Genomic DNA, 133,607 nt, shown 5'->3' with positions numbered 1-133,607 from the left:
TCTCTCCAACGCCACCCATACATTTTTGTAATGTCGATGTTCCTGGAAAACACTGCATAAGAGTAAAAGAAACCAGTTACTTGTCACTATCGATTCGGAAAGTCCATCAGACTTTCAGCATCTCCCCTTGGGGTAAAAAAGTGCAGCATGCTACATTATTCAACCATCAAAGAGTGACGTAGACTTGATGGAAGTGTAGACAGATCCTTGGTCCGAGTGTCATGTTTGGTTATAACAGTAGATATGAGCCACGTTATGGAGAAATATAAATAGGTCAATGAGATGCAGATGGCCTACTATCTCATGCTACAGTTACTGTAGGCTCATAGCTAGGCTTTGCTTCATCTGGGGAAAAACTGTTTGCTGCCCAAGCCTTGGATCTAAATACCCTGGACAAGGCAGAATAGTGGCTGCCAGCACCCACAAGTAACATACTAGAAATGATGGATGAAGAATCCACGCGAATGAGCCTCCTCAGCTGTCTCCTGTTAGAAATGTATGCAGGAGGATAGTCCCCAGATCCATGGGTAGCTCATTGGTTACTGATAAGGCTACAGTCTTTGGCCGTACACCTAAGATAAATTTTGGTTAAGCCAGACATCTTATTTGTATGATTTGTACGTAGGGCTTTACCACTCTCCTTACAGCGATTGTCAGGGTAAAGACTGAACCTTAAGTTCTAAGGTAGAATTAGTTGCCAGAAAAAGAGTCGACTCCCCTCTCTTTATTCAGAGTATATGCATAGGGGGTGGTCGAGAGAAAAAGGTGTCAGACAAATGAGTGTCCTTGGCCAATGACTATCCACTGTGTATGACCGGTCTTATAATGCTTTGAGGGCTACCAGACCTTATATGAACCAAGCAGCTAGGCAAAATGGAATGGACGACTGCAAAGAACCTACCATTTGTAGCCTTTTGGGCCATTCATTATAAATGTAAAGCACAGATACAGCATAGTCTTAGCAAGGCCAGTCAGTAAGTACAATAAATCACCATTTCTTTATAAAAAAGGTATCAGATGACTTACCTGCTAGCAACCTGTGATATAGTGTTTGACTGCTCTTAGAATTAACGGTAGCTACAAGAAATGTAAGCATAATTTGGAATCCAAGACCGAACCCAATCATGGCACTGGGGTATTATAGGTGTGTGTCCATGTTACAGGCCAAGCAAGTCTTGGCCTGACCGCAGTGATAATGACAGCATCATAGTTCACTTAAGTAGGTCTCAGCCTACAATCAGGCAGGGGCTTACATCTGCCATACGGGCATATATGCGCCCAAGTTACATGTTTTAATGTTTGAATTTTAATTCCAAGGTTTGAAATCTTCAGTCATCTGTTGTTGCCAATTTGGGGCTCGTCTTAGGCTAGGGACCCGGGGATTCTCTGCAAAACCTGCTTCTTCGATCACTTGCACCGTTGTCTCTACAATCGTTTGCATTCTGCAGTCTAGGTTGTCGCTTGCCTATATATCTAACTAGAACAGCAACCTAAAGTCATGCAGAGGTTTCCTGAACTAGTTGTAGCAAACTTGCCTTCGCCTGTGGCAGCGCCACCCTCGCCTGACATATCAGCGCTGCTTCCCCGGGCTGTGAGGGTAGCGGGTATAGGGGAATGCCGGTCCATTTATCCACATGCTGTGCAGAGTGTAAATGCTGTCAGGAGATTGAGGCCCCGGGTCAGTCAAATCCGGTCCCAGTCTTTCAGATCTCCTTGATCTGTTCTCCCTGAGAAGCTCTATATAAGGCTTCAGCTGCTTATGGGAGTTGCCTGTGAATTGGTTTTAAAGCCTCACTAGCATTTATCTACCTGCTGATATCTGTTGTTCTACTGACCTCTGCCTGTACCTTGGATTTCCCTGTGTCTCTGTGATTTGGTTTTTGCCGTGCTTCTCCTGGACTCTCTGACCTCGGCTTGATATCTGACTTTGTCTCTGTTTTGTGATTTTGTTCCTGGTGTGTTCTCCTGGTTTGACCTGGCTAGTCTGACTTTGTTAGTTCTGTCCTTTTCCCTATCCCTCACAATATCTTAGGAAGGGACTGCCGCCCAGTTGGGGGCCACTGTCAAGTAGGTAGGGACAGCAGGGGGGTTTAGTTCCAGGGCTGCACTCACCCTCTACCCCTCCTGACATTACACTAGTGTATCATTCATGGTGACGTCTATGTGCATCTGTTCCTGTCTTAATGAGGAAAAGAGGCCTTCACTGTGTCCTTGATGTTTGGAAAGCATTGACCTGGGCCTTTTCGGGAGCAGTGCGATCCAATAATGTTCAACTTGTTAAACTTCCTGGAGTTCCAATGTGGTGAGACTTTTAAAGTCAGGCTTCATCTTAACTTCATTTCGTGCCAGGGCACCACTACCAAGGGTCAGTTTAGTTCCGTACCTTAGTATCCAATATTTCTTTGAACAAAGAGGGGTTAATGGCTTCTTTCTGGAAGGAAAACAGAAAATTGGTCCGCACACCCAATAGAGCTATTAAAATTGCTCAGGTGCAATCTGCCGTGCCTGAAATACAGATATAAATCCAAAAAATTACACCAGCACATTACAAATGGTAAGAGATATGCATAATATAGATGTTTTTGAATTGCAATGAGGTTCTTAGCATGCCATGTGATCAGATAGTGTGTACCATCCCACCACAGTAAGTTGACAACAGGACTGACCCTATACTATCGCCTGTGCCAACAATAAACAATAAGCCTACATATTCTAAATATGTAGTATCCAGCTTTGCCCTACCTAAATCACTCATGAGGGGTGAGTAGAGTGCAAGATTCAACATGGAGGCAGCCACATCTTTCTGGGAGGGCATGTTAAGTGAATTGGCTGGTTGTGACCTGCCAACTACTTTGAGAAGCCTTATTACTTTGTCCAACCCAGTTGACATCAAGTTTAATGAAAGGCAACGAGAAACAGAATGTGTCTATGAGGTGTCTCAGCTAGTGTTTACTTTCCTAAGACGGCTGAGGCCATCTGCACCCGCCCCGTATGGTGGTAGAGAAAGCAAACATAGCAATAAGCTGTAGGTTATGCTTTAAGGATATGAGTTATTTCCTACAGGTTTCTCATGTGAAGCTGGGTAACTCACTTCTGCTTAGGGTCACTTCTGCCACAATCATGGGCACTTATATCCGTCACCTTTGCTGCCTCTACTGGGTTCACGCCTTCTTGGATATGGGTCCTCAAAGAATTGCCTGTTTTAGTCCTTTGTCTTCTTGTCTACCCTGTAGTCCAGTTGGAGCAACCACCATTTGGTTTTTTGGTCATCTACTTTGCTATAGTTCCAATGAGCCTAAGAAAAAAAAAAAATTCTGTTTTCTTTTGGGATTTATTTCACTCTTGCCATATAATTTCTGGCCACATTACTCAATGGGGCAAATACTATTGTTTGTCTGTCACTTGGTCACCCTTGCATAATTCTAAGGAACTTGGCTTATGTGACTTGACTTGGTGGCCCGATCAACGATGTAAACGAGCGCCGATCTGCTAGATTGGCGCTCGTTTACTGGGCCTATTCCACGGCCCTGATGATCGTTAAGCACGGGCTACAGGGACATCGTTACCGATGTCCTTGCAGCCCTTGCACATACATTACCTGTCTGGGCTGCAGGTCTTCTCCTTCTCCCGGGGTCCCACGCGCAGCAGCTTCGGAGCTGGCTGTCAGAACTGACAGACCACTCAGCCAATCACTGGCCGTGGCGGACCCGGCCAGTGATTGGCTGAGCGGTCTGTCAGTTCAGACAGCCCTGCTCTGAAGGTGCTGCGCGCGGGACCCTGGGAGAGAAGAAGACCTGCAGCCCAGACAGATTCTGTATGGTGCTGCTAAAATCGTCGGTCGCTGCCGCGCACCGCTATTCCACCGTAAAGATGCGCTGGTGGCGAACGAGCTCTAAACCTAAATGAATGATCGGCCGATTCAGCCGATTATCGCTCTGAATCGGCTGATTATCGCTCTGTGGAATAGGCCCCTAAGAGTATGCCATTGTCTTCACCAAGCAAGACTCTTCAACTTTATAGACCCTACAACCATCCTATAGATTTTTCCCTAGTACACCTCTCCTCTTCATGGTCTTTGACACTCCTGGAGACTGAAGCTATGTCAACTGACATCACAAAGAACATGGACTATGACTTTATCTCTGTTCTCTGTCCTCATCTCTGTTGGTGACAGTTTCTGCTTTGTCAACAAAAACTTCTTTGTGCCCTGAACTGACTAACGTTAGTGGTAAGATAAGTGGAAAGAACAAGTAGTTGCTTTCCTTAATCTCTGAAGCCTTCAACAGAATTTTAAAGGCAAACATTTTGACCAAACTGCACCTTTGATTAGACTCTGAAGGTGTCAAGTAGAAGCAGCTTTCAGTTCACTATGGCACCCATTACTGCCCAAAGAAAGGCACCAATGGAACTAAAAATGGACCTTCTCCACTTCCTTACTTTCTCATTGAGCCAACCTCTTGAAGTCTTTCTTGCTGTTGGCTGCCGTTCAGACATATTTAAGGCATAATGTCACTCTGTGCCCAAAATGTGTTGGCTTTGTTAGTAGTCAGGATTTTTTCCTGTATCTTGGTGCTGGATCTCAGTTTATGGTTTTCAGCAGCCTATCATCGGAAATACAGCAGTCAAGTGGAATGTGTCAGTCAATTTTTTACACCCCCTATTTTTTTGCATGAAGGTTTTATTCAAATCTGTGATCTGTGGATCACAAATGATCCACGTTTCTTCCCTGTCTCTCTCTCAACCCCCTCCATATTTCCATAAGCACTGCTACTATCTTTTGTTCTCTGATTCTGATGCAGAGTGATGGCTCAATCAGCCAATCACTGCCTGATGCAGTGCCCAGCTTTAATCCCTGATTGGCTGAGTAGGTTGTCATTGCCAAGACAACTCCATCCTTGGAGTGAGACACAAGAATAAGTGGGAGACCTGACAATGCTGTAATGTGAGCTGCAGGGCGCAGAGGTACCTGAGCATAGCATAGTGTTGGGTGAATGTTTCCGGGGTTTTAGATTAGAGAGATGACATTTTTCTAATATGTTCCTTTTTCTGTAATTTTTAAATTAAAATTTTAGTACACTTATTATTGGGGCAGCTATATTGCCCGAGCTGTTAGAGCATTTAGAGATATTTTTACAGCAAGCCGTATGGACATAAGCACAATAGTCTGGAGCAGACATTATTCAGTACTATAAATGAGGCTCCTAAGCATGCGCTGTGACCTGTGCAGAGGTCATGAGGAAGAGGCTGAGGTACGAGCATCTCCTATTGTCAATGATGTGTATACTGCTGTCACTTTAATGCTGCTTGTAATAATAAGAAGGGCGCTGCTAGAAAGTGATCTGTACAGATCACAGGAAGTCTCAACTTATAATAAGGCCTAATGGCCAAAATGAAAACTGCAGGAATATTTTAGATAGAAGATTAGAAAAATATCACCAAAAATTAAAAAAAAAAAAAAAACTTACATTTTCTGATTCCCTTTTGAGTGTCGCCTTTTCGTCAAATTTTGGAATCAGCATTAGGAAATGATTTTGGTGGATAAGGATGATTTTGGTAAATATAAGTTAAAATAGTGGAAAACTCATGGCTGCCTCATCAGCTAAAGCATCGAAGCATGAGACATACACAAGAACGTCTACATTACTCTCTAATAGTAGCCTATACTCTACTATATAAGTGTCAGGAGCCAGTCAGGCACGTTCGGCTCCCGGCACTGCCGGGGTATGCGGTCGGCCTCCTGAAAGCACCAACGGCGTCCCTGACAACCGGCCCAGCCAGTTACTGGGGGTCTGCCGACGGCGTCCATAGTTTCTTGCTGCACTCAGGGCCTCTCCGCCCCCCCACCCTCCCCAGGCCGAACCTAACAATAAGCAAAAATAATCAAAAAACTCCTTTGTTTCCTTAAGGGCCCTATTACTTGGGACGATTATCGCACAAAAAATCGTTAAATCATTCGAATTTAAATGATGATCGTTCTGTATAATTGCAGGCAATGATCGAAAAATTGTTCGTATGTCGTTGATCGTTCATTTAGATCTGAACCTAAATATATCGTTAATCGTTTGCTGTAATTCCACATTTATTCGCTCAAGTTCCGCATTTTTTCACTTAATCGTTCAGTGTAATTGCACATTGTCTATTGTTTTGCTGGGATCAGATGGAATAAACTGTCATAGTAACGATCGTAACTAACGATTGTAGTAACGATCATAACTAACGATTATCGTTCTGTGTAATATGGTGAACGATTTCAGGTTAATGATAAACAATCTCTTTTGCGATCGTTTATCGTTAGTCATTAATCGTTAAAAATCGCTCCGTGTAATAGGACCCTAAATCTTGGTGATGCGTTCGCTGGGGATGCGTACTGCCAGTCCCTGTCAAAATGTCATATTTAGAGATGAGCGAACCGGGTTTTGGTTTGAGTCCATCCGAACCCGATCGTTCGGCATTTGATTAGCTGGGGCTGCTGATTTTGGATAAAGCTCTAAGGTTGTCTGGAAAACATGGATACAGTCAATGACTATATCCATGTTTTTCACATAGCCTTAGGGCTTTATCCAACTTCAGCAGCCACCGCTAATCAAATGCCGAAAGTTCGGGTTCAGATGGAGTCACGCATGCTCGAGGTTCGCTCATCTCTAGTCATATTGTAAAGACCTTGCATGTCAGCTGGATAATCCTAGTGTTATGGCTGTTCTGTACGTCCTAAATCCACTGTCAGTCTGTGCGGCTTATACTTGGCTGACACCTTTTTGTCATTGAACAGTGCCGTCTTGCTCGTGTTTGCTGTGACATTGAACTTTCACACTTCAGATTACTTCGGAATCATCTGGTTGGCTCAGAGCTGAATTGCTGTAATATGTCGGCCTTTCTTCAGACCCCCTGAAAGTTTTACTAGGAAAAAAAAAAACATGTTTGTCTTGAAATCTTCAGAGACGTCTCGGGAGAGAAGCCATCAAAACAAGTAGGTTAAATATTGTCTCCATCCCGGAGGGGTCGGGATAATGGAGTCTTGATGTAGTAGTAGTTAGCTGTTACATGCCAAACATGTTATTATGTATCTATATGAAAGAACTCCGCTCTTCAGGGATACGTGAGCTGTAACGCATGTGATGCAATAGAAATTCTTATTGTAAATCTGTAATATCCGTCCTCCCCTGAGTCAGCATGATGTACAATGGAGTAACAGCAGAATATTGTCTGCATGTGATACACTGCCCTATAGATATACATAACATGACCGAATGTTGCAAGCTCCAAAATATGATATCACTATGTGGCCATATAAGTGTTAGAAGTCTCACCCGACCCTTGTCTGTGGGACATGATAGGCAGGAGGTCCAATTGGATAGAGTCTAAGGGCCCTATTCCACAGGACGATTATCGTTCAGATTATCGTTAAATCGTTCGAATCTAAACGATAATCGTTCGGTTGAAATGCAGTAACGATTAACGACCGAACGAGAAATCGTTGATCGCTTTATAAGACCTGGACCTATTTTTATCGTTGCTCGTTCGCAAAACGTTCGCAAATCGTTCGCATTGAATAAGACATCGTTGGTTGTTCGCAATAGATACGAACGCAATAGAGAAGAAATACGGAAGAAGAAACGATCGCAATTACGATCATAAGTAACGATTATTGTTCCATGGAAATGAGTGAACGTTTTCAGGTCTTTCGCAATAGCGGTCGTTTGAGATCGTTAATCGTTAACGATTATGCTAACGATAATCGTCCGGTGGAATAGGGCCCTTAGGGTCCTATAAGCTGAAATGATTTTTCATTGATAACCGATCTCAAACGACCTCTATTTTTCCATAAAGAAGAATTCACATTTATTGTTTAACAAAAGAAAATTCAAATGTATTATATACTGTACAGTCTGGAGATTGAAACGATCTCCCACTGCAGTTCTTAGACCACTTGTACAGCAGGGGCGAGTGTACAGTATGGCAGCTTCTGGCCACCAGGGGGAGATCACCACTGCACACTCACATAGCAGGGTCAGCGTATGGTATGCCGGCTTTCGGCCATCAGGGGGAGCTCATCACAACACATTTCTACAGCACAGCAGGGACAACGTATGGTATGGCGCCAGGATAACGGCAGACTGTGCAGCTCTAAATCTGGCAGTGGGGAGGGAACGGCGATGGTGGCAGGAGACAGGTATTTTGATGCCTTGCCTGCACATTTACAAATGACGGCCGCAGAAGGGAACATCAGGGTTGGCGGCAGGTCTTCATGTCCTGCATGCAGCTGCTCTGCTACGGACAGGGAAGGTAGAGGACAATGGCGCTCGGCTAAAAAGAATCCCAGCTGCAAGCCCTGGTGTTCTTTTTGGTGGGCATGCTTCCAAACAAGAATTTTGCTAGGTCTTACTTTCGGGGGAGGCCTTATATATAGCAATTGAGCAAAACCTCTACTAGGTTTTTTTTTCAGGGGGATGTCTTATTTTCCAGGAAACAGCATAGATGGTGAGGGCATATGGCCTATGGCTGTATCCATGTTTTCCAGGACTCCCTAGGGCTGCATCCAACTTCTTCAGCCACCAGGTGCGCTTCAGCATGCTCCAGGTGCGCTCATCTCTATTTGTTTCCTTTTACCAGGCTGCCAGTAGTTTGAGCTACCACAATACACTATGAGGCTATGTTCACACAGGGTCCGTACAATGTCTGATGTTTGGCACTTCAAAACAATTGCCGTTGTAGTGAGTGTCAAATAACGACCATTGTTGCATCGCATATTGCATTGAAATCAGTGTACAACTGCCGGAAATAATTGACATGTTAATTATTTCCATCGTCCTAGCAAACAATGGCCATTGTTCAATACAGTGTGTGAACAGCGGCCATTGTTTGCATTGACTTCATTTCTCTATGACAAGAATGGGCATTGTTTTAATTGAAAACAACATTCGTTCTTGTCATAAAAATACGTTGTGTGAAAGTGACCCATGGACAACATGCAGCTTCTCTTATAAAAGTTTGTTTACCGTATGCTGATGTGGCCCAAGGCTGTCCAGAATCCGCTAAGCATGGCTTGTGATGGCTTCTCCAGTCGCTTCACCAATATGTTGGAAGAAAAACATACAAACAGCCAAAAATATTTCTACTTTATATTCCACTATTTTGTAGGTCCCAGCAGGAAACAGAAATATATTTCACAGGATCCAATAGTAGAACATCTGGTACAACCCTTATCTCTCAATATTAAAAACAGCCCTTATCCTGTGAACAACATGAGAGACGGATGGGGAAGCACATGTCTAGCAGAAGTAAAATCGTACTGTCACAATGTCACAGGACGGATCTCATGGTTTAGATTGGAAGAAAATCATGTCTTGGGCTGTTTTTTGTTTTTCTTTGCTTGAATTGAGCTAATTGTCCAATATCCAAAATGTAGCTACAACACCAACTCTTCTTTCTTCCTTGACGTCAGCTATTCTTGTAGTTAAATCCATGTTTTACATGTCAAACAGTATGTTACACCAGATACCATATTTTTTCAGATTTCCACATTTGTTTCCGGATGTGTCCTTCCTTACCTTTCCTTTTCGCAGCAATCAGCAACCTTGTTCATTCACTGGCCACAGGATTCACTGTGGTTTTGCTTATTTTCAAGAAATTGCTATATTGTCCGATCCCCGGGGACAAGGCCTGGGAATGAGACTCCGGAGGAGCAAGTTTAGAGGTGAGTTTTTAGCTTCTAGGAAAACTTTTAGAATATTTTACAGAAAGGTAAGCATGGACACGAATCTACAAGGAAATTAGGTCTACATTAGGATTGAAATTGTTTGGATCCTTGGTGAGAATACGTCCTATACTACCGTAATGATGGTCCTGGGGATAGCTTTTTGTACCTAACAACCTGTTACCCATTATTATGCTACTTTCTATGCGGATACAACATCTGATATTCCCCTTAATAACTAATATAAGGAGAACATGTAAGTATTTCGGACCCTAACCAGTGTTCTGTTCTGCATTAAATTTTTGTCAACTTTAAGAGAAATTTTAAAATGGAAAATATTTATTTGGCTTTCTGTTATTTGGAGCGGCCCGAGAACAGTTTCCCATTAGATACAACTATAGTCCCTTGTGAAAAACCCGTCTTGTGGAACCAATCTGAGAATTTGCTTTAAGACTTGTGTAAAGTTTGACATAAAATGCACATTCCAGCTGCGTGTAAATAATCTCCGTACACGGTCGGCTGCATCCCCCGACTCTTACTTCTGATTAAAGCCAAGACTAAATGACATCATGACGTTCCTCCAACTCAATAATACACAAAGTGTCCTGCCGGCCATTCATCATAGAAAAACATCCATTACTGTACTTGGGTAAATGGTGTCACATGAAAAGAGGGCTTTCCTTTCCCTCCATTGGTAAACACTTCACTTTGTTGTGAACAGGAACAAACTCAAGAACTGAAGAGGTCGGGAACAAAGAATGTACAATCCCAGTCTATAAGGTGACCACCACCTTGTAGATGAGCGGTGTCTTCTAAGAAGATGCCAAGTATGCAGAGCATATGGTGGAACTGGAAATCAGTCTAGAGACAGGAGGGGTCTTCTAGAGAGGTTTCTGAGCATTTTAATGTTTAGTTATAGTCCTGTGTAATGGGGTGAGCCAACCTGTGAAAATTGGTAGGCTGTCAGCATTAGATCAGTGGAGATCCAACCTCTTTCACCGATCAGCTGTTTGAAGGAGCCATGGTGCTCATGTGATCAGTGGAGGTCCCCATAGAGAGTGATAGAGAAAACCCCAGCCCCACACACAGTGCACGCCATTCATTCCAGGATAAGGCGATAGCCTTTGGATAGGGAATAATAACAGCCTCCTATTGAAAGAAAATTCTGTCAGAGCTGCCTTGATGGATCTGGATCTGACCATCCGATAGCTTTCCTCTCCAGCTTCTAAGCTAGGACCAGATCAGAGGAGAACTTGTGATGTGACCATAAATCAGCTTAGATGTTTGTTCAGGAGAGGAGAGATCTAGGCTGGAGACTGAGCTGCAAAGTTGCTTCTCTGATGGACTTTGTTCTGAATGGAAAGCTGCAGGAGGCTGTAGAAAAGAAACATTTTTTTTTATTAAGACTCCTGAAAAAAACGTTCTTTTATATCATGAAACATATAAAACATTTTTTAAAACATAAACACAAAGCAAGTTTAAAACATACAAACAAATGAGACCTGTCAATTAGCTGGTAAAATTATGTTTTACCTTCACAAAATGTCAGATAAGACACAGTAACCGGCACAGCAATATATATTCAGGAGACTTATGGTACGTTTACAAGGAGCGATTATCGTTTGAAATTTTCACAATAACGATCGCATTTGACGAGCAAGAAATCGTTCAATGTGGTCTTTCCACATGTTCTCAAATAGTCGTTGGTCGTTAGCTAAAAATTCACAGATCGCTTCGTGCAAACAGCATTTCACATATTCATCCTAATGTGTGAGATCGGCTTAAATTGTCCCTGTCGTTATAACTTTTAAAATCTTAACAGTAGATGTGAAATGAAGCAAGTTTGCAATTTACATTCATTATTCTTTTTGTTGTTATCATGCTGTAAAACCAAGCCGAACTTACCAGAAATCCAGGTCCAGTATCCTGTAGGCTGCTATATAACAGCTATACTTACTGTATCCAGGTCCATCCTCCTCAAGGCAGCTATATAACAGCTATACTTACTGTATCCAGGTCCACTCTCCTAAAGGCAGCTATATAACAGCTATACTTACTGTATCCAGGTCCAGTCTCCTGAAGGCGGCTATATAACAGCTATACTTACTGTATCCAGGTCCAGTCTCCTGAAGGCGGCTATATAACAGCTATACTTACTGTATCCAGGTCCAGTCTCCTGAATGCAGATTTTCTGACTTGTGCTGGTTGAAAAAAACAGACTAAACACAAATTTTTCAAACACTTTAAGCTATCTTAAAACGATTGCGAAAACTAAATTTTCAAACAATTTATCTCTTCGTCTAAACGCTGATCGTTATAAAAATCAAATAGTCGCTTTAAAATCGATAAACAATCGATTGGGCAAATTATCACTCTGTATAAACGGACCATTGCTCTCATTGGTGTGTGAGGAACTCACATGTGCAAGGTGTTGAGGGTTGTTAACTTTTAGTGGTGTGCTCAGCTTTAGAAACTTTTAAGTCTAACCATATACCCGGCTGGTCATTGGTTGGTATAACTACCCATTAAGAAGACTTAGGCATGAATATAGGTAACAATACCTCTATTTTATTCATTGTTTTTAGCAAGATATCAATAAAAGTTTACGTTTTAACTCGTGATTCTCTGACATTGTTGACCTTCATAACCGCAGCCAGCAGGATGCATCGGGAAGCGTATCGCATGTTATTTGCTCTTAGCTCACTATGTGTTATGGCGTTTATCCAGGATGCCTATTGGTTTTTCATCAGTCCACTCTGTAATATTGCTTTTCTCAAAACCATGCCAAAGTAATGGCATGGTCTCTAATGTACATGATCGTATGTCATCCAGAAATGTCTCCTGGGCGCCTTACATTACTATAGCGTGAAATGTCAAGATGAAGCCAATGGAGCAAAAGTCAACAAAGTCTAATCTGCTTATGTATACGGTGGTGTACCAAATGACCAGATGTCTGTTGCTAGATCCAGTGGTGTAGGAGGCCCTGGAGCTAGAGGCACATACTGTATATTCCAGGTAAACAATTTGTCATTTTGGCATACAAGCATACGCCAATGACAGGACATGGTGACGGGAAGCGTAGGCAGCCGTCACATGTCTAAATATGTCTTCAATAAAAATACCTTAGTTCTGTAGTTAAGATCTTTGGATTTCTCAATTTTACTTTTTCAAGTATCAGCATAAGCCATGTAACAATTACAAAAGTCCGACAGAGAACATATACGCACAATAGTTCTTGTAAGCTAAAAACATTCCATAAAGTGGATTCTCTTGCACATTCCAGACTCAGGTCTGAAGTCTATGCGATTAACCAGAATCTCCCCTTTAATCTCCATACCGAAATGTGGACTGTAAAGAATCCCCAGGTCGTAGTCCCTGAATAGTCTTGGATTGGCAGTGGGAACATGGTAGAAGCAGAGATGTGGACAGGATCAGGTCAAGGTTGTCCTGGTCTTAACTCTTGTATATTTTGACGCACTCTCCACTGCCAGTCAAGAACTAAGAAGTAATTCAACAAGTACCAGAAGAAGCGTCAGAGGAGATTGACAGAAACGAGATCAGGAACAGCAAAAATGCACACATGGGACCAGAAATATAATATTGTAAGTCCACTTCCCGTAGGCCAATGTTACCTTCTAGCATTAGTCTTTCTCCTATCCCAATGTTGAAGTGAAACCCAAGAGAAGAAGAAAAAGTCTCTGTCTGACTGCCAACCTAATCCATTACTATGGCCAAAATCACGAAATACTTGCCCAAATGTGGCACTGGAACTGGGCAAGGTGAGGAACAATCTCATCACTAAAGAGTGGGATTTCGCCCACTCAGCCAGTCAGTGACTGGGGCGGGACACCCTTTAGTGACATTTCAGCCAGGTCGGGATGTATCCTGAAGCCAGGAGAAAGGGACATCCAGCGGGGTACGGGAACCTGGTGATGCGGCCAGTGTGGGCACGAGGTTCAGTAACTATACTTTCTTTACTATGTTATTCCTGCCCTGTTTCCGATAGTGTGGGAATACTCACCTCTTGAGAAGTAATACCTGCAGCACTTTATGATCCTTCTATTTATGATCCTTCTATAGTCACTAGAGGCGGTAAAGAAAAATGCTGCAACTGTATACAAATCGGAGCAGGGAACACATCATCTATTGGCTGTGCAACCAAGCATACAGCGCGTGTCTGGCCATTCAGTAAGTCCCTGCTGACAAATCCGAATTTTTTGTAAAATTTGGAACAAAGCAGATTAATTCAGAATTGACTTGCTTATCACTTGTCCAAGTACATTTCAATGACTCCTATTGGATTTGCGATAGCCGTGGCTCACTATTCTGTCGTCCTTGCATTTGACCCTGATCCCTGCATATTTTCTTCTCTAAGTTTCCGAATTTCAGTTGTTTTTACTGTTGTATATTTTTCTATCGTTATAATCACTCGTATGGAATTCCAGTTGTTCAGAAGTCGAAGGTTTGTAAACCAGACCCTGTTTCCCCGCACTCCTTCATGACACAATGATTATACGTTCTTTCAGTTCTCAATATGCATAAAAAATTATTACAACAAACCGCAGAATTCTAGAGCCACGTGATGGTAACATTGACTATAAAAACACAAACACCGAAGATCCAGTGATTCGATTTACAGCATGTCCAAGCAAATCAGGGCACTGACGGAGATTTGTTCTTCTGTTAAAGTGCAATTTCCTCCAAGACCTTAGCACATGACCTGGAGGTATTTACAGCAAGATCTAAGTCCTGACATTCTCCTAGTGGAATTCTCCTCATCCCTAGAGTAATGGCAGCCATGTGGGTGGCCGCCTCAGTCATCTGAGCAGCCTGTGAAGCTCATCAGGAATCCAAACAATAAACCCTGGAGAGAGAGGAAGCCCATTCATCCAGTGCACCCATAGGGTCCCCTCATCCTTCATGTCCATCTTTTCTCGCATAGAAGAGATGACAGGTATTTTAACTCTATAATAAAAGAGCATAAGTCACTTTTGTAACGTGAGGAGTCGTGGATCCACGAAACCGCCGCTAGCGAAGGCGTAAACCACATCAGGGAGAGGAGTCTAAGGGGCCACTGGGCTTTACCACAGCCCGTAGCAAGGTGGGTTGAATTTGCTGCGACAGACGACCCCCAGGTCGCTACCCCTGGCTAGGCTTGCTAGCGGCGGCAGGTGAGATGCAGCTGGAGACACATAGGCAGGACTCTTGGCTTGAACCAAGACAGCAGTCAAGGGCTGAAACCACGGGCAGGAATCATGGACAGCTGGAACCACACACTAAAGTAGCATGCAGAGGCTCCAATGGGGAGGGTCAGTACAGGGCAGAAATTTATAGGGCAGTGCAGTGTGCTATTGACCAATTGAGGGTGTACTGCCCCTTTAAATCTGTGAAAGCCAGAGGCAAGGACGCGTGCGCCAGCTGGGAGGACACAGGTCAGGAGCGTGGAGCAGTGATGTGCCCCAGGGGGCAGAAGAGAATGCGACGCTGGTTGGGGAGTGTGGGCTCTGACGTCTGCGGGGAGGGAGGAGCCGGGAAAGCAGGTTGTGGCGGGGGCCCAGAGCACGGGAAGCCGCTTCAGCCCTAACAACTTTGAAGGCGGTTTCACAAACACAGACATTTTTGATGCAATCCAAGAAGTGCATCCAGTAGGACATGGCGTAAGGTGGAGACACCTGTATGATATGTAAGGTCTCGGTATAGCAGCCAAGTACTTCTTTTTTTCTTTATGTGTCTTGTATAAGTTCATGTGAAAGTTTTATGTATATATATATATATATGTGTGTAAGGGACAGCTACTGAGGACTCTCTGTGCTACTCAACCGGTTTGGCTTTGGGCTTAGCATGCACAAATGCAATAACGCTCAGGCAGAAAGCTGGAGGTAAAGCTGGTTTAAATAGGTTCAGGTGGCTCTGGATTGGCAGACAGCAGTAGCAGGTGGAGACAGGCTGCCGCAATAAATCTAGAGCAGTTGGCTGCCTCCCCACCCTAGTGGCCAGAGGTGTTACTGCAGCACAAGGTGAAGGAACACGCCGGAAGACACGAGTAGCCCCAGGACAAGTATGGATCACAGCATCGAGTGAACAGGACGGCGGCTATGCTGGTGAGTGCCATCGAGCAGCTTTACAATGTCTCGTTACCATAGTTTACATGCTTTACTGCCAAGACATCATGGTGAGTCTCAGGGCATGGTTGACTTGCACCCAAGCCAAACACCTCTCTATGGCCCTGTGGATGTAGATGAGGTTAGACCATGTTATTAGTGAATCCAGTGACGGGAGTTGGTGCTTGCTTCACACCATTTTTAGGAGGTCGGAGTTCAGTTCATGGTCAGGTAGCCTGTGTAAATGATGGACAGCCACGTGTTTGAGAAGTAACATGGCCCAGTGCATGTGAGGGATACATTGGTGGCCAAGGACCGCTATGGGATGGGTTGTCACAGTATGAATGGTCTGTAGATGACATATTGGTGAGACCACTGAGGGACTGTCCAATGTGTAAGCACCTCCTGGTAAGAGAGGGAGTGGTAGCACTACAGGCAGCAGTCATCACATGAGTTCCTCAAGTTCTACATTTCTGGAACTGGTCATGTTAGAGTCCTTCTATCTGGGAGACAACAAGGCAAAAGCCTCAAGTTAACCGTACCATTGGTTTCTATTGCTTTGTTCCAAGGCACTTGCCAAAAACCAGGTATGGCTGCCCTCTCACCAGGCCAGGTATCCTACCTTGCCTCCACCCTGTGCTATGGCTGCCCCTGCTGCCACCTCATTCCTTTATTTTTATTTGCTGCCCCTCCTGCGGATAAGTGCAGCCTTCCTCTTAGGAACACTACAGATAGCCAATAAATTCAATAAATCATCCTTTATTCTATTGTAATTCTCCATTTTCCCCCACATTACAGTAACCAACAGATCCATACAGAACAACTAGTTGCATCTAGAGCCGCAGGCCAGAGCCCCCCTTTATATTATTGGAGCACTTATATCCAGTGTAAATAACATTCCTGCCCGTGATGTCACTATTTCTTTAGTCCGTCTTTGTTATACATGTTGTTCTTGGCGGGGCTGGTCCACATCTGTGTACACTACAAAACAACATCCTTCTCTGTACTGCAGCCTGTGTCGTCAGTGGACGGGACCATATGTGCACGGGGGCCCCGGAGGCAATGGGTCCCCACCACCATAGCCCTCTGCTGTCCATGCATTTGCTGTTATTGCTAATAGTAACCACTCTGTCATGGCTGATGTCCATCCCATCTTCAGTATAGGTTTTATGGGACCTGGAAAAATATAGTGCAAAATTCGTAATGTAAATTTAGTCCAGTGTATTTGAAAGGTTAGGGAGGGATGAGGAGACATGTGACACTGCTACTTCCCCCAAATAACAGGAGTGCGGCCCTGACAAGTGGTGGGAAGGCCGACCCCTATGATGATTCAAGTAGTGAAGTGGCAATGGAATCTGCTTAAAGTGTCCCAGTCCTTATAACTTTTAACTCTAAATCAACAATGATATAAAGCAAGTTTACAATTTGCATTCATTATTCATTTTTTTTTAGTTATCATGGAAAACACGGCACTTCCTATGTTCTGACTTCAGGAGACTGGACCTGGATATAGTAAGTATAGCTGTTATATAGCAGCCTTCAAGAGACTGGACCTGGATACAGTAAGTATAGCTGTTATATAGCAGCCTTCAGGAGACTGGACCTGGATACAGTAAGTATAGCTGGTATATAGCTGCCTTCAGGAGACTGGACCTGGATACAGTAAGTATAGCTGTTATATAGCAGCCTTCAAGAGACTGGACCTGGATACAGTAAGTATAGCTGTTATATAGCAGCCTTCAAGAGACTGGACCTGGATACAGTAAGTATAGCTGTCATATAGAAGCCTTCAGGAGACTGGACCTTGATACAGTAAGTATAGCTTCTTTCAGGAGACTGGACCTGGATACAGTAAGTATAGCTGTTATATAGAAGCCTTCAGGAGAATTGACCAGGATACAGTAAGAATAGCTATTATATAGTTGCCTTCAGGAGACTGGACCTGTAAACAGTAGGTATAGCTGCCTTCAGGAGACTGGACCTGGATACAGTAAGTATAGCTGCTTTCAGTAGACTGGACCTGGATACAGTAAGTATAGTTGCCTTCTGGAGACTGGACCTGGATGAAGTAAGTACAGCTGTTATATAGCTGCCTTCAGTACACTGGACCTGGATGCAGTAAGTATAGCTGTTATATAGCTGCCTTCAGGAGACTGGGCATGGATACAGTAAGTATAGCTGTTATATAGCTGCTGTCAGGAGACTGGACCTGTATACAGTAAGTATAAATGCCTTCAGGAGACTGGATCTGGATGAAGTAAGTATAGCTGTTATATAGCCTCTGTCAGGAGACTGGACCTGTATACAGTAAGTACAGTTGCTTTAAGGAGACTGGATCTGGATGAAGTAAGTATAGCTGTTATATAGCTGCTGTCAGGAGACTGGACCTGGATAAAGTAAGTAAAGCTGTTACATAGCTGCCTTTAGAAGACTGACAGTAAGTATAGCTGCTGTCAGGAGACTGGACCTGTATACAGTAAGTATAGTTGCCTTCCGGAGACTGGACCTGGATGAAGTAAGTACAGCTGTTATATAGCCGTCTTCAGGAGACTGGACCTGGATACAGTAAGTATAGCTATTATATAGCCACCTTCAGGAGACTGGACCTTGATACAGTAAGTATCTATTATATAGCTGCCTTCAAGAGACTGGACCTGGATACAGGAAGTATAGTTGCCTTCTGGAGTCTGGACCTGGATATCTGGTAAGTATAGCAGTTATATAGCATGTCTTCAGGAGACTGGGCATATATACAGTAAGTAAAGCTGTTATATAGCTACTTTCAGGAGACAACCTAGATTTCTGGTAAGTATAGCTGTTATATAGCTGCCTTCAGGAGATTGGACCTGGATACAGTAAGTATAGCTGTTATATAGCTGCCTTCAAGAGACTGGACCTGAATTTCTGGTAAGTATGGCATTGTTTTACAACATGTAGAATGTATATTGCAAACTTGCTTTATATCACATCCACTGTTGATTTAGACTTTAAAAGTTATAATGACAGGGACACTTTAGGAAAAGTACTATCCTATACTTGGCAAGTGGTGATGTTACTAGCACATAAAAGAACATGGTTGATGCCTTTACAAGCAGTGTGTCTTGAGCCGCATGAGTAGCCGGCATCCCCCTGCTGTTGTTGTAGAAATGAGGATAAGGAGAAGCATGTAAATAGCTAAAGAGTTATAGATAGTAGCCATTGTGGTTGGACTGCCCTTGCTTTGCCCTTGTTATTGTAATGCCTTTTAAACGTTTTTATTATAACAAGAGACTGTGTAAATGTCTATTATTCTGGGTGTACAGTAAACTTTTATTTGTTCCATTTTCCATTACACGTCCACCTGCCATGTGCCATCTCCAACCCATTCCCTTCCCAGTTCTTTTTCTATACTATACAGTATATTACCTTTTATATTGCTGTCTCTTCTGTTTTACATTTTGCTGTTTTCTCTCTTCTTACCTCGGGGATAGTAGTAAAGTACAAATGACTAATAGTACAGAAGAGCAGTCGGCTAATACAAAACAGAGCGATGAATACTTACAAAATACAAAAGAAAAATCCTGGTTCTAGATATAATAAAACCTGTCGTGTTGGGACCAGAAGTGACCGTAAACAATGGCCGCTCTTTACTCATCTGTGTCCGGATCACTTACAGCAGCCGCTATGTAGAAATGGCCCACTTGACCCCCATAGAAGATTTAATGGTGGTATGAAAAACAAGAGGCCCCGGCAGCTCATAATGGAGCAGGGTAGGATTCCTTTTTCTCATGTTTGTTCACGCATTGCGAAGGTAATTTACAGTACTGTGAGGTTTATTTTACAACGCCACAAACCTCTGTGTGTCTAATGCTGCAAACTGTGGGAAAGGAACATATGATACTGTCATATATAGAGTGGATGGATTAGGGAAATTATAGACTGTCATGGGAATCCTGAGGTTCATGCATGGCTACCTCAGCTTGCAGAATGGGGTTTAGGGGACGACGGTTCTCCTGACAGACGGAAATCCTAAAATCTGATTCCAATTATAGCGCGTCCTCCACTTCCTGGTCTTCCCTCAACACACAGGAAGTGCCCTCTCGACCAATCACTGTCTGCAGTGGTGACCAGTGATTGGCTGAGAGGCTTGTATTGGTCCTCTCCCCCTATGTAAACCCTTATGGGCAGGGTCCTCTCTCTATGTAAGCCATCACAGGCAGGGTTCTCTCTCTCTATGTAAGCCCTCGAGGGCAGGGTCCTCTATCTCTTTATAAGCCCTTGTGGGCAGGGTCCTATGTCCATATATAAGCCCTCATGTGCAGGGTACTCTCTCTATATATAAGCCCTCGTGGGCAGGGTCCTATCTCCCTATGTAAGCCATCACAGGCAGGGTCCTCTCTCCCTATGTAAGCCCTTGTGGGCAGGGTCCTCTCTCTCTTTGTAAGCCTTGTGAGCAGGCTCTTCTGTCCTTGTGGGCAGGGTCCTATGTCCATATATAAGCCCTTATGGGCAGGGTCCTATGTCCATACATAAGCCCTCATTGGCAGGGTCCTCTCTCCCTATGTAAGCCCCCAGGGCTAAGGTCCTCTCTCCCCCTATAAAGCCTTGTGGCCAGGGTCCTTTGTCTCTATGTAAGCCCTCGCAGGCAGGGCTCTCTCTCACTATGTAAGCCCTTGTGGGCAGGGTCCTCTTTCTATATGTAAGCCTCCATGGGCAGGGTCCTATGTTCCTATGTAAGCCCCCGTGGGCAGGGCTCTCTCTCCCTATGTAAGCCCTCGCAGGCAGGGCTCTCTCCCTATGTAAGCCCCCGTGGGCAGGGTCCCCTCTCCATGTGTACTAGTCTGACATATATTTTATTCATGTTGGTTTTATGTTATACTCTGTATGGTAACCCCTTATCATATATACAGCACTCTGTAATAAAGGACCCTTTAAAATTAATAATAATAACAATCTCCTAGTGCTGGTGAAGGTTACTAGATTATTATCTGCTGACTTATATAGTCTTAGACCTTTGTATGACTATTATTATTTTGCCATTGAAAACCTTTTAAATACAGTTAGTTGGTAATGGAGCATTTTATCAAAAAGGCTTGAAAAATAATCTACTTTTTGCTATATGTTTAGACACACTATTATAGTAAAGTGCAGGACTTTATTCATAGGCCGTATTATTATTCTTTATTCTTCCTACAGAAGTACCTTATTTCCTGCTCTTGCTGCTAGACCCGCCCACGCGGAACTTGCTCGTGCATTCTCCACTTGTGCCGTCCATTTAATAACGTATTAATAAAGATATTACAGTATATTGTACAGGTCACGCATATGACTAGATGTTCTGTATAGTAAGTAACGGAGACATTTCTAGGCAATGAGAATGACTTTCCCCGTAGAGCAGCAGTTAACCAGTCTGTGTAGTATCTTTAGACTCTGGCATGAATTTTGTGTCTACGGTAATAGATGCCATAACAAACTGTACATCCAGTGCCAACCAACCCCCTCCGAGACCTGCAGCTCAGTGTCATGTGCGAGGCAAAGTCACTATAGCAGAAAACTGGAGGGATCCAAGAAAGGACGACTGGAATTTAAGATGATGGACGAAAGTCAGATACACAACGTGCAGCAAGCGGGAAAAGTGGGGAAAACAAGGTCTGTTTTGCAGTTTTATAACTTCAGTCTGAATTTGCATTTGTTTTACTAGAATGTAAAAACATGTGAAGAAGGCGAATTGGACGTGTCCCACCCATTACAAAGCAGAGAAAAGGGGCTGCAAATTCTGGGATGGGTGTAACCTGAGTCATAGAGAGAACCTATGAAACTGGAGAGAATCTGGAAAGCTTCTCAAAACAGTAGTGTTTATCTCTGCACCTGCCAAGGACACCGAGGTTTCTCCTTTTCGGAGAGTTTTTGGTGCAGTTTTTTAGCCAAAGCCAAAAGTGGATCCAGAAGGGAAGAAAAGTATAAGTTCCTTTATATTTCTAATTTTTTGTATATATCCCTGGCCCCAAACTTTCTGACCTGAAATGGCTCTTTCTTTGCTCCTATTGTCTGACTGATTGGGGCCTCTAGCACATGGTCGTGATTTTTTTACGGTCTTAACTATGGTTCTATAGACCAACGCGCACACAATCTGGCATTATTCTCTATGATGAAGTAGGTTCTTGATGGAGTAGGTTCTTTATTGGTAAGTTAGCTACATTAGGTAGATGCCCCCAGTAGGTTATTCCCCCAATTAGATGGGTCCTCCAGCAGATAGGTAACCTCCCAAAATGCCCCCAGGATGTAGGTAATTTTGTCTTTATTAGGTAGGTGTCCCCAGTCGGCAAACAATCAAACCCCCCCCATTAGGTAGGTGCCCCCAGTGGGCAGGTAGTTGCCCCCTCCCCCATTAGGTAGGTATCCCCAGTAAGCAGGTGATTCACCCCCTCCATTAGGTAGGTGCCCCCAGTAGGCAAGTAGCTGCTCCTCCATTAGGTAGGTGTCCCCAGTAAGCAGGTAATTCACCCCTACATTAGGTAGGTGCCCAAAGGAGACAGATAATCCCCCCATTAGGTAGGTAATTCCCCCCCCCCCCGCCAATTAGGTAGGTTCCCCAAGTAGGCAGGTAATTCCCCCTCCATTAGGTAGGTGCTCCCCAGTAGGCAGATAGCTGCCCTTCCCAATTAGGTAGGTGCTCCCCAGTAAATAAGTAATCCTCCCTTGATAAAAACCCATACAGCATTGGGGTTTTCTAATAGTTACACAAAACTCTATGGTCCTTTATAGGTAAGTGCCCCCGTCCTCGGAAAGCCTGCTGCAGCCAGTGTGTGTGCTAAATTACCAAATGATAGAGGTGGTGACTGTTCTCCAGTATACTCAGTGACCCAGTGACTCCCAGCTTACTGGCTGCCCCTATAGAAACTGGGTTACAAAAGGTAATGGCGCCCAATGCATTGATGGAGGCCGTGGCTCCACCTCTACACTTTCTGCTATACTGTGGAGGCCGCGCAGGGGCATTTTGTGTCACATAGAAAGGACAAGTAGGAGGGAGGAAAATCCCAATGTGGTGCACAGGGACCTCTGACCCCACTGGTGCAGTGTTTAGGCTTTTACATATGGCATCTTCACTGATCACATAGAATAAGATGGCAGGTCTTGTGTTTGATATGTGTCCTGTAGCATAACCTGTGCACAGAACACAAAGCATGCCTAGAAACCTCCTCCATAGAAGTCAATGGGTCAATGCTTTAGTCTATTGTCATTACGTTTAGATGACAGCTGTAAAGCAAATCTGTAACTGCTGCCGAAAACTGCTCAAACAAGATGGCTAAAGAAAATTTCAATTAAAACAAAAATATAAACAAGAAAAAAAATTGTCAGTATCTGGCTCTATTCACATAAAATATAGGTGATAATTCCCTTTAAGAAACAGTTCTGGAAAAAACATCACAATTTGCAAAGTGTGAACAAGAGCGAATAGCCCCAGGACTAGAGGATGAAAGAGCTGCGCAGCGCTGACACCTGACGGACAGACTAATTGCTGCCTCCAGTTTTTCCATTGCGGCATTGATGTCGCTTCCAGTGCCAGTGTATGAATTGGAATCGGCGTGAGTTTCCGCTGCCAGAAGAAATGTGTCAGGGTAAAGACGTCAACTGAACTGAACGTTTATAACGTCCATAAAGAAGAGGTTGTGGCAGGTAGAATGTTATTACTAGTGGATAAACACGACTATTAAAGATTGCAATTATTGATGGCGATAAATGAACAGCGCCCCGGAATATGGGGCTATATAAATAAATTAAATAAAAATAGTTTCTATTGAAGAATATAGTAAAAAGTGTTTTTGTTTTTTTGCAGCCACTAGCGGATAAAGAAAATGGCCTTAAATACAGAGCGAAAACATGACCTAAGGCTGGTGTCACACATCAGCATCCTGTAAGGTGTGAGGACCCCATAACCCTGTAATGTCTCCTGTGGTATCAGCATCCTGTAAGGTGTGAGGACCCCATATCCCTGTGATGTCTCCTGCGGTATCAGCATCCTGTAAGGTGTGAGGTGCGGACCCCATATCCCTGTGATGTCTCCTGTGGTATCAGCACCCTGTAAGGTGTGAGGACCCCATATCCCTGTAATGTCTCCTGTGGTATCAGCATCCTGTAAGGTGTGAGGACCCCATATCCCTGTGATGTCTCCTGTGGTATCAGCATCCTGTAAGGTGTGAGGACCCCATATCCCTGTGATGTCTCCTGTGGTATCAGCATCCTGTAAGGTGTGAGGACCCCATATCCCTGTAATGTCTCCTGTGGTATCAGCATCCTATAAGGTGTGAGGACCCCATATCCCTGTGATGTCTCCTGTGGTATCAGCATCCTGTAAGGTGTGAGGACCCCATATCCCTGTGATGTCTCCTGTGGTATCAGCATCCTGTAAGGTGTGAGGACCCCATATCCCTGTGATGTCTCCTGTGGTATCAGCATCCTGTAAGGTGTGAGGACCCTATATCCCTGTGATGTCTCCTGTGGTATCAGCATCCTGTAAGGTGTGAGGTGCGGAGCCCATATCCCTGTGATGTCCCCTGTGGTATCAGCATCCTGTAAGGTGTGAGGACCCCATAACCCTGTGATGTCCCCTGTGGCATCAGCATCCTGTAAGGTGTGAGGACCCCATATCCCTGTGATGTCTCCTGTGGTATCAGCATCCTGTAAGGTGTGAGGTGCGGACCCCATATCCCTGTGATGTCTCCTGTGGTATCAGCATCCTGTAAGGTGTGAGGACCCCATATCCCTGTGGTGTCTCCTGTGGTGTCAGCATCCTGTAAGGTGTGAGGACCCCATATCCCTGTGGTGTCTCCTGTGGTATCAGCATCCTGTAAGGTGTGAGGACCCCATATCCCTGTGATGTCCCCTATGGTATCAGCATCCTGTAAGGTGTGAGGTGAGGACCCCATATCCCTGTGATGTCTCCTGTGGTATCAGCATCCTGTAAGGTGTGAGGACCCCATATCCCTGTGATGTCTCCTGTGGTATCAGCACCCTGTAAGGTGTGAGGACCTCATATCCCTGTGATGTCTCCTGTGGTATCAGCACCCTGTAAGGTGTGAGGACCCCATATCCCTGTGATGTCTCCTGTGGTATCAGCACCCTGTAAGGTGTGAGGACCTCATATCCCTGTGATGTCTCCTGTGGTATCAGCACCCTGTAAGGTGTGAGGACCCCATATCCCTGTGATGTCCCCTGTAGTATTAGCAGCAGATCCTGTAAGGTGTGAGGACCCCATATCCCTGTGGTGTCTCCTGTGGTATCAGCATCCTGTAAGGTGTGAGGACCCCATATCCCTGTGGTGTCTCCTGTGATGTCAGCATCCTGTAAGGTGTGAGATACGGATCCCATATCCCTGTGATGTCTCCTGTGGTATCAGCACCCTGTAAGGTGTGAGGACCTCATATCCCTGTGATGTCTCCTGTGGTATCAGCATCCTGTAAGGTGTGAGGACCCCATATCCCTGTGATGTCTCCTGTGATGTCAGCATCCTGTAAGGTGTGAGATACGGATCCCATATCCCTGTGATGTCTCCTGTGGTATCAGCACCCTGTAAGGTGTGAGGACCTCATATCCCTGTGATGTCTCCTGTGGTATCAGCATCCTGTAAGGTGTGAGGACCCCATATCCCTGTGATGTCTCCTGTGGTATCAGCATCCTGTAAGGTGTGAGGACCCCATATCCCTGTGATGTCTCCTGTGGTATCAACATCCTGTAAGGTGTGAGGTGAGGACCCCATATCCCTGTGATGTCTCCTGTGGTATCAGCATCCTGTAAGGTGTGAGGACCCCATATCCCTGTGATGTCTCCTGTGGTATCAGCATCCTGTAAGATGTGAGGTGAGGACCCCATATCCCTGTGATGTCTCCTGTGGTATCAGCATCCTGTAAGGTGCGGACCTCATATCCCTGTGATGTCTCATTCAAGGTTTAAGGCCCTATTACACGGGACGATTATTATGCGAAAAATCCTTATATCATTCGAATTTAAACAATAATCGTTCGGTGTAATTGTAGGCAACGATTGAAAAATCGTTCGTATGTCGTCGATCGTTGATTTAGATCTGAACCTAAAATTATCGTTAATCATTGGCTAATCGTTCACTGTAATTTCACGTTCGTTCGCTCAAGTTCCGCATTTTTTCACTGTATTAGCACATTGTTCATTGTTTTTCTGGGATCAGAAGGAATAAATGATCGTAGTAACAATCGCAATAACAATCATAGTAACAATCGTAACTAACGATTATCTTTCTGTGCAATATGGTGAACGATTTCAGGTTAATGATAAACAATCTCGTTTGCAATCGTTAGACGTTATTCGTTAAAAATCACTCAATGTAATAGGACCCTTACTGTTCTATTATGTGATTCAGTGCACCAATGAGAGATGCTCTTTTCTTCCTACCTATCTCTATTCTCTTCTGCACACTCTCTTCTCCACCACTCACAGGGACTGTTACACACCCCCTCTAGGTAGTAGTCCCAAGTGTAGCGTCACCTTTAGTTAGTTCTCTCATTCTCTGAGGAGTAGGACACACACAGATCAGGCATCCCTGCTGTACTTAGCCAGGAGCCTGGCTCTGCCAGGTTCCCTCTCCGGGACAGACCAGCTATGATGATGGACACGTATGGAGAATGCAGAGACACTTTTCCTGACGACTTCACTTACAGACAAGATGCAGTGCTACGCACTTAAGGAGGGCAAGTCAGTGAACACCCCAACCCATGTGTGAACCTCTCTATACAGAGCAGGGCGGTATCCTAGACAGAGGAACTGACCCGGATAGAGCAAAGCAGTCATATCCAAGGCCTACGTACTCTGTCTTGCAGCGCAGGTGACACCGGGACACGCTCGGACACTTAGCTTAACTCAGGTAACAAGGACTGGGGCTTGTGTCACCCTCGTAAGACGGGTAACATGACACTGCAGGGCAGAAGGGCTGTGGCTGCTGGAGAGGATGATGGCAGAGGGATGCTCAGTGTCCCTCCAGGGCCTTGTGTCCCTCAGTGTCCCCCTGCCATCATCTTCATCCGACAGCCACAGCCCACACAGCTCTGGGAGTTGGGTTGTGACATCACCATTTTATCCATGAAGTGACATCACCATGTTATCCAGGAAGTGACATCACCATGTTATCCAGGAAGTGACATCACTATGTCATCCAGGAAGTGACATCACTATGTCATCCAGGAAGTGAAATCACCATGTCATCCAGGAAGTGACATCACCATGTCATCCAGGAAGTGACATCACCATGTTAACCAGGAAGTGACATCACTATGTTATCCAGGAAGTGAAGTCTTGATGCAGTAGTAAGTGCAGCATAAAAGCACTTTATAAGCATTTCCCATAATAAGTGTATATTGGTGATTTGTATAACTTTTGGGGGGCAATACAATACTTTAATAAAAATTTTCGCCTTAAAAAAACTTCTCCTTTAAGTTTGTATCTGAGGAGCCAATTGTTACCTTATTATCTTGTATTGCAAGAGACTTTTTAGTAAAGATCAGTTATTTATTTTAATTGCACCAGCACCCATACACAGACTACACCATCCTTTCTGTGGGTGGCGGTACCGACAGTACGGGTGGGTCATCTCTCCTCTCCGGACCACCGCCACAAAAACTAAAAGCAGGTGTACCAACACACCTGTGTGCTGAGTTAGCACTGACGTCTCACGACTACATCCTAACTGGCTGAGCTATATTTCAACCACCGACATAACATCATCCACACGGTTAAGCACTGGATCACCTGTGACACACCACACTCACACTTGCCAATTTTTCCTGTTTCCAACATCACTGACCAGTCACTTGCTCTTAATATATTCTCTCTAACAGACGCCATCGTGTGAGCTGGAATAACAAGAAAGTCCAACAGCAACCAATCTTCTAAAGAGCCTTCAGACCTTTATTATGCTCACAAGCAATACGACGTTTCGACTCGCGATGAGTCTTTGTCAAGTATATACTTGACAAAGACTCATCGCGAGTCGAAACGTCGTATTGCTTGTGAGCATAATAAAGGTCTGAAGGCTCTTTAGAAGATTGGTTGCTGTTGGACTTTCTTGTTATTCCTGCTTATAAACCCACCTACTGAGATAGTGGGCTCCAGCGTGCATCCACATATCGTGCCTATTGAGAGGGACCGTCTAGTGCTGCTGGATCTCCATTGATTGCCATTGTGTGAGCTGTCATCTGACTAGGCCCTATTCAGACTCTTCACTTACCCAGTCAGATGACACAGAGTGCAGTACTGGGGCCACTTTTTTCTTGATGAGCACATACAGTTATATGCTAAACTGTGAATGACAAAGCGAAGAACGCATTGGCTCCCCGCTGTGACAGTCACTCTTGTAGCCACAGGTGTCTTTCTTCCACTCCTTCAAGGTGCACGAGTGATGTTAGTCGTACGCCGGGGGGATGTAATTACCAGGGGGGATACTATCCTCTAGGGGGAGGGGGGTAAAATCCAGGGTAAATACCTACAGGAGGAAACTACCTACTGGTGTGGTGGTGGTGGTGTGCTTGCTAGCCATCAGTGGAGAATACCTACAGAGTGATGCCATGGGGGAAACTACCTGCACAGAGGGGCATCTATCTACTATATGGATGCACAGAGTGGGTCTAACTACTATATGGGGACATAGAGATGTCTAATACTATATGGGTGCAAAGAGAGGCAACTAACTACTATATGAATGCCAAGAAGGAGGCTTATCTACTAAATGGGGGTATAGGGGTTCCTAACTACTATATGTGGGCACAGAGAAGCCTATACTAAATGAATGAGAAGGCAAATTTTTTTGTTGTGGCCAGGAGAGGTCTTCATGATGGCCGGGAAGATGGAGAAGAGAACGCAAAGTGGGCAACTCTGTTCAGATGCCCCAGTAAGTAACTGGATTTAACTGCACTTCAATCACTTATGTGTTATGCTATTGGTATTTACATATACATTTATCAGTGTATAGGGGCATAATGGTCTTAGTATAGTGGATTTTTTTTTAGTAATGATATGGGGGTATTAGTCACTTTGTGGTGGTAAATAATATTTGTTTCTTATATGGTACTTTTAGTTGCCGGGACAACTCCTATATCTTTAAAACTGATTATCACACATTTCAGCTAATATAGTTATACTTGTAGTTCTCCTCAAGTTAAATGTTTTTCCAAATACTATCATTAAGCAAACTTGTCTCCTCCTCCTGATAAGCTGCTCTTTCCCTCCCATTGTTGACATCTCGCTATCTAGGTTACCGACCACCACTCTGCTGTAAAAGCAGAAGGTCTGGCTGGTGTATATATAGCTATAATGTAGCTGTATATATACTGTAGAATATAAATATGTATTCTAATATATATACACACACACATACACACCGTCAGTCTACTGCTTTTAGAGCAGAGTGGTGGTCGGTAACCTACACAATGAGCTGTCAACAATGGGAGGAAAAGAGCAACATAGGAGGAGGAGACAAGTTTGCTAAATGATTGTATTTGCAAAATTATTTATCTTGATAAAACCTACAAGTATAACTATATTAGCTGAGATGGAGAATACCCCTTTAAGAGTTGAATCAATGGAGAACATTTTTAACAATTGATTCTAAATTCAACACTAACTGTAATTGTCAAAAATATCCAAAAACTTTGAATATGTTTATATATTTTATAATACCTTATTGTTTAGGTATAATAAGTATACGTTTAGAAACTTTGAAAATTTTCCTGTTTTTTTTACTTTACAGATTTGGAGAAAGTTTTTGTGTTTATTACTCTGCGTCTTTATAACCCACGGTAAAGGTTGACGGTGAAAGAATAACCTATATTAAGAAAATTAAACCTGGTAATGTAAAAATAATGAAGAAAAGCTAAATTGTAATGCACCCTTATTGGACGCCTTCTGCTATTACTAAGATGGAGAATTCCTGATGATATCCCAGTCGCTCGGTAATTTAACTCTTGCTCGGGTCTCTCCACAATCTGTTTTCATGTTGATGTAGCTTTCCCGAGAGCTGCAATATGAGCTGGCTCCAGGCATGGTGTCACTCCGCAGCTCAGACACAGGAGTCTGGAAGATTCCTGTCATTTTATCTATCCCCCTTTTCTCGGCACGCCCCCCACACCGTCCCTCGTCCATCCTCGGTGTATAAAGGAGATGCTGAGGTGAGTGGCTCAAGACTCGGCAGCTTGGGATAGTTTGATGTAGAGAAGAAGAAACTTATTCTGATATTTGCCTTGTTGGAAACTTTTTTGTATTTCTAAGTGACACAATGGGGCCCCTTACCCTTCCTCTTGTGATATCGCTTATATGTTGTGTAGCTCAAGGAAGTCCCCAACTTCGAAGAGCCAACGATCGACTGGGACAATGCACCTACACCTTCACGGTCCCCAGCCCAAGGGAAGGCACCTGCACAGAACCTGGAGAAGCCATGACGGCTATAAGGGAACTGCAACGGGACAATTCTGCCGTCAAACAAGAGACAGATGCCTTGAAGGTCAGGCTGAGCCTATTGGAGAAGGTGGTGAACAAGTTATTGGGAGGTGAAGCCACCGGACAGTCCATTTCTTCACCCCAGGCTTTTCCAGATGCTCAGGTAGAGTTGGAAAGGCTGAAGATGGAAAAGGATGAATGGGAAAGTCAGAGGGGCAGTCTGGAGATGGCTTATTCCGACCTCCTGAAGGAGAAGTCTTCCTTGATGGAGGAAAAACAGAGGTTGACCGAGAGACTAGAAAGAGTGCAACAAAAGCAATGTCCTCAGGTGGTGGAGACGCCGAGGAGCAGAGACCAGCCCATACCTTCAAGACAAGGTGAGTCTTAATCTCTATAAAGAATAGAAGGGAAAGAACTAGTATATCTCTAGTTCTAGCAAGGAGAACTAGAATATCTCTGGTCTATAAGAAATGCTTGTGAGTTCCCCTTAATTTTATAAGACTCTAGCCATTGAATATCTTACACAAGGTACAGCTGGTAATAATAAGCTGAAAGAGCTTCTATATACTCACAGCTAAGAGGGACTGGATTGAAGACTTCATAAAACTGTCTGCACTGTGTCTGCAAACAAATAAAACCTAATCCGTCATCCCGCAAGATGGGGCCGTAAAGTGCGATCATCTTCCTAACGTTCTCTGCCAGACACCTGGATCAGATTTAGCTACTGTCAGATATAGCGCCCGCAGCCCTATGTAGAGGAGGCAGAGGTGACATCTTGCATGTTTTACTCTGTCTTCAAGTCTTTGTGCAAAGTTTATTAAGGTTTATAAATTGCTGTAGAAAATTGAATCACCTGTGACTATGACGTCTTTATACTGCACGAGAAAAGTGGCACTGCCATGGGTCTGTCTATGGTGCCAGAGGAAGCGCCCTCCACCAGGGGCCAACATCATAGGAAAAAACTAGAAAATGTAGGTGGGGGCATATGATGGAATAAAACATTCATCTCACTCTTTACTACAAAATTTTGACACTTCTTCCCAAAATTGCAATGAAAAATGGTCTTCAGGGGTGGTTGTCCTCTCCAAGAAAACACTAGTATAGGAAAGCTGGATATCAATCACAAACAATCTGCTTCACGTGTGCATTGTCTTATGAAAGTATAGTTGTCTGAGACTAAAAACTGACGTTTCCATTAACAGCGCCTTCCTTGTCGATAGGCTTTGTCTGGCATTGCAGCTCATTCCCATTCAAATGGATGGAGCTAAGCTGCAAGACCAAACAAGGGTTTTTGCATGTATCACCTGTCAGCAGGAATTGGGTATGAGAGTTTAGTCAGTATGGATCTAACTAGTGGGGCTCCACAGTGTATAGGAATGGGGGCTTCGTGTCAGACCTTGGAGCTACAGTCAGACATATCTTTCCAAGCCTTGGAGCTGTCAGGTCCATAGAGCATTCTCCTGATTTTCGGTCATCACAGCGGTTATGGCCTTTCCTGTAGTAAAGCATCGACAGACATTTCACTTTTCTGCTTTCTTTCACTGAAGTCTTGTACTTCTATATTGTTTTTTAAGAAGGTTTATCTACTGACGATGACCTTTGCCCTTACACAAGGATTAAAGACTGTAAAAAATGTGGCCGGAAATACTTACAGTTTGACCTGACACCAAGTGCACCTGTCACCCCCAGGAGAGCAGGGTCAGCTCTTACAGGGGGAGAGGACGGACTATCTAAATCCTGTTAACGAGGAACTTGTACCTTTTCCATGTTTGAACCTCGTATCACATCTCCCCACTTTGTCCCAAGTCCGTCCGTCCTTCTCGCTGGATACCGTGCTTAGTGCACTTGCTCCATATTTGTTACAGGAGTTATCCCGAGACAAAAAGTCATCCCCTGTCTATGGACGCCGCTGTAGGGATTCCTATTGATCATGAGAAAAGTAGTGTTGAGAGGACCTGTCAAAATGTTCAGGTTCGGCAATTTTCTCAGAACCTGAATACTCTGCATTTGATTACCGATGGCTGTAGAATTTGGATGCCACCCTAGGGAGTCTGGGAAAACCTGCATACAGCCTATGGCTGTGTCCATGTTTGCCAGGACTCCCTAGGGCTGCATCTAACTTCTGCAGCCGTAGAGAATCAAATGCTGAGCATTTGGGTTTGGAGAACGTTGCTGAACCCGAACAGTTTAAGAGGTCCACTCAACACTAGACAAGAGGCCCCTTGCCCACCAACTGGAGAAGCAGTGCACATGGACCTCACTCTATTCAATCTCTATGGGATTTCCAAACAAAGCCAAGAAATGTACTCTGCAATGTTTGGCAGTCCCATGAGGTGTGAATGGTGAATAAGCGTGTACACATTCCCTCGAGGGACAAGGGGTCTCCATCTTGTACAGAAAGAGTCCTAGAGGTTAGGACTAGAGATGATCGAACAGCGGAAAATCTTAGGTTCTATAGAACTCGAACCTCGTCGAACCTTCTGCATTTTATTCCCGATGCCTTCCCAGTCAATGGGGAAGGAGGAGACAGCCCATTACCGCCTGGAATTCCGGCATTCAGCCTAGGTAATGGGTACCTGGGCTGTCTCCTTCTTCTCCACGGACCGGAAAGGCATCGGGAATCAAATGCGAAAGGTTCGACAAGGCTTGAGTTCTATAGAACCTAAGATTTTCTTCTGTTCGATCATCTCTAGTTAGGACCCCACCAGTCAGCTAATTATCTCTTATCCTTTGCATAGAGGATAACTTTTTATCTTGGGATGCCCTCTTTAAATTTGTTTTAGAACCCCCCATGCGTGGTAGGTGCCGTTTACAGATGGTGCTGAACTAGTCGCTGTGTACACCCTATGGTTTTGGTTTTGTGGCAGAATTCCACAGAAAATTTAATCTTCAATGGGAAGAATCTTCATCAAGAACTCTTGACACGGACTTAAACCCGTATTAGAAAAAAAAACATGAATTAAAAAGAACAGTATTTTGTATCAATAGAATAAAGCAAATGATCGGCATACGTGGGATTTGCTTATTTTATTGGCTCCTATTGACTCTCAGCGTCTCCAGAACACCTACAGGAGGTTACCAGGACCTGACGTTCACCGCCGTATCAACCTGTTTATTTCTATGACTCCATTGATTTACCCCCTGAGGTTACATAGAGAAGATCCTGACCTGCTCTCTAGTCTTATGTGACAACATATCCATTAGGTTTGCAAAGAGCGGTAACACGAGACGGGACGTGGCGAAAAAGATGCCCATATCTAGTGTCAGCCAAGAATTTATAGTCCCCGATAATAACTGTGCAAGTCCACAGCCCAGGAGGTTGTCAGAGGTTCATTGAAGACCCTGGTAATAGACGGTGCATGGCGTTAGGACAGTCATCCCTTCTCATCCCTCCCTATAAGAATCTGACAGCTTCTGTATAACGCTATGTAGAGCCTGTCAATGACAATGTACCGCTTTGGGTGCATGGCAATTTTGTTTGGCGCCATTCCACATATATGTAACACTTCTTATCATGTAACCCATCAAATTTCATACAGACTAATTAAGGGGGTATCCCGATCAAATATAACTTTTTATATACTGCTGCCCATGGTGAGAAAACAGCCTGGGCAAAAATACTATTTCTGAACACTATATTAGGTTATGTAATCTACTAAATAAAAAAATATTCTGTTATTCCACCAATTCTCTAACTTTTTGCAATTCTTTAATTTTCCAGGACCATCTGGAGCAGGAAGTCATGGAGGAGTATCCAGGCCGTCCTCAGGTCAAGGCAAAGGTGGACCGGCTGAATGTAAGTAGTCTTATAAAGATTAGTAGTCAATCTGGTTTCTCACCTTTTAGGAATACAAGATACATTAGGATAAGACATGAGGGCAACTGGAGCGCGCTGGAGTCCCAAAGTTCAGCACTTGAGTACCGGTAGCTGAAGGGCTACCAGCCCTAGGCTGCATCCACCTTCTTCAGCCAACGGTATCGAAATGTCGAAAGATGGGAGATATATTGAGCTTGCCACCAGTACGGTCGCGTCCATTATGTCCTGGTGGGTGGTGCGTTGGGCTGTGTTGCCTAAAGATAAGATATAAGAACCATAAAATAATGCACCTTATATACATTATTTGCACTATTTTAATGTTTTCTTGTATCATTCTAGTGTCTCGCTGGGGAGCGGACGGCGTTGGGTACCAGGAGTTGAAATCAGAGCTTACAGCACTTCCGGCTTCCAAGATGTTTCCGGAAAGTCAGTCAGCCAGTGGAGGCCCCCAGTACATGGGGAAACCAGGTATAAAGATTTGTATTTCTTATTGGAAGACACATCATCACAGCACCCATATAGCGCATTATAACCAACCAATGTTCCATTAGCATTTTCCAAAAAGTCTATTAAACATTGGTCTTAGATAGAGAGAAGCGAGCTCAAGCACTCTCAGATCCGTCTGAACCTGAACGTCCAGCATTTGATTGCCGGTGGCTGCAGAAGTTAAATGCAGTCTTGAAGGGAATGTGTCCCCTAAATGTTCTTTTACTGATTAGAGTCAGATAGTAAAACTTGTTATTTTATTCTAATTTGTTTTTATATTCTGACTTTCATTTGTTTATTTCACTTTTTGTACATTGTTATAGGGGTTGCCATGTTGCCAGGACTGTTTTTAACAGCATTTAGTGACATGCTTTACAGCAAGACTCATGGACATATATGGCAATAGACACGCTCTGTCCCCTTGAGATGAACGCGAGACATTAGTGAGCGTGCTCTGTGACCTGTGCAGAGGTCATTCCACAGGGAGCTACTATTGTCTCCTGTATCTACTGGTGTCACATGACGCTGCAATGCTGTACAGATCATTTTACAGCAGCCTCCTCTTATCACCACAGACACAACAGGAAGTCTCAGCTTAGTTTTAGTTTCTGCCGGCTCCCACAGCCACTGCTGGAACGTCTGAGCCGGTTTCTGAAGTGAAAGGCCACTCAGCCAATTACTGGCCATGGCCAGTGATTGGCTGAGCGGCCTGTCACTGCAGAGACCGGCTCTGGGGATGGGGCAGAAGCCAGGAAGACACTGGGGAGCGTGGACAGATATGTATACAGTTTATTACTTTTTTCACGCAGTAATCAGTCACACATCACTATTACACGTAGAAAGGTGAAAGACACAGATCAGCCGATGATCAACTCTTCAGCTGATCGATGTCTTTTTTACAAGGAGTGATAATCTGCTGAATCAGCCTGATTGGGCAGATTATTGCTCTGTATAACAGGGCCTCAACATAGTTTCTCTATAAATCTCATTAACAAATGAAGGCCGGGAAATTATAGCTAATTAGAAATATTTCGGTGCAATAAAAAAAAAAAATATATATATATATAAATGCCTATTGCAACTTTTTTTTTTCTTTTTAAGGATGTGGTGAACTTACGTGGGTGGGAGAACCAACGACCTACCGAAAGGCAGATAACATTGCTGGTAAATACGGAGTTTGGATGAAAGACCCCGAATCAGTATCTCCGTTCTCCCTGGACACCATCTGGAGAATCAATACGGTGGGTGCCGACATCCGTCAGGTTTTTGAGTACGAGAAGCTTGACCAACTAGAGAAAGGTTATCCTAACAAGGTATATGTGGTGCCTCGTTCCATGGAGAGCAATGGGGCGGTGGTATACAGGGGCTCCCTCTACTATGTACGCCGAAAATCTAGAATAATAGTCAAGTATGACTTCAAGACCGAAACGGTCGCAATCCAGAAGGAACTTCCTGAGGCCGGATTTCATGGTAAATATGCTTATTCTTGGGGCGGCTACACAGATATCGATCTGGCGGTGGACGAGTTGGGTTTGTGGGTGATCTATAGCACAGACAATGCTAAGGGATCTATAGTGATCTCACAGTTAGACCCGGCAACCTTGGAAGTGAAGCAAAGCTGGAACACCACAATTCGGAAACAGTCGGTGGCCAACGCTTTCATGGTTTGCGGCACGCTCTACACAGTCGCAAGCTATTCCTCCCCGACCACCACCATCAATTACGCTTTCGATACTCACACAGGTGTCCAGAAGCAAATTAGCGTCCCCTTCCAGAATCTATATGGCTATGCTAGCATGGTGGATTACAACCCGACCGAGAAAAAGATTTATGGCTGGGACAACTATAACATGGTGGCCTATGATGTCAGGCTCTCCAAGATGTGAGGAGACGAGGAAGCAGAGGATCATATGTGAAAAGGGCAGGGTGGGAAGGCTGCCAGTTGGCATGGGGTACATTAGGAGGGAGGGGAAAGCTTTGCTGACTTAGCCAAGAACTAAGAGGAACTACCTCTCATGTCTCCCATATTATCTGTGCTTCAGCCACTGGAAATCGTTGCAGTGAGATACCATGTACTCTCCAGTAAATGGGGAACAAATAAAGCTTTGCATAGTTTGTGGCATTACAAGATACTCTCAGAAAGCAGAACCTAGAGAGAAGCCGTATTCGCATTCTTAAAGGGTTTGTCCACTTTAGAGAAAACTTTTTCTAAGAGGGGAATCCTCTGTTTAGAAGTAGGGAGCAGTTACAAAGAGCGTCTCCTACTCTGGAGGACCTGCCCTCTACAATATACTCTTTGAATTGCAGTTGTGTAATACATCATTTCCCCTGCGGGGGCACTGCAGGGAAACTGAACACATTGCAAGTTTATCCACAGCTTATAGATCACAGGAGGATCATAGGATATGTAGGAAATGCCCATAAGTAGAGAACCCCTTCAATTATAGGTATTGGTTTAGTAACAATACTGCTGTTTATTGAGACATATAGAAAAACTAAGGCAGCCAAGCACCAGCGATGAATAGGCACTTGCATGCAATGGTTTAGACAGAAAACTTTCTCTACTTAATAGAGAACAACCTATATATATATATATATATATATATAATGTCATTGCAACCACAATGTCAGCAAACACACTTAAGATTTAACTGAACATCATTTACATATGCAAATTTATCTTCTTAAAGGGATTATCCAAAATTAGACAAAAAGTTACTTTTTTTGTAAAAACAGTGCCACCCATGTCCTCAGGTTGTGTGTTGTATTACAAGTCAGCTCCATTCACTTCAGTGTAAGTAAGCAGCAAAACCCACACTTCAACTGAGGACGAGAGGGTTTATGCAAGCCTGGATATCGCTCTAAGTTGGGATTTTAGCAGATCTTACCTTTTATGCATCAAAACAGGTATAGTGCCATTTCTTAAACTTAGCTGATATGCATTACTAATCATGGGCAACCCCTTTAAGAGAGACCCTGCAGGCAAAACAGATTCACTGCATTATTTCTGTTGTGGTCATGAGGGGGCGGGGCATGACACCACACCACCAAAGAGAGTCATGCTCCACCCCTTCAGGTCCTGTTGGGTACAACACATTCTATATCAGTTTTGCCCATATTGGTACGTATCTCAGAATCTCATCACTATTTTAGTAGTCACTTTTAAGACAATGAATTCTTTTAAAATATATAATATTTTTACAATAAAGAGGTTGTGCGCCAGCTGAATTCTATCATTTTCGCCATCCTGAACTTAGATAGGAAACACTATCTTAGCGCCTCTGACTATAGCGTCAGCCCTGGCAGTGCGTCCCTTATACCTGAATGCTGCTGGATAAAGGATTTTATATACACATAGGAAACAATAGGTATACAAAGTGCACTGTCAAACGTACGACTCTCAGAATGTAAACTGTATATTGTACAATCACATGTAGGACGTTACGCTTCTAGTCCTGTGTATAAGTAATTCTGCTTTTCCTGTATGGCCGGAGAAGACGTTGTCGTAGTCATACGGGGATAAGACGTAGACATTCCAGATAGGACGGAGATCTCTTCCTTACTACAGGTTTTCTTATTTACATTGTTGTTCTATAAAACATGGTCAATGTATAAAAAAATAAAAAAAAACAAAATACAGACGTTTCTTTTCAATCTTGTACGTTATGTTAATAAAAATTATTTTCTACCAATGATTTTGCTAATGGGTGAATTTTTGTTTTTGGCTCTGGGATCAATTCTACAAGATGCATGTGTAATCGATCCATCTTTCCTAGATATCCAGTGCGGGGAGAGCCTTATGCATAGTCAACCGATCCTACCTAAATTATGGACCCAAGCCTCTGGTGAATAGCAATTAGAGATAAGCCAGCTTTTCCAAAGTTTGGTTCGTCGGGGTCTCTGAACTTTGGCTCGCCGAACCGGAACTTTGCTTCAATCTAAAACATAATTTTTTTCATTCCATTGTTGATGTTGGAAACAAAAAACAGGAGCATTGGAATGAAAAACATGCTGTGATAAAGGAAATATACACAAAAGAAGGTGGCGGGGTAGAAAGCAATCAGCATACATGAAGATCGTGTCTGTACAAAGCTAGCATACAGAAAACTAACTAGAATATAAATTTTAGGGGATTAAGCAGTTGCATACAGTTAGTTCTGTAGCAACATTGGAACAAAAACCTGCTGTGATCAGTAAATATACACAAAAGCAACTGGCAGGGGGCACTGGAAACCTGTAGGACAACACTGGGGGGAGTGCAGACAGGTGAGCATAGGCTCTTTTTTTGTGTATGTGCATTAAATTGTGCAGCCGCCGTCTTTACAAAATTAGCAAAAAGTTTGGTTTGTAATTGTAAAAGTTTGCAACACATCTTGGTGGGCAGCATGGTGGTTTAGTGGTTAGCACTGTAGCCTTGCTACAGTGGGGTCCTGGCTTCAAATCCCACCAAGAGCAACATCTACAAAGAGTTTGTATGTTCTATTCGTGTTTGTGTGGGTTTCCTCTGGGTACTGCGCAGGGGCATAGCTAATGTCTCCTGGGCCCTGGTGTGAGAGGTCAACTTGCCCCCCCCCTCCTTTTACGACCAAGTGATATTGGCGTGTAATATATATATATATATATATATATATATATATATATATATATATATATATATATATATATATATATATATATATATATATATATTATATAGATATATATCCCAAGACAGATATTCTCAATAACACCAGCATATAGGAAGAGAAAAAAAAAAAATCACCATGCATTTTACCGCCATACTGAGACCAAAATTATCAGTATATAGGAAGGAAATATTATTGCCACACCACAACCATCACCACCATATTGTTACTGACCAAATCCAGTATACTGAGACCAATAAAACACAGTACCGGATAACAAGAAACAAATATTACCACCACATACTGACTAACCACTGCTGCTACTGACTAATACCACCACATACTGACTAACACCGCCCCATACTAACTAACACTGCCCAATACTGACTAACACTGCCACTGAATAATCCAATGTACAAAGATCATTATAACCTCATTCAGTTATAGAGAGGTGCCCCAGCTCTACACAGGTTCTATACACCATATACAGTGCAGTTATATCAGGTGACTCACAGGGGACGTCTTCTCTGATCAGAGTCGTTTTAATTTTCTTCTTCATCTGTCCTGGGCCATTATGAGAACTTCTACGAATCCACAGAATCTGCCAGACAGACATATTAGGCTCCTCACTCTGGCACCATCCTTATCTTTCTACAAACTGCACATCTGTATTGGCCCCTTTATGCCCTCATTTAGGGGGTAGGCTGACTATGTGATCCCCCTTATAGTATATGCCCCCCTCTGTGTAGCCACCTTATAGGCCCCCTCTCCCCCTATGTAGTCCCCTTATAGATGGCCCCTTCTCCCCCCCCTTACTTATACCCCCTTATCAATGGCCCCCCTTCCTTATGGATGGCCCCTCTCCCCCCTCCCTTATAGTCCCCTCTCCCCCTTCTTATAGATGGTCCCCTCCCCTATAGTCCCCTCTCCCCCTTCTTATAGATGGTCCCCTCCCCTATAGATAGTCCCCTCCCCCCTCCCTTATAGATGGTCCCCTCCCTTATAGATGGTCCCCTCCCCCCCTCCCTTATAGATGGTCCCCTCCCCTATAGATAGTCCCCTCCCCCCTCCTTTATAGATGGTCCCCTCCCCCCCTTCCCTTATAGATGGTCCCCTCCCCCCCTCATAGATGGAAGTTAGAGCCACAGACGCACGGGAAGCTCTCTGATGCGCGTGCTACAGGGGATAGGACGGGACACCCCCAGCAGCCGCACATAAGCCGAGGGGCAGTGAGCAATTGGAATGAATTGTAAATATCACACAAACCCCGAGGACAGGAGTGGTGCCATTATTCATAAATAAATTTTTTCATATCCTGGATAACCCCTTTAAAATATTTTTGATGACTTTTTAGCTTAGAAAAGTGCTGTGGCCTCTCCTTAGAAATGTATGACTACATAGACATCTAGGTGTTGGCAATTGGGGGGGGGGGTGCCTGTACTATCTAAGGGTACGTGCACATGCACACTCGCTCCCGCTTGACTTACTCGTCCTATAGACTCCATTCTATGCTCAGGTGGATTTCGCTGTTCGCCCAAAGAATGGACATGTCAAGCAGGGGCGAGTGGAGTGTTATCTGCCAGAATTCAAGTGTGCACATACCCTAAGACTATCCAATCAAAGCCAACTGTGCCAGACAGTATGGTGACCACCCCAATTGGCAACACCCACTTGGCTATTTAGTTATACATTTCCATTAAGAACAGCACAACATATTCCAGGGTGGCCTTTTTTTTCTACTTCTATGGAGAGGCCCATGTGTAAATTAAAATTAAAATCTAAAGCAATACCAGGCACCAAAAGTTTTCTATGAAACATTTATTACATTAGATTTTTTTCTGAAATGAATAGACTTTAGGTTGCAGAGCGCCGCTCTTCAGGCTGCAGGATAGGTCCCTGTATTTTCCATGGCTCCTATGTCGGCAGGTGATGGTGGAGGAGGAGGGGGGAGATGAGTAATTGGAGACTGGAGACCAGAAGAGAAAGAAAAATCAAAGCGACTGACGAAGGACAAGGACAGACGGTCCAACCAGCAGGGCTTCTTCTCAAATTCTTCATCTTGACCACTGTACCTCATCCTCCTTGAAAGAAAAAAAAGGTTATCAAGGTCAGCGTGGGGCAATAAATAGAATGTAAACCACCAGATTCGGTGTCCCACCCTGCTGACAAACACTGGTGACCTGGATCCTCCATCTTCCGGCCATTGGCTCCCTTCCTGTCAGTCACTCTTGTGGCCGCAGGAAGTGTTTTACCTGCGGTCACAAGTGGCCGCTCTGTCCTTGTGGTGTTGGTGCTGCAGTGACATCACTGGAGCATCGGCACCAGGAGAAGGGGAGCGCGGCCACAAGAGTGAAGAGAAGAGGAGACGCCCGGACCCAGGTGAGTATAAGTGTTTGTTTTATTGTGTTATATACAATATGGGAGGGGGAGCACACAGGGGCCTGTGTAACTGGGGGAGCGCACAGCAGGGGTCTATATAAATGCGGGGAGCACACAGTGGGGCTATATAACTGGGGGAGCACACGGGGGGCTATAGACTACTGGGGCTTTACAGAGGGGTCTATATACTACTTGGGTCAGCACACAGGGGGTCTATATACTACTTGGGGCATCAGAATGGGGTCTATATACTACTGGGGGAGCAGACAGGAGGTCTATATCCAAGTGGGGGAGCACACAGGGGGGCTATATACTACTTGGGTCAGCACACAGGAGGTCTATATACTACTTGGGGCATCAGAATGGGGTCTATATACTACTTGGGGCATCAGAATGGGGTCTATATACAACTGGGGGAGCACACAGGAGGTCTATATCCAAGTGGGGGAGCACACAGGGGGGCTATATACTACTTGGGTCAGCACACAGGGGGTCTATATACTACTTGGGGCATCAGAATGGGGTCTATATACAACTGGGGGAGCACACAGGAGGTCTATATCCAAGTGGGGGAGCACACAGGAGGTCTATATCCAAGTGGGGGAGCACACAGGGGGGCTATATACTACTTGGGTCAGCACACAGGGGGTCTATATACTACTTGGGGCATCAGAATGGGGTCTATATACAACTGGGGGAGCACACAGGAGGTCTATATCCAAGTGGGGGAGCACACAGGGGGGCTATATACTGGGAGAGCACACAGGGGGTCTATATACTACTTGGGGCATCAGAATGGGGTCTATATCCAAGTGGGGGAGCACACAGGGGGTCTATATACTACTGGGGGAGCACACAGGGGGTCTATATCCAAGTGGGGTAGCACACAGGGGGTCTATATCCAAGTGGGGTAGCACACAGGGGGTCTATATCCAAGTGGGGTAGCACACAGGGGGTCTATATCCAAGTGGGGTAGCACACAGGGGGTCTATATACTACTGGGGGAGCACACAGGGGGTCTATATACTACTGGGGGAGCACACAGGGGGTCTATATACTACTGGGGGAGCACACAGGGGGTCTATATACTACTGGGGTAGCACACAGGGGGTCTATATACTACTGGGGTAGCACACAGGGGGTCTATATACTACTGGGGTAGCACACAGGGGGTCTATATACTACTGGGGTAGCACACAGGGGGTCTATATACTACTGGGGTAGCACACAGGGGGTCTATATACTACTGGGGTAGCACACAGGGTGTCTATATACTACTGGGGTAGCACACAGGGGGTCTATATACTACTGGGGTAGCACACAGGGGGTCTATATACTACTGGGGTAGCACACAGGGGGTCTATATACTACTGGGGTAGCACACAGGGGGTCTATATACTACTGGGGTAGCACACAGGGGGTCTATATACTACTGGGGTAGCACACAGGGGGTCTATATACTACTGGGGTAGCACACAGGGGGTCTATATACTACTGGGGTAGCACACAGGGGGTCTATATACTACTGGGGTAGCACACAGGGGGTCTATATACTACTGGTGGGGCACACAGGGGGTCTATATACTACTGTGGTAGCACACAGGGGGTCTATATACTACTGGTGGGGCACACAGGGGGTCTATATACTACTGGGGGAACACAATAAGAGTCTATACTACTAGTGGGGCACACAGGGGGTCTATATACTGCTGAGGCAGCACACAGGGGGTCTATATATAACTGGGGGGGCACACAGGGGTCTATATACTACTGGAGGAGCACACAGGGGGTCTATATACTACTGGAGCAGCACACAGGGGGTCTATATATAATGGGGAGCACACAGAGGGTTTATATACTACTGGAGGAGCACACAGGGGTATATTTCCAAGTGGGGGAGCACACACGGGGGCTACATACCACTGAGGGAGCACACAGGGGAGCTATATACAAGTGGGGGAGCACACGGGGTATATACGACTGGGGGCAGTAAACAGGGGGTATATATATACACAACTGGGACAGCACACAGGGGGTCTATATACTTTTGGGGGGGGGCTATATATAACCAGGGGAACACACAGGCGTCTATACACTACTGGGGGAAGCACACAAGGGGTATATACTACTGAGGGGAAGCACACAAGGGGTATATACTACTGGCAACTGCGCACAAGGGGTATATACTACTGGGGGCAGCACACAGTGGTCTATTGTTGTGGAGTGCGTTTTGAGGGGGGGCCCCAGACATAACTTCGCTTTGGGCCCCAGAAATGCCAAGACCGCCCCCGAGTCTCACCCATCTGGCCATTTACTGGATCAAATAAACTATAAATCCTCACGTCCCAGGAACGGGAGGGAGAATGTATGAAGAAACAGTAAAAATAGTAACATCTCATATTTGAGGTGTCCCTCCAAGGCCCTAGGTCCTCCCCAATTTAATTTCTTCATTTAATGCCTTACTGCAATATGGCCCCTGTGTCCTCCGGGACTGTACATTGCCCTTTTAGCAAAGCTGCTCTTCTCCTATTTATTTTCACCGATGTCCCTTTTAAAGGGTCCAGGGGTCTAAGTAGGTTGCCCAAGAGCCCTATAGTTGCATCATCACAACATTGTAGCGTATCACGGACTGAACGCGGATCTGTGCTTCCTTAGCAAAAACGAATACCTGCTGTGAGTCCAATCCAGGCAGTCAACGGCCAAATCCCTAGAAGAGGCCATTTCCCAGGACTAGGGTGAACTATAGAGGGGGGGGGGGGGGGGGGGGGAAATTGTTCATCGGAATCCCTAAGGAGGCAACACAGGCTATTTTGGCCACTGGTTTGGCTTTAGTTTGTTCATTCCAGGACTTCGAAGAGTTGGAGTAAAACCGTGTATACATGAGCCCAATGTAGTCACTAGGGGAGATGGGCGCAAGTTGAGTATGTTCAAGTCTGATCGCTCAGCATTTGATTATCGGTGGCTGAAGATGGATGCAGCCATAGGTCTATTCCATGTTTTCCTGGACTCCCTAGGGCTGCATCCAACTTTAGCCACCGGTATTCAAATGTTGGACTGGAGTTGGACGCTTGAGTTGCGCTCATCTCTAGTCACTAGCCACCTATGTTAGAGCCATAGAAGTAAATGGGAACTGTGCACAGACAGCTTGGCATCAGATCTTGACAGGGTGAAGACATATCTATGCTTTAGAAGGCACAATGGTGGTGTGAATGCAACCTTAGGAACGTTGCTCTAGACACCATCACCCATTTAACGTGTGGCCACCAAGAGAGGATTGTGTGCATATTATGCAGCGGCAGATGGCCGCCAGTCCCTGGAATCCAAGAAAAACAAGGTGGAAAATTTTCACTGTTTAAGATGGATGCTACTAGGAGTTGCATATGGTAGAGCACCTTTCACCCTGTGGTCTCCTGAACACCCCTCCCCCCAGACAAAAATAAAAAAGTTACAGTTCTGTGACCAGTCATCCAGCATCTATGAACAATAAACCAATGATTGGATATGAGAATTTCGGCTCACCTCTGACATATAGTAGAGCGGCGGCCCAGCATGGTCATGGCACAGTCTTTGTAGGTTAGGGCATTCCTGGAGTTGCCCGTTATTTCCTGCACCCTCTTCTTCAGCTCAGCCAATGTTTGGATAATCCCGAGATCATAAGCCATAGAGTCTAAGGCCATGTAGTCTAGAGAAGAAGAAAGCGTGGAAACAAATAGAAAGTTCTAGAGAAGACATTGGAAAAAAAGAGTGATAAGCAACATCTACGATGTGCTGAAATGTTATACTGTAGTAAAAGGGGTATTCCCTTTTAAATATAATATAACTTTTTAAACATGTTGCTGCCCATGGTGAAAATAATTTTCATTCCATACTTCCATCTATAAAGTCTCCTTCCCCCAATTTTGAGCTGCTGCTTTCTGAATACAAAAATTTGTGTGCAAGACTCCCCATCTCCCTCTCCTCCTTCCTCCCTTCTGAGACGGCTGATGTAAACAAGTCCCTGGCCAGCTGTATCTGCAACTTTGTAGCTTCTGTGAAATGCCGAGAGGTTAGTCTGAGGTCAAGTTGCTGATGAACTCACTGTGATCAAACCTCCCAGCATTATAAAGTTGCAGAGAGGGACTTGTTTACATTAGCCATCTCAGAAGAGAGGGGGAGAGGGAGAGAAAAGCTCACACACAGATTTGTGTGTCTTCAGCCGAAAGCAGCAGATGAGAACAGAGGGAAGGAGATTGAATAGATAACAACAAGTATGGAAGGAATTGTTAGTCTCACCATGGGCAGCAACACATCAAAAGGTGTTGTCCAGGATAAAATAATCAATAGCCCACCCTGTGAAAGGTCTAGGAATTGTTTTATCCTGGAAAACCTCTTTACCTTCCAAGAACTTTTCATTGGAGTGCCGCTTATAATACATGGGGGACGCACCTATTTCTCCATCACTGGTTGGATCATACTTCATGAATACATCTAAAAAGGGGAACAAAATCACGTTAGATTCACCAAGAGAACCGTTCACAATTAGAGGGCTCCTGCAGATCCTGCATAGGCCTCATGGACAGAGTGGCAGGGACACAGCCCCATACCCCTATTCAGTGCTGTGTATACTGAGCCGTACCACCTAGAATCTTTGCATATAGAGGAAATAGGTCCATATATATGGCAGCCATGTTTGAAATCAGCGTTATACAGCGGTACTGTGGTTGCACTCCATGTACTTCTATGGGTTCATATGTGGTTTCCCACAGTTAAGTGTCCTAGACACCTGTCGCAGAGTTATCTCTTCAGTTCAGAGGTGAGGAAGGTAGCATTCTATAGTTTCACCACCAGGTGTCAGTGTTACTTTTGAGCCTGGTTATGTGTTGCACAGCTGAAGTAAAGGGTTACTGTTCTCATTGTACCACATGGTCTGTGCTGACCTATAGGAGATACTCTCCCTTTACCTATTCCTGCCACACACACACAGGGAAGTAGCTAGTTAGCATTCAGGAAGTCAGTTCAGACCATTTAGTTGGTTAAGACACAGTGTATGAAGCAATCAGAGACAGTTTCCTCAGTCAATCAACTATGTCTACTATGCGGTGCTAGACACTACAGAGGGATAAGGTCGGGGATAAACCCAGCCCACGCCGAGAGCCACTCTACAGAGTGCAGGGCAGTATCCTACAACACAGAGGAACTAGCCTGGATAGGACAAAGCTACCAGAGGGTCTACGTAGCCTGTCTCACAGTGCAGGTGACACCGGGAAGGCTCGGACACTTAGCTTCACCCAGGTAACTACGGCTGGGGCTTGTGACACCCTATTACTCTCAAGTATTCTTCTAAAGTTCTTGCAGAGCACAATACTACATTGGGTTGGGACTCCCTTGACAAACTCCTCTCCTCTTCTCCACTCTACTTCAAACTCTTAACTATACAAGCACAGCTACCAATACCTCTTTCAAATATCTCTGCAGCACAGATCCAGTGAAGCACTTAAGTCTGTATCAAGATTATCTACTGTCAGGGCCGTATTAACAGCTGCTGCTGCCCTAGGCACAAAGCCTGAAGACGCCCCAGTGTGGGGGAGCGTGGTTTTGGCCACATGCATTTCTTTACTTGTAGAAACATTGAATCACATTTTCATGGTTTTTAACTGCTTATAACAAATTCCCACATTGAATCGATGATTAGAGCCGTCTGCATGTTGTATGATGGATTTTTCACCACAGGATTGGTAGATTGGTAGGTAATACTTCCAGGCTTCACAGCCATAGCAGACCTCAACATACCTCCCCCACCCCCCCTCAAAAAAGTCACTAGATTTACTGGCAAGTCTGACCAGGAGGTAGGAGACTTAAAAAAAATAATTGTTTTTTCCCCCTGCAAGGTGCTGCCCTAGGCACCGGACCACGGGTGCCTAGTGGTAAATACGGCCCTGTCTACTGTCAGAGCGTTTGTTTCGTTCAGAGACTGTACAGCAAAGCGGATTTATTTATTCCGCTGGGACTCAGTCATCCTTTCCTCCACTCAGCCCAAGGGACCCATCACAACCCAACAGGTCACCGACCATTTCAGGGGAGTACAGCCAGCCACAACACAAAGCAGGTACCAACATCACCTGTGTGCTGGACTAGCACTGCCGTCACGACACTTACAGTGGTTTGCAATAAATTAAATAAGAAAAACTCAAAAGTCAGGATTTCCGAAAATTAGAATATTATATAAAACCAATAGAAATTATTTTTTAACACAGAAATGTCAACCAAATGAAAAGTCTTTATAGTACATGCCCTCAATACTTGGTCGGGGCACCTTCTGCATGAATGACGGCATCAATGTGGCATGGAGGCGATCAGCTGATGGCGCTGCAGAGGGGTTATTGAAGCCCAGGTTGCTTTGGTAGCGGCCTTCAGCTCGTCTGCATTGTCCAGGTAGACGGCAGCGGTGACTTTGGTGCAGCAGATGACATGGCTCCCCAAACCATCACTGATTGTGGAACCTTCACACTAGACCTCCAGCAGCTTGGATTGTGCCTCTCCACTCTTCCGCCAGACTCTGGGGCAGCGATTTCCAAATGAAATGCAAAATTTACTTCCATCTGAAACCAGCCCCTTGGACCACTGATCAACAGTCCAGTTCTTTTTCTTGGCCCAGATAAGATGCTTCTGGCCTTGTTTGATGGTCAGGAGTGACACATGGGATGCAGCACTTGTAGCCCATGTCCTGCAGACGTTCGGACGTGCTTGTGGCTTTTGAAGCACTGACTCCAGCAGCAGGCCACTCTTTGTGAATCTCTCCCACATTTTTTAATGGCATTTTCGTTACAACCCTGTTAAGACTGCGGTTCTCCCGGTTGCTTGTGCACCTTTTTCTACCACACTTTTTCCTTCCACTCAAGATTCCATTAATATGCTTTGATACAGCACTCTGAGAACAGCCAGCTTCTTTAGCAATGAACTTTTGTAGCTTACCCTCCTTGAGGAGTGTGTGAATGACGGCCTTCTGGACATCTGTCAAGTCAGCAGTCTTCTCCATGATTGTGTTGCATACTGAACCAGACTAATGGTGCATTTACACAGAGAGATTTATCTGACATATTTTTGAAGCCAAAGCCAGGAACAGACTATAAACAGGGTGCAGGTCATAAAGGAAAGGCTGAGATTCCCTGTCTTTTCAAATCCATTCCTGACTTTGGCTTCATAAATTGGTCAGATAAATCTGCCTGTGTAAACGCACCATAAGGGACCTTTTATAACACTTAGGGTCCATTTACACAGAAAGATTATCTGACAGATTATCTGCCAAAGATTTGAAGCCAAAGCCAGAAATGGATTTGAAACTAGAAGAAATCTCAGGCTCTCTTTTATGACCTGATCTGTTTATAGTCCATTCCTGGCTTTGGCTTCAAATCTTTGGCAGATACTCTGTCAGATAATCTTTCTGTGTAAATGGACCCTTAGGAAGCCACTGCAGGTGTTTTGGGTTAGTTATTCTAATTTTCTGAAATCCTGACTTTTGGGTTTTTCTTGGCTGTAATCCATAATCATCAACTTTAACGCTTGAAAAAGTTCACTCTAAGTAATGACTCTATAGAATATATGAGGTCACTTTTTTAATTGAATTACTGGGAAAAAAAAAAAACAAAAAAAAAACTTTGTTGATATTCTAATTTATTGCAAACCACTGTTATGTCTCTGGCTGAGCCGTACAACACAACTGACCAACCACCACAGAAGTGGCGTCACCTGTAACACCTTAGTACGTGAGCGGTCGAGAACCACACATAGTAATAATCGCCGTCATAGGACGGATACTCACTTTTTAGTTTCTCCAGTTTTGCAGCCAGACAGGTAACATCTTGAAAGGATTCATCCTGGAGATACTCCTGGTGTTGAAAAGAGAAGACTCCATGTTACCCAAGTCATGGGTGAGACTATAGGGAGGGTGCACTAGCGGGAGCAGACACTAGCACTTGGTGCGGGGTGCACTAGCGGGAGCATGGAAGGATGTACAAATCCCCAGCAGGTCAAATGTAAAGGGATGCGCCGGTGAAAACCTTTTCTTTCAAATCAACCGATTTCAGGAAGTTCTATAGATTTGCAATTAATTTCTATTTAACAATCTCAAGTCTTCCAGTACTTATCAGCTGCTGTATGTCCTGCAGAAAGTAGTGTATTCTCTCCAGTCTGACACAGTGCTCTCTGCTGCCACCTCTGTCCATGTCAGGAACTGTCCAGAGGAGAGGTTTTCTATGGGGATTTGCTACTGCTCCGGACAGTTCCTGACATCGACACAGTGCTCTGTCCAACTAGAATACACCACTTCCTGCAGGACATACAGCAGCTGATAAGTACTGGAAGGCTGGAGATTTTTTAATGGAAGTAAATTACAAATCTATATAACTTTCTGAAACCAGCTGATTTAAAAAGAAAAATATTTCCGCCGAGTACCCCTTTAAGCCTCCATTCACATGTACAGGATCTGCTGCAGATTTGATGCAGTGTTCCTTCATTTAAGTATATTGATATCTGCGGCAGATCCTGTGTGTATGAATGGAGCCTTAGGAAACGCACAATTTGGTGCAGATTTATTGCTACGTGTGGCCGTTTCCCTGGAGATCTCTATGGCCTCCTTACACGGCCATGGAGCATAATTCCAGGCAGGTGTTGTAAGACGACAATCCCTTTCAAACAAAACACGTTACAGAAATAAGTAACAAATGTTTGCAGTGTGCAGCTGCCGGCAGGGAATGGGCCCTCGGTGCGGGTGGAGGAGGAGAAGCAACGGCATAAACAACAAGAGTTAATAATAATGGGGATACCAAGTAATTTCGCACACTGAAGCGGAGCGCGGCTGCCCCCTGCAGGAGAGGTGGAGAAGTGCAGGCTATGGAACTACACATCCAAGTGAACTATCTGGATACTTATGCTACGTTTACACGGAACGATTATCGGGCCAATTTTCGCGATAACGATCAAATTCAAACAATAATCGTACGTGTAAACGCGGCGAACGATCGAAAAATCGTTTATTTTGATCTTTAACATGTTCTTAAATCGTCGTTCGCAAAAAATTCGCCGATGGTTTCGTGTAAACAGTCGTTCACTGATTTTACCTATGTGCGAGATAGGCTTAAGCGATCGCAAAACGAATGTTCTGTACGATATATTGTTCTATCTAAACACTGATCGTTATAAAAAAAAAATCGTTACTTCGAAATCGTTAATCGTACGATCGGGCGAATTATCGCTCCACGTAAACGTAGCATTAGTCTTACACGTCCGCATGTAATAAGTCTGCTGCATACATGCCAGTCTGCAACATTTCCGCCTCATGTGGACGGCGTTATTAGGATATTCACATACACTGTACTGAAACGTGAGGTAGATCTGAGGAATCTGCATCGGAAACCTGCAGAAGATTCTGCTACATCTGAACGCACCCCTAGGCCATAAGAATCTCTCCGTTGCCCATAGCAACGAATCACAGCTCAGTAGCAATCAGTTGCTATGGGCAACAGGCACAAACTATAAGGCAGTGCTACCCCCCCCCCTCCCCAGAGCGTAGAACGCTGGTGCGCACTCACCATGTTGGTATGGTTAATGTCCGCCTCTAGTTTTGCACGTCTTTCTACCTGTTCCCCTAAAAATAAAAATAAAAATTAAAAGAAATAAAAAAAAAAAAAAAAGATGAAATCTAGAGGAAGAAAATCCTGCACCCATTTATAGACTCTGCTGAAGTTTTTGTCAAGGAAAAAAAAAAAAATAAATCATTTAAAAGTCCGGTGGGGTGTGGGGGAGATTTATCAAACTGGTGTAAAGTAGCATTGTCTTAGTTGCCCCTAGCAACCAATCAGATTCCACCTGTGAGGAATGAAAAGTGGAATCTGGTTGCTAGGGGCAACTAATCTAGTTCTACTTTACACCAGTTAGATGAATCTCGCCCAGTTTTCTTACCGGGCCTCGTGCCCATGCTGCACCGCATCACCAGGTTCCCGTACCCCATGGATGCCATTTACTCCTGGCTGTGGGGTACATTACAACCCGGCTGAAATGTCACTAAAAGGTGGGATTTAGCCCACTCAGCTAATCAGTGACTGCTGTGGTGTCCCGCCCCAATCACTGGCTGGCTGAGTGGGGAATCAGTCAGCCATGTCATGACGTAGCAGGAGGGGAGATATGAAGAATGTCGGCGGCCGTGGTCCAGGAGCCGGACGTGGCAGGGACATTGTTACCGATGTCCTTGCAGCATACATTACCTAGCAGGGCTTCTCCTCCGCTCCGTCTTCATCCCGATCCTGCTCGCAGCATCAACTCCGTAGCGGCCTGACTGAGCTGTCAGACCGGTCAGTCAATCACTGCCAGCGGCGGTCCGGGCCTGTGATTGGCTGAGCGGTCTGACAGCTTAGTCAGGTGGCACCAAAGCTGCTGCTGCGCGCAGGACCGGGATGAAGACGGAGCGGAGGAGAAGCCCTGCTAGGTAACGTATGCTGCTTGAATCGTCGGTCGCGCATCACTATTCCATGCAGCGATGCGCGGTGGGTGACTGATGATTTTAGGTTTGGGCCTAAATAAACGATTAGCCAATGACAATCATTGCCTGATCATTTTCTCTATTCCACCGAGCGATAATCGGCCGAATCGGGCCGATTATCGCTCCATGGAATAGGCCCCTTAAGGGTACATTTACACAGAAAGATTATCTGACAGATTATCTGCCAAAGATTTGAAGCCAAAGCCAGAAACAGCCTATAAACAGAGATCAGGTCATAAAGGAAAGACTGAGATTTCTCCTCTTTTCACATACATTCCTAGCTTTGGCTTCAAATCTTTGGCAGATAATCTTTCTGTGTGGTTCTCGGCATGCAAGGTCTTCACAAATCCAAAAATACACAGTAGACGGAAGCGGCACTCACTCCAACACGGCTTTATTCCATTTATTCCATCATCTACAGTCGTGGGCTGAAGACTTCAAGGGCAATGAACAGTTTTGCGCACCTGCACTTGTTCGCCTTAGAAGTCTTCATCCCCGGGACTGTAGATGACGGAATAAAGCCTTGTTGGAAGATACCGAACGTGAGTGCAGCCTCTGTATTTTTTTTTCCTCTTCAATAATGTTAGTTAAATAAAGTCTAAGTATCATCGGAGCTGGAGGTCACATAACGATTTGGCGGCTACAGATCTGGGGTCGATTATTGTTCTCTCGGCTCCTATTCCAGCGACTCCATTGAGATTGTGAGCTGAAGTTTTTACTTTACTTTGATTATAAAAGATGAAGCTGCTTCTCGCCACAAAACAATAACCCAGGCCGCGTGATGGAAGCAACAAGTTACAGGACAGATCAGAGGGGTTCATGAAGCAGCTCTCACCCAGATCCATGGTGCGCTCCCTCCAGTGAGCTGATCCAGCAGGACTGAAGGAACGACCCCCACCTGGAGGTGATTTATGGCCAAGGAGGGGCCACACAGCTGGGGTTACAAATCACCTCCAGGAGCCGCAACGTCAGGGTTTTATCACAATGGGGCAGATTTTGGACCCTGTTCGCTCCGTATTTTTTGTGCTACGATAACTGAATCCATGTAACAATTTTAAAGGGGTACTCCGGCGAAAATCTTTTTCTTTCAAATCAACTGGTGTCAGAAAGTTATATAGATTTTTTTATTTACTTTTATAAAAAATTCTCAAGTCTTCCCATACTTATTAGCTGCTGTATGTCCTGCAGGAAATGTTTTAGGGTAGCTTCACACACACCGTTATCGCACCGTTTTCTGCTGTGGATACGCATCAGATCCGATCTAAATAACTGAACACAGCATCAATTCTGCACCATGGGTGGTGCAGCTGTGCCCTAGAGCGCTGGTGCCCAAGGCTCAGCCACCTCCTGATACCCCCCCCCCGCGCGCCGATGCAGTGATGTCCTGGTCTCGTGTTGCTGACGTTTACGGCCTTCCCCCCGCCTCCCTGCATACCATGGTGCCTTTGCTCCAGAATCCAGGAATCAGCTACGCAGGCGCAGTGACGCGACCAGCTTTTTCCCACTATCCTGGTGCGTCATTGCAGGGGGTGGCGCAGGCGCAATCCTTATAGAAAACCTCTCATCTCTGTCCATAGATGTCGGCAGAGACCACTGTGTTATGGTGCATTTACACACAGAGATTTATCTGACAGATTTTTGAAGCCAAAGCCAGGAACAGACTATAAACAGGGTGCAGGTCATAAAGGAAAGACTGAGATTCCCTGTCTTTTCAAGTCCATTCCTGACTTTGGCTTCCAAAGTTGGTCAGATAAATCTGCCTGTGTAAATGCACCATCAGACTTAAAATTTAAAAAAAAACACTTCCTGCAGGACATGCAGCAGCTAATAAATATGGAAAGACTGATTTTTTTAATAGAAGTAAATTACAAATCTACATAACTTTCTTTTACCAGTTGATTTGAAAGAAAAAGATTTTCACTGGACAACCCCTTTAAAAACTATATATGGTGAAGTAGCCAGTGACTGACACAATGACATTGATAAACCCCATTACATTGTAAGGGCCAGTTCACACTGAGGAAACACGGTGCTCGGAGAGGAAGCGGAGGAGCGCGCTCTCCCATTCGCTCAAAGAAGGATACTGAGCATGCGGGTTTCCGCCGCGGAATTGCACCGTGTTTCCTCAGTGTGAACTGGCCCTAAGGCTATGTTCCCACACAGTATTTTTGCTCTGTATTTTGAAGTCAAAACCAGGAGTGGATTAAAAACACAGAAAGGCTATGTTCACACACTGATGAAATTGAGCGGATGGCCACCATTTGATGGGAAATAATGGCCGTTGTTTTGAAATATCTGTAATTATTTGCCATTAAATGGCGGCCATCCACTAAATTTCATCTGTGTGTGAACATCGCTTTTCTGTGTTTTTAATCCACTCCTGGTTTTGGTTAAAAAAAAAAAAAAAAAAAAAAACGAGCAAAAATACTGTGTGTGAACATAGCCCAAACCGTAACTGCTCACTGCAGCCGTCCCCCACCTCCTATGAAGTGCGCTCCGCTCCGGAGCACGCTTCATAGGAAAGGAAGTACCGGTGCGCCCAGGGTCGCCTGGGCACAGACTTCCAGGGCAGACCGGTACGTCCTTAGTCGTCTAGGGGTTAAAGTATATGGAACATTGGCCGTAGTGTATGCAACCTGTATGCACGCAACAGCATATGTTTCCTCCCACCAATTTGAAAGAGCCAATGAACGTGTGGGGAAGAAAGGGCACATCAGGTAATGCAACATGACGCTGAGGCAAATTTTCTCACAGTCTTTTCTTGATTCTTGTGTCGTTCAGTAGGGAGAGTGACACGAGCAGGGACAGCATCTGAATTTAGTTAGGCAGTAATATTCACAGTGGTAGTTAGTCAGTGTAGGGAGGGAGAGCTGACCGCGTAGTGCTTAGAACGTTGTGAAATTGTCAGTGTAGGGAGGGTCTCAGTAAACTGTTGATCATTGTCACTACAATCGTTCTTGTAGCCATCGGTAACCTACTTTGGCTCTTTCCTGAGCGCAGCACTGACGTAGGAACTTTAGGGCTTGGGTTAAAGATGATCTTGACTATGACAGGGAACACGTGACCAAAGTCACTGTGTCGCTCTTCTTGGATCATGCTGCGTCCCGGTATATGGGGTCATGCTGTGACTAGTCTTGAGCGAATTCATCGAACTACTCAGCAATGTTCCCCAAACCCGAACGTTTGGCATCTGACTCCCGGTGGCTGGAGAACTTGGATGCAGCCTTAGAGAGTCCTTAAAAACATGGATACAGCCATAAGTCACGGTCAAACACTGTATTTTAGCAATAAACAACGGCCGCTGTTTATTGACAACGATCGATTACATTAAAGTCTATGGAACAACGGCCGTAGTGTAGGCAACCTGTATACTCTACGTCCGTACAAAATAATTGACAGGTCTATTTGGTACGGCTGCTCACAATGTAAAGTACAGCTCCCGGCTGTACTATACACCATGGTCTATGGCAAATCGGAGTGCGGGCACACCTGAATTTCAATTTAAATAAAGTGATGTTCATCCGGCCGATATTGCAGTATGAGCCAGGTGAATGTGTGAAACAACGGCCGATGTTCTCACATTGTATGAACATGACCATAGGCTGTTTCAAAGTTTTCCTGCCAGTATTAAGTATTGCAGGAATCTATATCAGGGTAGCACATTAAAGGGGTTATTCAGCTATAGAAACAGCACCGCTCTTGTCTCCAGTTTGGGTGCAGGTTTTGTAACTCAGTTCCATTGAAGTGAATGGAGCTTAATTGCAAACCACACCTGAACTAGAGACAGGGCCGTTTCTAGAGGCGGGCGGGCCGGGCGACCGCACGGGGCGCCAACAGCTAGGGGGCGCTGGTGGCTCCACTGAGCTGCGCGCACTCCCGGCCACCCGCCCGCTCACCCCATTACCTGGCTCTGTGCCCCATCACAGGGCAAGACTGGTGGCCAACCGTAGCTCCGCCCCCCGCCCGAACGAAGATGTGTGCAGGGGTGACGGCGGCCTGCTCCTTGCTGGAGGAAAGAGGGACCTGCTGTATGCTGGAACAAGGTGGGTATAATGGTTTGTTTTTTTGTGTGGACAAAGCACGGGGGGGTTACTACTATGGGGGGAGCACAGAGGGGCTTATTACTATGGGTGGGGGAGCACAGGGGGGCTTATTACTATGGGGGAAGAGCACGGGGGGGGATTATTACTATGGGGAAGAGCACGGGGGGGGGGGGGGGGGTATTACTATGGGGACTGCATAGGTGGGTTTATTACTATATGTGAACAAACCATGGGGGGATTATTACTATTGGGAGAGCACAGGGAGGATTAATACTATGGGGGTGCACATGGGGATTATTACTATATGAAGGCACAGCAGGGGATCCTACATACAGTACTGACTTTACTGCACAAGACACAAAAGTGGAAGTTGTAAAAGTGCGGAACCTAAGATGTTTTCCTGGCAGGTTCACAAGAGATGAATTGTTGCTGCAAGAAATCATCATGGTGGGCTGGGCCAGATGGAGAGATGCTTTTAGCAGGATTCGCCCTGTAGTCAAAATTACCTAGAAACGGCCCTGACTAGAGACAAAAGTCGCATTGTCTCTGGAAGAGAGTGGCCATGGTTTTCTATCGTTGGATAACCCCTTTAAGTCCTTATTCAGTGTTTCACGGACAACATGGATGTGAAAGGCCTGTAGTAGGGAAAACTGAATGAATATGCACGGTGCTTCTTTGTGATGCACTGTCAGAGATTTATGGGCGCCCAGGCAGTTTTTTTTTTTTTTTTTTTTTTTTTTGCTATGGGGCCTCATGAATCCTAGCTATGCCCCTGCTCCACATGAATGCTCAAGCTCAGCTGAGTGTTCAGGTGTTTTTACTGGAGAAGGGAAGATGATTGTACCAGGAAAAGGGGATCTGCATAGCTGTATATACACATCATGTAGTGTATACATACAGGAATATAGCCTCTACAGGATGTGTAGAACATTGCAGCTATTACCATGGAGGCAGGCCTGCCTTGGCGTACAGGCCCCATAGCAGTTGCGTGGTCTGGCTCTATATGGCACACCACTGCGTTCACATTTTTCTCCCCTTAGGATGGGTTCACACATATCATATTTCATGCTGCGGCTACCTTTTCAGTTATTTCAATGCGATGATCTGGTCAGCCCCCTTAACTCCCTGCGGCCTGGGTACATACATTACTGGGTCCCCGCTTCGGGGGCTCCCGGCGTCTTTCAGTGCAGGACAGTATGTCATCTCATTGAAGTGACTAGGAAGGTATCCATAGCGGATTTTACTGCAAACTCACAGCACGAGATCCACTGTGGATGGTATGTTTGAAGCCACCCTGATAGAAGATTGTTGGCAGAAAAAGCCCCCTGCTCTATCTATTCTCTATTAGTATTTAGTTTCTTTCTACCTTAGGATATAAGATTAGATGTATGTTTATCCCAGGCAGGTTTACATTCAATTATTGTAGATTTACCAACCACATCTGCTGGAAGTTTGTTCCAAGCGTCTACTACACCTTCAATAAAGTAATATTTGCATTCTTTCTGACTCCCCCCACTAACCTGTACCCTTCTTGTTCAGTTTATTAAAAACACTTTCCTCTTTTAGTCCTTTAACATATTTAAAAGGTTTCCATCATGCCGCCCCCCCCCCTTTTCCTCCAGACGATACAGATTGAGATCCTTCAGGAGCACCTCCGAACATCATTTGCACTTTTATAAATTTGAGCAATTTTAAAATTTCACTGGATTCATCCCCAATCCCAGGTCATTGGTCACCACCAGATTTAGAATTTCCTTTATCTTCTACGGGAGAGCAGATGGTATGAAAGGAACTTTTTGCAAGTTACACCATCCCCCTATGTAAATCCTGTTTAAAAAGTCAGGCCTCATTCACAGATCAAAACTGAATAAAAGTGCAGCTCACTACATCCTAAATTCTGATGTTAAACTTGGCTGTGACCATCCCTGATCACCAAGGCCAATTCCAAAAATAAACCAGGAAATGCTCAATCCTTTTCCACAATCCCACCCGATGTCTATGCGTATATGTATAACCTACCTTGCACCCCTTCCATTTTATTCTCATCCTTATCCACTCTGGATGTCTAAAATCCTCTTCTCTGGGTCCACTCTGACCAAGCTCAGCTTCTCTTCCCCCCTCCCTATGTAGTCACAGGACATGTGATCTCCTTTCTGGGGGCTGTGTTAGCTGTCTATTGATTTGGTAACCTGCCCCCCAGGAGACATTATCTCAATCATCTCTGTGCACATGTGCTGCCTCCATGTGTCCCTGAGCCTAGGTTTCTGTAATATGAAAAGTTATAGTTCTATCTCCTCTTGCTGTCAGTGAATGCAGGCATATGTACCAGTCTTTGTGTCACAGCTCCACATATTGTAAGTGTTATGGATGTTCTTAGTGTCTGGATGGAACTAGAATGTTTTCATTCACAGTCAGCAAGCAGAAAACTAAATCTACACAACACCCCCAGTAAACAGATGCCAGTTATGCAGCACATAGTGACACCATGCGCGCGTCAGCTCTGCTACATCAGCTAGTATGGGTCAGGGGTTGGAAAGTGGGGGAAGGGGGCCAGACCGGGTATTTAACCACATTACAAAGTTATGGGAGTTGTCCTTTAAGCTCCATTCACTTCAATGGAACTGAGCAGCAAAACCCTGCCCAAGCTGGAGCCAAGAGTGGGGCTGTCTCTGGAAGAAAACGGCCATGTTTTTGTAGCACTGGATAACCCTTTTAAACTCGTTTTTCTCCTGTATAACACTTAATACAATGTTCCAGGGAACCATATCAGCCCAATTGGGCTGAAATGGTTCCCTTGAAACTGTTTCGGAGCTCCCGGCATAGTCATGAATTATGATGCCAGGAGTTCCGCGATTCTTCCACATCTTCTGTGCACAGACAATCATGGAGCGTGTGAGTTATATAACTTTGTAGCGTATTAAGCTAAAACCACAAAACGCCGGAATTGTCCTTTAATTCTCCACTGAAAAACACTCAATCCCCTCCCCCCCCACAAAAGAAAAACCATTCATGCATGACAAGCAGCAAAATTAATTTATTTAGAGAATACTTTATTAGTTTCCTGTAATCAAACCTGGATAAAGTAAAGACCTTACATATTTCCATACAATTTATTTCTCATTTTTTCTCCCCCCTCTCTCTCTCTTTTTCTCTCGTAACAGAGCAGGGCTAAGAGTGGCTGTAAATTCTGTACAAAGCCAAAAAGGATGTGTGGGAACAAAAATCTATGCTATCCCCGTTCTTTAAATTGCAAAAAAGATGACAAAACAGCTAAAAAGAAAAAAAAAACTGTATATATATTTATATATATATAATATTTATATTAAAAAAGAAAAAATACAACTAAACTGCAGCTCGCTCTCCGTCTGCAACTATTCTGTACAGCAGGCCGTGTGGCAATGACGCGGTCATATTCTACTGTAGCTTTTCCTTAACATTTTCGCCATCAAATACTAACTGGAAATTACCGGCAATACATTAACAGTAACAGTCCGGACCGAGGGGCCTTGACCCATAGAGACTGACCCACATTTAGTGTCCCTTTAATCTGAAGAAATTTCATGCGTACGCCAAAAAGTTTTACGTACGTTTGACTGTATCGGGTTTTTGTAGCTATTGAAAAAAAAAAAAAAAAAAAAAAAAACATAAGCGAAACCCTTATATTGGGCAAAATAAGATTTTTCTTTAAGTTTAATCAGAACACCTTTACCACAACATAGCTGCATTTACAGGATATCTTATAATGTACAGTTTATTATTATTTGTATTATTTTTTTTGTGTCGTCCAGCACAGAGGTGAACACCTGCTTTCCTATTTATATAAAAAGGTCGCTGTATAACGTGATTTCACTTTAAAAGAAAAAACAAACAAACAGAGGTTCGATCTTACAGGGTAGAGGTACAGTATAGACTGATATTGTTGAGACGAAAGCAGCAATGTTGGCGTGGTTTTCGATTGTTCCGCCGTATCTCATTTTCTAGACGGCTGACCATATATATATAACGTTTTGTAATCTGACGCCAACCCCCCCAATGCCTTAAATTTCACTTGCAACCTTTCAGGACCACATGCACCCTTCTCTTTCTCGGGTCAGGCCTGTGCGAACCCCTAAAGTTAGTGGAAAGCATTTCGGGGGTGAGTCTTGCTGTTGAGGGCAGAATGTGAATGCGGAGAGAAGATTTGGGTGTGGGGGGACAGCAAACACTGTGGGGTGATACGGAGCCAACTACGTAACCCTAAACAAGACCATAAAGCGTGTTTGGGTGTACGTATATGATAAGGTTGCACTCCGGCTCACCTCTGGGGTAGTGTTTCTGATAGACTGTACAGTGTGAGCTTTCCCGCGTAATATCCAGTGTTTTCCACTGAAACTTCTACATGCCAGCATTAGTGCCGCACTCGCTAGTCAGACAAACCAAGCGGGAAACAAGACCACTCCGAAGCCACCTGGACACGGGAGTTTTCTACGTTTCGCGCCTTGAAATGCTTAAAGGATTCGATGGACGCTGTTCTGATCAATACACGTAACTAAACCCGCCTGTTTTCTTTCCTAATCTTAGATCAGCTGCTGCATTTTTTTTTTTTCGGTAAACAAAGAAATTCTCATCCGTACACTTAAAAGTGTAGTGCTCAGAGCGCAACCGTCCGCCTCGCCGCCTCTACAATTTTGTGTCTTCCGTTTTGATGGCTTGAGGTTTTATTGGTCCAGTTCTGATGGGTTTCGTGGCAGTCGGCACCGAAGCTTGGGGCAGGGCGGCGGAGGCGGACGAGTTCTCGTCTACTTTCTCCTGCGAGACCATAGAAGGCTCTGTGATGGCGTCTGAAGGCTTCGATGGGCCCACAACGGTTTTCTGAGGTTTGGGGATCAAGGGTTTGCTCTGTTGATGTTGTTGCTGTTCGAAGAAGCGATGTGTCGACTGCAAGACCTCCGCTCTCTGTTTTGCCTTAAGGGAAAGGAGAGAAAAAAAAGGGGGGAAAAATGTGTCCCATAAATTAAGATGTGTCAAGGTATAGTCATGCCCTCGTATTATTAGACCGCTTTTCTGCAACTCTGAAAGTGAAAACATTAAACCCTATCCAAAAGATCGACAGGAGAAATGCAGCGTCACAGACTATTGACATAAGAGACACCGATGAGCTGGGTGCACAAGAGTAGCAGCTCATAGAAGGGGGGCCCAGGTTAGGGACTTAAAGTGTCACTGTCGTATTTATTTTATTTTTTTTGCAGAAATCAATAGTCCAGGCGATTTTAAGAAACTTTGTAATTGGGTTTATTAGGCAAATATGCCATTATCTGCATTCAAAAAGCCTTTCCCCAGGTCCCCCCCCTTCCTCCTCTCTCTCTCTCTCATTCACTGCTCATTATCAGGAAATCTCGACTCTTTTACATCAGTCGAGCCCTGTGTAACCTATGGAGAGGGGTGGAGGGAGGAGGGAGATTATTTGCCAGCAGAGAACAAAGGATTACACAGCGGGAGCTGTGTGAAAGCCGGTAATCAGTGGTCAGAGAGGTCAGTGCTGATTGTCAGAGGAGATAGCCGGTGATGTAGCTGTAAATTAACGCTTTGTTGTCCTGTTTTGGTACCTCATCTCCCTCCACCCCTCCCCTCTCCATAAGAGAACCATGAAGACAGGGGGAGAGCTTTAAACTTCTTTTTCATGATAAAAATGCATTTTTCTGCTAATAAACCCAATTACAAAGTTTCTTAAAATCGCCTGTACGATTTCTGCAAAATAATTAAATAAAATTTAAACGATAGCGACACTTTAAACCTAAGAGGTCAACGTTTTATTCAGGCAGGGTCAGTCTCTACAATGACCATTGTACACAGTGGGAGCAATTGTTTTTATACAAAAAAAAGGAAAATGTTTTATCTCAAATCAACCGGTGTCGGAAAGTTTTAAAGATTTGTCATTTATTTATATTTAACAATCTCCAGTCTTCCTGTAGACTTTTTAAGACTAAACAGCTTTACAAGGAGGCATCATTATTAACAAAGCACAACAGTGCTAAGCCTGGACCTTCCCTGGTTAAATCTTCTGACAAGTTTGAAAAGTTATAGTCATCCTGTAAGTGGGATCCGTCTGCAGTATTGAGATATCAAAACCACTGACAGCCGTATCCAGAATCTTTTATCCTGAACGACTTTCACATCACACATCTAAACTCATTCCAGCAAACAAACTGACCTTCAGATCCTGCTCTGCCTTCATGGCGGCATTGATTCGCACCCCGGAAGGTGTCACAGTAGGGGCCCGGGACACGTGGTGAAGGCGCGGATGGTTCATTAGGCCTGTGGGCATCTGTGGTGGCATCTGGCTGGTCAGTTGGATAGGTGGACGCTGTACAGGGGGCTGGAACGAGTTCGGATGTGGTCCCCTGACCATTGGTGGAACCAGATTAGGTTGGGAAAGTATCTGAACAAGGGAAAAAAAGATGAAAAATATGTGAATTTCTCTGTTCGGGTAATAATATAAACATCACGTTTATTCCCAAAGGACAATTGTTTTGAGTGTTACCTGAGGAGGGAACTGCGGTGTGGGGAAGGGCGGCTGACCCATCCTCACATTGGCCGTCGTTGATGGAAATTGATGCTTCTGGTAAACCAAGCTGTTCATTTTCCCTGACTGACTATTGGGGCTGGTTGAACTTGCCCTAGAGAGACGCAGAAACCGAGGATTATAACACCGGCTGAGCGGTACACGTGATGCAAGGTATTGTATATCGATGTATGAACTGCAATCTGGTGAACAAACATGGAGGGCGTCTGCAGCAATTACATGGTTATAGTATATCTAAGCTTACCGAAAGGGACTGGAAGTAGGGGTGGTGCTTCTTCCGGCTACAGGCGGAGTACCGGGCTTCACATGGTCCAATGCGCTGCCATAGGGTTTAAGATCGATATCAGTCATCTACAAAAAAGCAAGAAAAAAAATTAGATTTATAAAAGCGCATTCCTAGATATCACTATAATCAATCATTTAACGCTTTCTGTTAATATTAATAGACATTTATCATCTATCCCAAAGAGAATAAGTGCAGTTGTCACCTTGCCGGGGGCAGCCATCATTCCATGCTGACTGCCGGAAGGAATCAGGCCGCGGTAAGCCTGGCTCAATTGGCCGGTCCTAGAGAGATTCTGGTGTTGAGCTTGAGGTGCTGGTTGCAGGGTTTGAGATAAAGCAATGAGGGGCTGCCCCCCTGTAGAACCAAAGTTGGGCAAGGACAGCTGTGATCCTTGCAAGTTTACCGTCATCTGGAAGTACAAGGTAAAGATAATCTCACTAATACGTGAAGGTAACAGGAATTAACAAAACATTGGTAAAAACTAAACTAAGACGTGCAAATGTTAAAGGGGTTGTTCACCAAATTTTTTTTTTCCTTTAAATCAACTGGTGCCAGAAAGTGCAAGTGATTTGTAATTTGCGTCTATTTAAAAAAATCTCAAGTCTTTCAGTGCTTATCAGCTGCTGCATGTCCTGCAGGAAGTGGTGTACTCTCTCCAGTCTGACACAGTGCTCTCTGCTGCCACCTCTGTCCATGTCAGGAACTGTCCAGAGCAGCAGCAATCCCCATTGAAAACCTGTCCTGCTCTGGACAGTTCCTGTCATGGACAGAGGTGGCAGCAGAAAGCACTGTGTTACAGCAGGACATACAGCAGCTGATAAGTAATGGGTAATTTGAGATTTTTTTTTTAATAGAAGTAAACTACAAATCTCTCACACTTTCTGGCACCAGTTAATTTAAAATATTTTTTTTTGTTAACTACCCCTTTAAAAGGGGTATTCCTTCTCTTACAGTGCTGGCATATATCAGGAGGATGTGCCATTACTATGCTGGGAGCCAACACCAATCCTGAGAATAAAGGGAGCAGGGCTGTAGACTCTACACAATGGAGCAGTCACCTGCAAAAGGGCCCATTTATTTCAATGGAGCAATGGGCGGTCAGGGGGCACGTTCCTAAACCAGCTCTGTGGTCCTTTAGTTCTCATGACTGGTGCGTGTCCTAGAAGTTGGACCCAACTGATAACAGTGACATGCTATCAACTTTACAAGATGGAATTACCCCTTTAAGAAATAGGTTTATCCTGGTAGTGAGAAAAGCTTAACTCCAAAGAAAAAAAATAGCTCAGGAGTAAAATATGGTTCAGTATAATCTGTCTAGGAGTCCATATTGGATAACGAATAGGATTCTGGAACAGTCTTTCTTCACTACAACGCTAAAGGTAATCCGAGCAAACTGCAACGAGGCTGGGACAGGCAGCAATCTATGTTATGAGTACTCGCGCTTAAAGGGGTTAACCTAAGACCTGTGGCCTATCATTAGAATGGGTGACAGCGAGCTGACCGTGGGGGAACCCTTGACCCTGGCAGCCATCACTCTATATAACCACAGAGTATAGCGGAGTGTGGTAATTGGCCGTAAACTGGAGTGGTATCAAGCATGCTCCATTCACATGAGGAGGACATGGGAACAATGGTTTCCCGACCAATGATCAGTGATCACCACCCATTCTGCATCTTGAGTTAACCACCTTAAAGGGGTTGTCCAGTAAAAATTTTTCTTTTAAATCAACTGGTATCAGAAAGTTATATAGATTTGTAATTACCGTTAAAAAAATAAATCTCAAGTCTTCCCATACTTATCAGCTGTTGTATGTCCTGCAGGAAAAGTTGTTTTATTTTCAGTCTGACACACTGCTCTCTGCTGACATCTCTGGCCGAGACAGGAACTTTGTCTCTGTTTTCTATGAGTCCCCATAGAAAACCTCTCCTGCTCTGGACAGTTCCTGTCTCGGCCAGAGATGTCAGCAGAGAGCACTTTGTCAGACTGAAAATAAAACAACATTTCCTGCAGGACATACAACAACTGATAAGTATGGGAAGACTTGAGATTTTTTTTTTTTTTTAATAAAAGTAAATTACAAATCTATATAAACTTTCTGACACCACTTGATTTGAAAGAAGAATTTTTTCGCGAGACAACCCCTTTAAGTGCTAATGGATGACTTGCACAATAGATTAGCAATGTGCAAGATTAATTTTTTTTATTTAAAAAAGCTATTTAATTGTTTCTAATTTCATGCAATTCGCAATGTGTGGCCAATGCTCACCTGCTGCAGGGCTGTGGGGGACTGAGCGGTGTTGTAGAAGCTGGTCTGACTCTGTTGTCCGGAATACAGATTAGAAGGCTGTCCGAGCCCCTGCCGTGTCTATGGGGATGAAGGGGTAAATGGGTTAAATGTCTTAACGCTGACAAAATTCATTGTATTGGGCACAAACAGCGTCCAGGTGCCATGCAATACTTACCTGTAGGATGTGTGTATCGATGAGCTGGGATCCTCCCAAACCAGACTGACCAAGCTGATGTTCGTATAATATAGGAATGGCCTGGGTATTGGTGGTCTGCTGATATGCCAGGCTAGACTGAGCTTTCGCTAGGTCCTGGTGTTGGACCCCAGGGAAATTATGTAAGGCAGCCCCAGACAAGACCACCGGGGAAGGCTGAGACAGATTGCTCTGTAGATACGCCTGCTGGGACCTGGAAAAGAACAGGAGAAAGGTTACATATGAGGTACATGGTCTCATTCTATATATATTACTAACAAAGAGAAGCAAACATTCTCACCTGTACGGCTGGAGAGAGGGAGTAAACATTTCCTGGGCTTGGGACACAGGGGGAGCAGGAGCCAAGCCGAGCTGAGCCTGATGTTGTCCTTGTAGAGGAGCGTAGATGGGGATCGGGATCTAGGAGAAAAGTGGGAAGAACGTGGCCATGAAAAACATAAGATATGAAAAGCGTAGAGCACTCCCATTCTTAAAGTGTCACTATCTTTTAAAAAATTAGTACAGGCCATTTTTAAGAAACTTTATTATTGGGTTTATTAGCCGAAAAATGCATTTTTATCATGAAAAAGCAGTTTGAAGCTCTCCCCCCTGTCTTCATTGTTCTCTATGGAGAGGGGAGGGGCGGAGGGAGATGAGGCACCAAAACAGAACAAAGAGTTAATTTACAGCTACATCACCGGCTATCTCCTCTGACATCAGCACAGACCTCTCTGACCTGTGAATACCGGCTTTCACACAGGTCCTGCTATGTAATCCTCTCTGCTGGTGACTAATCTCTCTCTGCCCCCCTCCCCCCTCCATAGGTTACACAGGGCTCAACTGATATAAAAGAGTCGAGATTTCCTGATAATGAGCAGTGGATGAGAGAGAGGAGGGGGGGGGGGGGGAGACCTGGGGAAAGTCTTTTTGAATGTAGATAATGCTATATTTGCCTAATAAACCTAATTACAAACTTTCTTAAAATCACCTGGACTATTAATTTTTGCACCAAAAAAACAAAAACAAAAACAAAAAAACACAAAAAACAAACAGTGACATTTTAAATTATCCAGATTATAAGGTGTGATGTGATCGCTGATATACAACCTTGAGAGTCACGGCCTAGCAGGCCAGGAGGCTTTTGTTAGTTATCAGTAGCAACCTTTTAGGCCCGGACCATGTCCTAACACCTCACCTGTGATTGTAACATAAGGTAATAGTGCTTTGGAGCATTAAATGGATACACCATGATACACCATTACACAGTCCACCAACCAGCACCTTCATTGATCAGCATTTTAAGAGTGGGGTAAAACTGGTCCTTAAAAGGTTTAGACAATCAGTATCGAGTCCAACATCATGATAAAACAAACAAAAAACACAACAAACTTACTTGGGAAAGGCCCGGCTGGAACCCTTGCTGTTGTGTCAGGGTTGGAGGAGCTAATCGTGCGTGCTGAGTATTAAACAAATGACTCGTATCCATATAGAAGGCAGGAATCTGCGCAGCTGGTCCTGTCCCGCAAAAAAAGAAAAAACAAAAAAATTTAATTATTTTTCCTTATCAAGTTTAAAAAAACATGAGACGCTTCTATGCTGGAGAGCAGCGTGCTATAGCAGAACCCCTATACATCATACTGAGCAGACTATCCCTCACATCCCCCAGACATCCCGCTTGGAGAAAGTCCTACTGAACAATCACTAAAGCTTTGGCTGTCCAGGCATGATGGGAATTGTAGTTTTGCAACAGCTGGAGGGCCGAAGGTTCCCCATCTCTAGTGTAAAATATAAAACCTGAAGAGCCGTGGCGTACCTGCTGCGGACTGGGAGACGTAGACCTGTGGGCTCTGTTGCTGGGCCATCAGGGAGGGCATACAGCTGAGCTGGGAGAAGTGGCTGGCAGATGGCATGCTGCTGCTGCTCTGGAGCTGCTGAGGCTTCACTTTGCAGATATTGGGAGGATCGGAGGTGGTTGTAGTTTTCGTGCTTAGAGAGGACGTCGTGTATGTTCCAGCACCTAGGCAGAAATATCATCAGTATATACGACCTACATAATAAATCCGACGATGCTTAACACAAGCTGTACTCCCCCGATTACCTGATAGGGAAGTAGTTGGCGTTACTGAAGCGACTGGGATAGGCGGCATAGACGCACTGGAGAAAGAGTTGTAGGGGACGTTGCTGGGCGGTGGAGGGCCGGCATTCCCGCTATTGGCATTTACACTACCAACTCCGGTGTTTGAACTGGAGGAAGCCCCCACTCCTGATGTGCTGGCAGCAGGCACCGCCGAGGTGATAGGGGAGCCCTTCTCAGCAACACTTGGCGAGTTCTCCCAGGCTTTGCGGGCAGATTCCATCTGGAATAAAAACAGAGCAGAATACACACGTTATAATAAAATTCAGCAGGGATGTCGCCAAAGTACAGGTATAAGAAAGCATCACCATCGTATCTGATTATAGAACAACCTACTGCAAATCTATGAGCTCAGAGAAAACGATTTCTCCACAACGAGCTCAGGGCTAGAAACTCAACCACTAGGAGTACGGTAGAAACGTCTTAATCTTAACCAAAGCAATATGTAATCCTTAAGATAGGGGATAACCTGCTGATCACTGGGGGTCACAGAGATCAGATTCCCTATCCTAAGACAACATGGGAATATCTCTTAAAGGGGTACTCCGGCGAAAATCTCTCTTAAATCAACTGCTCATATAGATTTATAAATTACTTCTAAAAAACAAACAAAAAAAAACACTTCAGTCTTCCAGTACTTATGAACTGCTGTATGTCCTGCAGGAAGTGGTGTATTCTCTCCAGTCTGACACAGTGCTCTCTGCTGCCACCTCTGTCCATGTCAAGAATTGTGCAAAGCAGGAGAGGTTTTCTATGGGGATTTGCTGCTGCTGTGGACTGTTCTTGACATGGAGAGAGGTGGCAGCAGAGAGCGCTGTGTCAGACTGGAGAGAATACACCACTTCCTGCAGGACATCATGCAGCAACTGATAAGTACTGGTCGACTGGAGATTGAGATTTTAAATAGAGGTACATTACAAATTTATATAACTATATTACACCAGTTGATTTGAAAGAAAGAGATTTTCCCCAGAGTACCCCTTTAAAGGAATTCACAGTAAGGCAACAAAAAGCCCTCGACCATGATCTTGGTGTGTGAGAACTGCGGCGCATCGATTCCTCAGCAATATACGTAACTGTGTGTGGTTTATATACCTTGAGCGTTAGATCCACAGATGCAGGAGACACAGGAGTCAGGCTTGAGCTCTGCTGAAGAGTCTCCCTTCGAGATAAGGGAAGACTGTGGGGAAGGGGTACCTGAAATATTACAAACCCAGAGTCAGAGAGTGTTCAGAGACATCATACAAATAAGGCGACTATGAGCATACTCACATTAGGGACCAATGTAGACTCCATCTTGGAGCTGCCTGATGAAACAGTACTAGGGAGGGCGTTGGACAGGCTCGTGTAGTCGGTTACAGTTTCCTTCGAGATGAAATAAAGGTAAATGTCAATCCTCAAATTATGCACAATACCATTCGATACAAAGCAACACCCTCCCAGCTACTTACCTTAGTGCTAGTGCCGAATTCAGGAGCGGTCACTGACAACATACTGGTGATCTCGGTGGCCACCTCTGCGATCACTTTGCTGTCCTTTGATGGGACGGGCTCGGGGGTGTGGACTGTATTGGGAATCTGCTTCTCCTGAGTCTCCGGTTCAGATTGCTGCACGTCTTTCACCTTGCGGTTCTTTAAGGATCGCTCCTTGCCGATAGGTCCCGGCTTATACTCCTTGCTTTGAATTACAAGTTCCTGTATCTAGAGGGTGGGAAAAAAAAAGATTTATATTGAACATGATGTTGATGACTCTAATAGTTGATGGAGGAAACCCACCAACATAGCAGAGCTGAAGCTGTTCTGTATGGAGTAATGGGCTCCTCAAGCTGATCGGAAGAACTATACACTTAGGGTGGTATTACTCGGGCCGATGGAGGCCCGATAACTGTAAACGAGCGCCAATCTGATAGATCGGCACTCGTTTACTGGGCCTATTACACGGCCTGAATCATTTAACAAGATCTGCATGGACATAGTTACCGATGTCCTTGCAGCCCTTGCTTAAACTGCATACATTACCTATCCATGCTGCAGGGGCCCTCTTGCACTCTGCTTCCCCCCGGGTCCTATGTGCTCCAGCTTCAGAGCGACCTGTCTCAGCTGACAGGCCGCTCAGCCAATCACTGGCTGAGCGGCCCGTCAGCTAAGACAGGCCGCTCTGAAGCGGCAAGAGGAGCCCTGCAGCATGGATGAGTAATGTATTCTGTTTTCATATCGTCAGCGTCGCACTGCTATTACATGTAGTGATGCGCGGTCGGCGGCCGACAATTATAGGTCCAAACCTATATCAACGATCAGCTGATGACAACGCTCATGGACAGATTGTTGTGTTTATTACACGGAATGATAATCAGCTGGATAGGGCCGATTATCGTTTTGTGTAATAGTACCCTAAGGTGGCATTATTCTTGCACTATGGGGTCACATTACATCAGGGATGGGGAATCTTCAGCCCTTCAGCTGTTGGAAAACTAAAATTCCCATCATGCCTGGACAGCCGAAGCTAAGGGTCCCTTTACACAGATAGATTCATCTGACAGATTTTCGAAGCCAAAGCTAGGAACAGACTATAAACAGAACAGGTCATAAAAGGAAAGACAGAGATTTCTCCTCTTCTCAACTACATTCCTGTCTTTGGATTCAAAAATCTGTCAGATAAATCTCTCTGTGTAAAGGCACCCTAAAGCTTCAGCTGTCCAGGCATGATGGGCATTGTAGTTTTGCAACAGCTGGAGGGCCGAAAGTTCCCCATCCCTGCATTAGATAATGAAAGCAAAGGTTCACATACTTTGCCATACATAAATAAGCAATACTGGATCAATTTTCCTCCACAAATAAAATGACCAACTTGATTCTCTATCTACTTCTAGAACTTCTAAAATGCTGCAGAAACATAGAAAACTGTAAAGGGTTCACAAACTTTCCAGCACGGTCACCTTTTGGGTCTTTATGGGGCCGGCTCTGGGCTGCTTCTGTCTCTGCTCTTTCGGCTCGGGTAGAGATTCGGTCTTTTCGGAGAGGGACGGTGTACCTTCGTTGTCGCTGCTGCTGGATGCCGGGGCGCCAAACTGAATGGATTCCATTGTCAGGTCAACAGAAACGTCCTGGCCGTTCTTAGACGTCTGAAGTACAGAAAAAAAGGTTTCCCCAATTTAAAGTAAGTATTAAAAAGCTGCCTACGCTGTATGTAAGCAAACCACAGGCTGTGTGCTACACTGTACCTCAGAGCCGGAGGACACAAAACCTGTCAGGGGTTTATTCCAGGCGCTGGAAGATGGCGGCTGCGGAGGATTTATAGGTCCCACTAAAACAAAATGGACAAGAAATAAAGCTATATCATTTGACTAATGTGTTCACTAAAAAAGATTCTTTCAAACAACTGGTGTCAGAGATTGGCAATTTACTTCTTTAAAAAAACAACTTGTCTTCCAGTACCTATCAATTGCTGTATGTCCTGCAGGAAGTGGAGTATTTCTTCCAGTCTGACACAGGGCTCACTGCTGCCACTTCTGTAAATGTCAGGAACTGTCCAGAGCAGCAGCAAATCCCTCTTCTCTCCAGACTGGAAAGAATACACCCCTTCCTGCAGGACATACAGTAGCTGATAAGTACTGGAAGACTTGACATTTTTTAATAGAAGTGAATTACAAATCTCTGGCACCAGTTGATTTGTAAGACATTTTTTGGGTGAACTACCTCTTTAAAGTGTGACTGTCGTTTCATTTTTTGCAGAAATCAATAGGCGATTTTAGGAAACTTTGTAATTGGGTTTATTAGCCAAATATGCCATTATCTGCATTTCCCCAGGTCCCCCCCACCCTCTCTCATTCACTGCTCATTATCAGGAAATCTCGACTGGTTTACATCAATCGGGTCCTGTGTAAAAAATGCATTTTTCGGCTAATAAACCCAATTACAAAGTTTCTTAAAATCGCCTGTACTATTGATTTCTGCAAAAAAAAAAAAAAAAAAAATTTAAACGACAATGACACTTTAAGCACCTGTAGTAAATGAACGCCTGCATTCTTCATCAGGATACTTACATTTCTTGGACAAGTCATTCAGGACACTTGGAGCAGTCATCTTGTTTTCCCACAGCTCTGTCCCCAGAGCGCTTGGTGGCTGTGCTGGAGGTTGAGGTTTAACTGCTGCAGAGAACTCTGTTCCATTGGTGGTTGGCTGTGCGGGTACAGGTGCTGGAGGCTGGGGAGCAGGCATTGTAGCGGGTACCGCCGGGGTTATGCTCTGCGGAGCAGTGAGGCCTGAGGACTGGGCCTGTAATGCCGCTGCTTGCTGCTGCTGCTGCTGTTTCTTTACAAACCGGGGTGGAAGCTTTGAATTCTGACCCCGTCCTTTCTCGCCGGAGCCTTTTTTATTCCAAACCTACAAGTATAATGAAAGGACAAGTCTAAATGACTGGAACAATTTTTTTTGTATAGTCCATTGGCTCCCTATGTCCTCTCCTAAAAGTCCTACATAGCGGTAAAATCATTACACGAGATACAGCAGCAAAAATGAACAGCTTGTTAAATGAAATACAGAAATAAAAAAAAAAATATATATATATATATACATACACACACACATACATATATATATATATATATATATATATATATATATATATATATATATATATATATATATATATATATATATATGTATGTATGTATGTATGTATGTATGTATGTATGTATATATATATATAATTTCTCAAAAGTCAGGGGTAGTCTTATGCGTCGGGTGTCATTTTATAGGGCAGGTGATGAAAAACTTCAGAACCGGACTGGAGAATCTGTGGTCTGTATGATGGGCAGAGCAATCTGCAGGTGTCTGGGGTACGCAAAAAAGATACCCGTATTTTCCGCCGTATAAGGCAACTGGGCGTATAAGACGACCCCTGACTTTAAAGAACGTTTTCAGGGGTTCGGTTCGCCTTATACGCCGGAAAATGTTAACCCCTGCCTGACTACAGACCTGCAGGGGTTAACTGCAGCTAAATTTAAGAAAAAACAAACAGTTCACTTGGCTGCCCGGGAGAGCTTCGGGGATCCCCGGCGCAGTCAGTGTACGTCACACTGCCTGCGCCGGAAATGAAACAGGAGGTGCGGGGAGGCTGGAAACGGGCCTAAAGTGGGTTAACTTTTTTTTTTTTTTTTTATAGTGGTCGCTCCATACGGTGGGGATGCGGCCATTTTTTAACTCCCCCTCTGTATGGGGCGACCATAGCCGGCGTATAAGACGACCCCCGACTTCTAAGACGACTTTTAAGGGGTCAAAAAGTAGTCTTATACGTCGGAAAATACGGTACATGGACGGTAGCATGGTGCTATGCCCAGAAAAACGCATCTCTTTCACCCATCCGTCCTTATACCAGTATTACTGTACCTCCTTCTCTGCCTCTCAGATCTCACGACTGTCTGATGTTTTTTTATTAACTTTTATTTGGTGTGCCTTGGAAGAGGGGTAGTCTTATACAGCGGGTATATCCCAAACTCTATATTGTAACTGGAAAAGTTGGGGGTCGTCTTATACGCCGGAAAATACGGTGTGTATATAATAATATATATATTATATACACACACACACACAGGCAGGGTAGTGGCTGCCACAACACGCTATACTTGTACCGTTTGCTCTTCTTTCTTTCTGCGCTCTTCATCCTGTAAACGTTTCTGTTGCTTTTTGGAGACTACTTCTGTGAAGCCATCATTGAGGTTGGACTGAGAGTCTTCCAGAGTGGTTACTTCTGGGTGGTCATCTATTATTACAACACCTGTGACCAAAGCAGGAGAGAGAACTACTAGGTGGCGTATAGGTAAGGGATGCAATATTCATAATATATCCAAAACAAAAGCCCTGATAAAGTGCAGAATGTATGCTCATCTGGTAAGATACATGGCCGTGTGCAGGCTGTGACTGGTAGGAGGGATGGGTTAGCTGCTAGGCACTTGATAAGAATCATTAAAGGGGAAGTCCGGGCAAAATAATTTTAAGATATGTTATGCTTCTGACAGACACCTCACATATACGGCTCACAACGTGGTGCGAACACTGCCCAAAGCTAAGAGGTTTCTATCAGTTCCAGCTACTGCTTTATCTACAAAAGATTAAACACATCCTGGTTTATATAAAAAAAAAATGAACATAATGTACAAGTCACATACTTGCATAGTTGTTGAGGTCAAACTGTGACAAGGCATCCACTTTCTCCTTTGGTTTTTTGACCACTAGCTTAGGCTCGTCTTTCTTCTTGCCGGGGGCATCCTTGGCAGCCTTTGACTGGGCCGAGGCACTGCCATCTTCAGGATGGGGGTGATAGTTGTGATAGTGATGGGCATTGCTGCCACCCGATGAATCTACTGCACCTAATCCTGAAATCTGGTCATCCATCATCCTGATAAGTAAAAAAAAAAAAAAAAAGTAATAACCGCTCAACATCTGGAACACGACACAAAAAGCTTCTTCGATATAACGGTGGACACAGCAGTATACACATAGCGGATGTCTTACCCTCGCTTTCCTCTTTGTAACGATGTTCCACTTCGCCTTTCTCCCCTGGGACCAGAGTAATGCCTGCCCGGTTTTGGCGCACCGGTATTGCCACGACGATTCTGCCGATCCATGCCGGGTCTCTGGCTGGAGAAACTTCTTTTGGCGCTTTCCCTTTTGGGGGGTGATTGTGCCAAACCATCAGTGGTTTTGCTGGGGGGCGGTGACTGGATGCTGGCGGATGTTGCCGCTTTTCGCTCGTCCCTTTCCCTTCGCTCATTGAAGTCGCTGCTTTCAGAAGCGGTTTCCCATTCTTCGTTGGCCTGGTCGGATGAATTATGATTAGACAGGTCTGGGGTCTTGTTACCTGAAAAATCGGATGGAAGTTCATGGACACTATTGGAGGCTGGCACGCCTTGGTTAGAAGAGCCGCTAACTTCTACAGGTTTGCCGGCATCTTCTCTCTCTCGCTCTTTTAAACGTCTAAATCGTGGCGGCTTGTCCTGTCTAGGAGGTCGTGTAGGCCTTTGCCTTCTTGGTCGGTCCCTTGAGGGGTCAAACTTGCGTTCGAACTTAAGAGGTGGTCTCTTATCACCCGGGGGTAATACTTGGTGATCTTGATGTCTGTTCTCCCCATCATCCATACGGGGAGGTGGTGGCGGCCTTGAATCTGGCTGCCGTGGCATCCATTGATTGTCTCTATAGTTGGATCGTCTTGGTGGAGGAGGGCGTGAAGGACGCATGCCGGGTTCTCTTCCACCACGCCGGAAACTTGGAGCCCCTCTTCCTCTCCGGGAAGGCTCCCCCTTCGGTAAGAAGCCAGGTCTTGTACGATTGTCATCTTCTCTAGAGTAGTGTCTTTCGGGCAGTTTGGCTTCTGCCCTTGAAGGTCCAGCTTCTGACTTTAAAGTAGACACGGATTTGGGCGCTCTTTTGATATCGGGGCGGTCATCTCTGCGCGGTTTGCTTCTACTGGAAGTCTCTTTATCGGACAGAGGAGTGTCGCTTGCACTTTCATGAACTTCACTGTCAGAGTCGGTTTCAGAACCATGCTGTCTTCTCCTTTTCGGCAAGACCTCAAAGTCTGAGCTTTCGCTACGAGTCTCACTTTCGTCCCTACGCCTTACTGCTCCAGGGGGAGCAGGGTCAGAACGGGTCTTGGAATCTCTGTAATGTGTATATTCTCTGTTTTGCCCTCTTCCTCCACGTCCTCGGCCTCCGTAAGACCCTCTATAGCTCCTTCCTCTAGAATAATACTCTCCCCGGCCTCGGCCCCTATAGCCCTGATCAGGAAACCAGTCTCTGTCTCTAGCTTCTTTCCTATAGGCCCTAGGTGGAAGCATTGGCTCCCTCCGATGTGGCACCATTGTATGTGTGGGCTGAGATGCTAATGGAGGTTTGCCATCTGATTTGGGCTTTTCAGAAGGAAGATCTTTGTTTTCCTTGCTAACCACGCGCACTATTTTATCCTCCTTATTTGGCTGAGTGGTTGGAGCTGGTTGGGTGACAGGCTTAGGCATGGAATCGGAGATGTTTTCCAGGGACTTCTCTTTATGTAATGTACTAGTATTTGACACTTTAGGGAGAGCAGCGGTATCAGGTGAAGGCTTCTCTTGCTCCATTTTACTTATGGTGGAGACTGAACTTGGCACAGGCTGCTGCGGTAGCATTTTCTTTTCCACTTTCTCTTGTTTCATAGGTTTTTCGTGTCCGGTCTTTTCCTCTTCCTTTTCTTTTCTCATTTCACGCTCTTCTTTCATGTCACGAAGAATAGGTTTTTTAATGGGGCCAGATCGTCTTACTGGTCTATCCATACCTTCTTCTCTGCTTCGGGATCCCGGCCTTGGGCCCCACCTTGTTTCCGACTTGGGTTTGAAAGGCTTTTCCGACTTTAACATATCGAGGGGCTTCGAACTCTGAAAACTCTCTTTCCTTTGTTTCTCCTCTACGATTTCTTTCGGAGGTTCAGCTGGCCTGACAGACACTTTAGCGTTGATCTGTACTGTGTCTACCCTCCTCTCCTCTTGTTTCTGAGTGTGAGAAGACTCTGTGGATAAAGTCCTGGTTAACACAGGTTGAATATCAATGTGAGCGGCTTCCTCAGTAGGGGCCTGCTTCTCTGGTGGTTCGTATGCGGATATTACAGCGTCTTTTTCTTCTGCTTGAGGTAGCTGAATGGGTTCCGGATGTCTGATCGATGCGCTGTGAAGATCTGGCTCTCGTGTTCTAGAAAAGAAATCGGCTTTATGCTGCGGTTCAAACGGACTGTGGTCCAAGGAGTAACTCTCGGTGATGACATCTTGGTCCAGTGGTGTTTCAGACCTATGTAAAAAGTAAAAAAACAAAAACAAACAAACAGTAAGAACATTTAGTAGTAAAGGAATATAGGTGACATGTACAATACTTTACTCCAAATATACCATCAATAGTGTTAACTTAAACGTTTTTATTTGAGAAAAGCAAAGCCCAAATTTACTGATCATTCACAGATATGGCTGCTGATCACTTGCAAACAGAGAACATAATAAATAGCAGCTTATTACTTAAAGTGGAAAATGGATGACAAAGTTATTTCCAATTTACGTCTATTTAACAATCTCTAGTCCTCAAGTACATATCAGCTGCTGTAAGTCCTGCAGGAAGTGGTGTAGTCTCTCCAGTCTGACACTGTGCTCTCTGCTGCCACCTCTGTCCATGTCACGAACTGTCCAGAGCAGCAGCAAATCCCCATAGAAATCCTCTCCTGCTCTGGACAGTTCCTGACATGGACAGAGGTGGCAGCAGAGAGCACTGTGTCAGACTAGAGAGACTACACCACTTCCTGCAGGACATACAGCAGCTTTTTAAAGATTTTTAAATAGAAGCAAATTACAAATCGATATAAAAAATATTTAGCTGGAGTACCCCTTTAAAAGTTAGATGTCCTAGAGACATATTAAAAAAACTTTTCATCGGTCTGGGTGTGAGTGTTCAGACTCCCACCATTCGTTATTGGGAAAATAATTGCCCCCGTTGTCCATAGGACCAAGACAGTCTTATAGACTTGCATTACGAGACTGCCTCGATCCCTTGGTATTTCATTCTCTCTATATGGCTCTATACTGCCATGAGTGTTCAGACCCTGACCCATAAAAACAAAGTTGTTAAAGGTGAACTCCAGGTAGAGGTAAAAAAAAAAAATGAAACTTCTGCAGAAGCATATAACAATACTTACCTATCTATCCCAGTTTTGAAACTAGCAAAAATCCATTTGTTTTGGGGGGTTTTGTTCTGTTTCGTGTTTCTGTACTTCCTGGTTTATCAGATGTACTCAGTACTACAGATTCCAGAATGCAATGCTTTCCCTCAGCTGTTCCATCACAGTCCCCCACCCTGCCTATTCCCTGCCCAAAGCTGTTGCGGAACATCTAGGTAGCGTTCACACATTGCAGTTTCATTGTGTTACTGAATTATTAATTTCATTGTGGTCCCACTCGCACAGTGCTGTATTCTCTACCTGTAATTCTGATATTGGAATAAAGCAAAGAACTTTTTAAATTCAATTTTAATTTTTTTCCACACACATTATGATCAAGCATCTTTTATCTTTGAAGTTGATTCCCACAAAAAGGACTTTATCCGATATCATCTTACATGGCATATACTGTTTATGCCTTGTTTTTTGTGCAGGTGGGATTGGCAGTGTTGGCTCTTATCCTCTCTGCTGTTTAGCATTATCTATTTGTGTTACTGCATCATTTTTGTTCAGATACTGCAGTACTGCAATGACACTCCAACATGTGTGAACACAGCCCTAATTTCTCTGTAGACTTTTGCACAATCAGCGAAGTTGAGAAACCTGCTTCTGGCTGGTCAGAGATGGTGAATCACACCCTGCCCCCTGTCTGCATCATCAGCCTGTCCTCAGCAAACACACACAATGAGAGATAGAGGCATGGAATATTTGTCTCTTAAGGTGGGGGAGCAGAAGGAGCAGGAGACAATGTGGATCCGCACATTGGCCATAATTTTTCACTTCCTGGATTTCTATCAGCTACCAGTGTGGCAGAACCGTACAGATATGGCAATACATTGTATAGACACATCTATATAACTTTTAATGTACTTTTAATAGAAAACAAGTTTTTCTTATCCGGAGCTCCCCTTTAAGGGTATATTCGAACGGACTCGCAGCGAGATTCTCGCTGCGATTCCGGCAGGTCCTAGCAGTTCCAACACACTATATACTCGCTGCGGTCTGAACGACTGCAGCGAGTATGTAATTCTACCGCCCTTAACCCCTTCTGCTCCCCCGCTGTAAGCATACATTATCTGTCCTCGCTGCACGGGTCCGGCGTCCTGCTCTCCCGTCCGGCCAATTAGTGTGTTGCCCAGCCGCAGCCAATGGTTGGCCGGATGGGAGAGCAGGGAGCAGGACGCCGGACCCGTGCAGCGAGGACAGGTAATGTATGCTTACAGCGGGGGAGCCGGGCGGGAGCAGAAGGGGCTAAGGGCGGTAGAATTACATACTTGCTGCGGTCGTTCAGACCGCAGCGAGTATATAGTGTGTGGGAACTGCCAGGACCTGCCGGACTCAGTCCGTTCGTGTGAATATACCCTAAAGGTGAAGATTTCTGACTAGGCTGAGCAGAATCACATGATCAGCACCGCCATCAGCTGTACTCATCCGCCTCTCTTTATTTTAGCACTTATTTAATGTCTCAGCACCTGGAAACCCCCACATCAATTCCTGACAAGTCACAATTTGTTTTTGAATGACAGATGAATTTCCACCTCCTACAAAGCAATTACACCAGTCTTTATAGTATAAACGCCAATATTGTAAAGCCTTACACCATATGAATAGTGACATACAATCCCTACCTGTAATCTTCAGGCTCCTCCGGCTCTTTAGAAGAAGAAATCTGCGGGCTGTCTGGGTGTGGGTAAGGCTCAGCTCCCCACATCATACGAGGCTCCGATATCGGGACACCGTGGTCTCTAACGGATCGAGCCATGTGCTCATATGGTTCAGAAGCAGATGCTGAGGGCTCAATTTGTTCTCGCCTCATCAAGGGCTTGGTTGGTATCATTCCTGTATAAACAGAGCACAATATGGGAAAAGGTCATGGCCGCTGCAAGAAAGGTAAGCTGGGCATGCATATTAACCTCAACCCTTCCAGGTTTAATTAAATTATATGTATAGGTGTAGTACAGTGATGGGCAACCTTTTGAGGTTGGTGTGTCAACATTCGGCAAAAAAACCCAAGCATAACTCGGAAGGTGTGTCACTTTGAAACAAACATCATAATTTGCGACATTTATAGTTTAAATAACAAAAATATGTAATTGTAATATATAACTGTACTTAATAAACCAAAAAAATTATTTAACTTACTCCCTCTATGGCATTTATTGGAGGAGAGAACAATTGGGTATAACATGTTTGATCCTTTTGTTCTCAGGGAGATAAGCCACTGTCCGGGTTGCCTGGCAGTGTTTCTCCCCCCTCTGCATTCAAAATACAAGCATGCTTGGCAGAAGTGTGCACATGAGAATAATCCTACCAGGATGCATTGGCGGCATGTCCATTGTTGGCCTTCCAGACATCATTCGAGGATCCATGTAAGGCTGCATCATTAACCAACGAGGATCAAAGGCCATGGAGGCCAAATGCTGTGGATGTGGTCCCAAGGGCTGGTAAAGAGGTCTGTGCTGTGGTGGAGGAACGGGGCTGCTAGAAGGCTGTGACTGGGATTGCTGGGATAGCACACCTTGCTGCTGCTGCTGCCACTGCTGCTGTTTCATCTGTTCCTGAGAAAATAAGCAGCAAATTTTAAAGGAGTAGTTTTTCCCTTTCAAATCAACTGGTGTCAGAGATTGCTAATTTACTTCTATTTAATAGTTTTTCCATAGCCGGCTTAAAAAAAAACAAAACAAAACAAAAAAAAAAAAAACTTTGACAGAATGGTACCTGCTGTCTCTGGAACCTTGGAGGCAAAGATTTCTGGAACTGTTTTGAGTATCCAGAAGAGAGCGGTGGTCGCGTCTGCGTTCCGCTTTCGGATTCATTCTCGTGTGACATCACAGGCCCTGAAGACGGTGACGGGGAAGGTGGAAGGTTGGACACCGGAGTTGGTATTGAAGGCTGCTGAAGAACCAGAGGCGGCAGCTGGACAGGTATGACTGGAGGGGTGTCCGCTCTGTCGCTGGAGACGCTGTCCTTCCTAACAAAAGGGGCTTCTTCTGCCACCACTGGGGGAGAAAAATTAATTCCTTAATCTGCATCCAACATTTTTTTTTTGTACATACTTTCAAAATATATCTGCCTCTTTTTAGGAGACCAATGGTGAGTCTCGGCCATTGTTGATCAATAAGATCCACCCCATTGGCTAGACGTAACATAACTGACCTATCAATTCTGCATACAAATCCTCAAAATACTAAAAGTACACAATGTCTAAGTGCTTATTCATGCCATATTACCCGCTAAACCAGGGATGGGGACCTTCGGCCCTCTAATTGTTGCAAAACTACAACTCCCGTCATGCTTTAGCTTTGGCTGTCCAGCCATGAACGAAATTGCAATTTGCCACAGCGCCAAAGGTTCCTCAACCGTGCCCTACACTGATGCCCTTAAAGGGGTAGTGCGGCGGTAAAGAATTATTCACAGACTAACACACATAACAAAGTTATACAACTTTGTAATGTATGTTATGTCTGTGAATGGCCTCCTTTCCCGTGTCCCACCACCCCCACCCGTGTACCCGGAAGTGTGGTGCGCTATACTCACCTGTCACGTGCCGACACCCGTCTCCGATCTTCAGCCAGTGACGTCTTCTTTGGGTGGGCGGCGAACAGCTCCGTCTGTTCCGAATGCCGGCCGCCCTCTGCAGCGTCATCAGCCGTGATTGGCTGAGCATAACTGTGCTCAGCCAATCGCGGCTGAGCACAGTTGTGACGCGGCGGAGGGGGGACGGGTGGCAGCGACTCGTCCATCCGTCCGAAGATGACGTTTGGCACAAGATGGCGGACTGCCCTCGACACGGATCAGGTAATGTATAATGCACCAACACTTCCGGGTACACGGGTGGGGGTGGTGGGACACAAGGAATGGGGCGATTCACAGACATAACATACATTACAAAGTTGTATAACTTTGAGTTATTCTGTGAATAATTTCTGAGCGCCGCACTACCCCTTTAAAGGGGTATTCCGGCAAAAAATATTTTTCTTTCAAATCAACTGGTTTCAGAAAGTTATATAGATTTGTAAGTTATTTCTGTTTAAAAATCCAGTCTTCCAGTACTTATCAGCTGCTGTATGTCCTGCAGGAAGGGGTGTATTCTTTCTAGTCTGACACAGTGCTCTCTGCTGCCACATCTGTCCATAGTAGGAGAGGTTTTCTATAGGGATTTGCTACTGCTCTGGACAGTTCCTGACATAGACAGAGGTGGCAGCAGAGAGCACTGAGCACTGTGTCAGACCAGAGAGGGAGAATACACCACTTCCTGCAGGACACACAGCATGATTTGGAAGGAAAAAAAAAAAAAAGATTTTCCCTGAAGTGCCCCTTTAGAGTGTACATCAATCCGGAAATATTTGCAGTTGGGGAGTTGGGGTGGTTGACGCACATATCAGGCCACTACAGGTATCTACCTAGCTCAGGAGACTTTTCTTCCAACATGGCGACACTTTCACTTTCTTCTGGTGTTTCGATCTCAGGCGGCAGGATGACCTCCTCTTCCTTTTCTTCATGTTGCATTGGAGTCTCGGGCCTCTCCGGTTCTGTCTCTTTCACAGGTTGCTCGTGATCAGTGACATCCTCTTCCTTCTCAGGCAGAGGGGGCTCCTGAGGGGGCTGCTCAGTGACTGGCTTTTCTTCAAGTGGTTTCTCTGGTGCGGGTTTCTCAGAAGTAGTTGTAGCAGCAGCGGCTGCAAACTTCTCATTTAATCGCTTTAACTTCTCGGCACAGGCGGCTTTCCTTTGCTCGTCCATCCGCCTCTCCTCCTCCTCGCGTCTCTTCCGGGCTCGCTCTACGGCTGCAGAAACCTCCGCTTGTTGTCTGCGTCTTTGCTTCCAGATCTCATCCTCACTGGGTCGAGACTGCAAAGGTGCCGGCCTAGAGGGTGCTCCGGGGCGGCTCTGAGACGGATGCTACAACAGGTCAAGAAAAAAAATAAAATAAAATAGTAAAATAGTTCTGTTTAAATCCCATTTATGGTCTCCACACAAGATGTTTAATAGACACAATACACGTAATCGAAGATAGGAGGACCAGCAAGAGATCCCAGGGGTCCGACTGACGTACCTCCAGGCGATATCCCGGTATCGCCCCCCGACTCCTTTATTTCGAATGCAGACGCAGGTACGGCACATGACCCACAGCTCTATTCATTAATATGGAGCAGTCAACAAGAGCCGCGGTCTCTACTCTGCTTTTCTATATAGGAATCCATAGGAATGAATAGAGCTGTGGGTCATGTGCCGTATCTGCATCTGTATTCAGAACAAAGCAGCCACGGGCCAATCCAGAGATCTGCGGGGAGTAGGAAGGTCAGACCCCCTCATGATCTATTATTTCTTGTGGATAGGGGACAAGTTATTTTATCTTGGAATATCCCTTTAAAGGAGAAGTCCGGCAAAATTTATTAAAGTATTGTATTGCCCCTTAAACATTATACAAATCACCAATATACACTTATTACGGGAAATCCTTATAAAGTGCTTTTTCCCTGCACTTACTACTGCATCAAGGCTTCACTTCCTGGATAACATAAGGATGTCACTTCCTGGATAACATGGGGATGTCACTTCCTGGATAACATGGGGATGTCACTTCCTGGATAACATGGGGATGTCACTTCCTGGATAACATGGGGATGTCACTTCCTGGATAACATGGGGATGTCATGACCCGACTCCCAGAGCTGTGCGGGCTGTGGCTGCTGGAGAGGATGATGGCAGGGGGATGCACAGTGTCCGTCCAGTGCCCTGTGTCCCGTTATCCGGGAAGGGACATCACCATGTTATCCGGGAAGGGACATCACCATGTTATCCGGGAAGGGACATCACCATGTTATCCGGGAAGGGACATCACCATGTTATCCGGGAAGGGACATCAGCATGTTATCCGGGAAGGGACATCAGCATGTTATCCGGGAAGGGACATCAGCATGTTATCCGGGAAGGGACATCAGCATGTTATCCGGGAAGGGACATCAGCATGTTATCCGGGAAGGGACATCAGCATGTTATCCGGGAAGGGACATCAGCATGTTATCCGGGAAGGGACATCAGCATGTTATCCGGGAAGGGACATCAGCATGTTATCCGGGAAGGGACATCAGCATGTTATCCGGGAAGGGACATCAGCATGTTATCCGGGAAGGGACATCAGCATGTTATCCGGGAAGGGACATCAGCATGTTATCCGGGAAGGGACATCAGCATGTTATCCGGGAAGGGACATCAGCATGTTATCCGGGAAGGGACATCAGCATGTTATCCGGGAAGGGACATCAGCATGTTATCCGGGAAGGGACATCACCATGTTATCCAGGAAGTGACATCACCATGTTATCCAGGAAGTGACATCACCATGTTATCCGGGAAGTGACATCACCATGTTATCCGGGAAGTGACATCACCATGTTATCCAGGAAGTGACATCACCATGTTATCCAGGAAGTGACATCACCATGTTATCCGGGAAGGGACATCACCATGTTATCCGGGAAGGGACATCACCATGTTATCCGGGAAGTGACATCACCATGTTATCCGGGAAGTGACATCACCATGTTATCCGGGAAGTGACATCACCATGTTATCCGGGAAGTGACATCACCATGTTATCCAGGAAGTGAAGCCTTGATGCAGTAGTAAGTGCAGGGAAAAAAAGCACCTTATAAGCATTTCCTGTAAAAGTGAATCTTGGGGATTTGTATAACTTTTGGGGGGCAACACAATACTTAAATAAAAACTTTTGCCAGACTTCTCCTTTAAGCTGATACACAGGCAAGACAGAGGCCAAAAGGACACCTCTATAACCCTATGAAAACGTTAGCATGTCTAGTATTTTCCCCTGCCAAAACTGCAAACAAATGATGTAAACAAAGCCTTGCGGAAGGTACTAAGAACTATACCTGCTGAGGAGCCCCCTTTGGCTGCAACAGAGGTGGAATATTCTTGTCCAGAGATAACAGGGATGGAGGCATTTGGCGTCTATCCTGTAATATGAAAAAAATTTAGACATTAAAAAAGCTGACAACACAAAAACCTGAAAATCCTACAATTATGATGATATTTACGAGGCCACCGGTCACCAGGTGTCATATACACAGTGCGCTTACCAATAGGTTTATAAACTGAAGTAAATATAGTTATTGTCTTGGAATCTCTCTGTATATTGTACGTCCGGCTGACCTCTGGCTCAGAAACACAGCAGAGATAGTAAGTGCACTCCTGTCCTGGCTACAATAGATGGTGGCCCGCTGCCAAACACCCTCTATAACACTCCCCTCCATCTGTCACCTGGGCTGCGGCCAATGCAACCAAAGTACGGTTACCAGATGGCTATATACAAGGACGCAGATACCGGCCAACCTCCTGCTGAGGTCGCCTAAATAATATTGGAGTGATTTTTTATGTGGATTTACTACTGTATGTGGATTTGTACACAGGAAAACAGGCAGAACATTATAGTAGAACACAAGTGCATAATAAACAAGGAAAATACTAAAACCTTGCATTGCCATAAAGTACTAAGATCCATTACTAAGCACTTTGGCAGTGACTCCAGTCTTCTTGGCTATGGGCCCACAAGGTTTACACCTGGATGGAGGTGCTGGGCCATTCTTCTCTGCAGATCCGCTCAGTTTGTCAGGTTGGATGGGAGCAATCGGAGGTGGACGCCATTGACAGGTCTCTCCATAGATGTCCCATTGGGGTTAGGGCTCTAGTTGGGTCACTGAGGACATTGACAGCGTTGTCCTGGCTGTATGCTTAGTGTTATTGTTGAGAGGTGAACCTTCGACCCACAGCAGTCTGGATCAGGTTTTCATTGAGACTCTCTCTGTACTTTGCTCCATTTATCTCTCTCTCCACCCTGACCGGTCTTCCAGGCAGAGTGAAAGTTCTTGGTCTCCTCTCTTACCAAGACCCATATATCCCTGATTCCTTAGTTATGGTTGTCTGGTTGTTCTAAACTACTTCTTTCAAGTAAGAACTATGGAGGCCGCTGTGCTCTTGGGATCTTTCAGTGCGGCAGAGATGCATCCCTTCTCCAGATCTGCTCCTCCACACAATCCTGTCTCTGAGCTCTACAGGCGGCTCTTTCCTCCTCCACACAGTCCTGTCTCTGGGCTCTACAGGCAGCTCTTTCCTCCTCCTCCACACAGTCCTGTCTCTGAGCTCTACAGGCAGCTCTTTCCTCCTCCACACAGTCCTGTCTCTGGGCTCTACAGGCAGCCCCCCCCCCTCCTCCTCCACACAGTCCTGTCTGAGCTCTACAGGCAGCTCTTACCTCCTCCATACAATCATGTCTCTGAGCTCTACAGGCAGCTCTTTCCTCCTCCACACAATCCTGTCTCTGAGCTCTACAGGCAGCTCTTTCCTCCTCCACACAATCCTGTCTCTGAGCTCTACAGGCAGCTCTTTCCTCCTCCGCACAGTCCTGTCTCTGAGCTCTACAGGCAGCTCTTTCCTCCTCCGCACAATCCTGTCTCTGAGCTCTACAGGCAGCTCTTTCCTCCTCCGCACAGTCCTGTCTCTGAGCTCTACAGGCAGCTCTTTCCTCCTCCACACAATCCTGTCTCTGAGCTCTACAGGCAGCTCTTTCCTCCTCTTGGCTGGGTTTTTGCTCTGTTTGCAAAACCAAGCATTAACTGAAGCATTGTCAGCTGTGAGACCATATATAGACAGGGGCGGAGTCTTGCTGAATTCTATCCAATCAGCTGAATTTCTCAGATAATTTTCACGTCTTTGCCAAAAAATTTTTTATTTTTTTACATTTGCTAAATTTTCTGAAATTCAGTTTTCATACTTACATTATGGAGTGCAAATAATAAACATAATTATTTTATTTATGCATAAGGAGCAACACAAAAAGACTTTCTGACTGCTCTGTAACTTGATGTCCAGGCAGATTCACAGTGGGATTATGCACAAGGTATAAAACACCATAAATCAGGTTGAAGGCAGAACACAGAACACACGCTGGGTAACAGCCCCTATAGCTAATCTCACATGATGGGGGGAAAAAAAAAACATGAAATGCAGAAAAAATATATTTAAATAAAAGTGCATCTTGAATTTGCCGTGGGTCATAGATGTGTATTATATTCTGTATAATAACCGATATGAAAGCACTAATCCCACAAACCCCTTGGTGGTGACTACTAAGTCATACAATTTATGTAACATTCTCTACACATCACGGTTTTATAATAGACCAATCCAACCTACCTGGGTATCAGGCGGTGGACCCTTCCCGAGGAGAGACTTCTGCCCGGCCGGAGCTTGTGAGCCGCCGCTGGCCGACCGCTCTTCTACTTCCTTGCTGGTCTCTGAATTATCATTAGATTTGGGCTGAACCTGCTCTGTTTTTGAGATGCGATCGTCCCTAAGTACAAAAGTTTTACACAGGTTTTAATAAGGTCTACTGACATCACAGATACACCAAAGATACAATGAGATCACATGATTTCGAGGGGTACTTCAGCAACAAAAAAAAATAATTTTTTTTTTTTTAGATCAACTGGTATCAGGAAATTATATAATTCGCAATTTACTTTTATTTAAAAATCTTCAGTCTTCTAGTACTTATCAGCTGCTGTATGTCCTGCAGGAAGTGGTGTTTTCTCTCCAGTATGACACAGTGCTCTCTGAGGAACTGTCCAGAGCTGGAGAGGTTTTCTATGGGGATTTGCTGCTGCTCTGGACAGTTCCTGACATGGACAGAGGTGGCAGCAGCAGAGAGCAATGTGTCAGACTAAATAAAACACCACTTCCTGTAGGACATACAGCAGCTGATAAGTACTGCAAGACTGTAGATTTTTTTTTAAATAGAAGTAAATTACAAATCTGTTTAAGTGTTTGAAACCAGTTGATTTAAAGAAGAATTTTGACGGAGTGCCCCTTTTAGGCCTATTACTTGGCAGCTGTTTCTTAATGCAGTTATGTTGTGGGCAGGTTTGGGAACCGAATACCCCCCCCCTCCCCCACATCAATAATCACACACTTACTGAATCCACAGAGGGTTAGGAGGCTGAACTAAGTACAAGATGGATATGATTGCATTTGGGCAAGATTCTGGTAAAGGGTTATCCTGGATTAGAAAAGGCACAGCCCACTTTCTTGCAAAAACAGCGCCACCCCTGTCCTTAGGGCGGTATTACATTCACTTGAATGGACCTGACCTGCAGAACCACATCCAACATGAGGACAAGAGTGGTGCTGTAAGAAAGTGTAAACCTGGACAACCCCTTTATATAAAGAAACTATTCACAGGCTATTAGACACTATTGCCCAGATTTTATTGCATAATGAAGCACTTTTGTAAATAGTCTACATAAATTTTTTTACCATTTAGCTGCTACTCAGAGAAAGAAGATAAATCCATCAGGGGGGTACCCTGCTCTCTCAGTATTAGAGATAGGGAAGGGGGAGTGGATAGGCAAGGGGGAGAATGCCTACATGACAGCTCATACAGGTTGGGGGGGGAAGAGAGCAGATACAAGGGATGAATCATAGGTTTTTACAATAAGCAAAATTTTTAATCAAGACCTAAGATGATTTTTTTTTGTACCATAAGTACAAAGCAAGAATTAAATTACAACATTAAAATTATAAGCTTCAGTAGACCAAGCACATAGCGCGAAGGTCAGATAAAGCTGTTCATGTTGACAAGACCAACCGATCACAGGGCTGTCGTCCCCAGAAGCATCTAGCGGCTTGTCACCATTGATAACACATAGAAGCTCTGCAGAGTATATGGGGGGTGGGGGTAATAGCTGCTAACAGTTGTCTATGTGTATGACCACCTCCACTGATAACACAGATATGTTCATATTTTATACGACCGAAATAAAGGCTGCAAATATTGTCTATTTACTGCGGCTTTTGGAGACCATGGGGTTCTAGGAAAACATTTGGAATAAGCTGTAATTTATATTTTTTTTCCCACTGTTATTCATTGCTACAGATCTAAGTAGTGGTGGTCAATATCAGGAACGGAATGGTCTCAGCTACAAGCAAGTCGTATTCATAGGCTGGGTTCGCACTATGTTACTGCAATCCAACTTTTCATCCGTTTTTCCAATAAACAGATGCTTTTGTGTCCATACTCTGATCAGTTTTTCAACTGACTCCCATTAGTAAAAAACAAACTATCAAAACGCATCTTTTTAGTGTACACAAAGATGTAGTCAACCATGTTTGTATACATTAAAAAAAGACGGATGCGTTTTGATTCTTTTTATTATAATGGAAGTCAGTGGAAAAAGGGATTAAAGGGAACCTGTCACCCCCCGTGCTGGGGCAGAGCCTGGCCGACCCCCGCTAGAGACCCTTATACTTACCCCAGTGCACAATGTCCTGGAGTCACTCCCGCTGCCGGAAGCCCGGCGCGCACGCATCAGAGATGAGTCCGATGCCCATAGAGAATCACTGGAGCCGTCATTCTCTATGAGCGTCGGAATCATCTCTGATGGGCTTCTGAAGGTGATATCTCACCAGCGGGAGCGGCACTTTGTGCACCGGGGTAAGTATAAGGGTCTCTAGTAGGGGGTCTGCCAGGATCTGCCAAGGCACGGGGGGGTGGGGGTGGAAGAGGTTCCCTTTAAAATGGATGCTCACAAATACACCTGTTTATTGTATTAAAAAAAAAAAAAAAAAACCACGTAGTGTGGCCCTAGCTTTACCAAAGCAGGACTTGGGCTGCGGGATACATAGGTAGCAGTTGCCCATCTAGATTTAGCCATGTGGCTAAGGAAGTTAGCCAGAAGCTTTAGTAAGACTGGGTTCACACTGCATTTTTTGCAATCCGTTCAGTGTATCTGTTTTTAATTAGTTACTTTTAACGGACAGAAAAACATAAAACATTTTTCCATTAAGTTAAACGGATTGCAAAAACAAAGTCTAAGTTGGGTTTGTTGGCAAACATTGTGCCCCCTTCTGTTCAGTGGCTGACATCTATGCACACTGGCGGAGTTCTGCTCACCAGTTATGTAACACGTGCAATGTTCAGGTCATCCGCATACTAACACAAACTTATCCATGTCACATATTTTACATTTTGGGTCAAAGAAAATCATTAGAGATGAGCGGACTGTCTGGAAAAAACATAGATAGAGCCGAGCCGGCCGCATCCACTGTCTCCCGGAAGCAGGACTCAAATGCAGATTGTTCATGTTTATGCAAACCCGAACTTAAAGGGGTTATCCAGTGCTACAAAAACAAGGCCACTTTTTCCCCTCTCTTGTCTCCAGATTGGGTGGGGTTTGGAACTCCGTTCCATTGAAGTAAATGGAGCTTAATTGCAAACCACACCTGAACTGGAGACGAGAGGGGGAAAAAGTAGCCATGTTTTTGTAGCGCTGGATAACCCCTTTAAAGGCAGCTTCTCTCATCACTAAAAACTAGAGATGAGCGAACCAGGTTCGGGTCGATCCGAACCCGAACGTTCGGCATTGATTAGCGGTGAACTTGGATAAAACTCTAAGGTTGTCTGGAAAACATGGATACAGCCAATGACTATATCCATGATTACTACATAGCCTTAGGGCTTTATCCAACTTCAGCAGCCACCGCTAATCAAATGCCGAAAGTTCGGATCGACTCGAGCATGCTCCAGGTTCGCTCATCTCTACTAAAAACCATATGATCGGTTACAGCAGCTTTCGCTGTCCAGGCATGATGGGAGCAGTAGTTTTGTGACAGCTGGAGAGCCGAATGTTCCCCATCCCTGCCCTATACCCAACGTCTAATACAAAGAGCAACTGTGTGTAGGTGTGACAGCATTTTGGAACCTAAATTTATGTATTCTTTACAGCTTCCACTAAACCCAAATACTCTAGGGAAAATGTTACACTTAAAGAAGCGGTGCCCTTCCCTGCTGCAGGCTGATATGTACACTTACCATTGACTATCAGTTTTCAGTTTCGTTCTGATGGTACGGCACCGTTCGGTTCCCCCCCATGTGACCTCTTCTCATTAGCTGCAGGCCAGACTTTTCAATGCATCACTATAGAGCGCTCTCATAAGGATGCATTGGAGACCCTGACTTTATCTTCCAAATCAATGGGTAAAGAAGAGGGTCGGAAGAGCCGTGATGTCCCCCGCCAGCGGGCCCAAACGGTGCTGTACCACAGCAATGAAGCCGTGCTGCTGTAAACCGAGTCAATGGTAAGTGTACATATCAGCCTGCAGCAGGGGAGGAAGCTCAAATTTAAAAAACAAAAAAAACTAACAAACACTGCTTCTTTAAAGCGGTTGGCCACTGTAGAGCTGCAAAACTACAATTCACATGCCTGGACAACCAAAGCTTTAGCTGTGCAGGTAGATGGGAACTGTAGTTTTTCAACAGCTGGAGAGACAGTTTGATAACTGTGGTGTAGACCTTAAAGGGGTTGTTCACCAATTAAAACAAAGTAATATAGATTTGTTATTTACTACTATTTAAAAATCTGCATTCTTCCAGTACTAATCAGCTGCTGTATGTCCTGCAGGAAGTGGTGTATTCTCTCCAGTCTGACACAGTGCTCTCTGCTGCCACCTCTGTCCATGTCAGGAACTGTCCAGAGCAGCACCAAATCCCCATAGAAAACCTCTCCTGCTCTCCATTGTTAAAGAATACCACTTCCTGTATGACATACAGCAGCTGATAAGTACTGGAAGACTTGAGATTTTTTTTTTTTTTATAGAAAAAAAAATTACAAATCTCTGGCACTTTCTAGCAGTTGATTTGAAAGAACAATAATTTTGGTGAACAACCCCTTTAAGAATAAATGCACATAGAAAATTACAACTAACAATTTACACTGAAATTTTGACCTAAAAGCCCAACAAAATCCACAAAACAAAGCCATAGCAAATAGTGCAGATTTAGGTTTGGATGTGCACCGCAGATGTGTGTGTTGGCAGGTTTTTGGTGTATAAATTAAAGCGACTCTGTACCCACAATCTGACCCCCCCAAACCGCTTGTACCTTCAGATAGCTGCTTTAAATCCAAGATCAGTCCTGCGGTCCGTTAGGCAGGTGATGCAGTTATTGTCCTAAAAAACTACTTTTAAACTTGCAGCCCAACAGCCATGGATGGAGTATCTGTGCCCTAACTTTGCACCCCCCCTCCGTCCCTCCTCCCCAACCCTCTTCATCATTAGGAATGCCACTGGAACATTTTTTCCATGCTGAACATTGCACAGGTGCTTAACGATCCAGTCCATGTGCCGGGCTGCCACAGGTGGGGAATTGGAGACAATCTGCCTGGAGCATTCCTAATGAAGAGGAGGGTGGAGAGGAGGGACGGAGGGGTGGTGCAAAGGGGTGTTAGATTGTGGATACAGAGTCGCTTTAAAGCCATGGCTGTATAGGGCTTCCCTGACCCTGTATACCTTTCTTTTAATATCCAAATTAGCCTAAATGCCCAAAAGCCAAATAAGCCTAAAAGTTGCAGATGCCGGAATCTGTTCTACAGGCCAAACCGATCTGGACAGTAAGTTGTTAACCCTCATGTGGAAAGCGTGACCAAACAAAATACAGGGGAGAACGCTTGAAGAGTAAAAAAGCTGGATTTTAATTCAAAAGTACAAAAAGGGGATAAATACAGACAGTTTAAACATAAAAAAAAATACAAGAGCTAAACAACTACATTCCAGGACAGAAAGCTCAGCGTCAGCTACAGATAAACAGATAAATAAGAAGCTAAAAGAGGGGAGATTGATTACCAGCTCTCTGATTTCTCTTTCTGATTGGGAGATTGGTCGTCGTCGTCGCTGAAGTTCAGCTGCTCGGTGTAATCTACCTCACTCTGCGCTCCTGCAAGAGATAGATATGTACATACAGTTATAATTTTTAGAGTACTTTGTATTGCAATTTTATGAAACTCTATAACAGGTTTTATTAGGCCAAAAAGCCTCTCTATACTCAAAAAGCTGTTTTCTCCTCACTTTCTATCTGTGCCATATCAAACAATTACAGAGAAGCAAAGTGAAGACAGGTTCTGCTGAGTCCATTATAACCTATGGAGGGGCCGAGGGGATGAGTGAGCAGGAAGAGAAGACGAAGAAGAAGCTGTACAGTTTGAAGACTGTCTGGGCACATAAACACTAGATTCAAAGGTCAGAAAGGTCAGTGTTGGTCTGGGATATTGATGGAAGAAGATTGCAGTATTATATGCTGTGCAAGGCTGCCTTTTCTTCTCTCTATGCTACCTCATCCCCCTCAGCCCCTCCCCTCTCCACAGAATGTAATGGATACAGAAAAAGTAGGGAAAGGAGATAGGGCATAATGGACAAAGGGGAGGTAGGAAAACAGCTTTTTGAGTACAGAAGGAAACTTTTTTGCTAAATAACTATTACAGAGTTTCTTAAAATCGCTTGTACTATTGATACTTATTGATTTCTGAAAGGTGACATTTACATGACAGTTACACTCTTAATTATTATAACAAGATTATCCATACACAAAATAGCAGCACACCAGACTGGTAAAGTAACAAGCACATAAGGGGATAATACTCTACTCCAGGACACCCTCTGTATCAGTTTAATAATAATAATAAAATAAAACTCCACAAACGTAGAGATTCGCCCCCCAATAACCATAAGAGACAGAGGTCACATTACATTACCATAGGCCTGCAGCATACGCAGAGCAAAAATACTGCTAGTAATTACTGATTGAGAAAGGGGAGTCCACAGAACATACCCATATCCCGACCAGCCTGGCATGCCGCCATGACCCCTGATGCGCGTTATTGCCCTTTATCAGGGGGTGACCTCATCCTAGTGGTCCAGGTATTATACATGCCATAGGCTGTATCCATGTTAGCCACCGCTTATTAAATCCCGCAAATTCTGGTTCAGAGGAACCTGAGAATGCTCAAAGTTTGCTGAACTCTAACAGATTTACCCAAATCAAAGCTACTAAAGTCTTACCGGCCCAGCCTTCATCGGCCTCCGTGTCCAGATTATCCAGCTCTTTCAGTTCATTAGCACTGATGATGGAGGGGCGCTCAATGCCCTCAGCAGCCCAGGCTTGTGGTCGTCGAGGCGGCCTGGAAACAAGAATAAATCACAATCTCTGTAGCCCCGGTGACATTTTATACCTGGTTTACAATCACGTATAACAAATTATCCATAAAAACAGTGCCTGGCATCTGAAGTGCACACGTATAACGCTTACCTGTTGGTCTCTGCTTGTGCAGGATATCTAGTCTGGCCTTGCACTGGGGGAAACGGAAGCCGAGGATAAGAAGGGAACATCTGGCAGGAGGAAAAAAAAAAGGTTTGGATGACATCAGTGTGAATGGTTTTTCACAGCAATCTGTCTGAAGCTACATACAAAGCTTAGTGTAATGTGCTGGACTGGTATCTAAGGGGACTACTACTTACATTTCCAGCAAATTGAGGCATCATGCCTCTGTACTGAGGAGGTAGGCCTGGTTGCTGTCCATTCAGTTTTAGCTGTGTGGTGGCAGGACGTTTGTCGGCCATCTTGCTTTGATCTGCAGCCCCGGGGAGGGCGGGATGAGATGATCCTTCCTCTCCAAGCGAGGCGGCGTTTTCTTGGTCAGAGGGCGCTAGCGGGGTTCCCAGGTTCCTTCCTCCTCCTTCCCGCCAACTGGCCACATCAGCTGTGGAGACAGAAGATCAGGGCGGTTAGAATGGTAAATACACACAGGGCGCATATAATGCAGATTTGCACTAGAGAAAAAACTCAGATGCAACTAAATATCCATGAGGAACCCGTGTGCTCTTCAGTAGTTACATGTAACATATAAAAATGTCTATCACTGTTTTGGTTCTAAAAGACTTTCTTTAACTTAAAGGGATTTTTCGGGACATTTCAATAAACCAGCATTGCATTGACCTCTGTGGGTGTTGTAAGTTCTATATCAGGGGTGTCAAACTCAGGGCCCCCTAAGCTGTTGTAAAACTACAACTCCCATCATGCCTGGACAGCTAAAGCTTTGGCTATCCAGGCAAGATGGGAGTTGTAGTTTTGCAATAGCTGGGGGGCCAAAGTTTGACACCTGTGTTCTATATACACTTTCATTATTTCGAGCTCCTCTTCTCAGACTCAGTCACATGACCACTCTTCCTTGTGATTTCTTTACTTCCTGTAAGGTAATGTTCAATAACAGTTTCCTGTTCCTGCCACTGAACATGATCAAAAGGTGGAGTCATCAGATGGGTGGGGCATGTGTCCCTCCTGATGACTCCACCTGTGATCATGTTCAAAGAAAGGAACAGGAAACAGAGATTGATATGACATCACAGGAAGTAAAGAAATCCTAAGCGGAGTGGTCATGTGACTGAGCCGGAGAACACAAAAGGGGCTACAAATAAATGAAGGTGTCTATAGAACATAAAACACCCACAGGAGTGCAAAGCTAGTTTATTAAAGAGTGCCGGACAGTCCCTTGAACTATACAGCAATTCATTTTTTAGCAATAACAGATCAGAGGTAAAAGTACGAAGCCTGAGACTACAAACACATCTACTGGCAGGTCAGATATCACAGCAATGACGGATGAATTACTTTGTGGTCGTAAACTGGGTCCAGGTCCGTAGTTGTCATCCGGGGCGTCTTTCTCTTTCTTCTCTGGCTCCCCGGCTGCCTGCAGACTGGGGAATTCTTGCTGGAAATAGCTATTCACAGGAGGAACACCTGGAGGGAAAACCAGCTCCACTTTACAGGTAGAAATACAAACAACTAGACAGCGTACTGTACAAACGAGGAGCAATACCACCCCCCAAACACATAACCCTGCACTTTCCATTATTTCCATTGTACTTTTGGGGGTCAACTTTTTGACCCTATAACTTAGTATTAGATAGATATCTAACTCCCTAACATACTCTGTATACCATGCTAACATTACATGCAGTATATATTCTGTATACCATGCTAACATTACATGCAGTATATATTCTGTATACCATGCTAACATTACATGCAGTATATATTCTGTATACCATGGTAATATCACATGCAGTATATATTCTGTATACCATGCTAACATTACATGCAGTATATATTCTGTATACCATGGTAATATCATATGCTGTATATATTCTGTATACCATGCTAACATTACATGCTGTATATATTCTGTATACCATGCTAACATTACATGCTGTATATATTCTGTATACCATGCTAACATTACATGCTGTATATATTGTGTATACCATGGTAACATTACATGGTGTATATATTGTGTATACCATGGTAACATTATATGCTGTATATACTCTGTATACCATGCTAACATTACATGCAGTATATATTCTGTATACCATGCTAACATTACATGCAGTATATATTCTGTATACCATGCTAACATTACATGCAGTATATATTCTGTATACCATGTAATATCACATGCAGTATATATTCTGTATACCATGGTAATATCACATGCAGTATATATTCTGTATACCATGCTAACATTACATGCTGTATATATTGTGTATACCATGGTAACATTACATGCTGTATATATTGTGTATACCATGGTAACATTATATGCAGTATATATTCTGTATACCATGCTAACATTATATGCTGTATATATTGTGTATACCATGGTATTATATGCTGTATATATTGTGTATACCATGGAAACATTATATGCAGTATATATTCTGTATACCATGCTAACATTATATGCTGTATATATTGTGTATACCATGCTAACATTACATGCTGTATACCATGGCAACATTATATGCTGTATATACTCTGTATACCATGGTAACATCACATACAGTCATTTAAAAACTCCTCTTACCATCTCCGTTCCCTCCTGGCTTGGTATTGGCCCAGGATTTGGTAACCGATGGAGCCTCAGTTGTAGGGGGAGCGACTGGCTTTGGAGGTGGAGGAGGCACTTCTGGCGTTCTGGGGAGAGAGATAACACGTAAGCCATGGGTCGCCTTCAAAAACTTATTTTTGATATAGAAAGAAGCTAAAAGCAGGAGTGTCTGGAACTTACTTTTCCTCTTCGGCCTGCTCTTGTTTGGATGCCCAGCCGGTGCCATCTTTGGGAACAATATTCACATTTGGGTCATTGCCTTTATTCTCTGCCTTTAGACTGGGTAAATTTGCGGGTGGTGGCATACGCCGAGACACGGCAACTTTCCCCAAGCTTTGAAGACCATGGCGTGCGGCAACTGTGAAGGATCAGACGGTTATACAGTGCATTCACAAAGCAGACGGTTATACTGTGCATACGAGGCAGGTTATACTGTGTATACACAAAGCAGACGGTTATACTGTGCATACGAGGCAGGCAGGTTATACTGTGTATACACAAAGCAGACGGTTATACTGTGCATACGAGGCAGGCAGGTTATACTGTGTATACACAAAGCAGACGGTTATACTGTGCATACGAGGCAGGCAGGTTATACTGTGCATACGAGGCAGGCAGGTTATACTGTGTATACACAAAGCAGACGGTTATACTGTGCATACCAGGCAGGCAGGTTATACTCTACATATTATGCAGACTGTTATACTGAGTATACCAGGCAGGCAGGTTATACTCTACATAAGAGGAAGCCCCAAACACCATCAGCAACGTCTATAAACCTTGCAGGAACGTTTCCCCTGAATACAGGCATGGCTGCATATACAGCAACTTTCTCAGATCCCTACAGCTAGCTGCAGATCTAGTGATGCTAGCCATAGTTACAGGGTCTACCCCCAGCTACGGCAATGGTGTTTACCCTTCTCTCCCCGTCACCTGGCAACATGAAAACTGCGTTGACCAACTCACTTCACACCATCCAGCCCAATAACGCCAGTGTCCTCCTATTACATTACACTCTATGTACTATCAATGTTCTGTGTAGTTTCTACACTGTGACTAACCAGATGCGTGGTTGTTAAAGGGGTACTCCAGCAAATTTATTTCCTTTTAAATCAATTGGTTTCAGAAAACTGTATAGATTTGTAATTTACTTCTATTAAAAAAATCTCCATTCTTCAAGTACTTATTAGCTGCTGTATGTCCTGCAGGAAGTGGTGTATTCTCTCCAGTCTGACACAGTGCTCTCTGCTGCCACCTCTGTCCATGTCAGGAACTGTTCAGAGCAGCAGCAAATCCCCATAGAAAACCTCTCCTGCTCTGGACAGTTCCTGGCATGGACAGAGGTGGCAGCAGAGAGCACTGTGTCAGACTGGAAAGAATACACCACTTCCTGCAGGACATACAGCAGCTGATAAGTACTGGAAGGCTGGAGATTTTTTAATAAAAGTAAATTACAAGTCTATAACTTTGACACCAGTTGATTTGGAGAGAAAAAAAAAAAAAAGATCTGTGTACCCCTTTAAATCCACGGCATCCACAGCCATCACAGGGGCCAACATGGAACTATGGTTTGGTGAAGGATTCTCTGTGGATTTAGATCGGAATAGTGGAGGAAATTACGACCCATGTGGCCTATTCCTAAAACTGCTTATTACTGCTAACAGATTAAAGCATCCAGCAAGCTCATCCGCATTACACCATTAGTCCATATAAATTATGCACGCCAAATTAGTTAAGAGCACGTGCAACCCTCCACAATGGCTAGGCGCTGACTTTTTTTTTTTTTTTTTTTTTTAAATGGAGCCATATTTTACAGCTCAAAACTGTTGTTTATTTCTTTTTTTTCAAGACAGTCAGGAACTGTCCAGAGCAGGAGGGGTTTTCTATGGGGATTTGCTGCTGCTCTGGACAGTTCCTGACATGGACAGAGGTGGCAGCAGAGAGCACTTTGTCAGACTGGAAAGAATACACCACTTCCTGCAGGACATACAGCAGCTGATAAGTACTGGAAGACTGGATAACCTTTAATAGAAGTAAATTACAATTCCATATAAACTTTCTGCAACCAGCTGATTTGAAACAAAGGAAAAAAAAAAACAAGAATTTGCCTCAGTATCCCTGTATGGCGCCTTCACACGTATCGTAGTGTATTTATTGCTGCGAGTTTCTCGCACATAAATCCACAGTGATACTGATTGCGATCAAGTCAATGTATGTGTATGTGTTCTCACTGCGTGTTTGGTGCGATCTTTTTATTAATAGATTTATCCAGGATTAGAAAAAGCACAGCTACTTTCTTGTAAAAACAGCGTCATCCTTGTCTGCAGGTTGTGTGTGGTATTACACTGCAGCTCCATTCGCTTCAATGGGACTGAGCTGCAAAACCTCCCACACCCGACCAACCTGAGGACAGGAGAGGCGCAGTTTGTAGAAAGAGGCGGCCATGTTTTCCTAAGCCTGGACAAGCCCTTTAATTTTAATGCCATAACACTTATTTTTATAAGCTCATCACTAGGGTGTGTTTAATTAAAAAAAAAACCTTCTGTAAGACAAGCTGCTGTTTACTGGTAAGGTGATGGGAGATGGCGCTGCGGCAGCTTACCTGTGGTTTTCTGGGTTTCTAGAGACTTTCCTTTGTACGTGTTAAACAGGCTGAGGGTGGCGTACTTTTTCCCATCCTTTGCTTTTGTGTTCTGGCCTGACTTCTCCGACATGACGGAAGAAACTCATCGAGTCTGGTACAGCCTCACTTTGTGCCCAGTTGTCACCTAAACGCAAAAAGAGATCGACACCGATTATTATGGATCAAAGAAGGGATCATTCACACAGCAAACCCCATACACCATGGGTACTATTACACGAAACGATAATCGGCAGAATTGGCCCTATCCGGCCGATCATCGTTCCGTGTAATAAACACAACGATCAGCCGATGATCGTTGTCATCGGCTGATCGTTGATACAGGTTCTGAACTATGATTGTCGGCCACCGACCGCACACCGCTACTTGTAATAGCAGTGAGTGGCCAGCGATGTGCAAAATAAATACATTACCTATCCATGGTCCAGGGCTCCTCTTCTCCCCAGGTCTCGCACGCTGCAGCTTCAGAGTGGCCTGTCTTAGCGGACAGGCCGCTCAGCCAATCACTGGCCAGGACCGCCGTGGACAGTGATTGGCTGAGCGGCCTGTCAGTTAAGACAGGCCGCTCTGAATCTGCAGCGCGGGACCCGGGGAGAAGCAGACCGCAAGAGGAGCCCTGGACCACTGATAGGAAATGTATTCCAGTTTAGCAAGGGCTGTAAGGGCATCGGTAACTACAATATGTCCGTGCAGCCCTTGTTAAACGATTATCGGGCCGTGTAATAGGACCAGTAAACGAGCGCTAGCAGATCAGCGCTCATTTACTGTTATTATCGAGCCCTCATGAGTCCATGTAATAACAACCTAAGGGTCCATTTACACAGAAAAATTATCTGCCAAGGATTAAAGGCCAAAAATGGATTTTTTATGTGTACGATCACGATCAAAACTTTTAATGTATTGAAAGTTTTCTTAAATGACGGACACTATAAACCCCAGGGATGGGGAACCTTCTGCCCCCCAGCTGTTGCAAAACTACAACTCCCATCATGCCTGAACAGCCAACTATCCAGAGCAGTAGCAAATGCCCATCTCCTTTGGACAGTTCCTGACATGGACAGAGGTGGCAGCAGAGAGCACTGTGTCAGACTGAAGAGAATACACCACTTCCTGCAGGACATACAGCAGCTTCCAGTACTGGAAGACTAGAGATTTTTAAATAGAAGTAATTTACATATCAATATAACTTTCTGAAACCAGTTAATTTGAAATGAAGTACCCCTTTAAACCTATTAACTTCCCGCTGTGATCTGTCTTCCCAAGTCAGCGACACTTTTGCACGGTATTGCCATTATTGTGGCGTTTCTCCTTTGCTGCGGAGCTCGGAGACCTCTCTATAGACATAGAAACTCCTCAGCGCTATGGAGATTATTAGGAGGTTACTCAGACTGAGGCAGATGACGGCCCAGGAGAAAGTCACCGCTCATCCCAGGGCACCAGCTCTATTATCTGCTCCACAGCGTTCTATGGAATCCACAGTCCTGACAGCGGCCGAATCCATAACACAAAAATATGGAGAGAAGGTGGTGACAGGTTCCAGAACTGTATTTGTGGATTGTTAATAGGATGGGTCATCATACAGATCAGCGGTGGTCTAATTCCCGACACCCTCACTGATCAGCTTACTGACCGAGTGCACAGCACCATTCATTGGGTTGTGGCTGCAGCTGGTATTGCAACTTGTCCCACTAAAGTGATTACAATGAGGCTCTGGGCTCTCATAACGAGGGGGGGGGGGGGGAGCCTGAAAACCCCTCCCCCTCTCTTGTCTCCAGATTGGGTGCGGTTTCAAACTCAGTTCCATTGAAGTAAATGGAGCTTAATTGCAAACCGCACCTGAACTGGAGACAAGAGAGGGGGAAAGTGGCCATGTTTTTGTAGTGCTGGATAACCCCTTTAATTCCCAGTTCTGGATTATTTTAGACACAGGCAGGAATGTATCTTGGGGTAAATTCACACAGACGGATCCGCTGCAGATCCAATGCCTATTACTTTCAATGAGGATGCATACTCGCTGCAGGTTTTACATCCCGCTAGGAGTATGTCCGTGAAAGCACCATTAACCCCCCGTTGGCCGGAGCATACTTTACCTTCTCCACTCCAGCTGGCTTTGGGGGTTCCCGGCTTGACATCCCGCTCAGCCAATCAGTGCACTGCTCCGCCGTAGCCACTAATGAGACGCCGGGAGCCCAGGAAGCAAGACGGAGTGGTGAGGAGGTAAAGTATGCTCTGGCCGGCAGGGGGTTAATGGCGTTCCCATGTACATACTCCCAGCGGGATGTAAATCCCGCAGCGAGTATGTATCCTCATTGAAAGTAATCCGTCCGTGTAAATTTACCCTTAAAGGGGTAGCGCACCAAAAAATTTTTTCTTTCAAATCCACTGGTGCCATAAAGTGCCAGAGATTTGTAATTTACTTCTATTAAAAAATCTTAAGTCTTACAGTACTTATAGGCTGCTGTATGTCCAGCAGGAAGTGGTGTTTTCTTTCCTGTCTGAGACAGTGCTCTCTTTTGCCTCCTCTGTCCATGTCAGGAACTTTCCAGAGCAGCAGCAAATCCCCATAGAAAACCTCTCCTGCTCTCCAGACTGGAAAAAATACAACTTCCTGCTGGGCATACAGCAGCTGATAAGTACTGGAAGGCTTGAGATTTTTTAACAGAAGTAAATTACAAATCTCTGGCACTTCATGGCAGCAGTTGATTTGAAAGGAAAAGTTTTTGGGTGAACTACCAAAGGGGTAGTTCACCAAAAAACTTTTCCTTTCAAATCAACTGCCACCAAGTACATCGCTTTGTTTGTTTTTCTTACATTAACAGACAGATGCGCGTGCCGCTGCCCTTTTTTGAACCGCCTGGTTGCTGCACATGGCGCCGGTCTATTTCCCAGCACACCCCGGAGCAATGGGGACAGGCCCGCCGGCCCCCTAGTGTGCTGAAACCCCCTCCCCTCTGTGACGTAGCTCCATTAGGATCAATAGAGCTGCATCACAGAGGGGAGATTGTCAAACAGGGGGCTGGCTGGTGTGCCCCTAGTGCTCCGAGGGGGGCCGGTGTTTGGAAATAGACCAGCCCTGTGCACTAGAATCAGGCGGTGGTTCAAATAAAAAGTACCACAACACCGGCATCCCCACGTCTGTCTGTTAATGTGAAAACCCCAATGTGATGTACCTGGTGGTGCAATCGCTTTCAGCTTTCATTTTCTGGCGGTACTGTGCGCAGAATTGATTTGCTTGGGTCACAATTTTAAACAAATAGGAGACGTTTTCTATTAAAACGAAATAAATTGGTGCAAAATTGCATGTAGACGCCTTTGTGAATAAAGTGCTGGGTGGCAGTCTGACCATGTACCCGGTGCCTACCTTAAGAAAAAAAAATATATATATATATATATAAAGACTCAATTTAGGAAGATAATCTTGAATTCACTTTTATTGCTCTGTGTTGTGCTACGTTTAAACAAATCGATAATTCGCCCAATCAATCGTTTAACGATTTTGAAGCAACGATTTTGTTTTTATAACGATCAATGTTTAGACGGAGAAAAATCGTTAGAAAAATAATTCTTGCGATAGTTTCTCAGATGGCTTAAGCCCATCTCAGATATAGGGTGAAGCTCTGAAAGACCGTTTTCATAAAGGGATTTGCGAATTTTTAGCGAACAACGATTTGAGAACATGTTGAAAGATCACAACGAACGATTTCTCACTCGTCACTTGATCGTTCGCTGTGTTTACACGGAACGATTATTGCTCATATGCCATCTTATCGCAAAAATTCGAACGATAATCGTTCCGTGTAAACGCAGCATTGTGCGATTCCGTTATTCCTCCTGCAACTTTATGAAAAAGTGTTGACTCCTGAGGGCACGTCCATGTTTGATTGGATAGTCGCGCACAGTATCGGGCCAGCTCCCCCCTCCCCACAACTCTCAACACCCTTTTGTCAAATTTCTATAAATAAATATAGATAGAGATATATATATTTTTAATATATAAATTTGCAGGAGTAATAGAGGAACTATTACATGGGGATAGCAGGATTTATTAGAGGCCATGTTCACACACAAAGCTATGTGTCTCCATAACATCTCTCCCTCTTACTCATCTAACAATGACTTAAAAAAAAGGGCCCTATTAAACGGAGCAATAATTGACCGAACCGGGCCAATATCGCGCTGTAAAAAAGACAACAATCCACCGTAGAGCCGATCAGCTGATCGTTGCCCATTGGCAAGTTTAAACACCATTGATGGCTGACCAATCATTGCTCTGTGTAATAGACAGTGCGGCCAACGTGTGATGATTGTGTGTATAAAGTAATAAAGCTATCACTTACCTGCCCCAGCACCCCCAACGCTGTCCTCAGGCCTTGTCTGTGGGATTCCCCAGTTACTGCAGCTATTACCTCTGGTCCTGTCTCTGAAGTGACAGGCCGCTCAGCCAATCAGAGGCCACAGTGCTGCCCCGTCCCAGCCTCTGATTGGCTGAGCACCCTGTCACTTCAGAGACAGGACCAGAGGTAATAGCTGCAGCTGCGGTAACCAGGAAAACCCACAGACAAGGCCTGAGGACACTAGGAACGTGATCAGCTAAGTAATAGCTTTATCATTGTACACCAAAGCAAGGACTGCACGGACATCGCTAATATATTGCTGCACGATAATCGAGGCGTTTAATAGGCTCTATAACAGAGTGCCGATCTAGCACTTATCTGGAACATAAGGCTATAGGTGCAGCAGGAAGGGATGGGAACCCTTCGGCTTTCCAGCTGCTGTATTAGGGTATGTTCACACTGAGCAAAAGTGGTGGAATTGACAAGTCAATTCTATGCGCGGAGAGCAGCAGAGACGCGCAAGCCCTTCCCAGACACTGAGGCAGGTGGAATTCCAATTCTTTTGCGCCGTGTGAACATACACTAACTACACCTGCCATTATACCTGGGGAGACAACGCTAGAGCAGGGTCTATGGGAGCTGCAGTACAGCCAAGAGCTGAACTCCAATCTTTTGCAGCCACACAAACAAATTGGACCCAGGCATCGGCCGTCAGTAACTCATGTCAACTCAAGTCTCGTGAACATATAAAAGCTTTCAATAATCAAGTATAAGGCGTCAATGACCAAACCCATAAGCGTCTCCCATCAGACACCTACAAACTACGTCCCAGTGACTGCTGTAGGAAGTACACCCCATCATGTACATGGGACATTATTAGATGTGCAGAAGGACAAGGGGTTGTATTCAGAAGACATCTCCCTAATACACAATCTGAAAAACCACCAGTCTCTGTTCTAACAGACTGCGACCAAGCACAGTGTTTAGGCTCCATGCATAATGCAGAGACATAGATCTGAAGCCTGGACAGCAATGCACGGAGCCTGAGTGATCTGTAATACACTAGGTACCAGGCAGGAGTATAACAGGACAGGGCTAGAGGGGGGTGAAAGGAAACCTCTCACAGGGGTCCAGAGCACGGAAACTGCAACAAGTCATCAAACCACAATGACAATGGATTAAACACATTACCTCGCCTGCACATACAGATATAACATAGGGGCGGTACATGGCAAAATACAACACTACGTCCATTATGTGTGTGTAGAAAAGAGTCATATATAAATAATGAGACCCCCAATGACAGAATCCGACAGAAGCAGAACGTACATACCTGTCCGATCCCCGGTCACTGGCATTATGACGGTGCCCGGCATCCTCCTGCACATGGAAGTGTCCGTGTAGCCAATCACTGCCAGAGGCGGGTCACTGCTGCCGCCAGTCAATGGCTCAGCGGACCAGGAAGTAGGGACAATGATGGTGGGGGACTGGGGGCAGGTGAGTATTTTTTTTTTTTTAAATTAACTTGCTCTATTAAAAATTAGTCTCCACACAACCACTGGAAAGTTGAGAGATCTTATGTGTGGTGGATTTATGGATAGGTTTTCCACTGATTATATCCACAGTGAATATTCTAAACGGTTTCTATCAGAAAAGTTCTAGGACCCGGCGAGTATCTCTATCTGATGGGAGTTAGGGCCCTATTGAACGGAGCGATAGATCGGGCGATTATCGCTCCGTGTAATAGAGAGAATGATCATCCAATAACAATTGATTTAGGTTTGGACATAAAATCTTCAGGCACCGACCGCGAATTGCTACGCGTAATAGTGATGCACAGCCGATGGCAAACAATTGCCTAAACATCTGACCCTTTACCTCTTCCCGCTCCTATGCTCCGCAGCTTTCCGGTCCCAGCGGCTGCAGCATCTGACCGTCCTGTCAGGTGACAGGCTGCGGCGATCCCAGGAAGACAAGACCAGGAGCAGGAAGAGGTAAGGGGCCAGATGTTCGGGCAAGGGCTGCATGGACATTGCTAACGATGTCCGTGCAGCCCCTGCTGCCCAATTATCGGGCCGTGTAATAGGTCAATTAAACTGCTAGATCGGCGCTCGTTTACTAAAATCGGCCCGTGTAATAGGCCCCTTATGCAGAGTAAAACCCCCGGGGACTACAGTATCAGCCACAATAAGATGTGAAGAAATCTCGGCCGCGGCAAGTTTCCACGTGGAAAAACTGACCTGGACTTTTCAACCTGCAGTTTGTGATGATTTCCGCTGTAGAAAAAAAGCGAGGATTTCTAATGGATTTTTCCCAATTCAATGGGGGAAAGGCAAAATATGCACATAAATCCCTAGATGACCTGCAGAAATGCATAGAAATACAAACAAAATCCCACTGATCTCATTACCATATACCTGCTGTGACGGTGTCCTGCTGGTCTCGATGAGGACAATCGCGGACCGCAATGGTCACACAGGTAAACATGTCATCACTGGGGCCAGGAGAGCAAGGAGTCCTAAGAGTACACAGTATCCAGAAGAGAGATCAGCAGCAGGGACAGAATTCCCAAGTCAGATGGGCAGAACACGGACGCAGGTCTATAGACCATAACTGAACGCACTATAGATACCTACGCTGCTTCCAATTCGGGTTTCTGTACCCACCATCAGGACGGGACTTGTGGCCAATCTGACTGCCTGAAATCTGACTACAGAAAAGTAAGATGCCCCCCACGTCTTAGGAGACGCATCTCTTGATCCTGAGTGTGGCAAATATCCCCAATTGTTTTCCTTCTGCACACATCCCCCCCGTGTATGAGCGGAGTCTTGGGACCTCGCTCGCATCACATTAGACAATGAACTGGGATAAGCAATGAGCCGTGGTTTTCATTTATGGCAGAAACCAGGACAGATGTGAACTAAGATTTTTTTGCAATTTACTAAGAAACCATTTTGTATACACAGACACCGAGAACATTCATGGGAAATAAAGCACAGTGTATCAGAGCTTTAACACTGTATAAAAAAAACAACAACTGAAACCTGACACTGTGGTGGACAACATTACACATGATAATAGCAAAGAGAACAATGTGTATCTGTCTGGCAGGGGAAGAGTTAATTGATGCCCGGGGGGGGAAATCCCACTATTGGTTTCCACCACAAAGGGCGGCCATCACTTCCTCACCTCATTGTCAGGATAATGAGCTGAAACCCTTTGTTAATAGATCATCCTCTCTGAACTCCCAAGGAGGCCGTTCTAGGACAAAGATGCTCAGTCCCGTCCCATCTGCTCCATCTTCTCTCCTTTACATGCAATGGAATATAATACTGCTACACTATCCAGAGAAGGGACAACCCCCACTGATTCATAGCCGGTGTGCCATAAGTGAAACTGGGGTGGATTCACAGTGGGTGTGCAAAAAAAAGTGTACAGAGCGGGTACACCACAGAGGAGGCCGGTGCTGCACAGAGCGGGTACACCACAGAGGAGGCCGGTGCTGCACAGAGCGGGTACACCACAGAGGAGGCCGGTGCTGCACAGAGCGGGTACACCACAGAGGAGGCCGGTGCTGCACAGAGCGGGTACACCACAGAGGAGGCCGGTGCTGCACAGAGCGGGTACACCACAGAGGAGGCCGGTGCTGCACAGAGCGGGTACACCACAGAGGAGGCCGGTGCTGCACAGAGCGGGTACACCACAGAGGAGGCCGGTGCTGCACAGAGCGGGTACACCACAGAGGAGGCCGGTGCTGCACAGAGCGGGTACACCACAGAGGAGGCCGGTGCTGCACAGAGCGGGTACACTACAGAGGAGGCCGGTGCTGCACAGAGCGGGTACACTACAGAGGAGGCCGGTGTACAGAGCGGGTACACTACAGAGGAGGCCGGTGTACAGAGCGGGTACACCACAGAGGAGGCCGGTGCTGCACAGAGCGGGTACACCACAGAGGAGGCCGGTGCACAGAGCGGGTACACCACAGAGGAGGCCGGTGCACAGAGCGGGTACACCACAGAGGAGGCCGGTGCACAGAGCGGGTACACCACAGAGGCGGCCGGTGCACAGAGCGGGTACACCACAGAGGCGGCCGGTGCACAGAGCGGGTACACCACAGAGGAGGCCGGTGCACAGAGCGGGTACACCACAGAGGAGGCCGGTGCACAGAGCGGGTACACCACAGAGGAGGCCGGTGCACAGAGCGGGTACACCACAGAGGAGGCCGGTGCACAGAGCGGGTACACCACAGAGGAGGCCGGTGCACAGAGCGGGTACACCACAGAGGAGGCCGGTGCACAGAGCGGGTACACTACAGAGGAGGCCGGTGCACAGAGCGGGTACACTACAGAGGAGGCCGGTGCACAGAGCGGGTACACTACAGAGGAGGCCGGTGCATAGAGTGGGTACACAATAGACTAAGGGCCCTATTAGATTTATGTGACAGATTCTTGAAGCCAAAGCCAGGAATGGATTTGAAAAGAGGAGAAATCTCAGTCTTTCCTGGCAGTTTATAGCCAGTTCCTGGCTTTGGCTTCAATGATATGTCAGATAGATCTGACTGTGTAACAGGGCCTTAAATGTATCCATATTGCACACAGAGCGTGGATGGAAAATCTCAGGCCCTTCAGCTGCAGCAAAGCTACAATTTCCATTTCAATAGGACGGACAAGGCTATGCCACCCCTGGAGGGCCTATCAGTCTCTATGCCACCCCTGGAGGGCCTATCAGTCTCTATGCCACCCCTGGAGGGCCTATCAGTCTCTATGCCACCCCTGGAGGGCCTATCAGTCTCTATGCCACCCCTGGAGGGCCTATCAGTCTCTATGCCACCCCTGGAGGGCCTATCAGTCTCTATGCCACCCCTGGAGGGCCTATCAGTCTCTATGCCACCCCTGGAGGGCCTATCAGTCTCTATGCCACCCCTGGAGGGCCTATCAGTCTCTATGCCACCCCTGGAGGGCCTATCAGTCTCTATGCCACCCCTGGAGGGCCTATCAGTCTCTATGCCACCCCTGGAGGGCCTATCAGTCTCTATGCCACCCCTGGAGGGCCTATCAGTCTCTATGCCACCCCTGGAGGGCCTATCAGTCTCTATGCCACCCCTGGAGGGCCTATCAGTCTCTATGCCACCCCTGGAGGGCCTATCAGTCTCTATGCCACCCCTGGAGGGCCTATCAGTCTCTATGCCACCCCTGGAGGGCCTATCAGTCTCTATGCCACCCCTGGAGGGCCTATCAGTCTCTATGCCACCCCTGGAGGGCCTATCAGTCTCTATGCCACCCCTGGAGGGCCTATCAGTCTCTATGCCACCCCTGGAGGGCCTATCAGTCTCTATGCCGCCCCTGGAGGGCCTATCAGTCTCTATGCCGCCCCTGGAGGGCCTATCAGTCTCTATGCCACCCCTGGAGGGCCTATCAGTCTCTATGCCACCCCTGGAGGGCCTATCAGTCTCTATGCCACCCCTGGAGGGCCTATCAGTCTCTATGCCACCCCTGGAGGGCCTATCAGTCTCTATGCTGTCATAGGTGCAGCTGGGGCAAGGTGTACATAGAGCAGGCATACCCTAAAGCAGGGATGGGGAACCTTTTCCATGTCGAGGGCCGGTCGGGCATTTATAAAATCATTCGAGGGCCGCATACCGTGCGCAGCAGGGTAGCGTGGGTTTGCAGCACCCGGGGCAAGGCAAAGTATTGTTCCCCTAATGCCCCTGCTATTGTAGTTAACCCTCTGTGATGCCCCTTGTACCTGATGTGAATCCTTAGTGATACCCTGTAGCCTGAGTTAACCCCCCAGTCATGTCCCTGGTAGCCTAATTACCCCCCCCCCCACACCCAATGATGCCTCTGGTAGGCCTAGTTAATCCCCCCAGTCATGTCCCTGGTAGCCTAGTTTAGCCCCTCAGTCATGTCCCTTGTAGCCTAGATAACCCCCAGTCATGTCCCTGGTAGCCTAGTCAACCCCCCAGTCAGGTCCCTGGTAGCCTAGTCAGCCCCCCAGTCATGTCCCTGGTAGCCTAGTCAGCCCCCCAGTCATGTCCCTGGTAGCCTAGTTAACCCCCCAGTCATGTCCCTGGTAGCCTAGTTAACCCCCCAGTCATGTCCCTGGTAGCCTAGTTAACCCCCCAGTCATGTCCCTGGTGGCCTAGTTAACCCCCCAGTCAGGTCCCTGGTGGCCTTCTTAACCCCCCAGTCAGGTCCCCGGTGGCCTTCTTAACCCCCCAGTCAGGTCCCCGGTGGCCTTCTTAACCCCCCATCCCCCCCAGTCATGTCCCTGGTGGCCTAGTTAATCCCCAGTGCCTGCCCCAAATAAAAAAATAAATAAATAAACATCCCACTCACCTTTCCTCCGCTCCCACGCTATCCAGGTCCTCTTCTCCCTCCTCTCTTCTGTGCCGGTCTTCTCCTGCAGGCGGCGCGCGGTGAAATGACGTCATCGCGCGCGGCCCGCAGGAGTCACAAGACGTGCGCCGCTCTGTTGGGGAAGGAGCCGGCACAGACACAGGAAGATGCTGTGTATGCCGGCTCCTGCCTCACCACCGCGGCGCACATGACAGGAGAGCCGCAAACCGCAGAAGATGTGTGCCGCTCTGGAGGAGAAGGAGCCGGCATACACAGCGTCCTCCTGTGTCTGGTAACTGTCACAGACACAGGAGGAAGCTGTGAATGCCGGCCTATCAGTCTCTATGCCACCCCTGGAGGGCCTATCAGTCTCTATGCCACCCCTGGAGGGCCTATCAGTCTCTATGCTGTCATAGGTGCAGCTGGGGCAAGGTGTACATAGAGCAGGCATACCCTAAAGCAGGGATGGGGAACCTTTTCCATGTCGAGGGCCGGTCGGGCATTTATAAAATCATTCGAGGGCCGCATACCGTGCGCAGCAGGGTAGCGTGGGTTTGCAGCACCCGGGGCAAGGCAAAGTATTGTTCCCCTAATGCCCCTGCTATTGTAGTTAACCCTCTGTGATGCCCCTTGTACCTGATGTGAATCCTTAGTGATACCCTGTAGCCTGAGTTAACCCCCCAGTCATGTCCCTGGTAGCCTAATTACCCCCCCCCCCACACCCAATGATGCCTCTGGTAGGCCTAGTTAATCCCCCCAGTCATGTCCCTGGTAGCCTAGTTTAGCCCCTCAGTCATGTCCCTTGTAGCCTAGATAACCCCCAGTCATGTCCCTGGTAGCCTAGTCAACCCCCCAGTCATGTCCCTGGTAGCCTAGTCAGCCCCCCAGTCATGTCCCTGGTAGCCTAGTCAGCCCCCCAGTCATGTCCCTGGTAGCCTAGTTAACCCCCCAGTCATGTCCCTGGTAGCCTAGTTAACCCCCCAGTCATGTCCCTGGTAGCCTAGTTAACCCCCCAGTCATGTCCCTGGTGGCCTAGTTAACCCCCCAGTCAGGTCCCTGGTGGCCTTCTTAACCTCCCAGTCAGGTCCCTGGTGGCCTTCTTAACCTCCCAGTCAGGTCCCCGGTGGCCTTCTTAACCCCCCAGTCAGGTCCCCGGTGGCCTTCTTAACCCCCCCAGTCAGGTCCCCGGTGGCCTTCTTAACCCCCCAGTCAGGTCCCCGGTGGCCTTCTTAACCCCCCAGTCAGGTCCCCGGTGGCCTTCTTAACCCCCCAGTCAGGTCCCCGGTGGCCTTCTTAACCCCCCAGTCAGGTCCCCGGTGGCCTTCTTAACCCCCCAGTCAGGTCCCCGGTGGCCTTCTTAACCCCCCAGTCAGGTCCCTGGTGGCCTTCTTAACCCCCCAGTCATGTCCCCGGTGGCCTTCTTAACCCCCCAGTCAGGTCCCCGGTGGCCTTCTTAACCCCCCAGTCAGGTCCCCGGTGGCCTTCTTAACCCCCCAGTCAGGTCCCCGGTGGCCTTCTTAACCCCCCAGTCAGGTCCCCGGTGGCCTTCTTAACCCCCCATCCCCCCCAGTCATGTCCCTGGTGGCCTAGTTAATCCCCAGTGCCTGCCCCAAATAAAAAAATAAATAAATAAACAACCCACTCACCTTTCCTCCGCTCCCACGCTATCCAGGTCCTCTTCTCCCTCCTCTCTTCTGTGCCGGTCTTCTCCTGCAGGCGGCGCGCGGTGAAATGACGTCATCGCGCGCGGCCCGCAGGAGTCACAAGACGTGCGCCGCTCTGTTGGGGAAGGAGCCGGCACAGACACAGGAAGATGCTGTGTATGCCGGCTCCTGCCTCACCACCGCGGCGCACATGACAGGAGAGCCGCAAACCGCAGAAGATGTGTGCCGCTCTGGAGGAGAAGGAGCCGGCATACACAGCGTCCTCCTGTGTCTGGTAACTGTCACAGACACAGGAGGAAGCTGTGAATGCCGGCTCCTTCTCCTCCAGAGCAGCGCATGTCACAGGGGAGCCGCGGGCCGCATCCGGAGGTGTCAGGGGCCGGATGCGGCCCGGAGGTTCCCCACCCCTGCCCTAAAGGAAGAGGCTGGTGTAAGGGATTGCATGATGGAGGCATGTCATAGATGAAGCTGGAGCAATGTGTGGATAAGCTATACATAAAACCCAGCAAAGTATGCAAAAACCAGTGCAAGGGATGAAAATAGCAGGAACACCCTAAATAAATTGGATATAAGGGATGCACATAGCAAAGAGGCCATAAAGGAAGCTGCTGCAAGGTGTGGAAACAGCAGAGAGGCCATAAAGGAAGCTGCTGCAAGGTGTGGATACAGCAGAGAGGCCATAAAGGAAGCTGCTGCATAAGGTGCACAGGGCAGGTATACACGTAATACGGCAAGACCAAGATGTACATACAGCAGATATACCCTAAGAGAGCTGCTGCAATGAGGGGATATAGCAGAGAGGCCATAAATGAAGCTGCTGCAATGCTGAGCCCACCACCCTGCAATCAGCATCCTCCATCAGTGGCCGCAGATCAGTTATAGATGCAGGATCGGTGAATGGCTGCAGGATCAGGGGTCACAGCACCCGGTCCATTCACCGGAAACCAGCGGGCAGATGCTGAGGGCTCCTCACTGCGCATGCGCGCCCATCACCGATCAATGGCCGATGAGAGGACCCCTCCTCAGCGCCTCACAATGTGATCAATACCAGACCCGATATAATCTATAAGGTCCCGATCACTGTGACACCGGATGATGCGATATATATATCACCACACAGGCACCGATCAGACATGGCCGCCCCATCCTATAGGGACCAGAGCGGGAACCATCCCACCGATCACCGGATCCCGGGGCAGGAGGTGCGGGGACCCCGGGGCCTGCCCGACACAGTTACCTGTAAACAATAAAACGCCCATAAACCGCAACCAAGCGCTCACCTGGGTGTCCCTGCGTCTTCGACAATGGAGAATGTGCTGTGTTCCCGGCAGCGGAGTGAATGGCGGTGCAGGCGGCGCGGAGTTATGACGCTTTACGGCTAGTGTCGGCGCGGCGTTGCTTCTGCTTCTCAGTTTCCGTTCCTGGGTGGCTGGGTGTCGGTTACCGTAAAGTAAACTTCCCTCCCCCCGGTTATGGAGTCTTACAGGCCGCAAGCGCTCTTACCCGCAGCCCGGACTCCCGTTATCCTCCCCTCCGCACACACCACAGAGCGAGAGCCCCGGCGCCAGAAAAGATGGCCGACCGCCAACGGACAACGTCAGCACGCAGGCGTACAAGCGTGGCCCAGGCGACGCTCTAGCGGAAGTTGCCAGCGACCAAGATGGCGGCAGGAATCCTCGACGTAATTCGACGTCGTTTTGAAAGAACGCTGGGCTAATTGTTCGGCGGCCATGTTTAGTGTGGGCAGCTGGCATACAATAGACACGAGAGAAGGCGTTTAGGGCTTGGTTGACGGTATTGTACGTTCACCGTGATGCTGCATGAGCGCTGATTCCTGATCTTTATTACAGCATAGATTTATATATACACATCCACACACGGCTGGTAGTGAAAAAAGAGCGGAAATAAGGGGCCCGTGTATAGCAACCACTAATAAGTGTTTGTTGCCAATGGCAACCAATCAGAATCCAGCTTATTTGGTTCCATGGTGGGTCTGAAAATTAAAGCTGTGATCTCATTGGTTGCTAACGACAATACACTATATCTGCTGCATATTTCTCTGTGATATATCATCATGTGATGCCCAGCTATATACCATCCCTATGCTGATACCCAGCTATATACCATCTCTATGCTGATGATACCCAGCTATATACCATCCCTATGCTGATACCCAGCTATATACCATCTCTATGCTGATGATACCCAGCTATATACCATCTCTATGCTGATGATACCCAGCTATATACCATCCCTATGCTGATACCCAGTTATATACCATCTCTATGCTGATACCCAGCTATATACCATCTCTATGCTGATACCCAGCTATATACCATCTCTATGCTGATACCCAGCTATATACCATCTCTATGTTGATACCCAGCTATATACCATCTCTATACTGATACCCAGCTATATACCATCTCTATGCTGATGATATCCACTTATATACCATCTCTATGCTGATACCCAGCTCTATAGAATCTCTATGCTGATACCCAGCTATATACCATCTCTATGCTAATACCCAGCTATATACCATCTCTATGCTGATACCAGCTATATACCATCTCTATGCTGATACTAGCTATATACCATCTCTATGCTGATACCAGCTATATACCATCTCTATGCTGATACCAGCTATATACCATCTCTATGCTGATACCAGCTATATACCATCTCTATGCTGATACCCAGCTATATACCATCTCTATGCTGCTGATACCCAGCTATATACCATCTCTATGCTGATACCAGCTATATACCATCTCTATGCTGATACCCAGCTATATACCATCTCTATGCTGATACCAGCTATATACCATCTCTATGCTGATACCCAGCTATATACCATCTCTATGCTGATACCCAGCTATATACCATCTCTATGCTGATACCCAGCTCTATAGAATCTCTATGCTGATACCCAGCTATATACCATCTCTATGCTGATACCAGCTATATACCATCTCTATGCTGATACCCAGCTATATACCATCTCTATGCTGATACCCAGCTATATACCATCTCTATGCTGATACCCAGCTATATATCATCTCTATGCTGGTGATACCAGCTATATACCATCTCTATGCTGGTGGTACCCAGCTATATACCATCTCTATGCTGCTGATACCCAGCTATATACCATCTCTATGCTGATACCCAGCTATATACCATCTCTATGCTGCTGATACCCAGCTATATACCATCTCTATGCTGATACCCAGCTATATACCATCTCTATTCTGATACACAGCTATATACCATCTCTATGCTGATGATACCAAGCTATATACCATCTCTATGCTGATACCCAGCTATATACCATCTCTATGCTGATACCCAGCTATATACCATCTCTATGCTGATACCCAGCTATATACCATCTCTATTCTGATACACAGCTATATACCATCTCTATGCTGATGATACCCAGCTATATACCATCTCTATGCTGATACCCAGCTATATACCATCTCTATGCTGATACCCAGCTATATACCATCTCTGTGCTGATACCCAGCTATATACCATCTCTGTGCTGCTGATACCCAGCTATATACCATCTCTATGCTGATACCCAGCTATATACCATCTCTATGCTGATACCCAGCTATATACCATCTCTATGCTGCTGATACCCAGCTATATACCATCTCTATGCTGATACCCAGCTATATACCATCTCTATGCTGCTGATACCCAGCTATATACCATCTCTATTCTGATACACAGCTATATACCATCTCTATGCTGATACCCAGCTCTATACCATCTCTATGCTGATACCCAGCTATATACCATCTCTATGCTGCTGATACCCAGCTATATACCATCTCTATGCTGATGATACCCAGCTATATACCATCTCTATGCTGATACCCAGCTATATACCATCTCTATGCTGATGATACCCAGCTATATACCATCTCTTAGCTGCTGATACCCAGCTATATACCATCTCTATGCTGCTGATACCCAGCTATATACCATCTCTATGCTGATGATACCCAGCTATATACCATCTCTATGCTGATACCCAGCTATATACCATCTCTATGCTGATGATACCCAGCTATATACCATCTCTATGCTGATACCCAGCTATATACCATCTCTATTCTGATACCCAGCTATATACCATCTCTATGCTGCTGATACCCAGCTATATACCATCTCTATTCTGATACCCAGCTATATACCATCTCTATGCTGATGATACCCAGCTATATACCATCTCTATGCTGATGATACCCAGCTATATACCATCTCTATGCTGATGATACCCACCTATATACCATCTCTATGCTGATACCCAGCTATATACCATCTCTATGCTGATACCCAGCTATATACCATCTCTATGCTGATACCCAGCTATATACCATCTCTATGCTGATACCCAGCTATATACCATCTCTATGCTGATACCCAGCTATATACCATCTCTATGCTGATACCCAGCTATATACCATCTCTATGCTGATGATACCCAGCTGTATACCATCTCTATGCTGATGATACCCAGCTATATACCATCTCTATGCTGATGATATCCAGCTATATACCATCTCTATGCTGATACCAGCTATATACCATCTCTATGCTGATACCCAGCTATATACCATCTCTATGCTGCTGATACCCAGCTATATACCATCTCTATTCTGATACCCAGCTATATACCATCTCTATGCTGCTGATACCCAGCTATATACCATCTGTATGCTGCTGATACCCAGCTATATACCATCTCTATGCTGATACCCAGCTATATACCATCTCTATGCTGATGATACCAGCTATATACCATCTCTATACTGATACCCAGCTATATACCATGTCTATGCTGATACCCAGCTATATACCATCTCTATGCTGCTGATACCCAGCTATATACCATCTCTATGCTGATAATACCCAGCTATATACCATCTCTATGCTGATGGTACCCAGCTATATACCATCTCTATGCTGATACCCAGCTATATACTATCTCTATGCTGATACCCGATATATACCATCTCTATGCTGATACCCAGCTATATACCATCTCTATGCTGATACCCAGCTATATAACATCTCTATGCTGATGATACCCGCTATATACCATCTCTATACTGATACCCAGCTATATACCATGTCTATGCTGATGATACCCAGCTATATACCATCTCTATGCTGATACCCAGCTATATACCATCTCTATGCTGATGATACCCAGCTATATACCATCTCTATGCTGATACCCAGCTATATACCATCTCTATGCTGATGATACCCAGCTATATACCATCTCTATGCTGATGATACCCAGCTATATACCATCTCTATGCTGGTGATACCCAGCTATATACCATCTCTATGCTGATACCCAGCTATATACCATCTCTATGCTGATACCCAGCTATATACCATCTCTATGCTGATACCCAGCTATATACCATCTCTATGCTGATACCCAGCTATATACCATCTCTATGCTGATACCCAGCTATATACCATCTCTATTCTGATACACAGCTATATACCATCTCTATGCTGATGATACCCAGCTATATACCATCTCTATGCTGATACCCAGCTATATACCATCTCTATGCTGATACCCAGCTATATACCATCTCTGTGCTGATACCCAGCTATATACCATCTCTGTGCTGCTGATACCCAGCTATATACCATCTCTATGCTGATACCCAGCTATATACCATCTCTATGCTGATACCCAGCTATATACCATCTCTATGCTGCTGATACCCAGCTATATACCATCTCTATGCTGATACCCAGCTATATACCATCTCTATGCTGCTGATACCCAGCTATATACCATCTCTATTCTGATACACAGCTATATACCATCTCTATGCTGATACCCAGCTCTATACCATCTCTATGCTGATACCCAGCTATATACCATCTCTATGCTGCTGATACCCAGCTATATACCATCTCTATGCTGATGATACCCAGCTATATACCATCTCTATGCTGATACCCAGCTATATACCATCTCTATGCTGATGATACCCAGCTATATACCATCTCTTAGCTGCTGATACCCAGCTATATACCATCTCTATGCTGCTGATACCCAGCTATATACCATCTCTATGCTGATGATACCCAGCTATATACCATCTCTATGCTGATACCCAGCTATATACCATCTCTATGCTGATGATACCCAGCTATATACCATCTCTATACTGATACCCAGCTATATACCATCTCTATGCTGATGATACCCAGCTATATACCATCTCTATGCTGATACCCAGCTATATACCATCTCTATTCTGATACCCAGCTATATACCATCTCTATGCTGCTGATACCCAGCTATATACCATCTCTATTCTGATACCCAGCTATATACCATCTCTATGCTGATGATACCCAGCTATATACCATCTCTATGCTGATGATACCCAGCTATATACCATCTCTATGCTGATGATACCCAGCTATATACCATCTCTATGCTGATACCCAGCTATATACCATCTCTATGCTGATACCCAGCTATATACCATCTCTATGCTGATGATACCCAGCTATATACCATCTCTATGCTGATACCCAGCTATATACCATCTCTATGCTGATACCCAGCTATATACCATCTCTATGCTGATGATACCCAGCTGTATACCATCTCTATGCTGATGATACCCAGCTATATACCATCTCTATGCTGATGATATCCAGCTATATACCATCTCTATGCTGATACCAGCTATATACCATCTCTATGCTGATACCCAGCTATATACCATCTCTATGCTGCTGATACCCAGCTATATACCATCTCTATTCTGATACCCAGCTATATACCATCTCTATGCTGCTGATACCCAGCTATATACCATCTCTATGCTGCTGATACCCAGCTATATACCATCTCTATGCTGATACCCAGCTATATACCATCTCTATGCTGATGATACCAGCTATATACCATCTCTATACTGATACCCAGCTATATACCATGTCTATGCTGATACCCAGCTATATACCATCTCTATGCTGCTGATACCCAGCTATATACCATCTCTATGCTGATAATACCCAGCTATATACCATCTCTATGCTGATGGTACCCAGCTATATACCATCTCTATGCTGATACCCAGCTATATACTATCTCTATGCTGATACCCGATATATACCATCTCTATGCTGATACCCAGCTATATACCATCTCTATGCTGATACCCAGCTATATAACATCTCTATGCTGATGATACCCGCTATATACCATCTCTATACTGATACCCAGCTATATACCATGTCTATGCTGATGATACCCAGCTATATACCATCTCTATGCTGATACCCAGCTATATACCATCTCTATGCTGATGATACCCAGCTATATACCATCTCTATGCTGATACCCAGCTATATACCATCTCTATGCTGATGATACCCAGCTATATACCATCTCTATGCTGATGATACCCAGCTATATACCATCTCTATGCTGGTGATACCCAGCTATATACCATCTCTATGCTGATACCCAGCTATATACCATCTCTATGCTGATACCCAGCTATATACCATCTCTATGCTGATACCCAGCTATATACCATCTCTATGCTGATACCCAGCTATATACCATCTCTATGCTGATGATACCCAGCTGTATACCATCTCTATGCTGATGATACCCAGCTATATACCATCTCTATGCTGATACCAGCTATATACCATCTCTATGCTGCTGATACCCAGCTATATACCATCTCTATTCTGATACCCAGCTATATACCATCTGTATGCTGCTGATACCCAGCTATATACCATCTGTATGCTGCTGATACCCAGCTATATACCATCTCTATGCTGATACCCAGCTATATACCATCTCTATGCTGATGATACCAGCTATATACCATCTCTATACTGATACCCAGCTATATACCATGTCTATGCTGATACCCAGCTATATACCATCTCTATGCTGCTGATACCCAGCTATATACCATCTCTATGCTGATGATACCCAGCTATATACCATCTCTATGCTGATGATACCCAGCTATATACCATCTCTATGCTGCTGATACCCAGCTATATACCATCTCTATGCTGATACCCAGCTATATACTATCTCTATGCTGATACCCGATATATACCATCTCTATGCTGATACCCAGCTATATACCATCTCTATGCTGATACCCAGCTATATACCATCTCTATGCTGATACCCAGCTATATACCATCTCTATGCTGATGATACCCAGTTATATACCATCTCTATGCTGATGATACCCAGCTATATACCATCTCTATGCTGATGATACCCAGCTATATACCATCTCTATGCTGGTGATACCCAGCTATATACCATCTCTATGCTGATACCCAGCTATATACCATCTCTATGCTGATACCCAGCTATATACCATCTCTATGCTGATACCCAGCTATATACCATCTCTATGCTGATACCCAGCTATATACCATCTCTATGCTGATGATACCATCTATATACCATCTCTATGCTGGTGATACCCAGCTATATACCATCTCTATGCTGATGATACCCAGCTGTATACCATCTCTATATGCATACCCAGCTATATACCATCTCTATGCTGATACCCAGCTATATACCATCTCTATATGGATACCCAGCTATATACCATCTCTATGCTGGTGATACCCGTCTTTATACCTCCTCCTGTGATATTACCCCAGCTATATACCTTCTCTATACCATCTCTATGCTGATGATACCCAGCTATATACCATCTCTATGCTGATGATACCCAGCTATATACCATCTCTATGCTGATGATACCCAGCTATATACCATCTCTATACGGATACCCAGCTATATACCATCTCTGTGCTGATGATACCCAGCTGTATACCATCTCTATGCTGATGATACCCAGCTATATACCATCTCTATGCTGATGATACCCAGCTATATACCATCTCTATGCTGATTCCCAGCTATATACTATCCCTCTGCTGATGATACCCAGCTATATACCATCTCTATGCTGATACCCTGCTATATACCATCTCTATGCTGCTGATACCCAGCTATATACCATCTCTATGCTGATACCCAGCTATATACCATCTCTATGCTGGTGATACCCGGCTCTATACCTCCTCCTGTGATATTACCCCAGCTATATACCTCCCCCTGTGATATCCCCCCAGCTATATACCTCCTCCCATGATATCACCCCTGCACTTTTACAGAACACCAATAACTGTCTGTCTGCCTTCTCTAACATTATGTCCTCCCTGTTCCTAAAACTCAATCTTGCTAAGATTGAGCTGCTTGTATTCCCTCCCTCTGCTAACCCCCCTCCACCTGACATCTCCATCTCTGTCTGTGGTGCAACCATAACCCCCACACAGCAAGCTCCATAACCCCCACACAGCAAGCTCCACAACCCCCACACAGCAAGCTCCACAACCCCCACACAGCAAGCTCCACAACCCCCACACACCAAGCTCCACAACCCCCACACAGTAAGCTCCATAACCCCCACACAGCAAGCTCAATAACCCCCACACAACAAGCTCCATAACCCCCACACACCAAGCTCCACAACCCCCACACAGCAAGCTCAATAACCCCCACACACAGCAAGCTCAATAACCCCCACACAACAAGCTCCATAACCCCCACACAGCAAGCTCCATAACCCCCACACAGCAAGCACCATAACCCCTACACAGCAAGCTCCATAACCTGTATACAACAAGCTCCATAACCCCCACACAGCAAGCTCCATAACCTGTATACAACAAGCTCCATAACCCCCACACAGCAAGCTCCATAACCCCCACACAGCAAGCTCCATAACCCCCACACAGCAAGCTCCATAACCCCCACACAGCAAGCTCCATAACCTGTATACAACAAGCTCCATAACCCCCACACAGCAAGCTCCATAACCCCCACACAGCAAGCTCCATAACCCCCACACAGCAAGCTCCATAACCAGTGGCAGATTGTAATGTGGGCGGTTTGGGCGGCCGCCCGGGGCCCGAGGCTCCGGGGGGCCCATGCCACGCCGCCCACATTTTAATTCGCCACTGAATCTCTGATGTGTGGCTGCCGGGGGTGTCCCATCCTATCCCCGGCAGCGCGCGCATCAGAGAGCCCAGTATATAGCCCCCCTGTGTGCTCTCCCCCAGTATATAGCCCCCCTGTGTGCTCTCCCCCAGTATATAGCCCCCATGCTTTGCTCTCCCCCAATATATAGCCCCCCTGTGTGCTCTCCCTCTCCCATATAGCATAAAAAAACTAACACTTTATACTCACCTGCGCGTCTCCTGCGCGTCCTTTTCTCTTCCTCCTGTGGCTGCACTGCAGTGGTCACTAGAGGCCGCTCTCCCCGCCGGCGCAGGAACGTCACTCGAGCACCAACACCAGAGGGGGAGCGCGGCCTCTTGTGACCGCTGCGGCCAGTGAGAGGTGACTGACAGGGAGGGAGCCAATGGCTTCCTCTCTGTCAGTGCTGCTGCTGCTGCTCGGTATCTATGAGCGCTCGTTATGAGCGCTCATAGATACTTACTGTGCAGGGAGCAGCGCGCAGCCGGGGTCCGGACAGCTGGCCGCCGCGGTCCGCCAGTTGAGGACCTCTGTCCTATAGGATTAGCACCCTCCTCTCCTGACATCCTCTGTGCTGCTCGGACCTCTCCTATAGATCAGCACCCTCCTCTTCTGACATCCTCTGTGCTGCTGGGACCTCTCCAATAGGATTAGCACCCTCCTCTCCTGACATCTTCTGTGCTGCTGTGACCTCCCCTATAAGATCAGCCCCCTCCTCTCCTGACATCCTCTGTGCAGCAAGGGACCAAGCAAGCTCCATAACCCCCACACAGCAAGCTCCATAACCCCCACACAGCAAGTTCCATAACCCCCACACAGCAAGCTCCATAACCCGTATACAACAAGCTCCATAACCTGTATACAACAAGCTCTATAACCCGTATACAACAAGCCCGCTGCCTTGGGGTTAGGTTAGACTCTGATCTGTCCTTCGCTCCTCATATTCAATCTCTTTCATGTTTCTGTCATCTGCATCTAAAAAATATCTCTAAAATTAGTCCCTTCCTTACTGTGGAATCTGCTAAAATGCTCATTGTCGCTCCGATTCGTTCCCGTCTAGACAATTGCAATTTCTTACTGAACGGCCTTCCTTTCTTTAAACTCTCTCTCCTCCAGTCTATTCTTAATGCAGCAGCCAGGCCTATCTCACTGTCCACTCACTACACTGATGTCTCCCCCTGTACCACTCACTACACTGATGTCTCCCCCTGTACCAGTCACTACACTGATGTCTCCTCCTGTACCAGTCACTACACTGATGCCTCCTCCTGTACCAGTCACCACACTGATGCCTCCTCCTGTACCAGTCACTACACTGATGTCTCCCCCTGTACCAGTCACTACACTGATGTCTCCTCCTCCTGTACCAGTCACTACACTGATGCCTCCTCCTATACCAGTCACTACACTGATGCCTCCTCCTCCTGTACCAGTCACTACACTGATGCCTCCCCCTGTACCAGTCACTACACTGATGCCTCCCCCTGTACCAGTCACTACACTGATGTCTCCTCCTGTACCAGTCACTACACTGATGTCTCCTCCTGTACCAGTCACTACACTGATGCCTCCTCCTGTACCAGTCACTACACTGATGTCTCCTCCTGTACCAGTCACTACACTGATGTCTCCTCCTGTACCAGTCACTACACTGATGTCTCCTCCTGTACCCAGTGGCGGTCTTAGGCACCAAGCACCCCAAGCGATCGCTTGGGGCCCCCAACATCCATGGGGGCCCCACCGCCCCGCTCTTGTGCTCAAGACCGCTGGACAGAGCCGCTGCCCCGCTCGCTGCTGCCATCTGAACTGTAACTATGAGCACTCGTAATGAGCGCTCATAGTTACATGCAGCAGCACTGACAGGGCGGGAGTCATTGGCTCCCTTCCTGTCAGACACTCTTATGGCCGCAGGAAGTGTTTTCCCTGCGGTCACAAGTGGCCGCTCTGTCCTTGTGGTGCCGGCGCTCCATTGACTTGACTGGAGCATCGGCGCCAGGACAAGGGGAGTGCGGCCTCTTGTGATCGCAGGGAAAACCCTTCCTGCGGCCACAAGAGTGTAGAGAAGAGGAGACGCCCGGACCCAGGTGAGTACAAGTGTTTGTTTTATTGTGATATATACAACATGGGAGGGGGAGCACACAGGGGTCTGTTTAACTGGGGGAGCGCACATCGTGGGTCTATATAAATGGAGGGAGCACACAGGGGGGCTATATAACAGGGGGAGCACACAGGGGGGGCTATAGACTACTGGGGCTTCACAGAGGGGTCTATATACTACTGGGGGAAGCACACAGGGGGTCTATATACTACTTGGGGCAGCAGAATGGGGTCTATATACAACTTGGAGAGCACACAGGAGGTCTATATCCAAGTGGGGGAGCACGCAGGGGGGCTATATACTACTGGGGGAACATACAGGGGGTCTATATACTACTTGTGAGGCACACAGGTGGTCTATATATAACTGGGGAGTACACAGGAGTCTGTATACTACTGAGGCAGCACACAAGGGGTCTATATAATACTGGTGGGGCACACAGGGGGCCTATATACTACTGGGGGAACCACACAGGGGGTTTATATACTACTGGAGGAGCACACAGGGGTCTATATCCAAGTGGGGGAGAGCACAGGAGGTCTATATCTAAGTGGGGGAGCACACAGGGGGGATAAATACCCCTGAGGGAGCACACAGGGGGCCTATATACTAGTGGGGGAGCACACAGGGGGTCTATATACAACTGGGGCAGCACACAGGAGGTCTATATACTTCTGGGGGAGCACACAGGGGGCTATATATAACTGGGGGAACACACAGGGGTCTGTATACTACTGGGGAAAGCAAACAAGGGGTATATACTACTGGGGGCAGGACACAAGGGGTATATACTATTGGGGGCAGCCCACAAGGAGTATATATTACTGGCGGTAGCGCACAAGGGGTATACACTACTGGGGGCAACACACAGCGGTCTATTGTTTTGGAACGCGTGTCGAGGGGGGGCCCCCAGACATAACTTCGCTTGGGGCCCCAGAAATGCCAAGACCGCCTCTGCCTGTACCAGTCACTACACTGATGTCTCCTCCTCCTGTACCAGTCACTACACTGATGTCTCCCCCTGTACCAGTCACTACACTGATGTCTCCTCCTGTACCAGTCACTACACTGATGTCTCCTCCTGTACCAGTCACTACACTGATGTCTCCTCCTGTACCAGTCACTACACTGATGTGTCCTCCTGTACCAGTCACTACACTGATGCCTCCCCCTGTACCAGTCACTACACTGATGTCTCCTCCTGTACCAGTCACTACACTGATGTCTCCCCCTGTACCAGTCACTACACTGATGTCTCCTCCTGTACCAGTCACTACACTGATGCCTCCTCCTGTACCAGTCACTACACTGATGTCTCCTCCTGTACCAGTCACTACACTGATGCCTCCCCCTGTACCAGTCACTACACTGATGTCTCCTCCTGTACCAGTCACTACACTGATGTCTCCCCCTGTACCAGTCACTACACTGATGTCTCCCCCTGTACCAGTCACTACACTGATGTCTCCTCCTGTACCAGTCACTACACTGATGTCTCCCCCCTGTACCAGTCACTACACTGATGTCTCCTCCACCTGTACCAGTCACTACACTGATGTCTCCCCCTGTACCAGTCACTACACTGATGTCTTCTCCTGTACCAGTCACTACACTGATGTCTCCTCCTCCTGTACCAGTCACTACACTGATGTCTCCTCCTGTACCAGTCACTACACTGATGTCTTCTCCTGTACCAGTCACTACACTGATGTCTCCTCCTCCTGTACCAGTCACTACACTGATGTCTCCTCCTCCTGTACCAGACACTACACTGATGTCTCCTCCTGTACCAGTCACTACACTGATGTCTCCCCCTGTACCAGTCACTACACTGATGTCTCCTCCTCCTGTACCAGTCACTACACTGATGTCTCCCCCTGTACCAGTCACTACACTGATGTCTCCTCCTGTACCAGTCACTACACTGATGTCTCCTCCTCCTCCTGTACCAGTCACTACACTGATGTCTCCTCCTCCTGTACCAGTCACTACACTGATGTCTCCTCCTCCTGTACCAGTCACTACACTGATCCCTCCTGCTATACCAGTCACTACACTGATGTCTCCTCCTCCTGTACCAGTCACTACACTGATGTCTCCTACTGTATCAGTCACTACACTGATGTATCCTCCTGTACCAGTCACTACACTGATGTCTCCTCCTGTACCAGTCACTACACTGATGTCTCCTTCTGTACCAGTCACTACACTGATGTCTCCCCCTGTACCAGTCACTACACTGATGTCTTCTCCTGTACCAGTCACTACACTGATGTCTCCTCCTCCTGTACCAGTCACTACACTGATGTCTCCTCCTGTACCAGTCACTACACTGATGTCTTCTCCTGTACCAGTCACTACACTGATGTCTCCTCCTCCTGTACCAGTCACTACACTGATGTCTCCTCCTCCTGTACCAGACACTACACTGATGTCTCCTCCTGTACCAGTCACTACACTGATGTCTCCCCCTGTACCAGTCACTACACTGATGTCTCCTCCTCCTGTACCAGTCACTACACTGATGTCTCCCCCTGTACCAGTCACTACACTGATGTCTCCTCCTCCTGTACCAGTCACTACACTGATGTCTCCTCCTCCTGTACCAGTCACTACACTGATCCCTCCTGCTATACCAGTCACTACACTGATGTCTCCTCCTCCTGTACCAGTTACTACACTGATGTCTCCTACTGTATCAGTCACTACACTGATGTCTCCTCCTGTACCAGTCACTACACTGATGTCTCCTCCTGTACCAGTCACTACACTGATGTCTCCTCCTCCTGTACCAGTCACTACACTGATGTCTCCTCCTGTACCAGTCACTACACTGATGTCTCCTCCTCCTGTACCAGTCACTACACTGATGTCTCCTTCTGTACCAGTCACTACACTGATGTCTCCTCCTGTACCAGTCACTACACTGATTCCTCCCCCTGTACCAGTCACTACACTGATGTCTCCTCCTCCTGTACCAGTCACTACACTGATGTCTCCTCCTGTACCAGTCACTACACTGATGTCTCCTTCTGTACCAGTCACTACACTGATGTCTCCTCCTGTACCAGTCACTACACTGATGTCTTCTCCTCCTGTACCAGTCACTACACTGATGCCTCCTCCTGTACCAGTCACTACACTGATGCCTCCTCCTGTACCAGTCACTACACTGATGTCTCCTCCTGTACCAGTCACTACACTGATGTCTCCCCCTGTACCAGTCACTACACTGATGTCTCCTCCTCCGGTACCAGTCACTACACTGATGTCTCCTCCTGTACCAGTCACTACACTGATGTCTCCCCCTGTACCAGTCACTACACTGATGTCTCCTACTGTATCAGTCACTACACTGATGTCTCCTCCTGTACCAGTCACTACACTGATGTCTCCTTCTGTACCAGTCACTACACTGATGCCTCCTCCTGTACCAGTCACTACACTGATGTCTCCTCCTGTACCAGTCACTACACTGATGTCTCCTTCTGTACCAGTCACTACACTGATGTCTCCTCCTGTACCAGTCACTACACTGATGTCTTCTCCTCCTGTACCAGTCACTACACTGATGTCTCCCCCTGTACCAGTCACTACACTGATGCCTCCTCCTGTACCAGTCACTACACTGATGTCTCCTCCTGTACCAGTCACTACACTGATGTCTCCCCCTGTACCAGTCACTACACTGATGCCTCCTCCTGTACCAGTCACTACACTGATGTCTCCCCCTGTACCAGTCACTACACAGATGCCTCCTCCTGTACCAGTCACTACACTGATGTCTCCCCCTGTACCAGTCACTACACTGATGCCTCCTCCTGTACCAGTCACTACACTGATGTCTCCTCCCCCTGTACCAGTCACTACACTGATGTCTCCTCCCCCTGTACCAGTCACTACACTGATGCCTCCTCCTGTACCAGTCACTACACTGATGTCTCCCCCTGTACCAGTCACTACACTGATGCCTCCTCCTGTACCAGTCACTACACTGATGTCTCCCCCTGTACCAGTCACTACACTGATGCCTCCTCCTGTACCAGTCACTACACTGATGTCTCCCCCTGTACCAGTCACTACACTGATGTCTCCTCCTGTACCAGTCACTACACTGATGCCTCCTACTCCTCCTGTACCAGTCACTACACTGATGTCTCCTCCTGTACCAGTCACTACACTGATGTCTCCCCCCTGTACCAGTCACTACACTGATGTCTCCTCCTCCTGTACCAGTCACTACACTGATGTCTCCTCCTGTACCAGTCACTACACTGATGTCTCCCCCTTGTACCAGTCACTAAACTGATGTCTCCTCCTGTACCAGTCACTACACTGATGTCTCCTCCTTTACCAGTCACTACACTGATGCCCCCCTTGTACCAGTCACTAAACTGATGTCTCCTCCTGTACCAGTCACTACACTAATGTCTCCTCCTCCTGTACCAGTCACTACACTGATGTCTCCTCCTCCTGTACCAGTCACTACACTGATGCCTCCTCCCCCTGTACCAGTCACTACACTGATGTCTCCTCCTGTACCAGTCACTACACTGATGTCTCCCCCTCCTGTACCAGTCACTACACTGATGCCACCCCCCTGTACCAGTTACTACATTGATGTCTCCTCCTCCTGTACCAGTCACTACACTGATGTCTCCTCCTCCTGTACCAGTCACTACACTAATGCTACCCCCTTGTACCAGTCACTACACTGATGTCTCCTCCTGTACCAGTCACTACACTGATGCCTCCTCCTGTACCAGTCACTACACTGATGTCTCCTCCTGTACCAGTCACTACACTGATGCCTCCTCCTGTACCAGTCACAACACTGATGCCTCCCCCTGTACCAGTCACTACACTGATGTCTCCTCCTCCTGTACCAGTCACTACACTGATGCCTCCTCCTGTACCAGTCACTATACTGATGTCTCCTCCTGTACCAGTCACTACACTGATGCCTCCTCCTCCTGTACCAGTCACTACACTGATGCCTCCTCCTCCTGTACCAGTCACTACAATGATGCCTCCTCCTGTACCAGTCACTACACTGATGTCTCCTCCTGTACCAGTCACTACACTGATGTCTCCTCCTGTGCCAGTCACTACACTGATGCCTCCTCCTGTACCAGTCACTACACTGATGTCTCCTCCTCCTGTACCAGTCACTACACTGATGTCTCCCCCCCCTGTACCAGTCACTACACTGATGCCTCCTCCTGTATCAGTCACTACACTGATGCCTCCTCCTGTACCAGTCACTACACTGATGTCTCCTCCTCCTGTACCAGTCACTACACTGATGCCTCCTCCTCCTGTACCAGTCACTACACTGATGCCTCCCCCTGTACCAGTCACTACACTGATGTCTCCTCCTCCTGTACCAGTCACTACACTGATGTCTCCCCCTGTACCAGTCACTACACTGATGTCTCCTCCTGTTCCAGTCACTACACTGATGTCTCCTCCTGTACTAGTTACTACACTGATGTCTCCTCCTCCTGCACCAGTCACTACACTGATGTCTCCTCCTGTACCAGTCACTACACTGATGTCTCCACCTGTACCAGTCACTACACTGATGTCTCCTCCTGTACCAGTCACTACACTGATGTCTCCTCCTGTACCAGTCATTACACTGATGTCTCCTCCTGTACCAGTCACTACACTGATGTCTCCTCCTGTACCAGTCACTACACTGATGTCTCCTCCTGTACCAGTCACTACACTGATGTCTCCTCCTCCTGTACCAGTCACTACACTGATGCCTCCCCCTGTACCAGTCACTACACTGATGTCTCCTCCTGTACCAGTCACTACACTGATGTCTCCTCCTGTACCAGTCACTACACTGATGTCTCCACCTGTACCAGTCACTACACTGATGTCTCCTCCTGTACCAGTCACTACACTGATGCCTCCTCCTCCTGTACCAGTCACTACACTGATGCCTCCCCCTGTACCAGTCACTACACTGATGTCTCCTCCTCCTGTACCAGTCACTACACTGATGTCTCCCCCTGTACCAGTCACTATACTGATGCCTCCTCCTGTACCAGTAACTACACTGATGCCTCCCCCTGTACCAGTCACTACACTGATGTCTCCTCCTCCTGTACCAGTCACTACACTGATGTCTCCCCCTGTACCAGTCACTACACTGATGTCTCCTCCTGTACCAGTCATTACACTGATGTCTCCTCCTGTACCAGTTACTACACTGATGTCTCCTCCTGTACCAGTCACTACACTGATGTCTCCACCTGTACCAGTCACTACACTGATGTCTCCCCCTGTACCAGTCACTACACTGATGTCTCCTCCTCCTGTACCAGTCACTACACTGATGTCTCCTCCTGTACCAGTCACTACACTGATGCCTCCTCCTCCTGTACCAGTCACTACACTGATGTCTCCTCCTGTACCAGTCACTACACTGATGTCTCCTCCTGTACCAGTCACTACACTGATGTCTCCTCCTGTACCAGTCACTACACTGATGTCTCCTCCTGTACCAGTCACTACACTGATGTCTCCCCCTGTACCAGTCACTACACTGATGTCTCCCCCTGTACCAGTCACTACACTGATGTCTCCCCCTGTACCAGTCACTACACTGATGTCTCCTCCTGTACCAGTCACTACACTGATGTCTCCTCCTGTACCAGTCACTACACTGATGTCTCCTCCTGTACCAGTCACTACACTGATGTCTCCTCCTGTACCAGTCACTACACTGATGTCTCCCCCTATACCAGTCACTACACTGATGTGTCCTCCTGTACCAGTCACTACACTGATGTCTCCTCCTGTACCAGTCACTACACTGATGTCTCCCCCTGTACCAGTCACTACACTGATGTCTCCTCCTCCTGTACCAGTCACTACACTGATGTCTCCCCCTGTACCAGTCACTACACTGATGTCTCCTCCTGTACCAGTCACTACACTGATGTCTCCTCCTGTACCAGTCACTACACTGATGCCTCCTCCTCCTGTACCAGTCACTACACTGATGCCTCCTCCTGTACCAGTCACTACACTGATGTCTCCTCCTGTACCAGTCACTACACTGATGTCTCCTCCTGTACCAGTCACTACACTGATGACTCCTCCTCCTGTACCAGTCACTACACTGATGTCTCCTCCTGTACCAGTCACTACACTGATGCCTCCTCCTGTACCAGTCACTACACTGATGCCCCCTCTGTACCAGTCACTACACTGATGTCTCCCCCTGTACCAGTCACTATACTGATGCCTCCTCCTGTACCAGTCACTACACTGATGTCTCCTCAAGGTACCGATAGAAAGAACACATCATGGCGCAAATAAAGACACCTGACACAGCCCCATAGACCAAAGGATAATAGCGCTATAAGCCTGGGAATGGAGCGATTTCAAGGAACGTATATTTGTTAACAATGGTTCGAATTTTTTACAGGTCATCAGATACAATGAAAGTTATAGAAGTTATATATATTTGTTTTACCCCTGGGCGAATGGCGTAAAAACAAATACCCCCCAAATAAAAGAAATGCGTTTTTTTTTTCAATTTCACCACACTTTGAATTTTTTTCTGGTTTCGCAGTATACTTTATGCACAAATTCAGCCTGTCATTGCAAAGTACAATTAGTGGCGCAAAAAATAAGGGCTCATGTGGGTTTCTAGGTGGGAAAATGCAAGTGCTATGGCCTTTTAAACACAAGGAGGAAAAACCGAAAACGCAAAAATGAAAATTGGCCCCGTCCTTAAAGGGTAAATTTCATAGATCCAGACCATGACCAATCAAAACTTTTTTTTTTGTTCTGTCCTCTGTAATGCCAGTTTCACACGTACAGGATTGCAGCGAATTTCACACTGCAAATTCTGCAGCGAAATCCACTGTGATCCTGTGTCCTGTCATTCTGTATAGGTTTACATACTCACAGCAGATTTTCCATACCGCTGCGAGTATGCAAAACCCTGTCCACCTTAACCCACCGCTGCCTGGTGAATACCCGTCCATGCTCCGACCTGCTTCTTTGGCTCCCAGTACTGATTGGCTGAGCAGGATCGGGGAGCTGCAGAAGCAGGCTGGAGCGTGGACGGGTAAAGTATTCACCGGGCAGCAGTAGGATAGGAAGGACAGGGTTTTACATACTCGCAGCAGAATGAAAAATTTGTGAATTCGCAGCATGAAATCCGCTGCGATCCTGTACGTGTGAAACTGGCCTAAACGATAACGAGAATATGAAAACAGAAGGTGACAAATCTTTAATAATTCATTGAAAAAGAAAAACTTAAGTCCTGCCTCACCATCAGTACCCAGAGCGGTTCCTCAGCATTAGGCGAAGCCTTTTTGGCGGTGATTCGGCCTCCTCTCTTCTTGGCTATGAGGCCACAAGGTTTACACTTAGTCTTCGGGAGGCCGGCTGAACCACTCCATCCGTCCTTCATGCCGGCCCCCCTCTGCCGCGTCATCTGCTGCTCAGCCGCGATTGGCTGAGCATAACTGTGCTCAGCCAATCGCGGCTGAGCACAGTTATGACGCGGCAGAGGGGGGCCGGCACGAGGGACGGATGGAGCTGTTCAGCCGGCCTCCCAAAGACTACGTCATTGTCCCAAGATGGCAGACGTGGGTCGACACGACGTGGGTGGGGGGAAACACGGGGAAGGGGGCCATTCACATACATAACACACATTACAAAGTTGTATAACTTTGTAATGTGTGTTATTTTGTGAATAATTGTTTAGCGCCGCACTACCCCTTTAAGCACATTTGAGTGAGTTTTTTTCATTCTAATTTTTGTATATTTGTCCTTTCAATCAATAAAAATTTTAATCGGTGGGAGATATAACTGACAGCCAAATGATCAGTTATTGAAGGTGTATAGGGATCTTTACCTGAGAACCTTGAGCATTAAGCACCCCAATGGTGGATCGAGAACTATGCTCGACTGAGCATGCTCACTCAGCACTATTCCTGAATCCATTGTATAGCTGCTTTCTTCTAAAACAGTGCTACACCTGGTTCTGTCTGGTATTGCAACATGACTCCACTGAATGGGGCTGATCTGCAAACGAGCTGCTGCTTGTCCTGATCCTCTGCTAGTTTAAGCTACGTTCACACGTAGCAAAAGTGGCGGAATTCTCCGACACAGAATGCCACCAGGCTCCCTGTCTTAACCCCTTGCCTCTTCAGCCTGTTTTGGCCTTAAAGCGACTCTGTACCCACAATCTGACTCCCCCCTAAACCACTTGTACCTTCGGATAGCTGCTTTTAATCCAAGATCTGTCCTGCGGTCCGTTTGGCAGGTGATGCAGTTATTGTCCTAAAAAATACTTTTAAACTTGCAGCCCCGTGCCCTACGGGGGTATCTGTGCCCTAACATTGCACCACCCCTCCGTCCCTCCTCCCCACCCTCTTCATCATTAGAAATGTCACTGAAACATTTTCTCCATGCTGAACATTGCATATGTCTTTAACGATCCAACCCATGTGCCAGGCTGACACAGGTGGGGAATAGTAGGCAATCTGCCTGGAGCATTCCTAATGATGAAGAGGGTGGGGAGGAGGAGGGACAGAGAGGTTGTGCAAAGTTAGGGCACAGATACCCCCGTTGGGCACGGGGCTTCAAGTTTAAAACAATTTTTTTAGGACAATAACTGCATCACCTGCCAAACAGACCGCAGCACAGATCTTGGATTAAACGCAGCTATCCGAAGGTACAAGAGATTTTTGGGGGGGTCAGATTGTGGGTACAGAGTCGCTTTAATGCCCAGGGCCTATTTTTCAAATCTGAACTGTCTCTTTTTATGTAGTGATAACTCTGCAATGCTTTTAAAGAGGATTTACCACCAGGTACGTCCTCTTTAACCTGACACAGGGATAGAACGGTGCTGTGACGGGGAAGCCGATGCCGCGGTCTGTTTTTCGAACCGCAGCCCGGTTCCAGTGTACGTCGCCGTTCTTTCCACGGTTACCGGCCGGTGCTCAAGCACTAGAGGTAGGCCGGCCCGCCCCCAGTGGGAGGGAATTCCCTCCCCTTTATGACGCGGCTCCATTAGAATCAAAGGAGCCGCGTCATAGAGGGGAGGGAATTCCCTCCCACTGGGGGCGGGCCGGCCTACCTCTAGTGCTTGAGCACCGGCCGGTAACCGTGGAAAGAACGGCGACGTACAGGGGAACAGGGCCGCTGTTCTATCCCTGTGGCAGGTTGAAGAGGACGTACCTGGTGGTACATCCTCTTTAACTATCGCGGTTATTCTGTGACATATTGTCAATATTGACAATATTATATAGCTTTTGTTATAGTTTATGGCATTTATACTATAAAAATTGTTTGTGTCTTGCATATTGTAAG

The 133,607-nt window shown here is 45.9% G+C and overlaps 4 protein-coding genes across 8 annotated transcripts; 2 read left to right on the top strand and 2 right to left on the bottom strand.

The window, feature by feature from the left end:
* The first annotated feature begins 29,956 nt into the window (after positions 1-29,956).
* Positions 29,957-37,127, top strand: MYOC (myocilin). The gene is made up of 4 exons (XM_069967610.1): positions 29,957-30,608; positions 33,953-34,027; positions 34,388-34,516; positions 35,636-37,127. Exons 1-4 carry the CDS (start codon positions 30,071-30,073, stop codon positions 36,418-36,420), a joined length of 1,527 nt encoding a protein of 508 aa, XP_069823711.1. The 5' UTR covers positions 29,957-30,070; the 3' UTR covers positions 36,421-37,127.
* Positions 37,128-41,017: 3,890 nt separating this feature from the next.
* Positions 41,018-51,345, bottom strand: LOC138790098 (allograft inflammatory factor 1-like). Of its 3 annotated transcripts, none has more exons than XM_069969057.1 (5): positions 51,105-51,345; positions 49,337-49,403; positions 45,964-46,005; positions 45,058-45,220; positions 41,018-41,240 (listed from the first exon to the last, which is right to left on the bottom strand). In XM_069969057.1, the coding sequence occupies exons 1-5, from the start codon at positions 51,105-51,107 to the stop codon at positions 41,036-41,038; spliced, it is 480 nt and encodes a 159-aa protein (XP_069825158.1). In that variant the 5' UTR covers positions 51,108-51,345; the 3' UTR covers positions 41,018-41,035. The 3 variants fall into 3 exon arrangements, with proteins under 3 accessions (XP_069825158.1, XP_069825157.1, XP_069825159.1); XM_069969056.1 differs by lacking the exon at positions 51,105-51,345 and adding an exon at positions 50,884-50,951; XM_069969058.1 differs by lacking the exons at positions 45,964-46,005; positions 51,105-51,345 and adding an exon at positions 50,884-50,951.
* A 7,763-nt stretch (positions 51,346-59,108) lies between these two features.
* PRRC2C (proline rich coiled-coil 2C) lies at positions 59,109-112,652 on the bottom strand. 3 transcript variants are annotated; one of them, XM_069967607.1, is made up of 35 exons: positions 112,555-112,652; positions 98,677-98,842; positions 96,255-96,432; positions 96,051-96,160; positions 94,796-94,924; positions 93,646-93,887; positions 93,437-93,516; positions 93,190-93,308; positions 91,978-92,068; positions 86,497-86,653; positions 84,177-84,260; positions 81,687-82,185; positions 80,002-80,282; positions 79,595-79,841; positions 78,912-79,122; positions 74,070-76,370; positions 73,724-73,953; positions 73,187-73,332; positions 71,600-71,939; positions 70,778-70,860; positions 70,493-70,678; positions 69,009-69,257; positions 68,830-68,922; positions 68,653-68,754; positions 67,522-67,780; positions 67,237-67,440; positions 66,817-66,938; positions 65,725-65,843; positions 65,406-65,637; positions 65,210-65,308; positions 63,145-63,351; positions 62,901-63,007; positions 62,615-62,750; positions 62,285-62,512; positions 59,109-61,038 (listed from the first exon to the last, which is right to left on the bottom strand). In XM_069967607.1, exons 2-35 carry the CDS (start codon positions 98,786-98,788, stop codon positions 60,754-60,756), a joined length of 8,268 nt encoding a protein of 2,755 aa, XP_069823708.1. In that variant the 5' UTR covers positions 98,789-98,842; positions 112,555-112,652; the 3' UTR covers positions 59,109-60,753. The 3 variants fall into 3 exon arrangements, with proteins under 3 accessions (XP_069823708.1, XP_069823707.1, XP_069823710.1); XM_069967606.1 differs by having other exon boundaries at positions 112,332-112,650; XM_069967609.1 differs by having other exon boundaries at positions 59,109-61,029; positions 112,332-112,650.
* Positions 103,830-107,447, top strand: LOC138789372 (uncharacterized). The gene is made up of 3 exons (XM_069967984.1): positions 103,830-103,896; positions 104,953-105,043; positions 106,463-107,447. Exons 1-3 carry the CDS (start codon positions 103,830-103,832, stop codon positions 107,445-107,447), a joined length of 1,143 nt encoding a protein of 380 aa, XP_069824085.1.
* Positions 112,653-133,607: the final 20,955 nt, after the last annotated feature.

The sequence above is a fragment of the Dendropsophus ebraccatus genome, chromosome 4 (assembly GCF_027789765.1).
Source record: "Dendropsophus ebraccatus isolate aDenEbr1 chromosome 4, aDenEbr1.pat, whole genome shotgun sequence".
NCBI lineage: Eukaryota > Metazoa > Chordata > Amphibia > Anura > Hylidae > Dendropsophus > Dendropsophus ebraccatus.
The sequence above is the reverse complement of the archived record's forward strand: the minus strand, read 5'-3'. Positions and strand labels throughout refer to the sequence as shown.

Bases quoted from the DNA above. Each gene is read 5' to 3' on its own strand.
- MYOC (XM_069967610.1), top strand. From the start codon at position 30,071: ATGGGGCCCCTTACCCTTCCTCTTGTGATATCGCTTATATGTTGTGTA. The intron at 34,028-34,387 runs GTAAGTAGTCTT...GTATCATTCTAG, and splicing joins CAAAGGTGGACCGGCTGAAT to TGTCTCGCTGGGGAGCGGAC. The intron at 34,517-35,635 runs GTATAAAGATTT...TTTCTTTTTAAG, and splicing joins CCAGTACATGGGGAAACCAG to GATGTGGTGAACTTACGTGG.
- LOC138789372 (XM_069967984.1), top strand. From the start codon at position 103,830: ATGACCAAACCCATAAGCGTCTCCCATCAGACACCTACAAACTACGTC. The intron at 103,897-104,952 runs GTACACCCCATC...TATGCTCCGCAG, and splicing joins CCCAGTGACTGCTGTAGGAA to CTTTCCGGTCCCAGCGGCTG. The intron at 105,044-106,462 runs GTAAGGGGCCAG...GTGGATTCACAG, and splicing joins AAGACCAGGAGCAGGAAGAG to TGGGTGTGCAAAAAAAAGTG.
- LOC138790098 (XM_069969056.1), bottom strand. From the start codon at position 50,922: ATGCAGATTCCTCAGATCTACCTCACGTTTCAGTACAGT. The intron at 46,006-49,336 runs GTGAGTATCCGT...TCCCCTTTTTAG, and splicing joins AAAACTGGAGAAACTAAAAA to ATGTATTCATGAAGTATGAT. The intron at 45,221-45,963 runs GTGCGTCCCCCA...CTTCTTCTCTAG, and splicing joins AACCAGTGATGGAGAAATAG to ACTACATGGCCTTAGACTCT.
- PRRC2C (XM_069967607.1), bottom strand. From the start codon at position 98,788: ATGTCGGAGAAGTCAGGCCAGAACACAAAAGCAAAGGATGGGAAAAAG. The intron at 67,781-68,652 runs GTATATAAACCA...TTTTTATTCCAG, and splicing joins CTGTGGATCTAACGCTCAAG to ATGGAATCTGCCCGCAAAGC. The intron at 67,441-67,521 runs GTAATCGGGGGA...ATTTCTGCCTAG, and splicing joins GCCAACTACTTCCCTATCAG to GTGCTGGAACATACACGACG.